Below are 113,384 nucleotides of genomic sequence, written 5' to 3' on the forward strand. Positions count from 1 at the left end.
AGTTTCTAGTATTCGTATTTTAGGATCTCTACAGACAATGGCAGCATAATATGCTACAAATTAGGGAGACAATTGTGCAATTAAATGACTGCTGAACACTTAGTTGTATTTAGCCCAAGGTATTTATTTTTTTCTGGGCATATGAGTGCCTTAACTCATTCAAAGCTCTGTTAACTTATAAAGATTTACAGAATATGAGTTAAAACTATCTGAAATCCAAAAATACTATTTGCTCTTTAATTGTTTTCAAACCATGTAAAATGTGACAGAACCACTTCAAGTGAAGGGTTTGGAAACAAAAATCTGGGTTTGTTAAAGACTAAGTTAACTGAGAACAAGAGATCACAGAAGTAAATGTCTATGGGAACATCTCTGTGGAAGCATGATGATTGCTAGTTCAAGTTAGTCAAAGTGCAGACTGAAGAGTTTCAACCCTGTGATACCCCCAGGGCATGAAAACCCCATGCCAACTGACTAGTGTTTGCCTTTTTTAAATTTTTATTCATAAAAACAAGTTCAAAACTGTAATAGATAGGCATAAGACCTTAGATTAATTATTTAAAAAAAAGAAGGAATTTTGAAGGTGATGAAATTTGGTAGGAAGATTGTTTTTTATTATTATTTTTCCAGATAATATACTCCAACCTCTTCCTGAAAAGTGATTGTTGTTTATGAAGAGGCTGATAAAAATATGTTGCCATCTTTCTTCCAGCTTGCCTTTGTGTTAATTTAGGGCAAACATTTCCCCTTTTTGCTATAGTTTGCTGGAACTGTTAAACTTTATTTGCCCTAAGGGGGATGCTTTCTTTCTCAGTCTTTTCTGTTTGTAAACAACTCTTATTCTAACTTCCTGGCAGAACGGATAACAGTTCAGAATGTTACACTTTAAAGGTATTATTTTTTTTTTACATGCCGTTTCGTTTTTTTTCTGAGAAGCTAAGATTGGCATGGGTGTACATAGTTACTTTGATTTTTCAGAAACATCTTGATGGTTATCAGTATTTTCTTTAAACAATTTTTAGAATGTTTTGGTTTGAATTTAGTACTCCTGACAGATGCTAAACTTAAACCATTAAAATCTAAATATACGTCCGCAAACGTGACGCAATACACTGCGCGCAAGGTTCTCCACACCACTCTGTTGACAGTCCTTGACTAGCCCACAAGATTGAGAAGATACTTCAGTCATTGTCCCCACTAAATCCTTGTAGACTATATATAGATATATACCTGTGTATACAGTATATATTATTAGCAAAAAATCACCTGAATTCCCCTGAGATGCAGCTGCTGTAGCGTTACAGGAAGATTTGTCCCAGAAAGGACTGATACCTGAAGGTATCTAGGCAATAACCAGACGGCTGGTTAGGCAACGGTAGGTGTGGACATGTATATTCTGGAGTAAGGTTACTGTATTTGTCACCCCACAAGCTTGATGTTGAAACAAATCATCGTGTTCAAGATTTTGGTTCCACTACTCATTTTCATTTGAACAATTAAGTGTATGACTGGACTAAACATTTTTATATTAAAACTGTAACTGGTTGACAAATGACTTTCTGATGACTTTATTCTTCAAAGTGTTCACTTTGATTATTTGCCTGTAAAATGTGACTCTTTAGCTTCATTTATTTTCCTGTTGAAGGTTGTATCTTGTGGACCAGACCAGTGTTTTCTCATATTTTGTCACACTTTGACTGTGTTTTGATGATGGGGCATCAGCCATGCTTGTCCGGGAAGTAATAAAGGGCAAAAAGTCCTTTTTGAATCAGTTGCACTTCACTTGCTCTTTTTTCAGTTTGGTCTACAGCAAGTTGTAGTCTCTAATCTTGGAGTACCCTTAGTTGTTCTAGTACGAGGCCTGGGTAAGTGGAACTGAACTTCGTAAAAGCTGGAAGTATTCATATTCCTGATTCGCTTACCAAATGCTGACAAAAATCTTTGCTTTTCTATTCTCTGCAAAATTTGCCCGTGCACCATAAAACTAGTGCTCGTTAGCACCCTCTATTTCAGAAAGCAAATAAAACCCTCACCTCGTCATCCGTTGTCAAAATGTAGGGTCCCTGTGTACGTAGGCATAAAGGCAGAAACGGGGAGATGTGATACTATTCTAGCACTAGCTCTTGTTCCAGGAGTAACTTCTTTTTTAAAAAGTTTTTTTCTTACAGCAACTGCTAAATCTTTCTTGGTGGCTTCTGTTCTCTGCCTAATGTGGAAAAATGTAAATTTGATGGTCTGCCACTATGTTACAGATAAGTGCCTAATATAAAGTGCTTTATAAAGACAATTTGCATAATTCAAATAAGCAGTAAAGTATCTGATCAGTGTTTTCAGCTCAGTGTGGTTTCATAGCTGTGTTACCTGGTGCCTCTGAAAACACATCTCTCTTCCTGATACTAAGCCAGCAATGTTTAAATATTCTCCGCAGTCTTGTTTTTATAATAACCCAGGAAGCAGGCTATTTTTTCTCAGCGAGGTGAAGTGTGTTTCCCCTGCTCTACCCTTAACGCTGACTGCTGGCTCAGAATATTGCAACAGCAGGAAGCATTCCCCGCTCTCCCCTTCCCCAGGCACGCAAAACTGTAACCTCATCTATGCATTATTTAATTGCTAACTGATTAGATAGCCGTTCTCAAAGTGCGTCAGCGGTACTCCCCCACTCGGGTAAACAGGTAATTTTATTTCCTGTAGCGGTGTGTATGTGTATCTGATATCTTGGCTTTCTTAGAATGAAAGATTGCAATGAACTATTACTTTTTTTTGTTCGACCCTTCCATGGTCAGTTCTGCCGCTAGATGGCATTCTGGGCGTGCTGAATGCGTCCCAGTAATTACCAGAAAGAGTCCCACACACAAACAGTATGTAGAAAATGCGTCTCTTTATTTGGAAGGTACAGTTATTTTATTGCCTGCAAGTTAATAAAAAAACCCTACACTTTTAATTTATGTATTTATTTAGGCTTATGCGGTATGATTTTTGGAACTCAGTAACTTCTCAAGGTCGCTTGACAGTTTTCTCGTAATGTTCTTATTTCACGGGGCTGATAATGGTAATACTGCGAAACGGAGTAGAGGGCATCAGCGCAGAGGGAACGGATGAGCCGCTCCACCGTGTCGTAGAAGCAGCGACTCGGAGTTGTACGTTGCTAATGTTGGACATTGCTGGGTCACAAAATTAAGACTCGGCTGGTGGTCTGAAAGCTGCTGCTTGATACAACATATGGGAGAGTATCTCTTTTGGTTTTTTCCATTTGATTACCTCGAGGGAAAACTGGTTTTGTCTTAATAAAACAAGCCAGAACCCACCTCTCAATTAAACAAAATGGGTGCATTAGAAAAGCTTCATTCCACCTCTGTCTTCCAGCTGGGGATTCTTTAGCTGATTTTCTTTTACGTGTTTCTACTCTTCTTTCCTTCTTGCCATCCTTTCATGCCCGTATACGGTTTGGACCACTTATATTTGCTTCCCAACTCTAACCTCAGCTGATTTTGTCTATGAATCATTCTTACAGGTAAAAAAGAGACAGTAAGACTTTATCCATAGTGGGTTTGTCTCAGGTTAAGAGATTGCACCTGTTTATTTCTGACTTTATATTCTGTGACAAGAAATGGGCTAAACCTTGGCACCTCTACCTTTATCTTGTGCCAAACGCAGTATGTTGCAATTTGTTCAGCGCTTTTTTTCCCCTCTGTGGTTGACACCCACCGCTGCTTGTAATTTCGGCAGCCCTGGCACTGCGAGGGTTGATGGCCTTGCAGAAAACAGCGTGAGAGAGCAAAGTTAAGGGAGAAAATGAATAATCTTAATTGCTATGGTAATTAATTAGACAACGATGTCATTTGTGCTACGGGAGAAGTTGTACTGAAATCACGAATGATCGTAAACTTTTTTTCCACTGAATTTTGTGCAATCCGGAGTGTTACACAAGTCATGCCCTCCCTACACACAGATAAAACTTGTTTCTCTTGTAGTTACGGCACGTTGTCTTGACTCAGCATTTATGAAAGCACAGTTAGTCACATCTCTCGCTGGAGTCAGATGCAGGAGGTTGCCTTTTGTAGTTATTTCACTTTGTCATTAGCGCATTAGTTAAAGACTTTGGGTCCTTCTGTATTTTCTCCCATCGTGGGGCTGGTGAACTGGGCTGTAACTTTGATCTCCGGCTTTGGCATCGCGGGGTCTGCGTGTGGACCGTGGCCGGCTCTGGGTGTGGGCTCCTGGCACACCAGTTCCTCAGCAGAAAAGCGTGACGTGTTTTTAAAGACAGGAGTTGCAGCTAAACTCAGTTCTGTGGGTGTTCTCCCGAAAATGAAGGATTTCTGTTTTATTAGGATGCGTTCTGGGCTAAGTTCCCAGGAACTTGGTGCAAACAGCCATCTGAAATTGAGATTGTCAATAGCCCTGCAAAATCAATGGCATCGCAAGGGAAGATTAAAGCCACTTTTCCCACTTCAGCCATTCGGCCGCTCTGTGGTTGTTGGCAGAGAGGTTGAACCTGAGGATTTGGATAATTTTGCGTTTAATATCAGAAACTCCGTCCAGTTTAACCTTATGACCTTTCTCTCCTTCCTCTTCTTCCCCCTTCAAGCTGCCAGCACCTCTGCTCATTCTGGTCTTGTCGACTGCCCTGGCAGTTGCAGCGTTGCACTGATGCAACTTCGTTGTTCTCGAGGTGGAATTACTCTGGGTTATTCTCAAAAAATTATGGACTAGAACCCGCAGCCTGTAAGTTCATTTGCAGGCTGATGGTCAAATAAATAAGCAGAAACAGGCCTGAATCAAATGATGAGCAACGTGAAGAACAAGACGCTCCCAAAGTCAGCGTGCTGGGCTACGGTCTGTTCTGGAGAAAGTTTTGTAGGCTTAGTTCAAATCTTGGCTGTGGATTTGTACCTTGGATCAAAGTTTTGTTGCAGGCCCTTCTCCAATATAAAGCAAAGAAACATAAAACAACAAATATCTAGTGAAATCCAAACACAATCTGCTCTATGTTATGCTACAAAAATGAATGAACTCTGCCTCCCACCCTCTCCCACTGTGACTTGCTGTGAATAAGCACTGCTCAAAGGAAACGATCGCAAGAAGTTCTGCCTCTTTCCAGCAGGAATAACAATTGAGCAAGGAAAAACGCTGACTAGCTTTGTCTCTGCTCTTCCAGTTGGGCAGGTATAGGTGAAGAGTCAGTGGGGTGATTTAAGCAGCATTGAAAGGACTCGCCCTTAGCACAGAACAAAAGCCCAAATACTCAATAAGGCTTTGAAATTGTTTTTCCATGAAGTTAGGAAAAAACTCCTTTCTGTCCTTCATAAGGAGCATCCTATACCTCGTTTGAGACTTTCTTAGGCCATCTGAAGCAGCATGGTTGTTGCACCGTGGATTTTGAAGGCGGGAAGGATATCTAGGGAAATCAGACCGACTAGGCTAAATCCATAAAACGGTTATTTCTGAATCTTCAAGCCACTGGGTTACAAGTCATTGACGTACCTGTTGGATGGCAAGGAAGGCTCCACAGAGCGATTCCTTACGTGCGGACTCTGGCTTGCACTGTTGGGAAAACAGGTGTCGAGCTTACGCTCCAAATCGGAGAGAGGACAAATCTCCCTCTGGGTTTTTTCCACTTTAAATTGCTGGTTCCTAGCCCTGTTCTGGTGAGTGTGAGCGTGCTCCTGCACCACCAGGGAACGAGGGATTCGAGAATCCCATAACGTCCTGGGTTTCTTGTAATGAGATTTAGGAGGTTTTACCATAAGGGCTTTGTGAGTGGGCTCACAAATACCAGTTGGGTGTCGGGTGGGACATCCTGACTGTGCATTGGAAAGAGACAGTTAAGAAGTAATACAACATCCAAATCCAGCTGCGGTTTTATATTTTCAAGAAGTTCTTCCCTGAAGCTCCTGGAGTGCGGTGTTCCAGGCTGCGTACCGGTGACTGCTGCAAGGAGCCGCGACAAAGCTCTACAGCCAGAAAGGGTTTGAAGAGAATTCAGTATGAAAGTTGGAGAAAAGGCTTGGGGGATATGGATTGAGGTCCGTTTAGAAACGCTAACCTCATAAACAAATGAAATCTGCTTTTTAATCTTCAACCATAAAAAACCAGTATAAAGTTGAAAAGGAGCACGTTTTGAATTGACAAGAGAAAATGTTAGAGTGTAAAATTCCACCTTTTCACTGTATTTGTTTAGAAAAGGACTTAGCAGTCAAGCACTCCCCATGCCCGAGGTAGGAACCCTTTGCTAGCAGAGCCGAGCTCTCATCTCCGTTCCAGCCACCTCCAATTCCTCCCTGACCGATAGCGAGCGCATGGCTGCAGAACCAGCGTTTATTTTCCTTCTGGCTTATTTATTAAAACAAAAGCACAAGACAGAGCGCTTCTACGTGTTGTGAACTCTACAATTGTTAAAGTTTCCGAGAGGTCACGAGGGTCCCAGATAACATTCGCAGCTAAGTGCTATGTTGTCCTTTAGTGTTATCAACAGGAAACATCTTTACCAGCACAGGAACCAAAGCTTTGTAATTGGCCTGGTGCAAGAACATGACAGTATTTTCTCATCCTATCAGGACTCGGATATTTTGGGAGCTGGTATATAAAGCTCGCAGCACACAGTGTCTTTTGGACATTAGGAACAGGTTCATGGCAGAAATCAGTGTGCTTTGCTATTTTAGTAGTTGCTATAGTTGCAGCGTCAATGATTTTTCTTGCCCTGCACGGTGCAGGGTGGTATTTCATTACAGCTCATATGTATATTTTTATTATTTGAGTGCGGATGGACGTATTTAAAGTAATTAACATGGTGGTATAAGTCTTGTAAAGAAGCCTTTGGCAAATAAACAAGGAATCCATAAATCAGGCCGATGCGGGCCTTGTTTAGCTTTCGTTAAATACTCGCGGACTTCTGCGGTGCAGGATTGAGCTCCAGCCAAGCAAATTTCAGATTCGCTAGATGATAAAACGTTATATTTGGGCTCTGAAATAAGCAGCGCTCCGTGCGCTGAGTGATCTACGCGTTGAAAGGAACGGCCCTTCTGCCTCATGCGGTTAATGGCAAAAAAAGTCCAGTAACGTCTATAAGAAGTATTAGATCAGAGCAAATAGCATTTAAATGGAGCTGTAAAGAGCCGAGTTGGAAGGGGGCCAATATTGCAATTAATATTCTGTGCAGAGTTACACCACTCGCCGATTGTAGCAAACCTCGTTCGGACCGTTTGATGGAGCTGGAGCAGTTTTTTTCCATCGCTGCCGTCACTGTTTTGGTCCAAAGTAACTGTAACTACCGAGAAGGAAAAACGACAACAACAAAACCCCAGCGTGATGACAGCCCAAAATTTGTCCTAAAAAGTGCATAGTGAGAAATTCTAATAACTGGGGATGTATTTTAATCCTTGCAAATAAACAGCGCTACACAACCTTTGCTGCACTAATCCGTGGCTGCTGTTAGAGACTTCCCAAAATCAGGTTTTCTAACTTCCACCTTTAGTGCCGTTTTCCTTAAACACCCCTTGACTTCAGAAATCCGTGTTACTTCTATACGGCAAATTCCTTGGTAGCGGTGGGCAAAGGGATCATTTTGTTATCGATAAAACTGACTTAGCCGGAGCCGCGCTGCGAGGGCCGGCGAGCTGCAGCGCTCGAGCGGCTCCGGGGTGCCCTGCAGAGCCCTGGCCCCGAGCTCGTCGCCCCGCGTTGGGTCAAACAGCAAAACTGGCAGAGGCTGCCGACAGCGGGGCGTAGACGGGGCGGTGTAAGAGGTGTTTTCTGCCCGTTGCTCGCTCTTGCAACGTGCTGGTGGAGGTGGTGGGAAAGGAGGGAACGTTCTGGTCTTCCTGACTCCAGCGTTGGAGTAACCGAGCCCTCGGAGGCGGCGGTGTTGAAGCAGCTTGGTTTTTTCCAAGCGGTACTTTGTGACAGTATAGCCAGAGGGGTTTAGATTAATGAAGTGAAATTTTTTTATAGCGAACGCAAGATTGTTTTTTTTATTGGGGTAGGAACACGAATTCAGCAGAGAAAAGAAACAGCAGCTGCAATGGCTGGAAGTTAAAGCTAAGCAAAGTCAAGTTAGAAAAGAAGCATTTGCTTCCAGCAGAGCGTGTGTGTGTACGTGTATTTGCCGCTGGAAGAATCGATGCAGGGCAGAGCTCAGAGCTCCTTGCGCGAAGACGGGGGTATCCATCTCCTCCGAACGACGCACCTTCTCCAAAAGCTGCGCTCCCAGAGCAGCTCACATCCGTGGGCGTGGAGCGGGCTCCGTGCAGTGCGTTATATTAAAGGCGATGCTGTAAAGGACCACGATGGTCCCTCACCTCCAAAACTTCAGATTAATCCTTCCTAGAGGTTTTTTCCCCCTGCTGAGCTCATCAAAGCTCCTGCCCTCGCAATCAGCCGCACACCTCCACGCTCAGTTTAAGTTTCCTGCAGGTGCCATGGGACGTCCCCAGCTGAGAGCGGGGCACCGCGTGCTGAGTCAACGCGCCGCGCCGAGGGAGGCTGGTGCCCCGCTGCCTCCGTAGGCAGCCCGCGGCAGGATTACGTCTGCTCTCGGAGAACTTCTCACCCACGTTTCCTGCACGAATCCCGGGTGAGTGGCGGTTGTGCGAGGGCACGGGGGAAGCCAGTGGCGTGGGAAGGCATGACGGTGCATGGTATGTCCCCTCCTGCCTTCTTGGGCAGCCAGTACCAAAAATGTTCTGTTCCCTGCCCTCCGTCCACACACACAGCCCCTTGCTGGGAATACTGCCTCTTTTTTGGACTGAGAACCGGGTATTTTCCCCTTTCCCCCTCCAGGACGTCGCTTACCCTATCCTTTGCCGTATGGGTTAGAAGCTGTTGGCGTCGTGCTCGCGTGGGGGATGCTGGCCTCACGTCTCCTGGCTTCTGACCATCTCCTCTCCCCATACCCACAGAGTGAGAGAGAATATAAATGTTACAGCTGCTTTTCCCTGCATCCATAGCGCATTTCTGAAGGGAGGCTCTCAGCGTGCCTTTTTATGGTCCAACATTTAATCATGCCCCATGCTGGATCCCATCAGCCGCACCTTTCAGTTCAGAGCCATCAAAAAGCTCCCTAAGCAGAGGCAAGGTCTCAAGACCATCTCAGGGCACAGGAGGAATTAGCAGGTGTCGGTGACAACAAATTTCCTCCAAGATCTTATTCCTGGTGGTGCAAGCACCGCTCTCCACGGCTGCCCAGGTGCTGCAGAAGAGCTTATTTGCGTGGCAGGACATTTGCGCTGAGCCCGTGTCCTATAAAGCAGAGCTTAAAGGACTTGGGATAAACCTGCCGGAGCTCGGGGACCGGGGCACGACTGAGCTGTGCCGAGCGAAGGCTCCCGTTTTGCTGGAGCCTGGCAAAAGTGGTTGCTGTTAACTGGAGTTACCAGTGCAGCGTCAGTGCTTTCTACGAAGGAAGCGGGAGTACGGCTGCGCTTTGCTCACGAGAAGGGTGAGGCATCCTACTTAGATTTAGCAAACCAAAGCTTCTGCAGGGCTCGAGAGGCTGCAGAGCACAAAGTTTGTAGCACCCTCAGCGAGGTGTCTGGGGCTGCGATTCTTCGCCTCTTTTTTTTTTTTGGGGGTGGCTCCATCACTGCTTTTATCTTGGTCTACAACAGGGGAAGGACAATTGTAGCTGATTCCCACGGGCCTGCAGAGCATCAATGAAATAATTTGGAAAAGCTCCTTAGAGAAAGGCAGAGAATTATTGTTACCAGTGTGGCTGAAAGTGAAAAGGCTGAAGAAGCTTTTGGCCCACATGGGGTGGAGACCATCTTGTTTTTCTGATGCTCTTGAAAAGAAACAAACAGCTGCTTTTCATTTTCTGTCTTAACCAGCACCGTGGCTTCAGCGCGGGGCAGCGACGGTCGCAGCCGTCACGACGCTGCCCGAGGCTGAGCCGAGCCCGTGTCTGGGGCTATGGGTGGCACAGCTCAGCAAGAGCAGCGAGCCAAAAGCACCCCGGAGCAGGGAGAGGGGCTGGGGCCCCTCCTCCTGGTGGGAAAATGTCCTGAATATTCATTTTTATTAAAAAAAAAAACCAAAACAAACACACAAATCCAGCTTGTTTTAAAGCTGGATTGCCTCTTTAGCCATCATTAGAATGAAAGCAATTGGACATCTATTAATTCCCACTCCCACGCCGGGACGTTGAACCTCTACTTGCACTAACAATGCTGAGAATGGTGCAAAGGGTAAACGAACCTTTTCTATTTTTCTGCAGAAAAATACACTCTTGCAGTCTTCTGGAAAAATACCTTTGGGCAAAACAGATTATTTTGACTTTGGACAACATCATTCACGAAATGCTACACCACAAGTTTGGTCTGAAGGAAACCACACACGATTTGACTCTTTTTATCTCGTATCGGTGGCGGAGAGCTCGGTGCGGTTACAGTTCTCCTCATTTCTGAGAAGAGAGGATCATATTTAATCATTGTGTCAGTTGGCACAAACACCGTGTTTGTAGTGAAATGCTAAAAAACAGCACATTTATCTTTCCCTTGATCAAGATTCGTCCGATAGAAGCTCTTAACGTTAAAACTCATCGGTAATGAAACGTTTGAAGGGCTCAGCTACCCGGCTTGTTTACCGTAACTTATTTTAAAGAATGGTCTGACCTCTCCTGCCCAGTATAACAAATACGATATCAGTAATCTCCACCCAAGGGCATTTGTTCCTCGGCAGACTTCGCTTTGGCTCTCAGATATTATTCCTGGACTTTTTCGGGACTAACTTGCTTCACTGAGCAGCACGTTTCAAACTCCGAAGTGCCTGGAGGGGTTGCCTCATAGCACGTCCTTACCAGCTGCACGAATGGAGAAGTCAAGAGTAATCTGGAGGGAGAGCGAGCTTTTGAAGCCCGGGGAGAGCGCTGCGATTCCCCATCTGACCCACACCGGAGGGGCCGGAGAATTTCACCCGCCGTTTCCTGCGGCGAGCCCGTCACGCCCGCGCGGAGCGCTGCGCATCTCCGATACGCTATTGCACGCGGCGATACTACATCGCCCGCTACTCAAACGGCCCTAGTATTGACCTGCCCTGATTCGTATTATTTTGTTGGCGCTGACTCGTGCTGCGGCATCGAGAAGCCCCAAGCGCAGCGAAGCCTCCCCTGCACCCGGGCTGGGTTTTAGTCCCTCTTGCAGGGCCACCATCTGTACAACCCCGACCTGGCGCAGAAGCGCCGGTGGGAGCGAAGGCTGAGCGCTCAAAGAGACAGGCGATGCCGTTGGTGAGACGCAACGAGTTCTGTGCGTGCTCAGACTGCAGCGTCAAAGACTGCGTTTGAGGACTCGCTTTTCCGCGGGAAAGGCTGTGAGCTCGCGGCAAACCAGCAGGAGGAGGTGACAGCGCCAGGGTCTCGCTGCCCGGCGCCCAGGCACGGCAGGGACAGGGGCTGCCATGTCTCCTCCAGCAGCGTCTCGCCCGGCCGCCGCAGCACCCTTCAGACCAGCTCCAGGGGCAGAAAGGAGCGTTGGTTCATAGTCACTCTGATTTACGCTGTGTCACCGCGTCGGGCGCTGCACGGCGGCCCACGGCGCACGGGACCATTGCTTTCACAGAAGTTTGAGTTTCGGTGGTTTCTAACGACTTGTTCCGTTGATATGAAATTGTGGAGGAGTTGAAAACTCAGCTGTGCTTTTGGCAAAGCCCGAGCCAAACAGCCAAGTGAAAAGCCCGTACACGAGGCAGCGCTTAGCCTGCACCGCGTCCCCGAAACGACTCGTTTCACCCCCAAAGCTGCCTGTTTTCCTCCTGCCACCGATACCCCCTTGCCACCCCCGTACCAGCGACCCCCTGAAGGCGTACGGCCGCGCTTTGCAGGGTCGTCCCTTTGCAGAAGCATCTGGGATGAAAAAATTGAGCTGCCCCTCCGCTGCCCCAAGCTCGTTTACTCGGGACGCGCTGCCACGCGGCCAGAGGCGCAGGCGGCGGCGCCGCGTGGCGCAGCCGCCCTCCCCACGCCACGGCTGACCCGACAGCCTCACAGGAGGGAGGAGGTTGGTTTACGAGCAAAAAAACCCCCGATCGAATAAAAACACCCGGATGAAGGCCCGATAGGACTGCTCGTGAGATTCGGCGCGGGGGGGTAACCCTGCGAGCGGTTGCCTCGCGCTTTGCTCTCCCGTCTTTTTAAGGCTGGAGCCTTGGACGGGCGTTCTTGCGAGGTTTAACTGGCGCGTGCGTCTTTTGTGCCGCTTGTTGCTGAGCTAGCGGTGGTTCCTGTTGTGTTTATACATACGCGATACGTATTTATACACGCAAGGGGGGTTGTGGGGTTTTTCCCTCCAAAATATATTGAAATATTTAATATATTTATGGCTAAATAGCTTCTTTTTGCACAGACGTCTCTGCCGATAGAGTCAAGAGCCCTTCTCCTGTTGTAGTCTTCTTCCAACGTACCTCTCAGATAAAATCCTCGGGTTTATATATGTGTATATATATATATGGATGTGCGCACGTGTGTAAATAAGGTTATATATAGACGTTTCCTATACGTTATATGCATATATATGTGTATATATATATATAAAATTTAATCAGAGTGCAATGACTTAACTACGCTTGCTCTAAAAATGAAGAACCAATAAAAGACGAGTTATGATGTTTACATCTCTATCAGTCAGGAAGCTGGACCTTCGCTAATATTACCAGTTGCAGCACCTCGTACTTGCTGTTCACGACGGTATTTTACAGAAAAGCAGAAAGCGCCGAGTGAAAAGCCCCACCTGAGGCCGGCACAGGCAGCTTTTTCTCCCGCTGCTCGCAAGGAGGGAAACAACTTTCATATACGTGGCGGCTGCGAGGGAGCCGGCGTGCGGCGCGCGGCCGACCGAGCCGGAGCTGCGTTCCATGGCTTGGCTTTCAGGGAAACAGGCCCAGAGCTGTGCACGAATCTCAATTTCACTGGCTGGATGGCATTTTGTTGTAGCCTGGAAGCTTTTCTTTCTCTGGAGACTTTCCTCTCTCCCGTCTCGGTGCATCTCAGGAGAAGGCAATTACACGTCCTGTTGGAGTAAATGGCGAGCTAATGCTCATATGGTTGATTTAATACCTTGATACTATGTTGATTGAACCCAGATACAAATCCTAAAGACAAAGCCATACATCCTGAAACATTAAAAATGCTTTATTTCATCTGTCCTTCTGTATTGAAGTATTCTGAGCATCTCAGGAAGGCTTAAGCTGTCTTGGACGTGGCCATTTGGGCTGGATTGCCAAAGCAGCATCTACAAAGATCCAGGATCAATCTACCCAACGAAAAGCCATTGCTGTTCCCCCCAAGCTGGGAACCCAGGAAAAGGGCAGCTCGAGCAACCGTCGGTCGAAAGAAAAAAAGAAAAGAAAAACAAAACTTGGGGGGAAGGAAGGGGGCTGATGGCCAAACGCATCTCTTGAAGTTTTTCTGCAGGTGGCTTCAGGTTCAAAGCCATTCGTGTCCTTTACTACAGAGTGCGCGGCTGCCCACAGCCCCTTGGGGTCTACTGATCGACAGTTAAGCCGCTGGAGCTAATCGCAGGGCTTTATATAGACAAGCTGCGGGGAGAGCTGGCGGTTCAGGGGCCTGCAGAACCGCCTGGGTGGATTCAATCACAGCTTCAAGTTGAGCAAGTAAAGCAACAACAAAGGAGAGTAGCTCCAGCCTTTGAAATGCCAGCTTGCAGCGCGAAGGCAGTGAAAATAATACTTCGTTACTTGTTTAGGAAAAAAAAGCAGAACACTTCCTCTAATGACACATTAGCCGACAGTGGTGCTTTTATGACTCCTCCGTAGTCACCGATGAATCACTGGATGGAAGCGTAGGGACAGACTGTTCCTGTCTAAAGGTTGCCGTCCCGGTGGCTCACGGTCACCCGAAACAAGGTTCTTCTCTTGCCCTCGGTCTCTCTCACGTCATCAGCATCAGCAATTCATTGCTCCAAGCTCTTGCAGGGCTGATCAGCCCAAGATCACCTCCGACAGCCCCAGAGGTTCGTGTGTCACCAGCAGAGCCATGGATGAAGGCAGCTCCATCCCCAGACCAGACTCTGGGCTCTCGACACCCTCACTGCCAGCGCCAGGGCCGTGTCGCTGCCGCCGCAGCTCGTGCTTCCCACCACGGCAAGCCAAGGTGCCTCCGGAGCTACCAGGCTTTTCTTCCATTGTATTCCCGCCTAATGCAGTTCATATGTTTAGACATTTCCCTTCTCAGGCATCCGTTCTTTCCAAATTCCTTACATTTTAGATTATATATCCTCGGTTTTGATCTTTTGCATTAAAAAAACGCTTTCATTTGAAGCTTAATAGCGAGGGCTCAGTGCATCTGCCAGAGTTCCTGGCACAGCTAGCGTCCTGCAGGAGCAATTACTTTCCAGTGAGTCTCTAAAATTGCTTATTTACTTTCACTTGTATGCCAAAAATACTTTAAAATCAGGACAGTTTTTTCCAGTTACACAATCACCAGAAATATCTTGAATCCATACGCTTCCACTGTGGTTCAATAGTCAATCTGAAAATAGTCAAAACAGTTTATGAAGTATGTAAAAAGTGTCCTCTCCCAGAATCAAGGCCTCAGAAGCACAGCTCCGTGTGTCCAAGTCAACGAACGCGACGAGGCAAAATCAATTCCCCCTCTTTTATAACAACACGGGGAAAAGAGACGGCCAGTCTCTGCTGCTCTTCACCAGCTTCCTGAGCGGAATTATTGCAGCCAACCACTTCTAGAAAGTCCTTTCATGTCTATTCATGTAGGGTTTATTTACTGGTCTTGGCAAAACAAAACAGTTGATTTCTGACAAGCCGTGAGATTTAGGATATTTTTCCATGAGAGATTTTCAATTAATTGTAGTTAATATAGAACATTAGTGTGGGACAGTAGCTGCTCCTACCCCTTCGGATTTATCAAAAGCACTGGTAAAACCCAGTTTTCAGCAATCCTAGTTTAAGTATCAATCACATCCTCTCCCCTCCCTGCCTTGAGGGCACAGCTAACAAAATGTACAACGATCTTCTAAAGATCTCAAAGCGCTTTGCAAATTGAGGGTTCCATTTGTTTTCCTTACTCATGCATATTTTAAATTCCCTTTTAAGTTTCAACGGTTTGCCTGGGTGTAATTCAGAGCAGACTGGGACCTTACATATTTTGCATACCAACGAGTTATGCGAGTCCAATTTCTGAAAAAAAAAAGCTTATATGAGCATTATGATGCAGTTGAGGAGTAACGAACTGGGAAAAAAAAAATTTACAACAAAACCAGAAGGATTTACTTTGTAATTTTAAGCGCATGTTCACAAATGAAAGCAGGCATTGTGTCCATCAACAATGACCGGAACGGAATCAGCCTTTCTCCAGACCTACTGGAGAACCATGGTCTTAATTTGTAGGCTTAAGTTACTAGCACTCTTTATATATATATATATATATATATATATATATATATATATATATATATATATATATATATATATATATATATATATATATATATATATAAGGCATCTAGCCTTTAAATGATATTGCAAAAGTAGAAATAGCATGATAAACCTTCAAAGCTGAAATAAAAAAGAACCTGTGTTTTAACTTAGTGTTGAGTATTTATACAGCCGGCACCATTTAGTCCGGCATGTTTGAATGAGTGCAAGTCTGTGGTTGCAGTTGTGTATAAAAATATTGTAGCCTGCTCCTGCTTTAGGAACTAAACTTCAGTTCCCAATAGCTCCCTCTGTAATTCTCTTTCCAAATAAAAGGAAGAACTATTCCTGGCTCGTAACGGTGTATTTCTGTGGCTGCTTGAACTATAATGAAGGCAGTCTGGAATGTTAAAAATTACATACTCAATGCCAGTTCTTAACCCATGGTAATTTAGGCTTTAAATGTTTTGAAGTTTACATTTTGAGTCTGTTATTGTACAACTTTTTAATTAAAATGTTGCTGTAGTCCAGATCACTAATGCTTCTTGCTCAAAGATCCATTAACATCTATCTTAAAACCACTGCTTAGGGAGTTTGATAATTTTGGTATTGAGGGCTAAGGCCATCTGCTTGGAAAGTTATTTGGTTTTTATTTGGCTCCTTCTAATTGTAGAAATTCAAAGACATCTTTGATATCCACTGGATTCCAACAACGGAAACATCAGTTCTCTTTCTGTAAATGCTTCGGTGCTCGTCTCTACTGTAGACTAAACCTTGATGCAGTTCAAGAAATAATCATCTGCCAAGCTTGTCACTGAAGAATCAGGTTTGGATTTTCCCTGTGCACTGTAGAGACAGTATGTACCATTGATGCTCATTATCATTTCTAATTTTTCCCCTTGAAATGCTACTAAATAAATCGGAAAAATGCGACAAGCTTCTAGGTGTCATCATAACCCAATAATTGCTGCTCTTAGGATTAATAGCACCGTGGACTCTGCTTGTTATGATCTGTAGCAGAGAGTCTGTAGACGTTGTACGCCCTGAAATATGCCCTCACATTTGCAAAGGAGTGAGGCTTTAACTTGACTTTCACTCTCAGCTTAAGCTGAAAGTCCCTCTCGTACCATGTGTAAACAGTGGGAATTTAGTCCAGCGTCAGCGCGAGATGCAAAACCTGAAAGTTAACATCACAAGGCTGGGGTTTTGGTGGGGTTTGGTGGGGTTTTTTTTTTGAGAGAGTGGGGAGGTCCCTCCTAAAGCCGATGTCAGAGCTGGCCCGGTTTTTGAAGGAGATTCCCTCAAGGATTTCTCAGCAAGGCCCCCGGAAACGTATCAGCTGGCTGTAGGAATAACTCAGCGGGATAGCAATGGCTTCGTGATAATCCTGCACAGTGAGGGGGAAGTCAGAGCTTTCCAGCCGAAACGACCCGCCTGTGTCCTTGTGCCAAATAACTCAGCGATTTAATTACATTTAGCCCAGGTTTAGGCTCCTCTTCGGCCTGAGGCACTTGGATACGTATCATGTGCACGTGTGCGTGCGTAACCGTACACGTACCTCTCTACGGGACGCTGTTTTAGTCCCGAGTCATCGGCCAGCCCACAGCGGCAGTCTCTTACGTCCTCCACCTGAAGCAGGTCTGCTTTGCCTGGCAACTCATTAAAACCTACAGGACCCCATAGCAGAAGGACCCCAAAATGCGAGACAAGACAGAGACACCGCAGGGAGGAAAGCAGCTTTCTAACAGCAGGAAGCACCTTGTCCACCCTGAGCCTGTATAACGTACAAGGACACAGCTCTTCTTCTACTTACATTTACTAATTGTTGTACAATAAGAGCAATTTCCAGCGTAGCATCCATGGGAGTCTTAGGCAACTCCTTCCACGTGCTGCAAATGGCCCTGAAGAGCTTAGAGGAACCTCTGGGCAATCCTTTCCCATCTCAAATCCCAAGCCTGCAGTCAGTCAGCCAGAAGGTCCGCTGAAAAATGCAGCGAACCTCATGAGTCCGCTTGCCTCCGTTGCCTGTGGAGGCTTCAGACCTTGACTTTTATGACCCTACACCTCGATATTGTGTACCAAGAAAAGCAAACCCCTGCGCCATGTCGAGTCGAGTGAGCGCTCTTCATACCAGCCACATGCTTTTATCCACAGCGCATCTCCTGACGTGACATGGTATCCTGCACCGTACCTTATTTTTAGCTATGAATTTTGTTTTTCAGGTGTAAGGAAGTAAAATGAGGTGTTATTATTTCCACATAATCAAGGCAAAAACAGTTTCACTTTCTTTGAAGCTTTTTATCTCCTTACAACTGGATTTGAATCTCTGACTTCATCACCACAACCCCAGAGCCATAACCACAAGGCCACATGGTCCCAGAGCTGTTTTTGGAGGTGGTAGTGATGTGAGTTATTTTAGAAGCCGCTAGCTATAAATTTCAGTTATATTTGAAGGAGGGCAAGTTGGCTTTGAAAGTCCTTGGTGAGCCTGTCCTTCAGTGACTACTGGGCAATTACTGAGGCCACTGGCAAGAGGGCGAATGGAAGGCTGTCCTGCAGTTTCTACCATAAACCACCAAGTACAAACAAACAGCAATTGTGAACGACAGTTAAACTAATTGCCCTTGTTGGTATTACTATCCCAAGACAGGTCGTGACGCAGAAAGTCAATCTGCACAAAGTCAGTTTTTCATTATAGTGAGCTGCAAATAGCATCAAAACAAGTCAATTTTAGACCGCTTGACTGCGCGTGATAAACGCAACCCAACCACCTTGATTCTTTTTTAAAAAGGCTTCACCCTGACCCTTCAGTTCATGATGCATTTTTGCACTCTTGGTTTCCTGCCTGAAAATAAACGCGAATCTGCTATTGCGTACCACTTGTTCCATAAACTACGCAGGCAAACGCTGTGAGCTGCGATTGTAACTACAAAACTTACATTTGCAAAAGAAGGATCCCTTGCCAAAATGCTAGGCTCAATTTAAAAGACCTGCTTGCCAAGATTCATTCAAAGTTGGGTGCCCCTGGCACAGCCAAAGCCCAGTTGTGGGATATGATATGAGATAAAAACCCCAAACAAGGAACGAACGAACAGCGGAATGAGTTGCTACAAGCTACAAACGTGGGATTCAGCTCTTTCACATCTAGAAACTGTTTACATTTTTCTTTTCTCATAAGAGTCATTTTCAACTGCAGAAGTTAACCACATCTCTGTGAAATGCAGATAACTTTGGGAGTAAAATGATTTCAATCAGAATAAGGGTCATCTGAGAGATGGTGGTAGTTACCCATTCAAGATTGTGCTTGATACACCCAGCTCCCAGTTCAGTGTTTTGTTGTCACTGGTATAGCAGAGCACAGCTGCTTGAGCGGCGTTATCGAGACCAGTAAAACAGACATTAATTTTACTCTCTTCCTCAGGATATAGATGACCTTTCCCACTGGAGATGCTCTCACACAACAGCCAAGCTCCAAGGGAAAGCCAGAGGGCAAAAATGCTGCTGTCAAACAAAACCAACAGAGATGGTCAACTTTTTAAAAACAGATTCATTAATTTTTTTGTTTCTATAAGGCATAACCTAGTGGTTTAAGGCGTGACAGAAGAGACTGAAGGACTGAAGAGAATCCTTTAAGGAGGAAAAAGAAAATAGGAGGGAATTCCACAGATCTGTAGAGCCGGAATAGTAGTAACGGCAGTTGCCTTTAGCTGCCTGAGAACTGGCCATATCATCCCAGGGTGGGATGAATTCTCCGTCACTCCCTTCTTTAAGTACAAACAGAGCCTTATGCTTCCTTAGCCTATCTGCTCAAGCCGTGGGTGATTAAAATTGGGGGGCAGAATAAACAGCTATCAAGAAAACGGGCAGGTCAGGGAGAGCCTCTCGCTGCAGTGGACCTGCTCCCCACGGCCATGCTCGTCCCTCCAGTGTCTGAGATATAGATAATACTGGGACTAGAGAGGCCAGGTAGATGTTACACATGATACTTGTTCATGCCCAGGGCAATAAATAACCCTTAAGGTGATGCCGAGCCAGACAAAGATGAGACTACTGGAAATACTCCTAGAAAATCAGAAAATCACCTAAGTCAGTCAAATATTCCGGAGTTACCATCCGTGACTCCAAGTCATTATCACAGACATGAGAAGTCGCTTCATGGGAAGATTTCTTAGAACATTGTAAAATGTCAACTCAGGAGAAAACGGTATTCTCAGCACCGAAGGTCACATCTAGTCCGACACCGGAAAGCATTTTTGGAAGCAGGAGTCCCTTCGGAATTGCAGTGAAAAGTCTGCAAGAAAAAGGTAAAATAGGAAGGGCTAACGTTACACGTAAAACACGTGGGTAAAGGCACCGATAAAGCGCAGCTGACCTCTTCTCTCGGGAAACCAGGAGTTGGTTGTGCCTGTTCTAACTATTATTTAATCGTTGAGGAATGGCAGCGTTGAGAGACTTGTGCTCAGCGCCGGACACAGGCCTTTTACTGAAGAACTCACAACAGCCATTTTGTCCTGGTTTCCAGGAAGGAAAGGTTTCTCCTGGAGCCTAAGAAAACTGTCACAAAAATCTCGAAGGAAAAAGAAAAAAAAAAAAACCAAACCCCAAACCCAAACAAACAAGGAAAACATTTCACTAGAACCCATCTTTGGAAAAATGTAAAAATATTTTTCCATCCAGAGCAATAACTATAAATAACGTTTGAACTATTAAAAGGGCGAACGCAGAAAAAGGCTATTTACATAGGAGCATTTTGTGCTGTTTCAGTCTAATTTGTCACCGATGTAGGAGCCTCATACGTTAGCTGGAGGAAATCCAGAGCTTTCAAAGGTTTTCTGTCAGGGCTTGAAAAGTTGCCAGTTTTTTTAATGGAGCCGAGCAGTCTCAGGCCTGTTGTTCTCAGAGGCTTTGCGAGCCAGGGCCGCATGTTAGCAGGAAACAGAGCCAAGTGGGCTTCCTGCGCGTCTGCGAGAGGAAACACTGTAATAAGCATGGAGGCCGTGGTTAAAAATAACTCCGGTATATAAAGGCCGCGAAGGATCCCCTCTCGCTCATACGCGCCGCTGCCTCTTGGCCGGCGGCTCCGCGCCGATTTCGTGTGAACGAGACGCTTTGCCATCTCGTCGGAGCAGGTGGTTCTGAAGCAGAAGGCGACAGAAAACGCTCCGCGGAGAAGCCGAGCGCGAGATTCTTTCGCATGGGGTTGTGTTTTTTTGGGTTTTGGGTTTTTTTTTTTCAAATTCGTTCTCGTTTTGCAAGCTTTCAGCGAGCGGGATCCGAGGCGTTATTTCAAGAGCGTTGTCAGGCTGAGCTAAGCCGTAGCTACGGACACGGTGTTTTCGGTATCTAACTTTAGGCTGAAGTAAAAGTTATGTTGAAAAATAACTAGGTTTTCTGTGCTACGAAACTCAAAAAAGGGGAAGCGGGTGAATCATGCGAGCTCTTGAGCAATAGGAGAAAGGGTCCCCAAATGGCCACCGCCGGGCCCAGTGTGGCTTGTACCACTTTTGCCACAGGAGCTTTAATCCCACCCTGTGCCCCCACGCTCCGGCGTCGGCCAACTGGAGGAGCTAAACGTGGCAACCACCAGCTGAAGGTTGGCCACCATCAATCAGGCTTTTGCGGTCCCCGTGCCTCGGTTCCTCACCAGGCAGAAGACCGTCTGCCTCTCCTCGCTGAATTCCTTTTGCATACAGTTAGACCCATCTCTTTTCTTTCAAAGGCGGTGATTTTCCTTGCAAATGTGGGATAAAAATTTGGCAGATTAAGGCCCCTTTCCCCTGCTGTAACCTGACACGAACAGCCATACTGACCCCCATTCTGAACGCTTCTTTGTAGCCTCCATCACGCTGTAATTGGCAAAACACCTTCTTCCCAGGCTTGTATTTTTATTGCAAACATTTATTTGGCACCTTATGTGGCAAATGAAAAGAAAATTTCACAACTCATTCTACAAAGTTGCATTGTATAAGGTTGTCCCTTGAAAAGCATGTTGTTGCTCAAGAATGGCTGTAACCCTTCAAGGGATTTCGACAGCATTATTCTCTTCGACTATAACTGCTGTGTGTACTATATCTTCTATAGCACCAAATATTAATGATTTTGATCAGTATCAACCCTAACGACCGGCACTCCATTCCGTTCCACCCTAGACCTTATTGTCAGCAATGTGTGACATTCCTTGGAGGAATATAAGCTGAACAATTTGGAGTAAATTTTCAGGTGCATGAAAAAATAAGCTGAAGTTTTGTTTCTGAACGGAAAGCATTTGCTACAAGACACAAAGCACTGTTCCTAAGCTCAGACGTATACAGGAATTTAAATATATAAATATCCTAAAAGGTAGGCATTAATAGCTCAAGCAAAAAAAAATGGTCACAACAATGGACATAAGCGTCTGGAAAAAAGCCTGTCCCAAAATATCCCACTAAAATTTCAAAGCTTAATCATAACGATATAACTAATTGTGATGGTGGAAAAAAACGTATACCATTCTGAATACTACAGTGATCTAAGTCTGCAAAGGACTTCGCAGTCCAGGAAGACAAATGAGATCAGCTGCTCTATACGTACAGCCTATCATGCAAAGATGCCCGTCTTCCTCTCGCCGGCCAATTCACTGAGCTCTGATTCATACTTCCATGTATTCAAACAGGGAAAGTAATTCCAGGCAGAAAGCAATACCAATTAACAGTGTCACAGTTAATGAAATGCTTGCTCCACTATTTCCCATTACTCAACTGCAGGACATATGACTAATAAATAATACAGGTGCAGTACAAAGGTGGTATTTTATAAATGAGAACTAAACCCCACATGTTCATCACGTTAGACAAGGCTTTCCACCCTGCACCCTCTATGAACTCCTCCTTTGTATATTTGGTGAATAAACCTCCACTTATCAGATAAAAGCCTAACCTACAAAGATGTTCTGCATGTCAATGAGGGAAAAAACCCCAAAGCCTTCCTCACTTCTAAGTCTTTCTCTGCTCGCGGCTGGTTTTAAGCTTTGTCCAGTCTTCTCTCCCCCTCCCCCAGTTAAAACCTGTGAACTTCAAAGTGACAAAAAAAATCTGCTAAGAAGGCCATCTGCATCTGCCTTGCTGACTCAGACTGCAACAGATCTCACAAATTAAATAGAGAGAAAAGTGCATCTGATTAGTCCTTTGAAGTTCCCTCAAACAGAAGTTTTTCCTGCATTAATTAAACCCCAAACACAGGTCTCGCTCCTAAAACCAGTTAACTTGGCATGTCGTACAACATCACTAAGTGTCCCAAGTGCCCATAAGAGATAAGACATCATTTTACTTTTTCTCCTGTCATCTCCAGCCAGTTATGTAAGTTCTCTCCTAAAATGCAGACCAGGAAAGACGTGACTGGTATGAAATCTCAGTGTTAACACCCATTCTAGTCCAGAATTAAATGAGTTTCATCTTATTGGGCTCCTGACTTCGCGGAGGCTGGTACGTGTTTGTCAACAGTCACAATAATTTTTCTGAATGAAACCACAGAGGTGCTTTCTGACCTATGCTCCTATTATTCCACACCCTTATTGCCCATTTCTTAACTAGATTCTGTAACAAAAAGCGTTTGGCAACAACTGAAATCTGCTAGTCATAATCAGTGACTGGTATTTTAAGCAGTTTCACTGATACAATTAAACACGCTTGCGGAGTTTTTGAAACCGTGGTATCATTTCACAGTTCTGTTAAAAAAAAAAAAAATCTGTGAAATGTGTTTTTAATTGACAGCTGAAAGGGACATCTGCAAAACGACATATGTGCATTCAGCGCACACATCAGTAAAAGCTGGCAGAAACACAACTACATACCTAATAAAAGCTGATGATAATTAAAAAACTGGTATAAACTGTTTAGGTTTGAAGAGTCCCCAAATCAAAAATGACAAAAAATCGTTTACAGCTGAACGCTATCATTCCTCACACAGCAAACTGAAGTAACAATACATAATTACCTCGATTAAATACATTAAACATGAATTTAATCATGTTTAAACATGATTTTTTGCATGATTTACTGAACCACGAACGTACTTTACTGCCAGGAACAGTATTTTCTCGCACATTTCTGAGAACGGTTTTCTTGGTATAAGTTGACTTATTTATTGAAATGGGTTTGAAGCTTGTTTTTCCGTTGCATCGGTGGAGGTCTGCCTAGCTGAAGCGTGCAGTGGTTGAAAGGATCGACGCCTGACACTTGCTCATCTTTATGGACTGAGTTAATTAGGCTTTCACTAAACCCAATTAAGATTGCCATCACAACGAATGGAAATTACAGAACTGTCAATAATCATGCCGAAAAAGCGGAAGCGCTAAAAAAATATTTCTGTTCTCTCTTTGGGCAATAGCCAGATGCTGTATTCAGATCAGACAATGATGATGTTGAAATACTTTCCATTCCAGTAACTAAGGAGGATGTTAAAACAACTGCTACTCATCTCAAACAATATTAAGTTGCCGGGTCTGGGTTACTTATAAGTAAGTATTTCAAAAGAACCAACTAAGGACATATCCAGATGGTTAATGGTTATTACCAGTCAACTGCAGAACACTGGGGAAGCCCCAGGTGACTTGAAGAATGTTAATATTATGTCAATATTTTAACAGGGTAAAGAGAATGACCCGGCTATGCCTGTCAGCGCTACCTAAACCTGGGCAAAAGACTGGAAGGAAAGACTGGAAGGACTTGATACATAAAAAGAATTCTAAATAACGATGGTTTAGTTAATGACAATGGCTTTTAACAGTGTTTTAACTAAGGCAGCAGTGTAGCAGGCAAAGCTCTGTAAGGGTTTGCCTCGGTGCGGGATGATTTTCACAATAAGAAACAAGAACACGACAAATCGATATGGTGTGCGCACACGAATCGGTCCAAACGCAAGCTGATACATCTGGGAATCCGATTCAAATCTTAATCAAGCAGGTTTATTAGTTCTTGGTCTTTTTTTATCATCATTTACCACTCAGTGTTGTTAACAATGACCTGGAAGAAAACAGAAACTCTTACCGATAAAGTCCTGGATGGCAGAGATCAAGGAAGTGCAACATAATTTGAAGAACACGCCATTGTTAAGGAATTATTACAACTGCTTCGCTACCCAGGCAGAAACAAACACCGCGCATGACCGTAAAGACAAGCTTACGGCCATACTTCTAGGAACGAAAAATGCAAGCAGCTCTGCTTTTTGGCATAGACAAAACCAGGTTCCTACCTATGCCCAGAGAGAAAAGAACCGGGGAGCAAAATCGCTCTGCTGGACGTGGCAAATGTCAGATGCCTTTTTTCGTGGTGCTTTTTCACAGCCTCTACCTTCCATCTGTGCAGCCCTAGAGAAGCTGGATTCCTCCCAGTCATTCCAAGCATCCAAAGAAGCTTCCCAGCCCTGCACCGTGGCCATCAGCACTCCCACCACGGCCTCCCAGGGCGCTCCTCCACCTTGCAGTCTCACCCCGCGCCCTTGCGTTCCGCTTTCACCGTCACCAGAAATTAAACCTAGCTGAAAAGCCTCAAGCCAGCACCGAGAGCAGACCGTATATACGTGGTGGTCATGCCCTTGCGTGCGAAGCTGAGATGCGATGGAAGAGCTGGGGAGAGAGGAGAGCTTTGCGCAACAGTTACGCGTGAGCTTCCAGAGCAATACCGTGACCAGAGCCATGCACGAGTGCGGTCCTCAGCTGAAGAGAGGTGGCTCATATTTGTCTGCTGCTCCAACATTTCCAGCGCTCAAACCTCAAGAAAGATTTCAAAAATATGCACGTAGTTCAGAGGAGGATCACCAAAAAAAAAAGAAAAAATTAAATGAAAAGATGTCATTCTAAAAACTTAATGAGCCTCTTCAACTTAGTTTCATCTCTTCGGGATGGGAACAAACTCCAGGCATGAAAGGGCTGGTCAAAAAGGTTCCTTTATCAAGTTAATTCGTGACGATACTTTAATCAGATAAAAGGCCTACAGAATTAAATCACTCTCCCCAAATTAAGATGTGCGTCTCCAAAAAATACCTGTATATTTCATTTTATGTGGTTGTTTACATCATTTTATCAACTTCCTTGAGAGCAGCCTCTAAAAAGTACTAACTCAGAATCTGCAGTTTAAATTAGAAAAAAAAAAATAAAAATTGTATAGTCCAACAGAACCATGGCAGTTTGAGACGCAGGCAGGAAAATCCTATGCTAATGCTTGTGCCATTTAAATATGAAGTGGTTGGTCACAGTCTTACTAGTATTGTGATTTTGAACAGTGGTGCTAAGAGGTCTCATTCTCAGCTCGTTTACTCTGCCATTACTACGTTTGCTCTAGGTGCAGTCAGCACTTTCTGAGAACAATCCCGTGAGAAAGGAGCTTTTTGTTTGGTTGTTGGTGTGCTGTAAGGACTCAGAGTGCTCTAGCAGCCAGGTGACCTGGGCATTCTCACCAACCCATCACCGAAGGTGCAGTTCATCACACAGCCCCGGCTTTGATTCCTCTATTAACATGTGGAATCTTGATTGCAACCCCTTGCAAAGTTGCCCTTGGTGTAACAGCAACAACAGAGATCAGCAGCAACACCTAGAAAAATCAGCTTCGCCAAACAAAAGTGGTTGAGCCTGGGTTTACTTTGGCTGGAAGACAAATCCCACATCATTTAGTTCGCCTCTGCCCACAGCAGATTAACAAATACTTTCTAATCTCACATTCTTCGCACTTATACCCCAGCGGCATCACTCCTGGTCCACGCTGTCGTAAGTGAGATCAATGCCAGGGTCTGGCGGATCGGAGGCAGCCCGGGCTGCAGCCATCGTGCACGGGTAGAGTTTGCAGTCCTGAGGGATATGGGGCGGGCGAAGAGTAAAGTCAGGACCCTGAATCTTAGTGCCACCAGCAACTACTTCAGCCAGTTCCCTCTAGGATGCATCTCATCTCATCAGGTCCCGTAGACTTATGTACAGGTTCCTCAGGTGGTCATGAACCTGATCTTCATTTACTGTGGGAGGGACTTTGCTCCCCCAGTCCCCGTCTTGCAGCCCATCCACCCGAGAGGTGGGGGAAGAGATACTGCTGGTGAAGACTGAGGCAAAAAGGTTGAGTACCTCAGCCTTCTCCACACCCGTTGTTTGGCGGTCTTGCTCATCGGGGGGGCACGCTTTTTTTGACCTTCCTTTTCTGGCTGACACACCTGTAGAAGCCCTTCTTGTTATTCTTTGCCTCCCTTGCCAAGTTCAGCTCCAGCCACACCTTGTCCCTCCTGACCCCATCCCTACACAACCAGGCAGCGTCCTTGTACTCATCCCAGGATACTGTCCCTGCTTCCACTGTGCATTTCTCTCTTGCTCTTTAGTTTGCCCAGCAGGTCTCGACTCAGCCGTGCCAGGCGCTTGCCTTCCTTTCCTGATTTCTTACACATGGGGATCGAGAGGTCTTGAGCTCTATGGAGTGAGATGCATGTGTTTAATGTACTCTTTAATGTCTTCATCAATGACACGGACAGTGGGATCGAGGGCACCCTCAGCAAGGTTGCAGATGACATCAAGCTGAGTGGTGCAGTTGACACACCTGAGGGTCAGGATGCCATCCAGAGGGACCTGGGCAAGTTCGAGGAATGGGCCCGCGTGAACTTCATGAGGTTCAACAAGGCCAAGTGCAGGGTCCTGCACCTGGGTCAGGGCAACCCCTGGTACCAGCACAGGCTGGGGGGTGAAGGGATGGAGAGCAGCCCCATGGTGAAGCATTTGGGGGTCCTGGTGGGTGAAAAGATGGACATGAGCCAGCGATGTGCGCTCGCAGCCCAGAAGCCAACCGTGTCCTGGGCTGCCCCCAAAGCTGCGTGGCCAGCAGGGCGAGGGAGGGGATTCTGCCCCTCTGCCCCGCTCTGGGGAGACCCCCCTGCAGTGCTGCGTCCAGCTCTGGAGCCCTCGGCACAGGAGAGACATGGACCTGCTGGAGCGGGGCCAGAGGAGGCCCCAGCAACGCTCCAAGGGCTGGAACAGCTCTGCTGGGAGGCCAGGCTGGGAGAGCTGGGGGGGCTCAGCCTGGAGCAGAGAAGGCTCCGGGGAGACCTTCCTGCAGCTGCCAGGGCTGAGAGGGGCTGAGGAGAAAGATGGGGACGGGCTTTTTAGCAGGGCCTGTAGCGGTAGGAGAAGGGGTAACGGTTTTAAACTAAAAGAGGGCAGATTTAGACTGGACATAAGGAAGAAATGTTTCACACTGAGGGTGCCCAGAGAGGTGGTCGATGCCCCATCCCTGGAAATATCCCAGGTCAGGCTGGACGGGGCTCTGAGCAACCTGATCTAGTTGAAATGACCCTTCCAGCCAAACTGTTCTATGATTCTTGGGTTTAGATATTTAAAATAAGTAAGTGTTGCATACAGCAAAAAAACCAGAAAAAGTCAGCACGATGATCACGGACCAAGTAGAAGGTCATGGCAAAGTTGTACTCAATTCGTTCCGAACTAGTGATTCACAACGTAAATAAATTCTCGCATTCATCTCACCAGGTTTAGCACAGCTATAGTTTTTTAGCTTCACTGCTTTACTTGAAAACAAAAAGAAACTAAAGGCGGTGAATTTATTATTTTGTGCACTTGGCTTTCATCCTCACTACCCACTAAACATTTCCTTTACGCAAAGAAAAAACACAGTTAGGTGACAGAGTCAGTGCAGCGTTATAAAGAAATGTCCTTCCAGTGCCTGCTGGAAGACAGCATCCGACCAGAGCGTCTCAGCAAAATGTACATGTGCAGTTGTATATCCTAGAAACAAAATATTTTGTTATAGCTGTTGCTGAAATCGCAAGCACATAAACCGACACAGACATTCGGGGCGTGTTATCAAGGGAACATTCACATTCATTCTGAATTCATCAGAGTATATTTTCTTGGCTGACTCACAGCACCATATATACGTATTGTACACTTACTAACATTTTATTAGAGGAAAAGAGTTTACATTGAAAGATTACACAAGTGTGACATTACATAGCTGTGAGTCATACATCTTTGTGTACTTCGTTACCATGCATTCAGTGTATTGATTCTGCTCCACTCACAGAAGTTTGGCTGCTCCTCCTGGCCATCCTGTGAACTTTCAGAATGAAAAGTATAGAAAGTTAAACAAGAGATATTCATTATTTTAAAACATGTGTAGCTATTGAGAAGATCATTTACTCACCCTAGCAACCGAGCTTTCCTGAGATGGCTGCATACAGCCACAAGCCTGGGCTGGGCTCTGGCGAACACGCTCAAAATGCTTCTGAGAACCAGAGCCCATCAAGGGCCATCACTCTTTCCCCTCATGGGGCTCACAGCGCATAAAAGTGAGAGTTGTTCTCCTGCACTCTTCTGATCTCCAGCTCACTTAGAAATCCTTTTAGAAGTTATTGCAAAGGAAATATGGAGGAGGTAAGAGGAAAGCATAGCTCTTTCTCTGAACAGGCTTTCAAAGAATCAGTCTGTCCTGGGATAGATCATCATTTTTCCTCCTTTAAGAATTGCCACTTTTGCTCTTTTCGCTCTTGGATGACTGCCAAGCAGCCGTGATCCTCAAAAACAGGACTCTGGGGCACGTTATCAAAAATTATTGGAGAATAGCTCCTTCAGACTGGGCATCTGAGCTAGAGGCCAAGGTAAGGGAGGAGAACAGTCTTCCCTTCTGCAAAATCCAGCCCAGGACCATAAATTGGCTACAACCAGAGGAGATCACAGAAGCTACTTGCATTATTTCTCTCATAATGTCATAGGGAAACGTTGATTTTGGCAATCTTTGTGCAGCAAATGGAAACTCCGCTAGAGACCTGGACTTCCATTATACGCAAGTCTCCAGCATTTTCCTCGCAGGAAGACCGTACAAGAGTGGCATTAAACAGTGGCATCCTGTCAGTACTGAGATGGATCTGTGAGATCTGATGGTGACAGAGACGGAGACCTCCACCACCAGCTCACCAGCCCGTGTACCCACGCGGAGCAGGGTATCTGCCTCCCTTGCTGTGCTCGTTACACCTCCCACTCCCACCCTTGTTTTCCGGGTACGCTCCCGCCACATGCCCCAGGGCCGAATCCAGGCTGTGAGGGGTGGGGAGATCAAACCCCTCATTCATGGGGGTCTTCCTCAGCATCGCCGGGGCAGGGACCCCTCAGTGTCCCCCATCCCACAGCAGGTCCCTCACAAGTCCCTGTTGGAACTTGGACCCATCAGCGTCCCCTCACGTCAGGACGGTCCCTTGGTGTTTCCAGGGCAGGGGACCCCCGCACTGTCCCCCATCCCACAGCAGGTCCCTCACGGTGTCTCTCCGCAGCCGGTACCCTCATGCCAGGGAGGGTCCCCCAGTGTCCCCGGGGCTGGGACCCCCTCTGCGGCCCCTCATCCCTCAGCATCCCCAGGGGAGGCAGGGACCCCTCAGTGCCCCCTCAAGCCCAGGAGGGTCCCTCGGCGTCCCCGGGACAGGGACCCTTCGCTTTCCCCTCAGCGGCGGCAGGCAGAGGCCCGAGGCGGGGGTCGCCGCTCCACGGCCGCTCCTCGGCCCGGCGGCGAGCCCCGCGCCGAGGGGCTCGGCGGCGAGGGGGCCCGGGCCCGGGCCCGGCCCCGGCCCCGCTCCGCTCCGCCCCGCTCGGGCTGGGACCGCCGCCGCCGCGTCCTTTTATACCGGGGCTAAATTTAGGCTGCGCCCGAGCCGCTGCCTCCCGCCCGCCCCGTCCGGGACGCGTTTCCTCCGCTCCCTGCAATTGGCTTGAGGGCGCCCGCGCCCGCGTTATAAGGTGGGGAGGGCGGCTCGCCGCGCCGCGCCGTCCGCCCTCCCGCACCATGGCGCTGAGCGACACCATCCTGCCCTCCTTCGCCACCTTCGCCAGCCCCTGCCGCGAGAAAGCCCTCCACGAAGTGAGTCTCGCCCCTCGCCCGCCGCCGCGCTGAGGCCGGCGCGGCTCGTCGCACGGGTGGGCGGCGGTTGCCGCGGCCCCGCTTCTCCTTCAGCGCCCCCCCCCCCCCCCGCCTCAAACGCCACCTCTAACCTTCTCCCTTTTCTTTCTTCCCCAGAGGTGGAAGTGCGACCAGGAGGCCAAGACCCCCGCCGGCACCTGGGGCGGCCTCTCCCCGCGCAAAGAGGATGAAGACCTCAACAACGTGCTGGATTTTATCCTTTCCATGGGCAGCGACGGCTATGGCCAGGGCGCAGCCGGTGGGGACTATCCCCCTGCCCAAGGGGAGAGCGGCAACTTTTACCAGACAAACCCGTCCCCGGGATGCTACAGTGCCCTGGAGCAGGGCAGCCCCCCGCCCTACAACGCCGGCATCGTGCCGGAGATGATCCGCTCCGAGATGGACTCCAACTACTGCCCTCCTGGCAATGTCCACGGGCGGTTCTTCGTGACGCCCAGCTTCGGGGGCCCGCAGTTCGTCGAGAACATTAAGCCCGAGCCTGACATGGACAATTACGGACCGGTCCTGGGTCTGGTGCCCCAGGCTTGCCCGAAGATCAAGCAGGAGGGCAACGCAACCTGCATGATGGCCTACGAGCAGCCCCGGGTGGCCAGCTCCCCCCAGATCCCCGGGGCAGAGACACCCCCGCTGAGCCCCGACGATCTCATGGTGAATGACTGCCACACGCAGATGATGTGCCCCTCGTCCGTGTCCTTCCAGCAAAGCTACCACCCAGCCTCCGGCTTCCACCACCCGCAGACCCATCTCCAGTACCAGCACACCTCCCAGTTTGGTCTTTTCGAGGACAGCCTGCCCTTACAACCCTCTGCTCCCAGAGGCATGCTCACCCCTCCTTCCTCCCCTCTGGAGCTGCTGGACTCCAAACCCAAAAGAGGTCGTCGGTCCTGGCCGCGGAAGAGGACGGCCACTCACACGTGCACCTACGCGGGTTGCGGGAAGACCTACACCAAGAGTTCGCACCTGAAGGCGCACCTCAGGACGCACACAGGTAAATACGGCCGGTTGCCTTCGTCCGGAGATCTGCTGCTTGCCGTAGCCGCCCGTATAGAAGAGTTTGCAGCCTGAGCTTTAACCCTGTAGTCTCTTAAACTCCAGGAGTGTTCCCTGACAGGGAATGTCTGTTTTCCGATGTATACGTAGGTCAGAGCTTTCCTGAGGGCTTCTAACACCCTTTCTCAAAAGATTTTCACTGCGGGTATAGGATAGGGGAGGAATTGCTAGACCGGTCTCGTTTGGCTTAAAAAGCACTCGGGTCTCGGAGAAGGGCTCGGTAGCAAATAAAAGGAGACGCCGAGATAAACTCGGAAGGTTGCCTAGCATGTGATGCTGCCGGTACGTGGGAGTGCCGCGCTGAGTCACGCTCTCTCTGGTTTCTCCGACAGGTGAAAAGCCGTACCACTGCAACTGGGAAGGCTGCGGCTGGAAGTTCGCTCGCTCCGACGAACTCACCCGTCACTATCGCAAGCACACCGGCCACCGGCCCTTCCAGTGCCACCTCTGCGACAGGGCCTTCTCCAGGTCAGACCACCTGGCTTTGCACATGAAGCGGCACATGTAGCCCTGGAGACTCCGACCTGCCAAGAGTGGACCTTATTTAACTGCTCAGGGGCAGAAGCGTTAAAAACTTGTAGCTGGTACTACGTAGGGAGGCACCGACGCTCTAGCGATGGAAGCTGAGGAGGGTTTGACACAAGGAGACTTAGCCGGTCATCTCCTGCAGAGACTTTGATGTGACTGTATCGGTGAACCTGCCCATCCTGGTCAGGAGAACAGGGGTTATTTATGCAGCTTCTGTGAAGGGTAAACTCCGTAAGACTCCGTACAGATTGTATAGAAGAAGCTGTAAATACGTTGTTTGTTTTATTTCCCAATTCTAACCGCCCGGTCCTAAGCTTTACAAGACAATGTTTGTATGGAAACTGCCTGAAGTTGACCCTAGAAGAGATTAAATGAATGTTACCGTAGCTAACGATGTTATTTTAGATCTCAGTTGAAGGCATGGCTAAGAGAACACTCCTATTGTTAGACTGTTTGTTTCACAGGTGCAATAATATTCTTGTTTGCCATGATCTACACTAGAAGTACAGGGCTTGATGTCTTGTAAGAAAATAACCTATTTTACTGTAATTTTTTTATATATTGTAAATAATTTTATACAATGAGAAATATTGTATATGTAAATAGAAGACAAATGGGTATTTTGCCTATTTCTGTTTTTATAAAAACGTAATTTTTCAATGTTTGAAAAATATGTCATCTTTTTAATAAAACAAGTTTTTAATTGCTGTTATTTTTATTCTCCTTTGAGATCTCCCTGTTACTTTTTCTCCTGATGGCTGGATCAAAACCCACCTGGTTATGTTTTAAATTACCAAAGACTGTAAGAAGACGCTTAAAAAATCTGATCTGTGGATTTTTCTAAAATAGATAACAGAGTACGTAGTTCATTCTCAGCAGTAAACAAGACACAATGTGGTGTTTTATCAAAAAATCAAATAGGAAAGCAGATCATATTCAAAATATACTTCCTAAAAATGGTTAAGTAAGCAACACTGTAATTTCAGTCTCATTTCTAGTTTATGCTAGACTATTTTAATAGCATCCTTAATGTTTTCCAGATGCAGTTATAGTTTTGCCAGCAGTGTGTGGGTTTTTACTATAAATTTAAACACTGCATTTTTGTAATTACGGAGGCTTATTTTAAGGCATTCTTGTACATAAATTATCCTTGCTCTCAAGAGCTCGGCGCAGAATTCCAATAGAACAGTAGTGGAATTCAAACATAAATTCACAACACAGGTTAAAAAACCTTCATAACTCATTCCCCAAAACTTCAATTCACTTAATAATTTTGAATCCCACCTAGATTTCAGGAGTTTAGAGAGGACATTCACTGTTTTGGAGGAAAATAAGTTAGCCTGGGATCCAGATTCTGAAAACCAGTGTGAAATAAGCTGGATACTCCGACAACTATAGCAGCAAATAGCTGCAAGAAGTCAAACGGAGCCCCCCAAAAGCTCTTCCACAGCTGTAAATGAGATCATAAGTCCAAATAGTGCATCTATCTATGCAATTACTCTCAAACTCTAACGAGGATCCTCTGTTTTTACAGCTATGGTGTAGTGGGGAGCCTTGATACTCTTAGAACCAAATCACTGTTAATTAAGGATGCAGATTCAGCTTAATATTGAAGCGTTTTGCCTTGACATCTGGCTATTTGGAACTTGATTTTAATCAAGGTTGTGACATTTTTCTGACTTTACAAGTTAGAATACGCAAGAATGAAATCAACAGGAATACATTTAAAGTAACTACAAATATAGCTATTCTTCTGTGAAAGCAAAGTCTGCAGTTGTTCATGTGGAACAGATGTATTTTGGGCTTCTAATCATTGACATGGAAGAATGAGTTCCACATTTCACTTTTATAGCTCTTTCAAAGTGAAATATAAGGGAGATTTAACATTTCTTCATTAAAAACAAAACTCATTTATTTGCTAGAAAAAAAAAATTGCACAATCTAATTCCAGAAAGTGAGGATGACTTAAAGATGTTCTAAAATTAGCACATTCATTGTTGCAACAAGTTCTAGGTATTTCCTTCTCCTTCCCCGGAGCCGAAGATTTTCATATTTCAGCGCGTCCTTTGGTGTTTATAGCCTTAAGAACACGATTTTGGGAATTAATTCTTACCCTTAACAGGGCCACAGTCACCTGGCTTTCCCCTTGCTCTTTCTGAAGAGCTGACACGGTTTTTCGTCGTCCCCAGGTTTCCGCAATACAGCCCCGGCCTAGTCCCTCTTCGGTAACGCCATTGAAGGCGCGGCCGAGGTTCGACACCTCGCCGCGGCGGGGCCAGCCACCCCTCCGCGCGCAGCCCCGTGTCCGGCTCGGGAGGGTCCCCAGACAGAGCTCGCCGGCGGTGGGGGAGAGCGGGGAGGCACCACGCACGCTCAGCTGGCTCGACGCGTCCCCCGCCATCTCCCTCGGCCCCCGTTGGGGGCTGGGCACCGGGCGAGGCGGCCCTTCGCTTCTGCGGCCTCCCAAATCGCACGGGCGACGGCCGCGGCCGGCGGGCCGGCACCAAACACGAACCCCGCACCCGGGAACGCTGTTCCCGCGTTCGCCGGCCCGTAAAAAACCCGTTTGCGCGGCTGCTCTGCAGCACCCACCGCAACGGATGGGCGCCCGCTCCTCCTCCCTCCGCCAGTCCCCCTGCACGGGCAGGGCCGCGCTCCCCTCCACCCCGGGGGATCGTCCGGCTGCGAGGCCCGTGACCTCCGCGCCCTCCGCTCCCGGCCACCAGAAGGCCCTCAGAGAAGATGCTCCTCAGAGAGAGAAGATGCTCCTCGGAGAAGATGATGCTCCTCAGCTGCTCGGTACCATGGTGCCAGCAACTCTCGGCCCGTGAGGAAGGGTGGAAACAGGCTCTGCGCTGCTCACGGTGGAAAAACGAGCAGGTTGTGTCCTCTGAGCTTTTAGATTTATAAATATAAATTTTATAAATATTATAATCTAATAGATAAGTATATAATATACATAGAAATCTTATCTTACATATAAATAGAAACCCCAACATATAAACCCACACAAATACAGGCCTCTGAAAGTGGAGAGGGACGGGGGGCACAAAACACTAATAAAAGCTCGTGACCAACTTACCGACTTCATTTTAATTGTTTAAGGGAGGACATACATGCTAATTTCTGCATGGTCTTTACAGGAAACTGCAGGTTCTTGAATGTCAAGATAATCTTGTAGCAGAAAGAGAGAGATTCTGATCTCACTCCTCTCACATCCCATTATGAGTAATTATCAACTCTCTTTTTCTTTTTCTTTTTTTTTTTTTTTTTGTTTAAATTGCCTTGATTTAGTACATCCAAAGATGTGTCGATGTGATTCCACCAATCTACCAAGCCTCCCTCGGCCAGCAGGAAATCACTAACGCTCTGCAACGTCTTCTAACAACAGAGCATCAGCTCATCATCTTGTAAGTAATTTTGTTCTAATTAACACAAAAGCCCCAGAATCCCAGATGCCTCCAAGGGAGCCCGCAGCGAAGACCAGCCCTTTCGATCTGCAGCTATCCTGGATTGGATTTTGACTCACAGGGAAAGGGAAAAAAAAAAAGAAGTTGTAGTTAAACCCGATAGGAGGAAATGTAGAGTCCGTTGTAAACAAGATTTTCACACATATTCTTATAAGACACCACGGCGATGGGTTTATTATACTTGCAAGATAAATTGCCAGATTAGATGGAGCACGTTAAGTACAGAAACTGCCCAATCCTGCACAACGTTCCCAGGGAAAGTTTGAGCAGATATTTCTGAACTCGAGACACCATCCCGAGGAGTTACGGCTTCAAGCCAGTTAATTCCACTCCAGGTTTCGGAGCGTTGCGCTGAAACCGGTTTTTCCCTCACCTGCTGACTTCAGAGGCATCAGTTAAGTCTGTACTACACGGGAACGCGGCGGCCAAAAACACGGTCACGCGGCGTCCGCTGCTGCTGAAACAGCCCCGCGTCGCGCGAGCTGGCGGGAAAGGCGCTTTTGAGTCATTTTTTTTCAACCCTAAAGTAGAAGGCTGGACTAGAAACCCCCCAGCTCTTCTGGAAGTTCGGTTTAGATTTTCAGTTTTGCAGACGGTCAGGGCTTGGGGAGGTTTGAGCTTTGCTTTTGGCCATCGCTCGCCTCGCGCAGGGATGGGGGATTTCAGCCCGGGCGAGTCCTCGGTTACTCGCAGCCATTTACAAACTGCCTGAAAACATTGACTGGCTCTAAACTTCGGTCTTCCATCCACAAGAAGTGCCGAAAAAAGTCTGTCCGTTCTTCAAATTATAGGATTGTGCGGTTCTGTGGTTTTCTGTGGTAGAAGCTCTGTGGTTTCTAAAGCTATTTTGTGCACCTATAACACAGAGTAGCTGTTAGGCTTTTCTTAAATTGAATTTTTGAAGCCAGAATCCTGAGCTCTAGCAATTTCTTTTGCTATATTTAAATAAAACAAATACAATAAAGTCATGTAGCCATCGCTATGGTAACTAGCAGTGTTGGGGAGAAACATAAAGAGGAAAACTCAATCCAAACCCCAAGTAATTTAATAGGGAGAAAGATGTCCTCGTTGCCAACATCCAAAACGTAGTTGGTGGCATCTACAAACCTTAAAATTCCTGCATGTCCTTGAAGCAGCTGCTCTCAGCTGGGTCTGTAACAGGTCCCACCTGCCCGGGACTCATCCTGCGTGCCAAGAGCAGCGTGCTCGGAGGTCCCGAAACGGGCCGGGACTGCCGCAACCCCGCTCTGCCACGACTGGAGACCCAGGCTTAGGCACACCTCCGCTCAGGAACGTGTTTCCCATGGATTTGGAGGAGAAGGAACAGATTTACAAGCCAAACACCAGTAACCTAAAGCACGTAGCCATACACAATTCACAGGCCCTGGAGGCAACTGGCTCAACTTATTGATTCCCAGAGACTCCTTAGAGCTCCGTCCTATTCGATCCCAACCAACCAATTCCCCATCACTTAGGCTGAGGTTGGGAACAGCCTCTGCCACGAAACAGTACTCTAGACTCAAAGTACACAGTGGAGGCAGGGATTTATCCTAAACTTGTTAGGCAGAAAATATGTTTGTTTTAATCTTCTGAGGTCTGACTTCTCAGCCACAATTATTTGATCTTCTAATATTTTATGTAGACACAAAAAATGAGTCATATGCACTGCTTTATATAATGAAGATGTATTTACTTCAACAAAACCACCTTTCCAAGCACAAGGAGAGCAGGAACAACAAAGTTTTCATTTACTCTGTAACCATAGTTAGCATTAGTTACCTGCTTATTCACCTGCTTCAACTATAATTTCTTTTAGCAAATCAAACGTATTCTGTCCTTTGTAGTAGGCATAAATTCAGCAACACAGAAATTGCAGACGAACTTACAGGTTTATAATTGGATACGGTATCCCTTTAAATCAGCTTTACTTGGGTTTCTTGCAGTTCTTACAGCTCAGAGCATTCCTGGGGTTCTGACCTATCATTATGTCATCAGGAAACATCTGGAATATCACATTGGACATCCCCGGTGACATTTAATGTATTAGGCGTGAAGCTACCGAGCCTGAGGCTTAAACACAAACCAAAACACACACCAAAAAATCCTCAAATCCCAACAACCGCTTTTCTCACAGCCCGTACACGATGACAGCGTCGGTGGGTTTTGATATATTAATGACGTTGTATCGCAAGCACTTGCGCAGCCAGGGACAGGGCACGGCTGGGTGCCCTTCCTGCGGGTGCAAGGGATGGGCAGAGAGAACACAGGGCTTTGTTCCGCTGTACGGTTTCCTTCTGAAAAGCTGCGCCTGAGGACACCATTATGGCAAGTTAAACAGCAGCAATATATCATGTTTGCAGCTGGCAAGGAGCGTTGTGAGAATTCATCAATAGGGAAGGCTATAGCATTTGTAAGAGATGCTGTATCAGCACCAATAGAAAGTTTTAATTGTGGTCATTACGTTAAAAAAATGCTAAGCAGACGGGGTAAAAGATGCTCAGAGTGACTAAACTGATAAGTCACGTGTGGCAGACGGGAGATTCAGCAATTTTCTCCTGGTAGTGCCTCCCAAAGAAAAATATGACTGCAATTTCAGCGGGAGGGAAGGCAGCAAGGGCTCACGAGAGCTCAGACTTCCACAAGGCAAACTGTTCTTGGGTCATATTTAGGTACAGTCAACAAATGCTACGCTTGTTTTTGAGGTTTAACAGCTGGGCGCGTAGCTTGGAGTTCCTTCACGTTCGAGTTTCCACGTGCAAATGTTTCTTCTTGAACAGGATGCCTACGCTTTTCTCCCCTTGCCGATGAAGAGCCTCTTGGCCTCTACGCGATGCCTGGTGCAGGGAGTCCTTTCCGATCGGGCACAGACAATGGAGATCGGGCAGGTATTTGGGAAAGGGTTCAGATGAGCACATTGGCAGACCCCAGAAACGTGAATGGGAGCAAAACACGGAGCCGTGACCCATGGTTTTGTAAGCGGAGCGTTGCACGACGAGAGAACTTGGGAAGGAATTTGTGCCCGTCTGTGACACGCTATAGTCAAATCCTGGCTTCAAAATGTCAACGTACTAAAAATAATTGCTGGAGAGCAATTCCGAGAGAAACCTGCCTTGGCAATCCGTTGTTAAGCATGCCAACATGCGCAGAAGCGGAGTAAATAAAACAAACAGATGGGAGAATAATGAGTCAAAGTGAATAATGTAGAATAGTACGGCAGTGAGGTGTGTTTTTCCAGCAAGCAGAGAGGGTTTGTCTCTGGTGATCTCTCTAACCCCTCCCAGTATAAATTGCCTGGATGTTTAGCATTGCGGCACACAAATTGTTTTGGAAAGGGTGCGGCGTTGGATTTTCTGACTGGTCTGTACAGACCAAATGTGGCCAGGACGAGGAAGGAGGGGAAGGACAGAGGGAAAACAGCGTGCAGAAGGCACCAGCCGAAAGAAAAAGATCTCAAAGCAGAGAATCGAGCAGTTGTTCTACGCAAGATTCACTAATTTGAAACAAAAGCCTGTGAAATCATGGACAAAGAAAAAGTAAAGAAAGATTGCCGAAGTCTCAGAGGTCCAAAAAGTAGCTTTTCATTTATTATATTAAACAGCAACATTTCTCTTATTAAACAATAAACATGAGATGGGTTAAAATCAAAATACCTTTCTTTCCATTTGTTATGATATTTGAAAGATAAATATAACTACAATAATGTACATATTTGGAGATATTAGTCAAATTTAGGTCAACATTGCAGTTTCCACTTTATGTTTCCACCATTTTTAGGTCAGACTAAAGAACGTCGTATTAAAAGGGACACCAGAAGAGCACTCTGTAATTGCAAGAGCAGGAGCCACAGTCACTGGAGTTTTCCTTTTTTAAAGTTAAAGGGGAGGGCAGAAGTTGGAAAAATGAAAATTCCATTTTATAACAAATTAGCCTTTATTTATAAAACTTTCAAGTAAAAAGAGCAGTATATCGACTGATAAAACAGGTGTGTCAATGAATAATAGTTAACATATTTACTCTAAAAATAAATCTTCTATGATTCCACCATACTCCAAGCAAAATTCCTTTCTAAGAAAAGATGTTTGTTGTGAAGTCTACAGAGAGATGCAATGGTTGACACACAACAAAAACTTCGTTGTTCCACCGGTGTAGGAAGATATTCGAACTAGATCATTATTAGCACAGATCAACTCACTTTAACAGAGTTCCAACTGTAAATGAGGATTAAAGAAAAATTAAATTCCTGAGAGGGAGGAATAAAATGCAGAAGGAGGAAGAAATCAAACTCTTACATGAGGGAAAGCAACAATTCTACTTGCACCAAAATTCCTTGGGCCTCGGTTCTACAGAATAAATACTCTTCTCCATGGAGAAACACTAAAGAAGAAATAGTAACCCCAAAAGGATTGTAAGAAGAATCCAAGAAAAGTGCATTGTCTTTGAGCATAAGATGACAAAATAATTTCTACAAAATTTCTGACAACAGATTTCACAGACAGGAATTAAAAAAAAAAAAAAAAAAAGGTTACACAGTCAGACACAGCTTGGAATTTCCTACACTTTGAGAGCACATTACATGAAACAAAATACAGTAAGGACTGATGATCCTCACAGGGCAGAGATTTCGTAAGGAAAAATTTGCCAATATAAAAATATTTCATACAGCACTATTGTAGAAGTACTACTTTTACGAGCATCTGTTTTTATTGCAGAATGCCTGGTATGTTTTACAACAAGACTATTTGAATCTAGCTCAGGGAAACCACTCGAGGCAAATGTGAACATCCTGCTCTATAAAGGATAACGTGGGTAATTCAATACCTGTGTCCTACATGCAAGCTTTGCATGCGTAGGCTCAAGGTGAGTAATTGTCCGTCTTTCCTGTTTTAGCTGTTGTGCCTTGGTGCTGTATGCAATTCACTGTTTTCCGTGAGTCATTCCAGCAGTGACGATACTCTGTATAAAATACACATGTGCCACTATAAAAGCCTACTAAACTCGTCGTGATTGCTCAGCGTACCACAGAGTCTAATAATCTATCCGAGTAGAAAGTAGAATCACCTCCATTCTTTCCTCAAAGCCAAGAATGCAGTGGATAGTCATTCCTCCTGAAGTAAAAGCTTAGGTGGAAATGGAGGAAAAACAGAGCTGAAATCCAGATGACAATTATGTGCAACCTATATAACTGGAATGAAGCAAGAAAAACATGTTTTCCACCTTAGCGTGCGATTGTGTGTTTGGGAATAGCGCCTTCGAAATAATTTTTAAAAGGGGGGGAAAAGGAAAGAGAGAAGTGAAACTACAAGCAAACGTAGGAGAAAAATCATTGCCTCAGCCTAGCGCAAAAAGAAAAGATGACATGACTATGACATGCAAGAAGATCAGAAATCCAGCCTACATTTCAAAAAGACACTTTAAAAACCCAAAAGAATGTGAAATCATATCCAGTGCAGACGATACGTACTTTCTGCCAGGTTTCTCTCTTACACTTGGCACAGCTAGTGAACACAGGTTTTCATGCCAACAAAAGTAATCTTGAAACAAATTTATTAGAACTAGTCATTTCTCCTTTTTTTTTTCTTTCACCAGAACTTTGAAATTCTAAGAGCCATGATCTAATCTGCATTTCTGTAAAAATTCCATTTCTGTATCCATCTCTGTTTAGAGACTACATACATACACACCAGCTTTAATATATAGAATATATATGCATATTCTACATATTCATTGTATATACACATTTTATGTACAGCACAAGTAACTATATACTAGACATAGTATGTGGACATAGATAGTATATACACACACTATTATTACATTATACAATACACTATATATATATATACACACACACAGACACAAATAATATGGATCTCATAATGTACACTGTATATGCATTGTGTATACTCACATTTTATATATCTTGCATTGTACATATTTTCTCTGCCCAAATAGCAATAGGCCTATTTGTGCTTTAAATTTCACTGTTCTGGAGGAAGAAGATGATCGGTGTCTTGCGAGAAAAGCTTTGTCTAAGAAGAACAAGTGCAGGTATTATACAAAACACCAAGTTACAAGCATAAGGGAAGAACGTCGGTAATCTTCCTTTTTATATGGAAAACTGTATTAAATACAATGGGGAGAAATCACAGCTACGTCATCTTCTACTGAGGTGTCTAAAATGTTCAATCAAGAGTGTTTCAGTAAACCTAAGGTTACTAAATCTAACACACTGTGCATAGACGACATCTTCTGTCCTTGTTCATTTGCTTGAGCTTCTGTTACTGTGCAAGCAAATACGAAGAATGAGTCAATAAGGAAACAGGAAAATGAGCAATTAGTTCTAACACTATATGGAATGCTAGATTAATTCACATTTCTGGCTTCCTGCTGAACATCTTGAAAACACCGACTCATTGCCTTAGAAGCACGGTAAATTACAGTACTTTAGAGCACTGACAAAGCAGCCGAAAGTCTTGTTATGGTACATAACTCGGAAAATGAATCAAGCTATTTAGCTCATCCACCCCGTCCCACTGGAGTGACATCATCCACGTAGTAGTCCACAAGTGGTTTTCCTTTCTCAAATGGCACTACGTATGAATGGGGCTTTATTGTAGCAGAAGGGACACGACAAAGACTCAGGCCCAAATGAAAATGGAGACTCTTACACATGGATACAATTTGTTTAAACTTCACTGAGAATCCTCCAGCCATTCTATTTTGAAAATCACTCTTTCACAGCAAAGGCTTTATCTCATGTCGGCTACAGACAGACCCAAGTTTGCTCTCAGAGACCTCAAGTCCCGTACACCAACACAGAAGAGAATCTGTTGACATTCTAGTATGTCTTATCATTTAATCTAACACGTTTTAGAGAAATATTACCACAATGGGAAGAGATTTCAAATCGGGTTCTGTAAAACTAGAAATATCTTCTACTGTATTCCAAAGGGGTCATTAAAGATCGTTACGTGGTTGGTTTTGATACCAGAATGCATCTTCTCCCCTTCTGAGGGGAATTAAAAGATTCACATTATGTGTAGTACCGGTAGCACAGGAGACACGCAGCAAACGGGGACTCGTGACTCCTAAAATTGCGTTTTGAGGTATGAGGGTTTCAGTTTTGCCTTACGTATTGCTGCACGTGTAAATGGACGGGCGTGCGCGTGTGTGTACGTACATACATGACGACGCGCTCGCCCATATACCTACTCCCAAAAGCCTGAGACAACAGATGCCACATCTTAGCTGCATTCCAGAGCTGAAGACTACTAAGATCAAAATGATCCAATCTGATTCTTATCTCTGTGTAAGGAAAGCATCCGGAATAAGGCAATTATAACAGACTGGGGAAAGATTGTTTTCATTCAGTGAACAGGCACTATCTTTGTATCATGAAAAATAAAAGTAAGGAAGCAAGGATGTAAAAAATATAAATGCATTAAAGGTGATGAAGAAATACCACATTTTCAAAAAAAAATAGAGAAAACGTTCTAAGGTAAGGGCTGCATCAGTAGAAACAGAGGCTGTTAAGCTTTGTATTCCTACAGAACCAAGGATAGGAAAGGAGAGCTACATTAAGGACATTTAAAAGAAATTGTGCTAGATGCCTACTCTATTTAGGCATAAAAGTCCAAGGCAAGGACAACGGAAGTTTTAGAATTCCTGTAATCAGAAAAGGCATTTTTAGTAAGTAAATAATTCACAGACTTATCATAAGGACTTATTTTATATATGACATGTAAAACACATTCTGGGTTATCCTTACCAGGTGGAAGCATTGAGTTCTACAGGTATATATCAAATCTGTTCCTACTTGGACATACTACTGCAAGCCGTATCTTAAAGCCAATCCAGTCCACCAGTGCTTCTATAATTTATGCTTGAACATGTATTTGGCAAATAAAATCTGTTTCAGCTGGGCCTTAATTCAGCTAAATCAGGTTTGATCTGTAACCCCATAATATAAGATAGGTGGAATTAGAGAAACAGAGGTAGGGACTGTCTCACACAGTCAATTGGGTAACGCAAATAATACGGTCTGTGATCTGGCGGTTGGAGCAAAAGAGGGTAAAATGAGTTGTAGGGACGAACACTGCGCAAGCTCAGGAAGTTTTCCATTGCTTGATTTTACATGAAAGAAGCACTCAAACTTGTATCACAATCCTGGAATCATATCTGCTATGAGATAAAGCAAGATCTTACCTAATGATTTAAGTGCCACATTATTTGTCCAATTTACTACAACTGAATTAACTCCCTCTTTTACAACATTACATACAATTATCAGAACTCAATGCAAACGTTTAAATTAGAAGAAGAACTACTCATTCATAGAGGCTTCAAATCCGTAATATTTTATACAGTTCCCTATGTTCCTATTCATCATATATAAATTGCCGGATTCTTTTGTAAAAGCCACATCGCCTGGATAAAAAGGGACCACCTAATCATGAATTTATGCTGAAAACTTTGACATAGATGATGCAGATGACATACTGATTAGCCTACCATGAATTATTAAATAAATGTAACAAGTGAAAGCTAATTCTATAAATATTATCTTTTTATGACGACTTCTTTGAAATTCATACTGCAGCCTCAAAAAAACAATGGAATTCGGGTAATAAAAAGCCAGATTCACAAGTTGCCGTTTACTATGTGCAACACTGTCTTCCAGATAAAGAAACTTTGCTTTCAGTATCTTAGGATCATATGTTAAATTTCTTACAAGCAGTAAATTTTATCTAGAACATATAATACAGCTTATACAGTGTTTCCTGCATATTATGCACTTGAAAAGCCACACAGAGCCCAGTTTGACGTAACCAGCCAGTCTTGTTTAGAGTTGAAGGTGACTAAAATTATTTTCACAACATAAACCAGGAATTTAGTATTTTTATAAAAGCCATGTTTAAAGGTTTCACTTGGACAGGGTGGAGCCAAAGAACCTCTATTTAAGAGTTTGGCATATCAGCCTTACTGAGCGCAATAGCCAACTCAAGGTCTTCTTGTTCTTGTCTCCGCAATCGAGCTAGTCTTTCTTGCTCCGCTTTCTCACTCTCACGCTTTGCCCACGCCAGCTGCTGTTCTTCATTTCCAAACTAAAAAATGAAAATGGAAAATAAGTTAATAAACTTACCAAAAAGCTAGAAGAAATTATGTGAAAAGTACAATGAATCAGACTTATTAGATACATGAAACAAGGATACCAAACTGTCTTAGGGTGGTTCTTCTGGATTAAGATAAAAATTCACTCACTGATTTCCTCACTTCATCCTTTACTTTATTTCCTTAATTTCTTTCTCCTCCCACCAGGAAACTAAAACTCATCTGGGCTGCACGTCCCTGCATCCATGTCTCAGTTGTGTATGAAAATGGCCAGGGGATTGGAGCCAAACAAAAACTCCACAAACACAAAAACAGCAAGTTAGTGGTTTGGGAGCATAGCAACCTACATCCATTTTTAAGAATAGTAAATAGCTGGTAAAAACAAGAGTTATTTACTCTTGTGCAACTCCACTGCAGAGAGTTTTACTGTAGTATTTCCTGCTAAGAGTGAGAGGTTTTAATAATGACTCTGAAGACTGACGATTTGTGGGAAGTTTCATCACCAAATCAAAAGTTACAAAAAGTGCTTCTGTTACTGTTCATAAAAATACACGCAGAGTTTTTCCGGTACGAAATAATGCAAGAGAATCCAATTTACTTCAGCAGAAAACACTAAGGAAATATAACACATTATAACATTCAGTTCCTAAGTCTGTTTGAGCTTCCCAAAACACGTTTACGGTCACTGCAGCAAAACTACTCCAAAATTATATTCCAGTATTTACCCCTGAAGTATGCAAACGTTTGCTTGTTTGAACTTTTTGCACAAAATATCAAAATATTTACTGAAATCATGACAATTTAAAACTAAAATATAATCCATTACCATTTAATTTTAGCATTTGCTGAAGAGGAGGATGTTAACAGAAGCGTTCGCACAGCTGCATGCAAATGTTTGCATTATATCCCACTTCTAAAATTTGCTTTGTACTGTCTTTTTTTTTTTTTTGAATGTTCAGGAAAACGTATTATTTGGGGTTTTTTTTTTTTTTTTTTTAAGAGAAAACTACATGAAATTTATAGTTTCAGCTGAATGTATACTGCAAAAATTGCCCTGTGGGCCACAACGTAGTAACTCTGAACACACCAAAATATGCCATTGCACTAGGCTACACCTTCCCAGACAAGCTTGGAATATTGAACTGAGTATTAAATGCAACTTTAAATGCTAGACCTATGCCTAGCTGCCTATATACTATGTGCTGGCCCCCACCCCTGCCTTTTCCACTCTGCATTGTATCTAGAATTCATTTTTTTTTTAAAAGAAGTGCATCTATTTTAAATTCTTTCAAGCCAAGTCCAATTCTCATTTACTCATCATTTAGTTAGATTATGCTTTATCTGTGTGCTTCTGGATGCTCACAATTCCTCATTTTATTTCTCTCAATATGATTTTTCAGATTATTTAAGGCAAAAAAGAGGACCATGTTAAAATTACTTTTCTTCAAACAATACCTCTGCTTTCATTGCTATAAAAATTTAGATGAGGACCTTTGCATTCAATGTTACTGAAATCCAATAAAAGTGCCACACATTCGATGATATTTTACTTTTAAAATGAAGAAAACCTACTATCGTTACTCATTTAAATGATGTCAGCTGACAGGTAAGTTTTAAAAGCTCACTAGGATTTTAAATAGATTGTATTTTTCAAGATACAGTAAAGACGGGCTCAAATGGAAGTAGGACTTCTCCACTTTTTCCAAGAAATCAAAAGATCGTATCACTGGGATGAAGAATAACAGTTACTATTTTCAGAAATACAATAAGCTTTGGTCAAACCCGCTGGGGTGTCTTTTTTTTTTTTTTTATGTTGAGAAAACAGTTTTACTTCTATAGCTTACATCTTGGGATAAGTCTTCCAAAGCTTACGAGAGTCCCAATTATGACTTGTTTATGGTACACAAGTTATATTTTTGTGGTTAAAAGTGCTGAGCAAAAAAAAAAAAAACCCAAACAAAAAAAAAGGGGGGGGGGCAAGCGATTCATTGGAAACAAATCTGGATGTGCCTTATTACAAATGGTTAGCATAAAGTAAAATTTTCAGGAGCATAACTCTGACCATTAGATAGTAAAATACACAACAGTTCCTTAATGCCACTGATTCTTGCACAGATTGTCTATGAGAAGGTAACGTAACTGAATTGCAAGTCATTTAATAGAGTAACAATTTCTTTGCATATGTCCGGGTTTCAAGAAGTCTATAAAACTGTATCACTTATCTGTCATTTCATTAAAAACCTCTCTTTTTTTTTCTTTCCTCTTTTTCAGAAGTACAGCTAGACCCAAGGCATAAACGAGGAAAACAATAGACTGCAGCCAAACTAATCAAATACACAAAAAGCTACACTGGCTTGTGTTTACTACAGTACCAGCTTATATTAAGAGAAAAATTTTAGTTCAGTCCTAAGTGCTCTGTTTCTTGGAAATTTAAAAGCTTTCCATTGGCAGAAAGATTGCTTTTCTTGTTTTTCCGTAAACTGAAGCTGGAACCTAGAAATACCTGAAATATGAGCTACCAAAAGACACTGTTTTCTTCCAAAAAGTCATATTTAATGCCAGCGGAGAAGTTAAGAATGCCATGAGAATATATGTAAACTCCGGATGCATGAATTTGCTAGTATCTCAAAAAAAAAAAAAAAAAAAAAAAAAAAAGCAGCCAAATTTTCTAGAGTGCTACTAAAATCTAGTGAAGGTCCTCATGTTACATATTTGCAACAGTACAGAATTGCAATTAAAAATCAGGTTATTCAATTATTCAAACTTACACGATTCTATGATTCTGTTCTCAGATTCCATGGACTCAAACTATGGGCCAAAAAACCCTCTGTATAGTAAAATTGCTTTTAATTTCCATTACGGACAAAGTTTCCCAAACATCAGGCTAAGAGAAGTACAATATTCTTGCTGATTACAAGGTAACTTAAGACTGATACAGAAGGATTAGGCATTATCAAATGTAGCAACATAATTGTGCTATAGGCAAGCAAAAAAACCCACCCCAATAAAATGAAGAGGGATCCAGTCTCTCTCTTTTCAGTCAAATTCAGTTAACCCTTCTTTTTTTTTCTTACAGCAGTAGAAAGCAATTCACAAAATGGATTAAAAAATAATTTCATTTGATGAAGTGCCACTTAACAGTAATTATAAGTGGCTACTGCTCAAGACCTCATTTTTGCTACTTTTTCCTTAACTTCTAAAGTTAATCTCATCTCCTGAAAACCTGATGGCACAGCAAATTTAACACTAGAGCACCCACTGGGATGGGGATAGGAGATTTTGGTTAATCATTCGATACAATCACTCGGTGTAAGCCAGGCTTACAGCTTAAGAAATGCAGTCTGCGAAGGAAGATGACAATAGTTGGGTAACAGTCATTCCATTCCATTATTTGTCTTTCATTGAAGGAAGAAATTAGATGTTGTTCAAGAAATTTCAGATAAAGCAAGTTTTGCGTCTTATTTTTATTAAGAATGTCACCATTGTGTATACAATCACAGAATTTAACTGTGCAAATTCAACAGGCCAATACTAACTGCGGTAAAGCATACATAGGATCTTGAACTTTGATGTCTTCAGTATAATAGATAAATTAAAGCACTGAGGTCAGCTAAAAGTATGCACAGATGACCTCAACTAACAATAGCAAATAAGAAAGTGATACACATTTACTATTAGCTCATCACTAGGGGAAAAAAAACCCATTAAAAATAAGCAACCTGAAAGATTCAGCTTAGAGATCTCCACTTGTTGAACACTGAACTGTGTCCAGTGGAGTTAAGTAACAGATTAAAGTTGGCAATTTTACTGCATGGCAATGTGACAGAACAAAAACACATGAAAGGAGGAAGAAGCCTGAGGCTGTGGATGGAACAGATTTCTAGCTACTCATGGAAGCAATAAGAACCACACTACTACTACATTTACAATTATTTCCAATTCAATAACATACCTGCCAGCGCTAAAAACAAAGCCAGGCTTTTAGAAACCCTTGTATTTTTTAATGAATGGGTACTTGGCTTTGCTTTCAAACCTTCTGATACTGCCTGTTGGAGTGCAGTACGGACTCCTCTATATTGGTTCTACAAAACGGGTTTGTTTTCTTTGTCTAACAAGGGCTTTTTTTACAGCATCAGTAATTGGAACAAAATTCAACAGCTAAATTTTCAATCTCTGTCTCGTGTATGTATCTTATGACCACATTCCATCATATACAGCAAACATTGTGACAGGATTGTCAGAACTTTTTTCACAAACAATTACAAATACTTTATGGAATCTTTCCCTTTAAGGATTTGCTTTTCAGGATATGGTGAAATTGCTATATAAATGTTTTCAACAATTGTTTTTGAATCTTTACATCATTGGCTCCCAAAAATCAGTTTACAAAATAGCCTCCATGCAACAAAAACAATACATAGACTCTGCTACAAAGGATTTGTGAGTAAAGGCACACTGTACTAAAATAATTTAAATGCAAGTAAACCCTTTAAAATTTAGTACGAAACTTCTTTTTTATTGAAATAATGCCTTTTTATTACAGAAATATTAATACAAAAACAATGAGGACAGCATGAAGGTACTAAGAGACAGAAGCCAGTGAACAGTAGGTTTGCAGTTAAAATGAAAACCCAATAGATTGCTGCAAGCAGAGCAGAAAGTGGTTTGCTCAGAGACAATGAACTTAACTTACAGAGCTGAAGTCTGCAAACCCCAAGGAAGAGTCTTTAGAAGTTTTACTTGAAGAGGAGGGAGCAAATGGATCTTTTCCACTAAATGGGTCCCCAAACCCCTTTTTACTTTGAAACGGGTCACTGCTGTCAGCCCCAAATGGCTGGAATGGATCATGGGGCTTGGGAAAATCTGAAGACCCAAGGTGGCTTACAGGAGTACTTTTACCTGGAAAGTTTAGGAAAAAAAAAAACAAAAAACAAAAGGAGAAAAAGAGACGTTACTTACCATGGACAATGCAAACCCCTTAAATAGGAAACTGTGCTGATACACTTTAGCATCATCCATTCTTCCTGGGTTGGTTTAAAATTTAACCAAATATAATGGTACTCATTTCTCAATGCAAATCATCTCAAACAGTTTTTTATTTAAACCGATATATTATCTTACTTGTACACACTGCAATATTAATACCATCAAGATTTTAAATTATGAAACCCAATGTAAAGACATTTGGTCAGAGGAATTAGACCAGTATGACTTTAGTTCATTTTCCAGGATGAGAGAGAGATATTTCAAGTTTAAGTTTGGGATTATATAAAAGACAAAATACTTAGAAATATATATCACTAAAAAGAACTAATTAATCATGTTAAAGAGAATTAAATAGTAACTTAGGTGTGACTTTACAGAAGGCATGCATTCTGGTTTTTTTTCCTAGAACTGGTTTATCCTTCTACCACCACAAGTACAAGGAAAAAGAGAGTGAGTAAGAAATCACCTTGTTCTGGGGTGCTTGCTGTGCAACCCACCGCTTGTAGGTGGCTGCTTGTTCTTATATTCCGCCCCAATAACAAAATAAATCACAGGAACTATTGTGTATGCATATAAATAACGGTTGTACATTTTATTTGTTGCTATTAGAACCTCGATGGTTAATTTTTAATTGTCCTTGCAAAAAGTACTATTTTGTAAGATCAAATAACTAAACAGATAAATTGTCTTAAGGAGGGGGAAAAAAAAAAAAAGGAAAAAGATTGCTCCTGACAGGTACACAATGTAGCCTCCAGGGAAAATACTTCCTGGATGAACAATCCTGATTATAATGTGTACTTGACAAACGATAAAGGAAAATCTAGAAACATTTTTAAAAGGAACAAGTATTTACAACTTTCTGCACCATAACCTGAATTACAAACATTATTTGCATTAATAAAGCTATCTTTTTTGAAACGTCCAATTCTTTGAGCTATAACTTAACAGGAATCTTATAATGTATTCACCTCAGAATACACATACTAGGAAAGCACAGAGAAATGGAGTCAAACGCCCACATTTCAGAGTACGTACTTGGCGTGCCTAAGGCATAGCCCGATAGCTTTTAAGAAGGTATTTCGGTAGCTGCTCACGAACTTTACAATATTTGCTCAGATCTGTGGAAATCCTCATTTGTCCAAGAGAAATAAAGATCAGCAACCTTGCACGAACTAACTAACCAACCAACCAACCTATCCAGCAGCTTGCCTGCCTTCACCTGCCGTTGAACCCCAGCTGAGCCTCTCCCATCCCCGGGACCAGCCGAAAGTCCGTCTGCCCTTGCACGCGGCTTGCCAGACGCACAACCCTCTGCCATCGGCGGGCTCCGCACCGTGCTGGCCGCGCCACCTTTGCGACTGCGTGGGGTGCAGGGGCCTATCGTCCTCAAACGCAGCGAGGCGGAGATTTACAGGGGAGCCGAAGGAATCCTGCAGACTCTTAGCTCATCAGTGCAGCGCTGATGCCAGGCTGGGGCCCCGGATGCAACAGGGTGCCCACTTGCGGGCACTGTGCTTCAGGGGAAACGTGAAGCAAGAAAGTCCACAGCTGAACAAGCAGAGAGAAAGAGGCACAGAAAACAAGACACATGCAGTAGGATCTGTTTAGGCTTAAAAGTATTCGAGGGGAACCTGATCCTAGTCTGTAGGCAAGTCTTCCATCAAGAAGGCGGCTAATGGATTTAGATTTTACCAAGAGAGATTTACGTTACGCAATCTGTAACATTTTTAAAATTTAAGAATACTCAAGACTGCCTAGGGAACTTGTTGCGTTCCATCATCATGTCCGTGAGGTTTGAGAAATGGTTTCTAGAAATCACACTGGTTTAGCTGCCTTGAAGCTGGAGGATAAATGAGATCTCTTAAAGTTCACTCCAGTACTATTTTTCATGGTTCAGTACGTGCTCCATTCTGGTTAACAGATGTGGCAAGGATATACGGATACCCATATTAGCAACCACATGTGGGACTTCTAAAGGCAGGCAGATCAGACCAGTGATTTGTCCTTCATGGAAGGAAGTGACAAAAAATACAGGAAATACCATCAGCATTTACTCTCCCCACAGCATGGACCCTCCTTCACCAGGGTTTCAAGCTGCCTCTCCTATCAAGAGGGGCCACGTTTTGCTCTCTGAAATGGGGTGCTGCATTCACATCCCGCCCGTCACCTCCAGGAGATGTCACCTTCAGTCACAGCTACGCCATGGCAGGGAACTAAGCAAACTTGGTAAGAGATGAGTAACTCCGCATTCCGTATGTAATTCTCCACATAGAAGAGCAACTTCTTTTAAGTCATTTTAAGTTACAAAGAGAATTAAAGTACCTGCATTTCTAACTCAAGGTCAAGGCAAAACAAGAGCCCTCTACACTTTTTCTTCCTCCTTCCTCTATTGCCAGTTACTGGCAAGCAAATTCCCTCCAGTATCCTTCACCCTATAATGCCCCAAACCAATTTTGATTGATAGAAGCAAAACCGACCCATTTTAAGCTGCCCTTTTCTTAGGTTACAGCTGCTGCCGCCGAAACCACTTTGTGGAGCTGGTGACTGTTAATACAGACTCTGTATTGCAATGTATTTGCTCAGCAAACCTGTTTTTTTTTCTAGGTGGCCTGTTTAATGTTTTTGCACGAAGGCCCTAGTGGTTTCAGGAACATACACAAAGAGCGTCGGGGTTTCTCATGCTTCATCTTCACAACAGATCATAAAGAATAACTTTGCTGTAGAGGAAATGTCATCATGAATACTGGAGTTACTGCTAATAATATTGAAAATTTTCATTTTACTTTGAGCGCCATTCTCCTCGTTTTGTTTTTGTTTTTTGGGGGCTTTTTTTAGCGTTAAAGAACAGAGGAGGGCTTTAGTTTTGTTATTTTGAAAAAAAGGTAAAGGAGGGAAACCGTTATAAAATCAGGCTTATTTTCTGCAGAACAATTTTAAGGGCAGTGCCCATGCTGAGTACACCAATCCTGGCACTCATGACAGAGTCCTCAACGAGCCCTCTTTCACTACACTTTGTACGTTGCTTATAGTTTGTTTTATCGTGCCGCACTCAGCAAACATGGTTTTGAGGCCTGGCAGAAGTTTGTTTGGTTCAGTTAGATGTTCAAATTTACTAATCTATTGGCCACAAATTAGTAATAACGACACCAGAATTACCGTTCTGACATCCTTGCTGGCTTACACGAAGTGTGAAACTCCTAGTGCACTAAGGGTATGGTTAAGCACATGAAGATTTTTGTATTCCCATGTTTAGTATGTCAAGAATGTGGGTAACGTATTTCAGTAATGTAAAGCAAAAATACCCAAACCACATTAAAAAGTCACCAACTGAACTGAAGGACATTGGTAAAATAGTAATATTGCAAAATAGACTCTTAGTAGTAACTGAGATTGCATTAACCTTATATTCACTGGAGATTAAAAAATGCTACATTTTTACATGATACCGATCATCGTTTTTGAGGTATGGCAGTACGAAAGTTCAGGCAAACAGTTGTAACCCTTACTTACTAGATTTTTCTGCTAATAGTTTCAGGGGAAAAAAGTTCAGAAAAAAGCAAAACAGGTCCTATTCTGAAACCACAGCAGTTTCAGCAGTTACCCAAGTGGTGCACCCAAACCACACCGAGGACTCACTTCAGCAAAAAGAGCTGATGAACAAAATGGTTTACCACAGCAAATGCTGTTAACTTATAGTGAACTCCACCCATACGAAGGGTTTATCTAATTTCATACCCCACAGCAAACTTTAGGGTTGAGATCTATAGTTCAAGGCAAATATAATCTTACTGGTAAGATGCAATTACAGAATTTGTCTTACTGAATTCCAAGATATTGACAATGAAACAATAGAGTGAAATATTTATAGTTTTCTCTATGTTTCAACAATGGTCCTAACTTTCTGCTTAGAAGAGTATCTTACTGAATTATGAGAAGCAGCATGTATTCATGTGTTTGAAGACTGGATTATGCATGCTCACAAGCAAACAGGGCAGAGTTGAGATGACACGACTTTAAATTTTCACTAAACTCCTTTCCAGGAAACTTTCTAACGTGAAAAACATGCTTTAAGAAGTCAGAGTTGTGCTACACAGGATAAGCAATGATAGCGTGAGTTAAGTCCATAGCTGCGATTGTATTTTAACATATAATACCAGGGTTCCTACCTCTCACAGCTTTTATATGGCAGAGGAAGTGTTAAAAACTTCAGAGACTGTGCAGTACGTACGGTGCCTCCCAGCACATCCTTCTCTTGGCACTTTACCAAATTTATGTATCATTCCTAACTTACTCAACATGTTTTTCACCGCACCGTTAAATTATCCAGCAGAGTAAAACTTTCATAAACTGAACTTTAGGAACTTACAGAAAAATTATTACTAGCTTTCAAAATATGCTTGAAGGTTAGTTAAATTAAAACCGATTTTCTACAGGACACTCAAAAGTATTTGTCCTCAACCGGGGCTATTTCTGCACTGTATTTCAAACTCAGCTGTTTGGCGATAAAGTTCTTTGCGCAAAATCACAATATATATTTTTAGTAACAGGAGGAAGAATTTTTCCTATGCAAAAAACCCCTCAAAACTGCTTTTGCTTAATATTTGCAAAATTCGCACCTTAAGCAAACCTGTAACTCTGAAAACCTTAGCTTAAGAAAAATATTCTGAAAACTACAAACCTCTTGAAAGATGAAGTTAGAGAAATCGTTACACGTTCAGCGTAACAACCTGTTCTGAAACAGATTCTGAACAACCTCTTGCAACAATCGGTACTGAAATATCTTTACTGTGAGAGATCAGCATAAACAACAGAATCAGAACGTGAATGGAATTTTTAGTTTGTGGCTGGGCAGGTGCTCCACCCATGAGTCATTTATCCTACTCAACAAGGGATGCTTGTGTTCTAGTGCAACCGTCAGGTCTTCTAGAAGGCATGAAAAACAAAAAAAAGTTTTGCTGTCAGTCACAGACTTTGAGGCTGAATTTTTCACTCTTGGCTGCAGATGAGGAAAAAAAACCTAAAAGGTAAACAGGCACTATGCTATTCGTGAGTAACTTTGGGTACTCAAGAACCTCTGAGGAAACAGGTGTGTGGTACCACTCAGAAATAAACATAATATTCATGCACTCCTGTGATCACGCAACGAATAAAGAACAAAATCTATATTCTCCTCTAGTCCAAATGACTGATCCCCACAACTTGAATATGCCCATGCAAATAAATGCAAGGGAATTATTTTAGGGTTTTTTCTGATTGCTTAATACAATGCTTTTGTACGTAATTCCTGATCACATCTATTATACCTAACAGGGCTTCTTTCTTCTTAAAGTTATCTCACAAAATACATAGAACAGATTTCTATGCAAATTCGTATCCTGGGGACAACGTACATGGTGCAGATCAAAAAGAATGGCCACAAAAACACGATGTGCTTAAACACTAAGTATTCGTAAGACATAATTTTCTTTCAAGAAATTAAATCAGTAAATGCACACAACAAAGCATTTAGGCTTTGGTTTGCGTGGTGTTTAAGCAAGATACCGAACACTGCGGCTTAATTTTCATCTAAGACACTGAAAACACAGCACAGGCACATAAACACTACTGAAACCATTTATATGTCCAATTCAAAAACTAGCGAAGACCTGTGCTCTTTTTTCCCCTCACTGACAACTGTCAGTATGAGGTCAATGTGAACTAACAGTGCTCTTTTACTACTTTATAGATGAAAAATACATCTAAAATGGTAAAAACAGTCAAACCATAAAATGCCTTAAATTTAGAGAAGTGACACATATCAAAAAGAACTATATTTATCTTTGACATAAAGGAGGAGGAAGCATCAAATACAAAGGAAGACAGCAGCAGAACAGGGCTGTACAAACATCGCCGCTCCGTGAGCTGCTTGCATTGCCCTCCTGATTCGTGCAAGCATACTGCTGGCTGACAGCATTAAGCATCTGATTATGCACACAGGCACCTAAAATGGTTCAGGGGTACAAAAAGTGTCCCACAGAGTGAATTTAGCTCAAAAGCTTCTAGTCAAACAATCCTGGCCCAGGTAAGCCTGGAATGTGTGTGCATACCCCATCTGGGTATCCACCCACTAAAGCTCTGAAGTCAAACTGCCTTCAGAATATTTTCTTAATCATGAGCACTGAAGTGGCAAATCTGTCTTAATTTTACCTTCCAAGGTCCATGCACCAGAGGCACAGAATAGAAAGCTGCTCTGGGAGTTGGCTGTTAATTTTTCTTGCACTTCTAGCTTCTTTGAGGCTCACAACAACCTTCTCCAGCAACTGCACTTGTGAGGAAAGGGCAAAGCACCCTCACCCCAAACTAGGGAATTATTATTTCTGTAGATGGTGGATTAGAACATGTAATTCATGCTAAAATAGTCTTCAGATTAGTTAAAATAGTCTTCAGATTAGTTAAATAAAATACTAAAATCCTGAAGATCTTAACAGATCTCTAACAGATCTTAAAGCCCTGACCCCTTTTCATTTTTTTTAAGCCATCAAGAGGTTCAGATATCATTTCTCTTTATCTGCCAACAGGCAAGACGAAAAAAATAGGACTTGATCAGTCAGATTTTGTTTAAGTCAGTAGGGCTTTTTCTGACTGCGTCAGTGGGACAGCAAAATACACCCACCAGTTTTGCAATTCGTGATTTGGTAAAAATACTGAACGCTAACACCTTGGTTGGTTAAATTTGTTATCAATAACATCAATATTATTAGTTTGTAATAATTTCTAGTCACTCATATTAAATACTGTGCAAACCTTTGTGCTCACACTGAGGTCTTCTGGGGCTCCACACAAGCCAAGCGTCTCTGAAGGATTAGGATCATACCTCCTAATTCAAGGGCTGGCTGGCTAGTCCCCTAGTCTGTCTTCTTAAGACTTTTTCCAATATTTTGACATTTCAAGAACACTACCAGTCATAAAACCAATGTGAGAACGGAATCAAATTCCTTAACTCGAAGACAGAGATGTTAACCACTAACCTCTGAAACGTCAATTTATAAATTCAGTTGAGATCATACATCAGAGCTACGAAGAATATATGGATGAAAAAACAAAATCAAAAGTTCTTTGACAAAATTACTGTGCACAGTCTGGAATGGTAACTTCCCCATATAATTTATTTTAATATCTGTATTTCAAATAGCAGCTACATAAATGCACTAAGTTCTTTCTTACACGGGATGAATTCACAGAATCACAGAATGGTAGGGGTTGGAAGGGACCATCTGGTCCAACCTCCCTGCCAAGGCAGGATGACCTAGTAATCCTTTGAATTCCAAGTTACATGACATTTTTCTGCTATTTATGCGTTGGTATCCCAAAGAAAAACTGAATTTTAAAAAGTACGTTAGCACTGAAGAAGTTCACTATTAATACAATACCCACCACCTCTATTAGTCACTAATATACAATACATTTAGTATAAATCACATTTATACAGGCTAAAAAAGCTATAGTGATGAAAATAATTGGTTTTATCAAATAATCACTGCAAGAAGAAAGCACACTGAAATGGGAAAATATGTTTTTGTCCTGCATTTTTAGGACTTTTATATTCTTTCAAGGTTAAAAAGGTCAAAACCACTATAAGCAAGCAATAAAAATTTAGACAAGGTTGAAGGTTACACACTGGTTAGTGGTGAAGGTTCTTCCACTAATATCACTGGTTAACAGTACTGTTATAACCGCAATGTGGAATGCATGGTGCTGCATTTAAAGGAAGTGGTAAGGGTGGGGCAAAAGCAGTAGGTCCCACGATCAAAGCACTAGAGCATTGAATTTTACTTATAACCCAATCACTGACACCCACACAGCAACTTCCTGTACTTTAAAAAAAAAAAAAAAAAAAAAAAATCTGTTTCTCTCTTTTTGTAATCAACAACTTTTACCTAGAAACTAGTTAGCGGTGAGCTCTGACTGATTTCAATCTGCAGCTCATGGCAGAAAACATAATAGTTAACCTGTGAGAACCTACAAAAACCATTTTAACTGTCAGGTTTCAGTGTATCAGCTCTTTCAGGCTTTATTCTTAATTACTCAAAAGTCCTACAAAACCCAAGAACTGCTCTAAGAAATATAAAGCGACAAGAAGTTCAGTAGTGCTAAACACTACAGTTAATCCTCCATGACAGAAAATACAATGTACTTATGAATCTACAAAACTTAGCTTATGTTTTAGGACAGCTTAAGAAAATAATTTGCACTAGAATTTAGATCCCTGTCACAGGGCACCTTTGCTTAAGTATGTCGAAATACACTACTATTACTTTTGTTAATATAAGTAATTAAAGTTGTCTTGTTTTCCACATATCATAGCCCATTACGAAGAGCACAGGCCTGTTGATATCTGGATAATTTTTTGGTGCTTTTTGAGCATTATTCAAGATACAGCATCAATAAATACAGAAAACCTTCTACTTCCCTCCAAGGAAACCTTCAGGTTCTCCAGTACCACCTGGTGAACATCAAATTACTTCAGCCAAGTCCCAGGGGATCTGTACGAAACCTAATGTCCATTAGGAACTTCATGGACTATGAATGCATTCCTGAAGAGAAAGAACATGCACATACTCCCTTGGTGATTTTTGTTAGAACAGTCTAGTCAGAACAGCTAAAGAGCTTTTTCTTAGCTGATCCTCCTCAGCCTAAAAAGAGAACCTTAGACCAGGTAAAGGACTGATTTTTCAAATCTTTGCATGGAACAGATATGTTGGAGCTTCAATGTACACTGGTATCCAGGCTTGCTGCTTCTGAAACACCTTCTCCATGTCATCCTCTATTTTTAATCTCAGATTCATTAGTCCTCCTCCAATTTTCTTTAAAGATTCTGTACTTTACCTTTAAATAGTTATATTGAAAAAACACAATAGAGTATTTAATCAGAATATACGAAATTTCTCTTGGACCAAGCAAGGATCAGTTTAAGACTCTGTAACATCTAAAAGATCTTGAAAGACGTCGGTTCAAAAGGGAGTGAGAAAGAAGGAAAATGATTTATGAAGAACAGAACAAGCATAAGCCTGAGATTCAGCCTGAGATACAACTTTAAGGAAATAATCTCATGATTGTCATCCCCTCTCTTAACCTTAGTTTTTGAGAAGGGAAAGATATGGATCTTAAGGGTGTCTAATCCATGCCACTCAGTGTTTGCCTATCCTTGCCAGATAGTAACAACCACAGACAGCCGTGAACTGAGGTATCTGCTAATACAGTCAGCAGATCATAACTGATTCTCAATGTCCAAGCTTTGAAAAAAAAAAAACAACAGGTATCAACTAAAATCAAACCAACCAGCCAAAACAACGAGCCAACTTTCACTTCACAAGCAGCCAGCAAACAGGTCAAGATTTGTAAGGCCAGACAATGACTGCCCACGGCAACCCTGCTACTGGCAAAGCTGGCAGCAGCAGCAGCAAAGTTCCCTTGAGCGTGGTATGAAGACTGTCTCCAGAGCCTTTAGATGAGAGCAGCTAATCTGAACTACATATTCCTTTTACAGGTTTTTCCAGGTACATCTGAAGGCCTTTTGATCTGACCTTCACCAAATGGTAAAGAGAGGCTATGGCTGAAGTGCTTCCCCGGCCTCATGTTCAGTTCCAAAGGTTTGCTCTGCCTTTTGTCAACGTGAAGAAACGAGCCCCGATGCACAGCTCCTCATTCATCTGGACAAAAAACACAGACACGTGGGCAAGAAGGGACTGTGGCACACTTTGGCCACACCCTGATCATCCAGGACACCCTGCAATACCTCGATGGAGCGATCAGACAATGCTTGAATGTCACATAACTCCTAAAACCCTGCATCTAGAAAAGCACTCCATCAAGAACAATCCCTGGTGGATTTTGCTAGCTTCCCCTGTCAGCAACTACTTGGGAATTCAGACAGCTTTCAATGCTCTGCAAAAACTTTTATTAGCATTTTCTACTTGACTGTACAGTCTTGACGACAAGTAAAGCTTTAGATCAGATCTTCATTGCACCTGCCTAACAAAATCCAAGTAAACCACACAAATACTTTTCAATATTAAGAATCCCCTCCAACAGAAAGAACAGTTTTACTGAAAAGACTATGAACTGGGAACAGAAAGGTTCCAAACTACACATTTGCCTGGTAATAGCTAGCATTTATTCATCCTTCAGCAAGATCTTTATCACCTACTTGTTTTTTAATTAAACAGACCAATGAGGAACGTAAGAAACAACGGAAGTTTCTTGTCTGTTTGTTTTCTGAGCAGCGTTCCCATTTCTAACACACACTTGTACGCCTGTATCTCTTGCTAGAATCACAGTATATTACTATATAATTTCTCATGCTTTAAGTAACCACCGAAGATTGCCTTAGTTGTGGAAGGAAGGGAGGAGTATAACTGCATAAGCACATGAGGCTCCTTTGCTTTAAAAAAAACCCTGCTTTGTTTCCTCCTTAGTCTATTTTATCATAACAACATTTGCTTTTGGTAGAGCAGCGGAACCATACAAATATTGTGTCTCCCAAGAAGAGGGGAAGGTACACTTTTAAACAAATTTTTTAGAAGACTGATTAAAGGCTGAGTGCACACATCTAAGATCAAAACAAATTAATTAAAGCTAAATGCTAAAATGGAGCTTTTAGCTAAAAGCTCCAAAATTCCTCAATATGTACAGAAGAGGGAACAAAGAGACATAAATCCAAAAAAACCCCTATGTAGGTGAGTCAATCCTGCAGCATGTATTTCTCATCTTTGCTGTTGCTATTACACTGTATTGCTAGGAATGATGTAAGTATATTTAGTATTTGTTTGACTCATTCAACTTTATACAGGCCCTTTAAACACTGAATTATTTTATGTAAACATTTCTTAAAAAGATGGCCACTTACATACTTTCCTTGAAAATCAAATAAAGAAAGAAAAACAACATAGTTCACAATGGCAAATAAGAAATACAGCTTTTGTATTTCTGCTTTTATTCATTTGTGTCCTATTAGCTGACATTTGTCAACACTACATATTACAGGGTTTTTTTAATTACTAAAGGCTCTTTAGTACCTCAATAGCAGAAACTACTTACACGAAGCAAGCATGGAACAGACCGCTTCAAGAACTTTTCCACAATCCTAGAGCATTTGACAAGTTTTCATCAATACTCACCTACACAGAACCTCATCATTTGATGTCAGAGTTTAGTGTGCATCATCATCTCTTGAGCAATAAAATCATAGTGGTAGGAACAAACTACTGCTGCTGCACTGGCCTGCTTGTAAGTCTACTGCATTAAATAATATTTTCCAAACCTTGGATCAGTCTATGGGATAGTTAATGACATCTTCAGGATAACCACTTTTCACATTACCCAAGGAGCTCTTTCTAGCATAACTGTTTTGCAAAACCAGCCAGGTCAACAATACCTGTTATAAACAGGATGGGTGCAGGGTGCACGTTTTGCTCCAAAATGCAACAGCAGAAAGGCAGACAAGCCACATATTTAAACAAGCAGACATTGATAATACATCTGTTTTCTCTGTATTATGCTTCCTAACACTGTTCGTGAATACATGAGAACACTAGATGTCGACCCACACGTTTGATGCAAAATTATGTGCCTATTCATAATCAGAATCCAGCTTTTTTTTTTTTGTAGCCAACTAAATGTTCACTCCCAGTATTAACTGAACTATACCACTGTTCTTAAAAGGAGACTTGAAACTAACAGCTCTAAGTGGCTTCAGTTCTTAAAACAGTTTCACTGGTATCTGAATATTTTGAAAACTAACTCTAGGGAGTGTGAACAAGTAGAAGTTGAATCTCTATTAAAAAAAGATCTTATTTTCAATTCAGGAGATTCATACGTCTCTAAGAATTTCCATACATAATGGACTTGAAGCAGGAAGAAGACATATATTCAGAAAGTGTTTTATATTTTACTAATGCAGCAATGTGTGAATGCAAGAATGATCATACCTGGACAGATCAGGACAGGTCTATCTAGCCCTGTACCCCATTCTCGTTAGTACCTAGTGGCAGATGCCTCAGGAAGAACATCAAAACAAGGTAAAGATACAGCCATACTTCAGACTACCTTGCAGACATTCAGCAACACAGGAGCCAATGAGAGTACTTTGGCTTTTGGTAGACCCTGTTGCCCCCATTGGATTTTTCTTCTAAGAATTATCTAGTTCTTACTTAAGCCCATTTAAACTTTTCTGCATTCACCATATTCCTTGGAGGGAAAAAACAAAACCCTCCAAAATTTAGAGTACTGAATAAAATCAAACCTCTTTGTTTATTTTGAAGGTGTCATTTACTAATCTCATGTGTTGTCTACTTGGAAAGACAAATTTTCTTCCCCATTTCTCGTTGCCACAAGTGATTTTACGGATCTGTCATATCACTCCCTAATCAGTTGTTTTCCAATCTGAAGAGTTCCAGTCTGGTTTACTGACAATTTCTGCTAATTTACTAATAATATCATACCTTCCTCCATGGTTGAAATATAAGATAATGAGATAGAAGACTAATAACTTGCCCTTATGTCAAATAATATACGGAAGGTTGCAGGGACTGGCTCATAAAAAAAGAAAACCTCCTTACCACTGGGTGGCTTGGGTCGTGGAGGGACATTTTTCTTCGGTGGTAACGCTGGTGTGTCTGATTTGCTTTTGAAAGGGTCATCTGAGAATCCCACCCCTCCAAAAGAGGAGGCGAAGGGGTCTGAAGCTACTGACTACATGAGAAAAAAAGAAAAGAAAAAGAATCTAAGCACATTGTACAACATCTGTTGTTTCATGAAGGCTACAAGTTAACTCAAGTAAAAGCATTAACTTAAAAAAATGAGGACAGATTTACAGAATTATGTCAGTGGTGTAAGAGGATAACACCCACTGACAGAAGTGCTAGGATTTCATTAACATTCAAAAAGTACTTATGCTCTTAATCACTTAATTAATTCTAGAACTTTTAGTCCTAGCAAAAAGCTGATGATAAGAATAAAAGGAAGTAAAACTCTACTATTTGGCAATGAACAATCATGCTGCAGTCTGGCCTCCACTCTGATATAAACAGAGCCATGACAGAAACTGGAAATACATGGCAGACTGCAGAATAGATAGCTTTTCTCCAAGCTTTCTTAAGTTACACACATCTATTTGTCTTTTTTATAAAAGCTCAGGGAGAATTCCAAAAACGTATTTTTTAATGTTTCCTATATTCAGCTGGCTCTTGTGAAGGACACTCCTATTAGTTAAAAAAAAAGCACAAAAAATTATGCCATGCAGAGAAATTTATCATCCTGAAACGAAGAAAGAGGCATTTCGTAGGCAAAGCTAAAGCTTGCAGTTGGACCTTCGCTAGAACTTCTAACACAAGCCAAACACATCAATATTTGCAAAGATTGTTGCCACCTAGTGGAGAGCTAAAACTCTCACAAAAATCAATATGAAAATTTAGAAAAAATACACAAGAAGTTTAATTAGTCAAAGTGATACGATAATCTATTTTCTAGTTAACGTTTACTCTGCAATGTTCAAATGTTATTGTGGAACTAAGCATAAAAACTTGTGCATCTGATGTCAACTGTGAATTCCAAACTCCTTCTCAGAAAGCTAACGGCAGTGACTGATGCAGATGAGGAGTTAAGGACCAAGTTCTATTTGAAATACCCTATATACTCCGTTTATACCAAGAAACGAAGGAAAGAGCAATTCTGAGCACACCATGTTTTCCACCTTCCTCTGGTTCCCTGGACTCATGGAGAAGCCTAAGAACAAGTCAGGATACTACGAGAGAGGAAGTATCCAAGAAGCAGACTTCAGAACTGAGAAGAAGGTTGGACACTGAAATACATTAATATCTGGAACAACTACCTTTTCTTACAAGTAACAATTAGAAGTTATTCCTTTTGCTCCTCTGGTATTTGAAAATGCTTGTGAAAAGTTATTTATCCCTGCTGAATCTACCAGTCTTGGTAAGACTGTCATACCCGAGATCGATGGAAAATGCTTTGCTAAGTAACGGGTGAGGTTGATTGGAAAACAATTAACAAAAGTGGGTTGTCAGCTGGAAAGTTACAATCATATCACAGTCTTAAAAAAAGTATCTGTACATAAATTTTCAAAAGGACAGTTGCTTTCCTTGTAACCTTTACCTTTGACATCTGACTGAAGTCCGCAAATCCCTCGCCACTACTGAAAGCGCCACTTCCAAATGGATCTAGTGTTCCAAATGGATCTGAAAAAGATACAGAGGAGGGGAAGAGAGTTATTTAAGATAATACTTAAGAATTACAAAGAATGCTTGGTGACAATGAAGTACAAAACTAGGCAGGTGATTAAAAAACACTTGCATTTTGACCTGGCATGAGATGTTAAAAGAGAATTCTATAAAACAATAGGTTTTCTACCAAGCTGTTTGGAGGGGAAAAACAAAAGAAAAGGAGTGAAGCATATCGTGTACGTGAAGACTTAATCTTCGTAATCTGTGATAGGAACACAATGATATTTGCCAACAGTTCACAAGACTCTTTATTCTCAAATTTTACATTGGATTCTTCTTTCATAAAGAGCTACCTCCTTATTCATCTTCATGAGAAATTTTTTTCTTCTTACCTGGACCTTTTGAAGAGATACTGGAAGACGTAAAAGGGTCACTGCTTTCAAAAGGGTCAGGCTAAATAAGAACAGATGTATATAATTATTGTTCTGCTGTACCGTGCACCTGTCTTTTTATGCGTATCAAAATCTCTTGCTTTAAGACAAATTATTTCCCATTTCAGACCACTCTGTGCAGTGGACATATAATAGGATAAAATCGACCAATTATATGAATGTTGCATTATTAGTGCATTTGGCTATTGATAGCGTTGAACAAAACACCAAGTACCTACGAGCAAAACACATTGAAGTGAAAAGCGTATCACACTGAAATACAAGCAATATTAGTTACCAAGGCAAAATAAGAAGTTACACCCAAAGTTCTCAGTCTTTAAGCAACAGAGATTAAATATTCAGGTCAGGCATTTACATTATCATTAATTCAGAGAGTCTGTATATCGCTTTTTTTTAAATAGATGGTGTTTACAGTTGCTCTTCAGCTTGAAAAGTCTGCTGTTATCTGAGTACAAACCTATGTTGCAAGACTTAAACTAACCTCTCACTGACTGATACTGCAATACCGTTCTAACACTTGGGTGGCAATAGTCAATGAATGCCGTAAGTGTGAGGGAAAGGATTAATTAAAACAAAAATAATAATAAAAAAAAAATCCCCCCCCCCCAAACCAACCACACACATACACCTACGGACAGCTCAAGAACTGTGACTGTACATTTGACAAACGTGTTCTGTGCAGTCCTTCCACTGTGTTGGCTCTAGTGTCTGTTGGTGGCTCGGTAATCCTTTAGCCAGATAGTTCCTCGACCTAATTCACTATGTGACTGCACAAATAGAAACATCGATGGAGTGGAGGTAATGGTGTGAATGAGGGGTGCTGGAGGGCTGGAACACCCAACAGAAAAAAAAAAATCCACCTAACTGCACCTTCATGGTGAATATACATCATTAACATGGAACTGGAAAGAATAAACTGCTGATTGCCTTAATAATCCATACTTCAATTTTAAGAATAAAATTAATGATATTTCATCAGTTAGGAGAAAAGTATTTAGTGATATTTTGTTCCTTTTCGCTTTCAGACAATAAACTTGTGGATAGTAAAGAAATCTGTTATGTGTAGATTTAAAAATTACTAACCTTTGAGGGTAAAGTGGGAGGTTTCGTGAATGGATCTGAGGTAAATGGGTCACTCTTCACCTGTTTCTTGAAGAAATCCTCAGGGGCAGAACTACGAAATGGGTCACTTTCCTTAAACGGGTCACCTCCAAACGGATCTAGGAGGAGTATTAGAAGGTAAATAGAATGTAGCACCTAGTGTGTCCATAATGAACCATTCTATATTTGACCTTGTACTCACTGAGGTAATTTTTCTTATAAACACACATAATGATTTGTTACATCTGATAAACTTCCAGATACCTCTCTCGACAGGGTATTAACTAGAGTATTAACATAGTATTAACTATGTACTATTGACCAAGTACATGTTTATATTAAGCTTACGGGCTTCTAATAAAGACTCTCATGCATGTTATGAACATACTGATGCTGAATGCACACCCTGTCAGGTTTCTAAGTTCTCACATGCAAACCAAAAATCTGAAGCCAGGGAAACCTTGGAAATGTTTGTGTTTGGCTACAAATTGTTTTTATCACATCTGTCCTGTCATCAAAAGGGCTATTACCTGCTGAAGCAGGTGGTTGTTCTGCAAAAGGATCATGCTGGAATGGGTCACCTATGCAGAATAGAAAAATCATTTGTTTTATCCACTATTTAGCAAGATGATAAAAGTCTGTGGAAAAAATCATTTACTCAACAATTGGTCTTCAAGGTCTCAGGTAAGCCACTGGTCACTTACTGCCTTTGAAAGGGTCTGCTCCCTTAAATGGATCAGATTTGAAAGGATCTTCTGACTGGAATGGGTCTGTGTGCAATTCTTGTGTATTATTGGTAAACATCAAGGCTTTATTCTTAAATGGATCATCCTAAAAATTAAGAGAAGAAACATTACAGCAACTTACCATGATTAAAATGCTCAGTTACCCATTTAGGTGAAATTCTATGGTATCTTGGTTCCTGTTTAATCTTAAAAATGACTTCCTAAAGAACCTTCTGAATAAGTGGCTTCTAAGCAGAATTACAGAGCAGGAAAAAAAAGTAGCCTGAGGGTACACAGAACATCAAAAGATAGTGATATGTATGACAATAAAAAGTTAAACTGTTTCTCATATTAATATATTCAGTTCTCAAATACTTAAATAACAAAACCAAACCTCCAACCGTTAGGCTATGAAAACATTCTTCTCTCCCAGCTATTCTACAACTCAACTTCAGGTAAGACAGTTATTTAAAAGGATAGGATACACAAATCATTTGTGGACTACAAATACAAGACCTTACTAATGAGTAGTCATACTCAAGATTGCTTCTTGTCAACTTGAACTTAACGCTTCAAGTGCAGATTTCACATCACACAGCACTACACGGCAGGAAGAGCGTCACCCCAATGTTTTGACAAGAGAGGTCTGTCAGCGGAGGGCAACCTTATAGCTTTGCCAAGTTACAAAAACATCCAGTATGAACAAGTAGCAAACTAAAGTTATAAAACCTCTTCATGGCGTTTGTTTGCGTCTCATACCCCTGTCTTTGTCTGTTTTGGGTCTCTTCGATGAAACCAGTCCTTGCCACAGTAGCCATATGTGCATACAGCACCTCTACAACAGAGCTCCATTGACAATCAAAGCCATTCAGCTCTAAGAAATATCTACTAACAACTACCCACTTACGCTGCCTCCAGCACCAGAAAGATACTGGATTTCTTTCTTCCCTTTACAAGATTCAAATGAAGAAGTCTTAATGAATACTTTTCAGAAGAACAGGGAGGGAGGTGGGGAGAGGAGGAAGGAAGAATTAAGAAACAGGAAAGGGACACAATGGTTTTAAAAATTTACTATGAACGTCTACTGGAGTTTTCTTCCAGTAAGCGATTCTTAGGTTTTGCAAATAAGAGAAACGTCTGGAAGTTTCCAGTGGAACTGAAACATAATGTTTATGCAAGCCATGCAAGCACAGAAACTAAGCACTAAAGTGTTTTAAGATCATGAGTCTCAATGTATTGTTCGTTTTAATCTACATTTTTCTTCTTTCAAGCATTTTGTCTTCACAGACAAAGCGTAAAAAGCAGGGCATAAAGATAGCATGTCTGCTGAATATTTAACACCACACTATACACAAAAGATATTTAACTTCATACTAAACCCATCATAAATACTGTGCTTACAAGGATTCTGGAAAATGTGTTTTCCTAATGAGGAAGCACCAAGTAGATGTGCAAGTAGAATCAAGCAAATATGCGACTTTTATATTTAAAGCAAAGAAATAGCCTTCAAAATTGAAAAATCTTGTGATTTACAGCAATTTATTAACTATCCAAACCAACAATAGATACTCAAAAGAAATTGACCGGAAAAATCTTTAAGAACCTGAAGGATCTTACGAATTGGGAAAAATACTGATTAAAAAAGCATAATAAATGAGATAAATGATGCTGGAATTGTTTAAGCAGAAGAAGGCTATTATGTATTTTGGGAGGGGAACATGTTTTTTATTGGCATCTGTAATAAACATAGCTCACCACAAAGGAGAAATTTGCATAGCTTCTTTTGGAAATGTGAAAGAAATACATGATTAAAGGGAAGTTTACAGCAAGAGAAGGTGTCACCTTGGTAAACCAGAGATCTTGCAAGAAAAAACCAAAACACTTGAACTGGAAACAAAGTCCTACCTATTTCCTGAGACTAAAGATGTGCCAGGTTACAAATCAATGGTTAACATGACCTTTCCTTTTGTTTACATAATTACAGTTTGCTTACATATTCATACTGTTAAGAGTTACACAGGCACTAAATCCTAGCACAAGATCTAACCCAAAGCTTAAAAACCAGGTTTTCCATGAGCATTCAAACCTTTGTCTTGCCTTGTGGTGAAGATTGCTACCTTGCAGGGATCATGGTATGCGTTAACTTACCAAAAGCCAGCTAAACAAACAACCTAACAATTTCAGATTAGGTGCAAGTTACAAGCCTAATTATTGTAAGATACACTAAACAACAGTATATTTTTTACCACAGCTCCATAATTGCTTCTTTCCGTCTGCCCAAGGCCTTCACTTATGTCTGCTAAATTTGTGAGACTACCACCGTGAATCCCATTGAGAGCTTCATTATATTCTTCTATACTCTTATTGACTTCTTGATGACTCTCTTGAAGTTGAGAAAGTTTACTTCTTGCCTAAGCAGTGAAAAATGCTTTAGTGTTACACGTTCAGTAACAGTCATTCTTGTGTTCTCATTAAACATGGCTGTAAGACAGTTGCATTCCTCCCCCCCAACCCCACCAGAGTTGAAATTTTCCTGACTCAAACTGCAAATTAACCTACAAAGCACCAGTCAAAAAGGCCTATTTCAAACCAGTACTTTTTTCCCCTCTTCTGAAAAATAAACTTTCTACTTCATGTTCAACTCCTAGCCTTTGAAGAAGCAAAAAAGAAGTTGTATAAACTACCGTGAATACCTGGTTTATTTCTTCCTGTGTTGATTTTAAAGATTTGATTATTGTTTCAAGCTGCACTTTTCCAGCCTGGATACTCTGCTCTAGCTGAGTCTCTTCTTGCTGAAGGCGATTCAACTCTGCTTTTGCTCTGTTAAGGTCATCTTCCTGTGATTTTAGATCTGATTCCTGAGATTGAATCTGCATTTTTAGTGATGAAATCTGAAACAAAACAACACAAGAGTCAGAGTGAAATGTGAAATAAATGTAACTTAATAAATTATGAATTTATAATAAACAATAGAAAGTTGTAAAGCAACCTATGAACTACTAAGGAAGGTAACAAGAACTTAATACAAAAAACTACATGCTGCTTATTATGTTACACAAAATCCTTGATAAAAGCACACAGGACATTCAATAAAACAAAGAAATATTAATATTTTAAATGACAGAAATACCACACTAATTACAAAGGTAGTTAAAAGGTGTTTCTTAGATGGTTACCTTGTAGTTTTCAGAACTTGGCTGCTTTTCCGTTCAAACATTTATCAAGTATTATAAAGTTGATCTTTAACTCTGATAGGAGTTAAAATTACAGTTGCATATGACTCTCCTTATACACTTCCTTACGTGACCTTATAGACTAAGTTTCTACATGAAGATAACATGCTAGCTACATTTGCAATTGTGTACCCCTGAAACCCCACGTTTAATGCAGAATACTGACATGAGGTTCACAGTGGTCAAAATATGCATGGTAGCCCATGGACTATCTCATGGGTCAGGAATAATACATCTCAATACCCTGCTAGCTGAATAAACGTTTCATGGAACAATGACAATTTATATAGAAAGGGACCCCTGGAGATCATCTGGTTCAACCCCCCATTTATGAACATTATGAAAAGTACTTAGGTTGGCAAAATCCTTTCTTGGACTTCTGTATTTGTGTGGAAATTGGTATTTATGGTAAAAATAAGTAAACGAAGCAACCTTATTCATTAAATAATCAGAATTTCCTTCAACAAAAGACACAATACTCTTGAGCATGTCCAGAATTAACATATACTCACCACCTGTGTTTCTTCCTGGCATTTCTGCCTTACATCATTCAGCATATCTTTCAGTTTGGCTTTCTGCTGGTCCATTTCATCCAGGCGGTCTTGGGCATCTTGTTTCTGAGCCTCTAGCTCTTGCAAGTTACTTGTCTCCCTGTCTAAATCGTTTTGCAGTTCCTGAGGAAAATTCCACAATTTTTAACTTACATTTAGCTGTTCTCTTATAGGAATGATCAACCACAAACAGGCTAGCTGTCCTGGTTTCAGCTGGGATAGAAGCTAGAATCTAAAAGATCTTCTATGTTATATAAGTTATTCCCTGCATGCATACATTTTGTTTCTGCAGGAACTCATATGAGACATCAGGAGACAAACCAGTGCCCACAAGATGGAAAGGGACTGTGACAAAGAGCACATGTAGTTGAGCTATCCTAATTATCGAAACCAATGCTCTTTGAACAATGATTTCCTAAATTACAGTGTTGATCAAGCACTAACAAAAAGATATTTCAAACTGTTCATGTATCATATTCTATTCATATTAGCCAGCTTCAGGAGAAAACATTTCTGATGGAGAACAGGAAAATAAAGATCTTTCTGTAAGTTAGAGGAAAATCCCAGGAAAGGAAGAAAGACTCGCCCAGAAGCAACTTAAGGAAAGATAGAAGAAAGAATGCTTAATTCCCCATGTATTATTTTAGATTACAATGAAAACTAATAATGATAAACAGAGTTTTTACCTGAACTTCATTGGTTTTCTGTCTGATTGATTCTTCCTTTTCCCTAATGTCCTGCTCTAGCGAATATTTTTCTCTGTAAGACAACCAAGCACATGTATTTGTGATTAGTTAAATAATACAAACAAACACATGCGTGCAAGTAGAAGTCAACTAGGTATTACTCTGGATACACCACGCAGAAAAAAATGCCAGCTCATATTCTGATATATTCTTTAAAGGAGTAAAGGTGCATACGTATCAATTATTCTTTGAAAAATACTATCTGTTCCATAATCAATCTCCTGAAGTCACCTGTAGAATCCAGGCTGACTTTACGTAATTGGCTAACTGTAGGGTATCAGTGGGAGATTTGACACCAACTTCAGTGACAAGTAATGATAAACTGACTAAAAGAAAACAAAAGTAACAGACACATCAGTACTATAGACTTAATTGGTTCTCCTACTCCAAAATTTTGTTAATAGTCCACAACTATTACCTCTGCAGCTGTGCAATTTCTTGACTAATATCATCCAGTTCCTTCACCCCTGTAAATTCTCCTGATCCAACGGAGCTTGAGCTATCCTGTTAAGAATAAAACAGTCTATTAAAATGCCAAGTTGTACCAGCAAATCTTTTCAAAGGCTGAGGACAAAGCTTGGACTCAATCCTGATTATATGCATTTGCAAAAGTCTATGGGAGACATCGAATTATTAAATGCAACAACCACTGAGCATGCCACACAACTCTACCTGTGAGACAGGAGAATTTTCTTATGCCCATTTAACAGATGGGATAGTCAAAATATGCAGCAGTTAAAGGACATGCACAACGTCAACAAATAAACTGCAGGCAATGGTAGAACTAAAATTAAAAAAACCAAAACTCCAGCTCTGCTATAGCCAACAGCAAAGCTTCCAGGGAACTTAATGACATCAAATTGTAACTTCAATCTTCTTGAGGCTTGCCAGAAATTAATACCAATTTCTGCAATTATACCAAATTTCCTGCAGGTCATTTCTACAGCCATTCAGGTGCAGATCAGGAAAGGTGCAGAGGGTATCTCTTGCCTTTTAGACAAGAAAATTGTCACTAGAAGTTATTAAGAAAAGGATTTCAGCATTTGGTACAAAATTTGTCATTATTTTAAGAGGATTGCTAGTTCTTAAAACAAAAATAAAAATCATTGCAACTGAGCAAAAACTGCAACACTGAACTCATTGCTAGTATGACAAATCAGGAGACCTACCATTTTGAAATAGCATTTTAAAAAGAAGAAAGTACAGTTTGCTTGCTTTGCTCACCTAGAGATTGCTGCGATAACCACAGAAAGTTTGGCTTTATTCAATATAAAAAAAAAAAAGAACCCATCCAACAAACCACAAACAGACAGCATAGTAAAATGTGACTTATTTTTTTCAGAAACAATAGGTGAATATACAGCTTAAATAAGTTAATTAAGTCCTCAATTTTTTCTTTTGTTAATATGCCATTAAGTAATCATAAATAACAACAATCCAGATTAATTCTTCAAGCTAGCAAATCAAAAGCTTCCAGTATCACTTTTATGTTTTCAGACCAGATACTGAGAGACCCGTGCTGTATGCTGTATAGGATCATAACAAGGTGTTACCCAATATGTTTATGAAGTAAGTTAAAATGAGCTGCTGCATTGGTTAGGATAACACAGTTCATTGTTCCACATGAACAGAAAACTAATCTGCTATGTTCACCGTAGCATACAGTTTAGTTCATGTTATATTCAGCTAAAACCACAGTGGATAAAAGAAAGATACAATGAACTGAAAACAACAGGAAGCTTAAAGCTCTTGCACCAAGGTATATTTATTGCCCACAGCTTCAACAGAACTGGTACACCAGTAACTAACATGCCAACACCGAGCTGCCTGTCAAAGAACTTCCCGACAGGCCAATGCATCTCAAATTGTAGAAAGCAGCAGTATCACTGGGTCAACAGCCAATACTGGTAACTGTGACATTATCATCATGCCAAAAGCAAGTGTCACAGAACACAAGAGCAAAGAGACAGGAGAAGGTGTAGATTTTAAAGTTACAAGTAGTCTACACAAACAAATTTGCATTCTTTTGGATGTTACAATTACTCACACGACGCATTTCTGTTAGTGCTGAGATCTCAGTTCCTACAGGGGTCAAGTAACCTGACAGAGTCTATAGAAAAAGGATATAGGAAAAACCTTAAACGGACCAGAGCAACAGCAACAATTAAAATGTATTTAGAGGCTCAAAAGCTTTCTGGTTAGGGAAAGTAAAAAGAGTAAAGGAAAATATTACATAACTTATAGAAAAGATTAATGTATTGACATGACAAAAGTATTTATTCATTTAAGTTTCAGAAATACACTAAGACACTATTGAGGAAAAGAACAAAGCAGGGTTCAGTAAGAGATCAGGTGCTCCATTAAAATGGTATTAACAGTGGTGGATACAGCACTATGGACCGTCATGCTACAACGGATGAACCAACCACCAATTCCTAGAAACTAGGAAGTCATCACTCTTCGTTTAGCCATTAAAAAAGTTTACAATTTCATTTTCTATGACAAAGGAGTATTTTTCATGCTAGACTTTTCTCAGCATTATTATTCCTTTATTTATGGAACATTCTACTGCATTTTTCTTTACTTACTGTTTTGTGTGGTTAAAAATTTATGTATTTTCAAATGTTAAATAATTTTGTAAGAGGACATAAGAAAAAATGCTGACAGTTCTTTACCGTAGTACTAAAAAAAAATTTTACAAAATTAGTACTCAAAACCCATTACTTTCAAAGCACAAAAGCTCAATATTATCTACAAATAATCAACGACTTACCTGTATAGGAGTGTTCCTCTCTGTGGGAGGGATCATATCTGGGGACAACACTTGTGGAGGATCAATTCCTTTACTGACTTTCTGCTGAATGAGATACATTGCTAGTGCAAACTGATCTTTGCTTAGCTTTCCCATCTGTCTTGTGTCTGCCAAAGCCCTGATAAAAAATAGATCATACTTATAAACAAGAAAAGCTTATTTCTCCTCTACCAAGAAGCCTGAAATGTAATTTTCTTTTGATTCAGCTTCATCAAAGTTTGCTTATTCTAGTGAAAGAGAGCCATAAACAGAGCAGTATTTTATTAGACATATTTAATGGAATAGAAGAGTTACTCTAAGAAAATATTTAGAGCACTAGAACTTCAAAAAACAATCACAGTTCACAGACTGACCCTGCCAGAAAAGCAAAGTGAGTATTTCTCCCTTGTTTTTCCATATAGCCCACATATAGTATGGCAACAGGAAAAGTAAAAGAGGGTTTTGTTGTTGTTGTTGGGTTTTTTGTGTTTGGTTGGTTGGTTTTTTTAATGTTAGGATCACAATTCTGGCTGGATAATCTGATTTCCCAGATCAGCAAGTTACAAAAATACGGCTACTAGGGAATTCTTACCATATATGTGCTAGGAGATTCTGAGACAGACCTGAATGCATAAAAATGTCCTTTACTTCTTGGCCACTCACAAAACCATCCATGTCTGTGTCCGTTTTTAAGAAAATTTCATCATATCGCACTTTTTCAGACATTGGTACTACCCAATTCACAGATGTCTGTAAAACAAAGTTTTATATTTCAAAAGAAGATGAACAGTCTTTATCAACACACTGAGCACGTAGATTCATGATTTCTTTGGTATTAAGGCAGATACACGAATAAATCTTTCTGTGGTTTCACTTTCTATGACAGCGAAAATTCTCCGTAAGATTTGCTATCTCATGATCACTCTGGCTAAAATTCACCTGCTCTTCTTCAGTTCTTCCAAGTCTTACCATTCTCATTTCATTCCCAACAACAAACACATTTTCAGAAAAGTGCTCACAAAGCAGAAATCACAAAGCAGTTTTATTTTTTCCTGCAGTTTACTGATACCAAAAAAAAAAAAAAAAAAAAAAAAAAAGGCAGGGGGAGATTTATACCTGTGCTTGTTTCATGCTGTGCTTGGGAGACAAACTCCCTGTGCTGTTCAGACTGTTGACACTACCATGAGATGGGGTAGAACGGAGGCTATCTTTTGGTGGAGGACTTGCAGGAAGAACAGGAACTGCACCAGGAAAGACAGGCGTCTTCTTTCTTTTAGAAGGTGGTATGAGAGAAGGGGGTAGTAGTGAAGGAACTGGCTCTTTCTCAAGAGCTCTATAAACCAAATGCATTGCCTGCAGAGGCAAAAAGGTCAGATAACTTTAACAGTAAGAAAAAGCAACAAGATTTTGCAGTGTCAGCCATTTACATATTAGTAAAACAAAGACAGTAAGATTAGAGATGTAAACCAGAGCAGATGATTTTGAATGTAATTCCTTAATCTTGATGACAGAGGCAAGAGTCAGTAGATGGATATGAGAAAGATCATTTAATAGCTCCATGTGAACAATTTAGATTAGAACAGTCGCCTGTAGCAGAGAAAGCTACAAAGCTTTTGAGAGAAAAATTTGAGCTGTTTGCTTTAACTGACACACTGTGAATTGAGAATTTAAAGCAACCTACCACAGCAAATTCGTCCTTGTCCAGGTGACCATCTTTATCAATATCACTGAGATCCCAGACCTACAACCAAGGATTTCGAGAACGTTACATTTTGTGCTTTTGATGTTAATTGTCATCACATTAAGCATGCCCTCTAAAAACAGATTTTTGTGAAGATCACATTAGTTATATTAGACCTAGCTAAACATTCTCTGATGAAACAGACTGGATTAGAGTTTTCTCACAACGTGAATCAACACTGGCTCTACAAATTCTGGATGTAACACAGGCAAGTTTTTCATCTTTCTATGTTGTAATTAAGGAGTCATCAAGCTGACTAAAAACGTCCAGAGGTAGCTTTCAGAATTGTCCAGAGGGTATGGGCTAGCAGATTGTCCAAATTTGTAGAAAAGTCAATACATTCCTAATTTGCATTCCATTCCTAAATTTCTAGTTCTCACTTTTAGTAAAAAGAAAAAAAAAGTCCACCCCCCAGTATTTTCTATAGGATAGAACTGAAGCATCTAGCAACTTTAGCTCATTCTTAGGTCAAGTACAATCAATGAAACATACAGGAGATCTAGAAGGATACAAAACTGTGTATTCTAATACTCAGCCATCAGCTAACACTGTTTAATCATCAATATGACTTGGAGACTGTATAGTAGAGTGGACAGAATGCTAAGACTGAGGCTCAATCATCTGAACTCTGTCCCCAGCTTTATCACTGGACCCCTGTACAAATTTAAGCTAGTTGATTAGTCCTTTGCCCATTTCCTCAGCCACCTATCTCATCCATAAACTTTCCTGGAACAGGAAAAAGCTTCCTGAATTTCTATTGTGACAATATCAAGATGAGATACACAGCCTTTCAAGACTGAGTACTTCACAATATTCAAGCACAGAATTAAAATAAGTCATACTTAGATCTTGTAGATAACATAGAGAGAGGTAGTTCCTCCTGAAGAGACGAAAGTATATAACGCAGGTACAGCTCTTATGTAGAATGTATTAATTCTCAGTCATATCAATACGCAAAACATTAAAGATTACGTATTTTAAATGGAAGCAGAAAAATACTTTAGGGTTTGCTTCCCTTGCAAATATGCAAGGGATGCACTAAACTCAGATCTCAGCAGCATTTATAAATATGTATTAAAAAAATACCTGACAATTTGACAGCTACAATAAACTAGGATGTTTTAAAGTGTTCTCTTGTACAAACAGTAGATAGATTTAATGGTATGTCTAATAATTTGTGTTTGGAAAAATGACAGAACAGTGGAATATAATGTTATAAACGCTATTATGGCTTAGGAGAGCTTTTTCTTGTTTTTAAACAACCAAAATCAGAATTTCCAGCTCTTAATATGAATACAGAGATAATGAAGTCAATCTGCTCCAGGGCCCAAATTACTACTATTATATTCTTATTTCTAAACGGAAGACTTCAGAGCCTACTTAATGTTCTTGCTTTATAGCATGCACTTAATGTAAAATCGCAGCCAAAACCTGATCTATGTTGATAAGTGACATTTAAATATTTAATGTTGCAACTATGAGAAGCTAAATAGAGAACAGCTAAATCTAAACAGCATACTTACCCTTCCTAGGATATCAAGAGGTAGCTTTGAATTCATCAGTACTGGTTTTACTTTGTCTCCTGAAAGTAAACCATTTACTGGCAAAAGGCTTTCAAAAATACCATCAAACTTTGCTTTTTCTTCCACCTAGTTGGTAAGAAATAGCCTGAATAAGTAAAAAAGTGTGCCTGTGTGAGTGTTGAAAATGAGATCTTGCAAGAAATTAAGACTGGTCAGTAATGTATTCATTTTAAATTTCCAAGCTTTCTTGCAAGTGCCACCACGCTGTATTTAAATGTAAACCCCATGGAGCCAGATTTAGGAGCTTATTTTCAAAGCTAAGATTATGGTAGCTAAGAGATTTTAAACATGCAGTACACAAGGTGTGTTTCTGTAGTGTTCCTAAAGGACAATGCATTCTGATTAAAACGCGGTTGACCAGATTTTAAACCAATTTTGACAAACTCTGTAGAACTAAAAACTATTCTTCCCAAATAATTAGCTTCTCGCTTTAAAGTAAAGCACGCAAATAGAAAACAAAAATCAGAAGTTATTTTATTAAATTTGTATCTTTTGGAAAATGTTTGCATTTGAAAATTAACTAAATACAAATATTCCTGAGTATGTCTCAAAAGTTACATTTTTCCCAATGAAATATATATTGTGTGTATCACTGAATACTAATTAGAACATGTGAACTCAAGCTTTAAATTAATACTTCAGGACAGATTTGGTGAAATGCCTTGTTGTTCTCAGTGGGGTTCCTTTATACAAACATAAAAGTGCCTACTATTAGGATTCTGGAAGAAATTCAGTCAGAAGATTAAAATTCATTGGGTCCTAAAAACACCACACCAGGGTTGTTAAAGGCTTGTTTAATACTTATTTCAAATACAAAATTACAGCTCCATTATTCTCTATTGTGCACAAGTCTGTCATCAGAAAGGGAGGACTTCTGAAATAGGAAATATATTTGATACAAAATTCTCTCACTGGGAAAATTACAGACCAGGAAAACATTTACTTTTAAAGAATTTACTTTTAAAGAATGGATGGAATGTGTTGTCTTTTACACTTACCCTAACGGCCCAGTGAGTCTCCGTTGAAGGCGGTGTGATCAGCAAAGGACTGCTAGTGTCATGCTAAAAATTAAAGAATTTTTTATTTATATGTAGATATATAAAAATACACACACTTCTGTCTCTAATCCTAACTAATTGCTTTAAGAGATGGTTTTAGACATGAAGCTTAACTACATGGAAAAAAAGAAAAAAGGCTGCACATATACCCCCTCCCCCTCCCAAAGTCATCCTGATTTGTACTATTACTGTACTTCGATAAGGCCATTAGGTGCATTAGGTACCCAAACACAGAATTGAGACAAGCTCCACAGCTGCTACCACAGACAAAGCTGCAGTCACGTCCTTTACTACATACTCCTGTTGACCTACCCCCAAAATAATCTTGTTTTCTTTTCTTTTTTTTTCATAAATTTAGAGTTTAGCCACATCAGCTTCCCGAACAAGCTGACCGTAGTTAAACTTGCATCAGTTTTGCAGTCCAGGAAGGGGCTGGTACATATTACTGCCATGACTGCAATAGTCTTAAGGAACAGTTTGACAGCAGCCTCAAGTCTCAGAAACATGACATTTATGAAACAGAAGATTATTCCAGTGTTCCAACTGAAGCCTTGGTTCTTATATAACACATACATACATTTAGGTATATATTACTTACAAATTTAGGAGGTGGCACAGTCAAGCTCAGACTGCTCAGGTTAACATCATGGCCATTCTGTGCACATGCTACAAGGCGCAACGCAACATAGAAACCCTACAACAAGAGTGTTTTCTATTAAAAAAAGCAACCGGTCTAAATCAGTCTCCAATTTATGATTTGTGCTAACACTGCGCAACTCAGTAAAGTATGGAAACAACAGATGTATAGCCCCCTTCAGTTAACTGCATCGCAACAACTACCCCAACTGCTTCTAAAGATGATTCAGGAAAAACTTTACAATAACATGGAACAAAGAGCAGAAAACTTCAAAGCTAGTTTTTAAGAAGGACTCTCCCATAATTAAGTAAACTTCAACAATTTTTCTTAAAAATTAATAATATCTTTTAAAAAATTCTCTGTATCTGCAAGTAACCTGGTATTTGCTAATCCAAGCCATTTTTAGGAATGCTAGTTATATTTTTTCATGCAAGAAAGACTTCTAAAAGAAAACTTAAAATATTAGTTTCTATTTGTGAAAGACTCCATGACTACGTATCTACATATCACACACGCAGTGATTATTTACAGAACGAAAGAGAGACAGAAAGTTGGATCCAAACTTCTCCAGCAGACTCACAGAGCAATATATTTGGATATCAGCAGTGCTAGGAAAAAAACCCATCTTGTAAATGAAAACTATAAAAAAATAAAGCTACAGATAACTACTATTGATATCAGGGTTTTCTTGAAACAAGGCTAATCTGTAGAAGGTAATGTAAGAGGTCTACAGGCACAATTCATTTACCTGTTTATCCAAGTATCCTTTACCCTCCGGGTCAGCCAAATCCCATATCTGTGGAGATATAAAATAAAAGCCGTTGTGATTTTAAAATAAAACTCAACTCAGCTCAAACTGTATGTCGTCTTGAACTGTTTGGTGCAGCTTTCAAGTTATGACATACAATGTTATTTAATTCTCAAGCTAACAACAAAAATGTTACACAAAAGACAATTTTCCCTTTCAGATTCCTATGAAACTCAGAACAATACCTTTAAACCATTACCAATCTGTGGTTAACCTAATGTTCACAGTATCTGATTTGCATTCCACCTAATTCCTCTTTGCAAACCCCTTCTGCTCAACATCAGTTGCATTTAAGCACGTGTACAAATAATTACTGCATTGTCTAATTCCTGCAACTTACTTTTCCAAGGATAATATCAGAGAGACCGGATTTTTTAAGAAACAGTGCAGCTTCACTTGCCCCAACTCTCCCTGTATATGCTGGATCTACCTGAAAGATAAAAATTCACATTCAGTTGAAGTATGTCTGTCATGAAAGCAGAGATAACAAATGGAACGCCGCTTGTCTCTAGGTCAAAAGGAGTTACACAAGCGTACATTACCACTCAGCAGAGAGAATTTATAGAAGTTTAGTACTGTAATGGGGAAAGTAAAGACAGGGAAACCTTGAGGAAGAGGAAATGTCACTGTATTTTTCAATTTTTTTTTTTTTAAAAACGTACCTGTTTGTAATAAGTTTCGTATAATGGATTCCCAGTAGAAAACTGAAAAACAAGAGAAGCATTAAGAAAACAAATGAACTGCAGTCACAGATTGTCCACCTTTAGGGACGGGCAGGAAAAAAAGCGTACAGTACTTTGTGTATTACTTCCATCAAAAATATAAAAGAATATGTTAATTTGCTGTATTCCAAACTGGATACTTGAAATCTAAGTGTGGATAACAGTGACGCCCCAAAACTTGTAGCCAACAGACTACTGTTACCCCATAAAACTTCTTATTCACCAGCATTCATACTTATACTTGCACTTTTTAATTAACAACACTATATGGTAATAAGGTTTTATAGAACAGCTTTGAACTATTTGCCAAAGTATTTCAGATCACAGTTTGAGAACCACCGATATCAAAGGCAGGGTTTTCAACATGATGCTGACTCGACTACCTCCTGCATTGTATAAATACTTATGGCATATTTTCAGCAGACAACTATATACACAGACAGAGCCCTGGTATCAAAATATGCCTGTGTTTATGCGTTTTCAGGAGTAGGCTCTTAAACTGAAACAGAGTAAAAGAGAACAGAATGAATGGTTAATTAACGTATGTCACAATTCCCTGACAATGTTTGAAAATTGTGTTTTCACTGCATTACACCAAAGCAGATGACACAAAGGTAGGCCCTACCTTTTCAGTATACTAAACAAGCAGATTCCTCTTCCCTCAAGCAAATGGGAACTGAAATGCCAAAAGAGGCAGAAGCCCCAACACTCGTCTTCTCTCTTGCCTCCTACGACTCCCACAGAAGTTCTAGCCATGTGCAGCTTCTACCTCCACACCGTTCTCCAGCCTCAATGCCAAGAGCAAAAACGCTACAATCTAGTCTCAAACAAGCCACTCCTTGTAGCAGTCAAAGGCCTTAAAAAATAAGCAACTAAACAACACCATAAAACAACGGTTTAATGACTGAGATGCAGAGACGTCGAAACATCCCAAAGCCTGCTTGGGACAACGGCTCTCCACCTACAGGACGCAAGTCAGACATCTCATGAATGATTATTTTGCACTAACTCTGATCACTGGTATGTCACCTCCCAAACACCACCTTCTTCCTTGTCATCCACATGGATTTCCGGATGTTCTGCCTACACTGATGGGGAGACAGAAATATGATGAAATAGAAGACCAATAAAGAACATGAAATTCTATTTTTTTCACACAGAGAATCTTCCTGTAAGTTTACAATAAACATGCCAAATCTTAATTTAAGGAGCTATCCAAAATAACTAAACCCTATTAACCAAACACAAGCAAACACTGACTCTTTGAAGATCAACTGGCTGCAAAAATCACGCAGTTTCTTCAGAAGAGCTCTCTAAGCATCTTAAACGTACTTCACTTATACCCATCGACAAAATAAGCTGCTGCGTTCTCCAACATCAGTACCCTCTGGAAGCTCTTGCCCTTCCAGAAGTTGGACAGGAGTGCAGAAGAAGAAAGCTGCGACCATAATTCATAAATCTGACTCATCTTTTTGCTGGCATAGATAAGCACTGCGTTCCTGTCCAAAGTAGGAAACACATCATTCAGAGAAAAGGTGGAAGCGGGCAATAGTCTGTCCAACACTGAATAAACTCTAGTATGTTCTAGCCAACCGTCACCCAACTATATACGTCTCATTTATGAGAAGGCTCAGAGAAGCTCGTCAAAGACCAACTACAAGCTCCTCTAACTAACTTGGCGAGCATCCTGGAGCATGCAGAGACTGGATTCATACCAAGATACAGAGCAAACCTCTCCAGCAGCAGTACTGAATGATCTCATCCCATCACCAGACATTCCTGTCATCCTCATTTGGTATTGTCAGCCATGATATACAGCTGACTTACCTGACAGAGGTGGCCGGAATCCAGTCATGTGCTTAAATGCTGTGAAATTTCTTCTACAGCAATGTATTCACCCAAGCGCTGCTGGAAAGCAGTTCATCGCTCAACTCTCTGCTTGCAGAATTTTACAAAGATGAAGCCTCTCTGACCAGTTTACCTAAATGACTGCATCTCTGTGATGAAGCAGACCAGACAAGATGGGCTCAAGTGATAAAAACAGCATAGCTGCCTATCTACCTGTCACCACATGTGACTACATCACTATCATTCAAGATGATTCTGTAATTTTATGACATCTGCTGATGACAAACCTACACAACAGTGCCAATGCTGGCAATCAGAGAAAAGCATTTTGAAGAATTTGCAGTTGATGAGAGGTCAAAGGATATAACCTGTTATACAGTGGTTCAGTTTGACTCACAGTTCAACAACCCTGTGGTTTCTATGCCTACTCCATATTCCCCAAAACGTCATCTATGACCAACACTTTACACCAACAATTACACCAACACTCTCCCAAACAGAGACTTCAGAGCCCTGATGCCGCCTTGTTTCATCTCCAAGTTGATTCCCCGTACAAATGCGAAGTTCAAGTCTTTGAACTTGCACTCTCACAGCAGATGTGGTACACTGCATTTGTGGTACGCAGTGCACACACATGGATACATCTCCACGTCCCCTCCCACAGGTCTGGGAAAAAGGCAGGTGTAAGCTGCTGCCACCAGAACAATTAATAAAGCCAGTTCCTAGCAGCCTTCTTTCCTGAGGTCATCTCAGGGCCACAAAGAACTCTGCATCAGATTAATTACTTTCCTTCGTGTCCTCTTGTTTCACAATTTTCTTTCAGACATTCTTGTCACATCATATGATAGATGAAAATAGGTACTGTGAAAGGGGAAAAACCAAGATGTCCCACAAAGATGAGAGCCAAAAGAAGGTTGCTGCTGCCCCAGAAATATTACCTTTGCCCTTACTCTACTTGCTGAGTATCCCGAGTTGTCTCAGAACACTAACCTACAAAATCATTTGCACTGTCCCAATATCTAACACAACTCTCCATAACCTCCAGAGGCTGCAGGTTGAACATGCCTGGCACAGTGGAAAGACCACTGATAAGGTGATCAAATATTCAAGAAAAAAAGTTATCAAGGATAAATCAAATCCAGTTTCAGTTGTTGTTTAACTCCAAGAACTGATTTTACATGCTTGCTCATCAACTGTTCTTATGCATAGCCAGTTGAAACAAAGGCAGCTGAAACTGTTTAATAGTTCGCATACTGTAAGTTAGACATCCAAATTCTCTTTCATAAAGACGTAACTTCACAAAAAGGACACTACAATAAAATTCATTTATGAGAACAAATATGAGTAAACGCTTTCACATGCTTGCATTTCGCATCTTTTTATAGCTCCTAATATGTTGATATCATTAACATTCGTATTTTATATCTTTCTGAAAGAACATGCTTCAACATTACAACACATATAACCTCTCCTATTCCTTTTAATACCATTTCTGGCATTTATTATAACTAGCACATACCTTTGTAGTAATCATTAAACTGAGGCTATTAAAAGAAGAAGTTTATTAATTTCCAGGGAAGTTTTGTTTACTGTCCTAATTCCAGCTAGGTTATTCTTGACAGTTCAATATAGAAAAGAAGTTTTAAAACAACGCTTCCAAATAATTAATTGGAAAATAATGTCAAAATAACCAGTACGTTCATGCAACATAGACCTTTTTCCCTCAACACATTATGTTATACGAAAGAAAATATCATTGATGGCAGTCTCTCAAATACCAATTAGAATTTAAACAATACAGAAGCAGGATTTCTAGTATAATAAGTATTTCATAGATTTTTACCAACATACTATAGAAGTTCCATGACAACAAACTCTTTCAAGTCCAGAGTTTATGATACATATCTATTTTGCACCACATCACTTCAAAACTTTTGGTAACAGTTTGTATGTGCATGGATGTTTTTAGATGTTTCTGAACACGTTCATTTAATTAAACAGATGTTAAGCAGGACTCCTACTGCTATTCAGAAACCAAAAAGCAGCGCGCTCTCTTAAGACACACAACAAATCCCCTATTACCCAAGCATCACAAAACTCCATTGAACGAGAAATTTTCAGAGTATCACAAATAAAAGTCCGTTATTAAAAGGAAATGGACGCATTTAAATAATCTCACGTATCAACAGCAGTTCTGAATTCCTGACTGGCCTAGCCACAGCGTAGAAAATAGTTTTAATTTCAAGGCACTGGGGCGTGGTGGGGTGGTGTTGCTTTTCTTTTGTTTTAAAGGAAATAAGTAAGCCAACTATCTTCACAGGCGTATGGAAAAAGACTGAACAGTGATCACACTGTTCAGGTTTAAATTATTCGGGTGAGAAATTAACAACAAAAATCTACCCAAAGAGCCCAAACGTTTAACCAGAGCTTGACACACAGCCTCTTCCCAGACGCACGCCACCCTCCTTGTGCGAGACAAGCTCCAAGGTTCGGGGTCTTCCACTCTCCCGCTGAAGGCTCATTCTCCTGCTGATGGGTGCAAACTTCCTTTTCATTCCTACATACCGAGTCCTTTCCTGGTGTACCCGCGCCTGTGGCTACGCTCCTCATGCGCCTCCCAAATATTAAGCACAGTCATGACACTCCGACAGCTAAAGGCAGCTTTAATCCCGTGTTACAAATAGGACAACAGGGTGACGTGACCGGAGTCAGAGTCCCGAGCAGAGAGCGAGCCCCATCCCTCCTGCAGCACAGCCCTGGACCTCGGACCACCGGACCGCATTAACCCCCGCAGCTCAAGCCCAGGAGCTGCAGCCCGGAGAGGGAAAGCATGCAGAAAGGCTCGCTGCTGCCCTGCCCCTTCCCCAGTGGGGCAGCTGCGGGGCCTCCATGAGGGGAGGGCGCCAGGGCCTTTTGTGCCCCCACAGAAGCGGCCGGCGCCTGCCGCGGGAGGCTCAGCCCCAGCCCGACGGCGGGGCACAGCCGGCGGCTGCTCGTCCCCGCCCGGGGCCTGCTCCTCGCCGCGCACCGACCCTCTCCCCGCCGCGGGCCGAGCCACCCCCCCGGCCGCGGGGAGAGGCAGGGCCTATGCCCCAGCGCCGACCCGGCCCCGGATGCACCCGCCGGCGGGAGGGAGACCCGCACCGGGGAGGGCCCACTCCCCCTTCCCCGATCGGCGGTGGACCACCGGGGCCGAAGGGCCGCGTCTCGCCTCAGCCGCCCCCAGCTGGCTCCCCTCCCCCGGCAGGGCCAGGCCGGTTACCTGCTGGCTGAGGGGGATGAGCGCCGCCATCTTCCTCCCACTGATTCGGGCAGCGGCCGGGGCGGGGGAAAGGCGGGGCGAGCGGCGGCGGGAGGCCGCCCGGGCGCGCCTGGCACCGCGCGGCCCCGCTGGGCCTGGCCTCGGCGGGCGGGGGCCTGCCGGGCCGCCGCCGCCCGCGAGTTGGTTCGGCAGCTCCGGAGACGCGTTTGACCCGGGAACAAAGCGGCCGCGGCTTATCTGTCCCCGGCAGCCGCTCCCCGCCCCGACGAGCTGAGGCTGCTCTCGCCGTCCCGTCCTGCCGCAGCTCGGCCCCTGCTTCCCGCAGTCTCTCTGCGCCCAGACGTGGCTCTCCTCCAAGCTGCCTCAAGCGAGGCTGGCGGTGACCTACCTACGTTATGGACAAAGTAGGTCTACAGAAGACTGCAGCTGCCCTGTGGCATACTCTTCCAGCTAACTGGAATCAAGGCACTGATCGATCTTTTAGCTGGATGACCTGCATCTAACTTTCTCTGGACAAACCTAGTTATTTTACTTCATTCCACTAAACCTTGTCAAAACAGGCTTCACCAAATTAAGCTTCCTCTGGTTTATGATCAAATAACAATGTTAACAAATCCCTGCCTGGAATGCATAAATATTGAACAGCAGCCTGAACGAGGCCAGATCAACATGGTCATAGAAAAGCAGTTCAACAGGAACTTGCTCAGGAAAAAAGGTAAAGGCCGACTGTCAGTACAGTATTTTTCAATAGCTTTTGAAGTTCTTCACCCCACAGCGTCACTGGAATTGTTTTACAGGGGACAGTACTCAATACAGGCAGAAGGAAAAGAATTTGACCTTAGTCACTCCACTGGCAAGAAACGGATCCTCCCACTCCCTATCTCCTTACCACACACAACTCTGCTCAGCCAGCACTGGGGTAGCCCAGAGGTAAATGCAAAATCATCAGCTCTGGAAGTCTGGCTTCAGTTTTTGCTAAATTTATAGCATAGCTCTTGGGGGGGGGGGGGGGGCGGAGGGTGAAATGCAGAAGAGCAGAAGGACCTGAGAGGGGTGAAGGAAGTGACTGAACAAGTTATAAGAGTGAGTTACAAGAGAGGTCAGACAGAAAAACAGGCACATCGTTCACTGTTTCCTCCCCCCACCATTACAGAAAAAGAAAACATAAGATGGCTTGTACTCATATTATATTTGTGAACGGGAAAAAACCCGTCTGTACACATTTAAATTTCTAAGAACAGATCCGTGCATGGACAGACTACTGTCAGTCAAGTCCCACACTGCGACAGGGAGCTAGAACGTTCCATCAGCAGATGAGCAATGGCAGAAAAGCCCAGCACAGCTACGGTGTGCTCACAGCAGCTATACAGCTGCAGTAATCCGTGAAACTCTGACAGGTGCACAATTACTACAGAAGCTTAGCAAAGCTTATCTCCTCCTTAGCTTGAAGTATGTTGTGAAACACACTTCACACATTTGACATGCTGAACCCTTTAATGAAATATCATAAAAAGCTTATGATATTTCCTTAACAAAAATGAGCATGAATTTTACATTTAATATTAAAGCATGAGAGTCTAAAACAGTTCCAAAACCTAGTGTTTTATTACAGGTGTTTTAAATACATTTTAGCAGTGTTAAGATACAATTAATAAAACAATTAACTTTCTCTATAGTGAATTGAACTATGTTATGGTATTTTTATTACAAATAACTGAAACTGGTCACAAAATTTAATGCTGAATTTTTAAAACATACCCTGCTTTAGCACAACTCTATTGCTGAAGAGTTCTACAAGCTGTTAACAACACACCAAAATCCTTAAGGGAAAAAAATCCCTAAGCAATTTAAGTGGAAAAAAAAAGTGATCTTCTTTCAAAAAACAATTAAAGCTCTTCCTTCTCAACAGTGTTCCTCACCACTCTATCCTTTCCAGATACTTTTTTTCTCTCTAGCCTTTTCTTAAACCGCTGCTCAAAGTATTTTTCTTCTGTAGCCCTTTCTCTCTCTTGCTCTTCCTCAGTCTGCTTTACATTCATTTCCTTTTCAGGACCCTAAAATTAAGATTTCATTTTTATGCACCAATAGGTTCTTGATCAGATTAGACAGAATAAAGAACCAAAGTCTGTAATAAAGAACATATTACCTTTGTTTCTCCCCATGTTTCATCTCCAAAGTCTTCTGCATAAACCTCATCATCTGTTATCAAGAAGTTGTCAAAAATTGTGCCAGCTCGCACCTTTGAAGGAATAGGGAGAAAAAACGAGGATGCCTCTTTAAGAGTTTTCATCTCTCTCTTTTTTTTCTTTTAACAATACGTTTGTATCGTATATTCAGTATAGACTAATCATGTTAAGAACCCCGTGGATTTTTGCAGAATTTCACAAAGAATTCTCTCTTTTTGGACAACTGTTTTCAAGAACCTAAAGAACTTGTTTTAACAAGTTTTTTTTTTAAAGGCATTTCACTGCTCTTTAAGAAGTTTTAAGTCTCATCACTGCCTTGTCACAAAACCTGAGATAGAGCAAGATGTCAAGAGGCACCCCAGAGGGCAGTTTTCTCCTCATTAATCTTTGGGTAAGTCAGGAGTAACTGAGCTGCTTGAAGCCTCAGTTACATACCTCAAGTCAGGTGAAATAAGTCATACTTTACACCACTTAAACAAATTAGTTCAGGCCCCTCACTTACCTGTAGATGGTTATCATCCAAACAGTAACTACAACAGAAGGTCACTGCATCTTACAGATTTTTCAATTTTGTACATGTATTTACATAAAAGGAAGTTAAAGACATCAGTCCCGAAGATCCCAAACCAATATGATGTTCATATGCAAAGAGTAAACAGGTTGCTATATACTCAGTGAGAGAGAAGTTCTTCATTTTCCAGTAAAAACATCTCACCTGCCAGATATCTAGTCCAATGACGCTAATATTTTCATAGCTGTAGATACTGAAGTCTGGTGAGTAATTTGGATTGTCAATCTGTGGATGAGGCCAAACTCCTCTATAATTTGGGTTATCGATCTGCCTTGGTTTCCATTCCCCCTAGGATAAACCACATGTTCTGAATACAGCCAGGCAAAGAAAAGTTGCTTCAAGTTTTATCTATAGCTATAATTATGAGATTATTTATACTCTGTATAGAGGGTTCTTGACCACAGGATAATGCCATTCTCCATTCACAGTGTCATCCCAATCTTCAGGTTTCTCAGCACTAGTGTCCATAATGTATTCAGGTTCATCCCAATCCTTTAGAAAGACACAGGAATATTAAGCAAGCAAAACTTGTGCACAGTTCAACTATATCGAACGTGTATTTGGTAGGAATTGAAAAAACCCAAACATGCAGATTAAGGAGAGCCAGCTACCTCAGGTTTGATGTCATTTGGATCATCAATTTGGATTCGGTCATCCCAGTCAGTGGGTTTCCTCACTGCTGGATCATTAATCTTCCTCGGTGGCAAAAATTCTAAATCATCTTCTAAGTTGCCAGATTCAACCATTTTGTTATCAATTTTTACTTCATAAGTCTGATCTGGCCTTATAATCAAAGTATATAGATGTGTATATCCATCAACCTGGGTTTTAAAGAAAGCAAGTAAATTTTCTAAGCGCCTTTAATATAGCTGTTAGGAACTGCCTCACACCAGAATTATAATACTAATTTCTAATGGATTTTTTCATAAGCAGTAGTAAGAAAAAATAATTCCCAAAGTCTTCTAGAGAGGGAAAACAAATTTAATGTCATTTTCCACAGGTATTTTCCAGCCCTCACATCTAGGTCTCTCAGCAAAACTGAATGGTTGCAAGAAAACACAGTCCATACCTACATATTGGAAATAGTATCAGATAAAGTAATGATTTCAGTTAATATCAATTATTTATATCCCAAATACTACAGCAAAGGCATATAAAAAGTTTTTTTTTTACATAGGTTAAAAGCAAAAATGTTGAATACCCAATATCCCTATAGCTTGTTGATTTTAAAGTTTATATATCTTTGAAATGTGTAATTACCTTGCATCTGATCAGTTTCTTGATTGGATGGGGTTTATTCTTGTAATTTAAAATAACATGGACTTTCTTGGTCTCAGATCCACAAATATCTGGCCCTACAAAGAGATTATATGCTTTGTATCCTTAACTTCTTTGCAGAAAAATACAGATTGTTTACCTTTTCCTTCTAACACTACTAGACATCTCTCTCATTCCGCATATTTTGATGCGCTCCTTTCCATTTTTAATGGATGGTGTGGCTTCTTCTCAAAGTCTCTAAATCTACCTTCAAATTAGATTTTGTGTAGTTTAGTTCTGTTGCAGAACTAGACCCAGAAAACTAACACAGAAAACAAAAATCCAGGCAAAATAAAATTTATCTATGGCACAAGCTGAATAACTATATAATTATATTAGATACATAATGACAAATTTCACTTTGACATACAATTGTACAAGTGACACTAAATCACTGGAAACTACATACAAGTAGTTGTTTCAGTTAAAGGTCTTAGGATAAAAGTAGTTGTTCAGGAGGATTTTTTTTTATGCTCACTAATAATTTTCAGTTATGTCTTTCAAATCAGCTCACAATGTTTGCATAAATATGTATTTTGTTATTACATATTTAGAGATCTCTCAAGCATGGAAGAGCCAACTCATTACAGTCTCAACATCCTTATTTTTTTCAGACAGCCTTCCTTTATGCTTTTCAACCATTTCCACAACCGTCTTTGAAGACTTGTACAACAGCAGTGGCAGTATTTTAGTAATGAAGAAATAACTCACCAAACATGATGTAATAATGTGAATCTCCACTTAGGTTCTTCTGGTCCAAGTTTGAGGAAAAAATCTTAACATATCCCCCACCGCAATCTATCTTCTGCTCATGTTTCACAGTATACTGAATGACCAGAGTCTTCCCTTTGTTACTAAATGGTTTAAATCGTGAGGAGATAGCGTAAAATTTAGAATTTTCACTAGTTTGTAGACCTGCAAAGATATTAGTAGAATAGTCAAACTTACATTTTTCTCCATTTGCAAAGAAAAAATACTTTTATAGTCACACATGGCACGTCCATAAAGGCAAATCTTCAACTCTCGAGATGGTTCCCATCGCATGTTTTTAATGAAATCCACATACCTTTATCTCGCACTGGATCGCCATAAAACTTGCCTGCAGTGAGTTTAAACTTCCCAAGGTCTGCCTTGGACTCAGAATTCATCCACCTCTTCTGCCAGTTGCCTGTCGCGCAAGGCCAGCACCAGCAACATCACAAGAGCGGGGTCAGTAAGCACGGTACAGTGAGGGGGGGCTCCCTGCCCACCGGCTCACACACAGCCGTTACCGGCTGCTTGCCCCCTCCACCCCCTTGCCCTCACCCAACCTCCGTCCAGAAACTGCTCCTGGAAATACACCGTGGCCCAGGCAGAGCCCAGCGCGGCTCCGAGGAGCAGGGCCAGCCTCAGCGCGACGACAGCCGGGGCTCGCTCACCGCGCCCTCCCGGCCCAGCCGCTGCCATGGCCGCCACCGCCCTCACACGGCAACGACCTCGCGCCCCCAACCAACATCGGCCCGCGGCCTCGCGCCTTCGTGCCCCGCCCTTTCCATAGCGGGCTCTGATTGGCTGCTCTTTCCCAATCTATTATGATACGGGATCAGATTGGCTTAGCGCCCTCGAGGGAGGAGCGGGCTGCCATGTGCGCACGCAACGAGATGCATACTGGGGCTTGTAGTCTGCACTCTCACGAGCCGGCGGCAGTATGCCTTCTTGGGATTGGCTGGTTACGTCCAAGGAGCCAATGAGGGGGCGGCATGTTGGGGAGTCACGGTCTCCGGGATACGGCGCGGCGCCGACCGCTCTGGCCCTGGCCTAGGGGAGCCGTGCCGCTGCCTCAGAGCGTTCCGTCCCGGATGGCTGCGATCGCTCGAGCGCAGAGGGCGCCCGCGGGCGGAGGGCAGGTGAGGCGGCAGCTTTCGTCCCGGCCGCCGCCCTGCCTCAGCGCCAGCCGCGCTCGCTCTGTACCTGGGCAACGGCGGGCCCCGGGCCGGTGTTTCAGCCGCATGTGGGGAGGGCCCACACTGGGGAGTGGGAGGAGGTGGCCCGGCACAGGCTGGGACGAGGGCAGAGCTATGGAGAGCGGGAGTGTCTGCCCAGTCCGGGGAGCTGAGGGCTGAACCGGGCCGCCTGCATCCACCTCTGAGGGTTCTTCATGTTGTATCCTCTTATCGGCAGGGTCACAGCGATGGTCCCTGTAGGGGAACCATCACAGCTGGCCTCAGCGTCCTTCCTCGCTCCTGTAGTGACCTCTCTGTGGTTGACACAGAGTTGGAGAAAACTGGAAGAGCTCCGTTCTGCCACAGCAGATTCCTAAAGGTGCGTAACGAAAACGTACGTGGAAGCCAGTGGTGCCGAACATCGGGAAGCACTGTGCAAACGGTGAACAGTCACGTAGCAAAGAGCACTTCGGGTAGTGCTTCCCACGCGCGGTCAAGCTCAGCTCTGAGGAAAGTGGCACAACTAGAAAGCAAAATCATGAATCGAAAAAAGCAGATGGAATTGCAAAACACTGACTTGGGCCAGAAGCCTTTGGATGAAGAGTCCTTCTCATCTGCTTCCAGTCATGAACACAGTGCAAGGGGCAAGAAATATCTGAAGAATTATGCTACCGCCAGTGGAAACATAACCCTCAGTAATGCCAGTTCTAAGGAAGAGGAAGGCATCCAAAGCCCTCAAAAGAATGTTCTGGTTACACAGCACCTTGGTTTGGATAGTGATGAAGAGGAAATGAGAGAATTGATGGAGAGCGCTTTGGAGTTTTCCAGTGGAAACAAGAATCGGAGGGTTGTTGCAAGCAACTCTAAATGGGGTGGAAAGGTAAATACAGACTTCACTGGATTATGTGTTTTTATTTACACTTTTATGAAGCTGTTTTAAATTGGTAGGTCACTTTTTATTTAGATAACACCAGAAACTAAATTGTAATTTTGCATTTGTGGCTTGCTCATGATATGATTTAACTTCAATTCACATTTTAAAGTTACTGGGTTTTACCGTTATAATTTGTTCCTTTTTAGTGATCTACACATAATAAATGAATTAACACATAAATCTCTTTTTCATGTTCTTCAAAAGACTAAGACTCCAGTTTCATCCGGAATCCCTTCTCCATCTCATAAGGAAATTTCACTGACAGAGGTGTCTAAAACATCTTTTCACAGCAAAGACTCAGGGAAAAATGTTTTTGGTAGAGTTAATTCACCAACACCTTCACCAGCCAGCAGAAACCTGTCAGTACGAGAAGATACGAGACCTCAGTCACTGTCTTCTTCCATGAAAGACAACACTGTAAAGATTACTCTGCCTAGAACAGGCACCCCTATGCAAAGCCAAATATCACTTGAAAGTGACAGAAGTGAAATAAAATCACTAGATGAATTGTTTTCAAAAGCAGCTGATGCAGAAGATTCAACTAGCAGCAGCTCAAATGGTGAGTGTTCTAAAATACCGCTTCGGTAGGCTTAGCATGAATTGTACTAATACCTACTGATAAATTTACTAATAAACATGGGAAAACATTCACTTTGAAAGGATTTAGTAGAGTAATTTTACATAAACCAAGGCTTTATCAAAGGAGTTATGTTGGTCTGTTTCTTTTTTCTACTGTTATGTATTTGTATTTTTCTTGGCTTTTGATTTAATGGGTTCAGTTTAATGATGCTTCCCAGGGTGACACTTAATTATGACATCAAAACAATTACAACATTTAGAATAGTTTTCATATATCGGTGGGACAATGTACTAATGGATCTGAGCAAGAGCAAGCGTCAATGAGGGGCAGCAAGAATCTCTTGAACTTGGGTTAGCAGATCCACCGACAGGCAAAGGAGGAAGCTTTAGAAAGAGCTGCTGCTAAGTTAAAGGTTTAGAGTGATGACGGCAATTACTTTTTAGTATTACACTTTAAACTAGGAATGTAGTACTGATTTATTTTTCCCCACTTTTCTCATTTAAGGGAAAGTGTACTGTAATTTTCATGCAAATTCTCATGACGATATGTCATTTGATTGCAGACTTCAGACTGAATATCCTGAGCCTTGATGATTTGGCCCCAGATATCACCAGTGAGGCAGCAGAATTAAACCAGAAAGTAAGTAGAAATTCCCTACTAGCACATATTGCCATTCTGCCTTTGTTTGGTGGAGAGTCGATATTCTAAAATAACTACTTCTATTCTGCTTGTACGTTAACTGCAGTGGGCATGTCTCACTAGCTGTAAGGGATAGATCAGGATTTTAGTCTACTGAAACCTGACCAAATTCTCTTTTTAGTGTCTGCATTTCCTTACTAGATGTAACAGCACTGCACAGTTTGAAGAGCAACATTTTTATTTCTTAATAAAGCAGTAGCTAACTCTCAGTGATATGCAGCAGAATAGATGAAGAATAATGGAGGCATATCCTAGGTTCTATTTTGTTGATTCTTCCTAACATACAGCTGTTTTGTTTTACAGGGCACAGACATTCAAATTGCTCAAGAATCAAACAGAAATCCAAAAAAAGATACATTCCTGGTGGAAAAAGACCAAATGTCTCTTAAAACGACAAGTGTAGTAACTAGTGTGAATGATGCATCTGAAGGGGATATTGAAAAAACCGTGACTGAAGCTGAAATCTCTGAGCATTTAAGTGGATTTTCGGCAGATTTTCCTAGACACAAACTGGATTACCTTGATCATGATGAGAGAACTGTTACTTCAGAATATTCTGAAGACTTTGAAAGGTCCCTGTCTACAACAGACAGGGAATCTGTATCAAAAATGTCAGAGGAACATTCTAAGAGCTGCATGTATTCTGGAAAACACCCATCCTCGGCATCATCACCATTATTTACCGGAGGGCGGCATGGCCAGGTACACAGAGTAACTGTCAAAGAAACTGCGGTTCAGACAGTGGATTTTCCATTCACCTATTGCTGGTCGAAGAGTAAGTTCATGAGATATTGCCCTATTCAGGCAATTTTTATATTTTATATGCTAGCCTAGTCAGCATTGATAGAGTTCTTTGTTTCAGTTCTAGCTTCCCCTAGCTGACATTACATTAAAAACTGTCTAAAGCCCAACACTTTAATCTGCTATCTGTAGAAAAGATTTGGCTTGGACAACAGGATAAAAACTTGGAACTGCTTTTTGCTCAGAAAACCCACCACAGGAACTCTGGATGCATGAGCTAGCATTCGCAACAGCTTGCAATAGCCCCAGTAATATTCTCAAATGGAATTCAACATTTTTATTGTACCTTTACTCTGTTGCAAGCAATACTATTGTATTGTTACTGCATTGATCACCCATCGTAGAGTTCTTTTGTTGCATTGTATTTATTTCTTAGGAAAGCACTATGGCCCCATTTATAAAAGAAGGACAGATGAGACCTTTAACTGTTTCTGAGGGGTAGCTCCTTTCCTACCTCTCCTTACTTAAACGAAGAAAGTGGCAAGAGCCACTTCTTGCCACGCTCAAGGAGGAGAAAATAGAAACTCGGGTGTGCTTGAAAACAGTAGCTTCCTTCAAGTACAAAAGCCTTTATATTTACTCTGTCTAGGGTTAGAAAAGATGCCTTCCTCAATGGCACGTGTTGTGAATGGAAGAGTAAAGGAACTGTGGAGGTCATAGACCTATTTTAGTGTTTTTTTGGCTGACAGAATTCCCTGCTAGGCTCTAAGACGGTTCTGCAGCAGCTGATGTCCCAGGAGACTGCTGAAGATGAACTGAGTTCTGGTGCTAAACCTTTCCACCCTCCAAACCCAGTAATTCTAACTTTATCCCATATGCAGCAAACACCTCTGCGGTACTGGACCCACCTGTAGGAAACAGCTACATTGATCCGGTACCTATTGCCAGTCATGTCGTCAGCATGGATGCAGTAGAAGGTACTGAAAAACACATTTCTTACTATTCTGTTTTACTATATTTTATGCATCTAACCCCTGCTTGGATTGTTGAGCCCTTACTATCTGACTGTAATGTATCACTAAGTATATACTCTCCATTTCTTGCAGCCTTGACAGCATACAGCCCGTCTGTTCTCGTTTTAAATGCCATGTTGAAACAGCACTTGATGTTGACTCAGCAGTTTGTAGAGAACATTCACCACCTTCACGTATCCCTTGTGGAGTCATTAGAGAATGAGAAGTTTCACTACCATACCCTGGAAGAGGCTAAAGAGGTATTTATGATAGACTAGACAGCAGCCTAGACAGAATAAGTGCATATTCCTTTCCAAACACTTCTAGTATTTGCGGCAGGTAGGTTTTCTTTGCCTATTACTCATTAATCAGGCAAAGTTCATATTACCATTGAATAAATTACTTCACAGAAGAATAATACTGTAATGCTTGTGTCCATATTAATAACAAGTCAGGAGTTTATATGGTAAAAAAAGACTAAAGTCTTACTATAGGCCATAGTTTTGAAAGAGTAAGTTTTCTGTTGTAGCATGTAGCTGTCCTCAAACGAGCAAAGGGTCTTCCTAATGCTGCAGCAGTTTCTGGTGCTAGTATAGAAAAGTGCAGGTATCTTGACATGAAGATTTATTACTTATTAAATACCAGAAAGTATTTATCTTCATAACAGAGAAATTTGTGTATTAATTTTTTTTGCAGTACATCAAGAATCACAAATCCCCACCTCTAACACTAGAGCAAGCTCGTGAAGAAATTCAGAAAGCACAGGAGGAAAAACTGCTTTGAGTCTTTGAATTTTAAGTAAAATTTACATTTACAGATCTTGATCTGGAACAAGAAACACTGCCAAACTGCACAGCTAAAGTTATTAACTATGTACTGGAAGGATTTGTACTAACTGCTATGTATCTTATTATACACAATTTATTTTCCTACATCTGAATTTTTGACTAATGTACATGATACAGGGATAGGCAGGCACCTTCAGCCAGACTGTGTCAGTGTTCAGCAAACAAGAAACTAAGAAACACTCCTCTTTGAAGGCAGGGTGGTAAGTCATCACAGTATGCATGTTTGTCACGTAGATTGTGTGATCATGGTAGAAGTGAAAGTCTGTACCACAGCAGATGAGGAATAGGATCGCAGTAAAAAAATACCATGTCCTGTCTTTAATGCCATATTCAAACAGTATTTAAATATAATTAACCTTGTCAAATTACTACACAACCAAACACACGTAAAGTTAAGGTGAACTCAATACAAGGAGGGCTTATAGCCAACGTACTGGAGACTGTTTACTCTGAAATATGAGCGACTATTTTATTTTTATTAAAAAAAAGTGTTTATTGGAAGGCAAAACAATAAAATTCACAAGTTGATAACATACAGCTGTTGTATGCTGATTCACAGACAGTTACAGTTCCACAACTACAGTAGATCTAGAACGAACTGATATTTCACCATATTAACTGAATGGTTTTAAGAGGGTTTCTGCTATACAAACAAATGACTCTGGAAGAGGTTACCACCACGCAGACCTCTGGAGTGGAAGTGCAGTGTAAGGGCCTAACATCTTTAGCTGGTGGTCTCTGGAAACAGTTACAAAAGGTTGATTTTTTTTTTTTTTCTCATATAGATTAAAGGAAGTTTCCAAGAACGTTTCATTGTTAGAAACTTGCAGAGCAGAGAAAATGGATTCTCTTCTATTCAACTAATTAGCTTTTATTAAAGGGTATATACAAAAATATAAAAAGCTTAAAGAATGTCTTCCATTACAAAGCATTGAACATCCCTTAGAGCGCTTGAAAAGCTAGAACAGTTAACCCTCGTGTTCTGACCAGAGTTGTGACTGCAGCAGCTGGTGTGTAGGGGCGTTAAGTTGTGTGGTAGGTTCTAACAAGCTTGCACAGTGCTCATAGGTCACCTGTACTGGAACTAGATGCTTCATTCCCCATTTAGACATTAGGATACACTGCTCAGCATCAGTCTGACTTGATCCCAAGGCAGCACCCCTCCACTTCAAATAGAATTAACCTTTTGAGAGAAATAAACATACATTATGGAACTAGAGAACACATAACCATATTAGATCACGTCTGTATTCCACAGGAATGAATGAATCGCAATCCTGCACCAGGGAGAGCTTGGCTGGGGTTTAATTCTAGTAAAAAATGGGTAACTAATTAAAAAATTTTGCAAAATAAATGGAAATTCTTAAACTTGCTAGACATGTCATAGTTACAACTGGCCTTTTTTAAACACTAAACGACAAGTGTTGAAGTACATGTCATAGCTTTCCATTTTTCACCATAGTTTTAAATAATTCATTTGTCACTTCCTCCAGACTTTAATCCGGATTTATAGAAGTTTAATGTTTTGTAGAAGATGCAAGACATCTTTCTTCAGAGAGTCTTATTCGGGTGGTGGAGGGTCTGGCGTTTCACGCTTCACTGAAACAATAGGGAAAAGAGTTCTTACACATTCTGCAGTTACCTAAGCTGCTGGAAATGTTTCATGGAATGAGGGCTCTAGTAATAAGGAGTTTTTCCTTTTGGGCTTTATTTAAACCCATTTTATTACACAGATCTACTGCAGCCAGAGGCAGAAGTGACTTTTCGTTCAGCATGCCAAATTTTTCTCCTTTTAGTCACTGCCAAGTGTAGTTGCTCTATGTAACACAGACTCTCTGCAAAAAAAAAAAAATTCTGTCGTTTGGGTAATTGTCTTCATCTCACGAGAAGCACCTCCACTTTTTCTGAACCCTTCCTGCACTACAGTGAGTTTATTACCAGTTCTGGCTTTGGCAGAACACAGCACTAATTGTAGGAAAGTCGGAGTTGGGCCGGGCCAAGCAGTAAACGTGGTCTAACTTCATTCCAACCACAAAGACCTTCCTGCTCCAGCAGCCATCCCTCCTGTGGTTCGGCTCCCTCCACTACCTTTGGGATTGCCCCTATTTTTTGAAGGGTAACATTCAAAGATGTTGGTATTGCAGCCAGGAAGCGACTTCCTCAGAACAGGCTAAATTGATTCATGTTTCAGAAATTACAACACAACACAACTCCTAAAAAGGAAAAGATGCTGGGTAATCAGAGTATGTGTCTACTTACCTGTTTTATTGTATCCCTTACATTAGAAAGAATTAAGAGTTGCTAGTCTTTTGATTTGGGTTTACAGTAAATAGGTCAAAATCGCTACCAAGTCTGCACAGTTTTTGAAATTACATAGAAACATTCACTTACATTCATCTCTGGCCTTCATGCGTGCGATAAATGAGTAACTTTTATTTCTTCGGTAGTTTTCATAAGGGTCATCTAATGCAACCCCCACTCCTTTATATTGATCCCATTTGTCTCGGATATCTCCTCCTTTAATTGGATCCTGAATTCCTTGTTCCTTGGCTCCCAATCCACCAGATCCACTCCATCCTGCAGAAAGGATGCAGCATTGTAATCCTATAACTATTTTTTTTATTACTAGAATTCTGAGGACAAACATAGACATTTTTGAAACATCTGAAGAAATCATCAATTTGATATAACACGGTGGTAAGAGACAGCCTGAAACAACGTAGGAACTGTCCCATTTATTTCAAAAGCATTAATATGCAGAAATTCTGGGAGCTGATGAACATCAACTCTAGCCCTAAAACCCTTTAAAGGGCAAGGGGAAAGACAGCACAAGCCCAATCTGTCCAGTCAAGCCTGCTGATGGACACCACAGGGAGATGAAGTATCTCGGGGAGGTAAGTTCTGTTTAGTGCCAAAGCCATGTCCCTATCTCCCATATCCTTCCCAGAAAGGCAGCTACCACCACTGCCCCGCGTTCTCCATCCTTCTATCTCTGAATGTCCTTACACTGACCTTGGAATACCAAGGGGTAACTGTGAACATGCACTAATTAACTGTATCCAAGAGTAGCGTGCCTGATTTTCTTTCCTGGCTTGTGTAAGATTCCAGAACAGCGTCTTACCCATTTTCACTAGCATTTGATGGCCTTTATTTTCTTCTCCGAGTCTTGATTCTGGTATAGGAGGCCCAGAACTGGAGCCCAAACCAGCAGAAGAACTAAGGGAATACAAAGACCAAATTAAGAACAAGTGATACTGTTCTGACACAAAGCAAGGGTCATTTATATTCTGTTAAACATTAACATCCAATATAATCCCAGCTATTCTACGGAGCTATTATTTTATAAAGCTATTAGATTATGGCGTTATAAAGGTGCCAGAAACACCCTACCTGCTTCTCAGTAAATCAAACACTGCGTTCTTCCTAACACAGAGGGTACTTGGAGGATTCCTCCTGCCTCCTCAGAAGGCATACCAGGCCTTCATAGTTGCACAGTGTTTTGTTATAATATTACTCTGTTGCGGTGGCTTTTTGTTCTCTCTATAAGCACATATAGCATACAAATCATTTCTAAATCTGCTTTCCATCTTCTTTCCTACTATTTGTTGAAATGCTCAACATACCCAGCTTATGAGAAAGGTACCCTTATTGGTACTTTTCCAAACACCCCAGGTAAAAAAAGAGAAATAAACAAACAAAAGCTTACGGAGGAGTGGGGCTACGAGACCGGGACCGGCGCCGCCTTCCTGGCGAATATGATTTCGATCTCGATCGTGACCGTGATCGCGAGCGGCTATGAGAAGAGCGGGACCTGCTCCGGCTTCTGGCAAGGGAGAGCACACGAGATCAGAGGCACAAGTTACCAGAGCCACATCCAGGGCTCCTCATCCAGCCCTGAGGGTTGGGCTTTTTCCACACCCCCTCAGTTCCCGAGATCCAGCCCACTGTACTCTACCTGGACTGAGAGCGCGAATAGGATCGCGATCGAGAGCAAGAGCGAGATCGTGACCTTGAATAGGAGCCAGATGATTTTGAAGATCGTGAATTGGACCGGGAGGATGAGCGACCTCGGCTTTTAGACCGGCTGCGAGACCGAGAAGGCCCACTGCACAGATAAAAGCAGAGAAACCCCAGTGAAATTCCTGGGAGAAGCACAAGAAATGCCAATATACTTCTGATCAAATTCATATTACACACAAGCACTGTATTTCTGCAGACAATCCAGTGAAAACTCAAATGTGGCAAAACCCATTTTCTGCAGATTAGGGAAATTCCGGTGAGTTGAAACTCAGTTATTCCATCAGCATGTTGCTGAACAGACTTTCCCTCTGCATTTAGCCCAAGGCATTCCTAGCACCTTCTAAACGAACAGCATGCATCAGAAGGCAGCAGACAAGATCTCTCACCTATTTCTCTTCTCCTGACCTTTCCTCCGCCTCGCTCTCATTTTAGCTCTGAAGAATTCGTACAGTCCATTCTGCTCCCAGCCTTCACTGCAATAAATCAACCACACATAGAACCGACATCTGTAAAATTCTACTTTGATCAACGGGGACGTTCAGGATTTCCGCTGGATTTTGGAGGGAACAAAGGGCCTGGACAAAAAGGTCTCACAAATCTCAGTGTAAGATCAAACAGCGTGTGCAGTTTAAAATACAAGAGCACTCATTTCAGCATTAGAAGAACCAAGACACAGGCGAAGGAAGAGAGAGGCACTTCGTGGTTTGAGACAGCTTCTTAGGGCATTTTCCTTACCATATCGTTAGCTATACCTACTCTTACCTGTTTCTAGGCCTGTCATGAGATGGTGGACTATAAAATGCCTCAACCGCAGCCAGTAGTCTCTCACTGGGGGGCATTGGGGGTGGAAGACGTATATCTTTAGGATCTAAAGGTTTATACTCATGATCTTCAAGCTGCCGGAAACAAAACAAATTACATTCGTGTCATGTGTCATGGGGTGGCTACCTGAAGAGATAAATATAGATTTAACTGTGTAGGGGCCTCACATTTCACTAGTGGATAAAAAATGGTCAGAAATAAGGATTCTGCAGATGACCCAATGCTTTCTCGTGCTACCATTTTGAGTTCTATGAGAAAAGCCAGCACTACACGTCGCAGCATTAACTGGATCGCCAGGTAGGTAAAATACAGATCTTATCTATCCACCTTTGTGGTAACAGTGGCCAGATGGAAACCTGGCAAAAGCTGGTGTATGCTGAGAGTAACACAAAGTTAGAGAGGGAAGAGATCTATTTGTTCACCTCAAACACAGAATGCATAAACATATATACCCCCGAAGATGCCGATACAAACACATTTCCTGTTCTCTTATCATTCTTTTTTTGTATATATAACATTAGTGTTGCAAAACATCTTTGTCAGAAAGAACTCTCAATACCAAAAACTAGTACAATGGCCACATCAGAACTGCAAGGTCCCTCTGGCCATCTGAAAATCACTGGGGATTTCTATTTTCTAAAAAGCGGGGTAAGCTTTTCAAAAGTAAATTAGTCTTTTGCATGTATGAGCTCAACCAGCTTTCACTGGCACACAACACTTGAAAATGTTACCATTTTCACAACCTTCTCCACCCCGCTCCTGGCTCTTGTATACCCTACAGCAACTTTGGCTAAGGGTTGCTGGATGGAAGGATTTTAAATTGTAAGTGTCCATGTTAAACTGTCCCTAATATTGGCCACAGGATTTTGATCTTTTAATCCCACTCATCAGGGCCCATCGCAAGCACTTACTTTTACAAGTGGAGCCATCAGTCCAGCAGGAAGATCAAAGTAGGGAACATTTGGCACCAGACTAGGATCATCATGGTTCATGTGAGGGGGGCCTTGTCGCCGCATGTGAGGAGGCTGCCCGTTAAATCCATGCGGGGGAGGCCCGAAATCAGGGTGCTGTGGCCCTCCCCAGGGAGGATGCTCGCTGATTCCAGGATGAGGCAATCTGTGACCAGGGTGATGATGAGGAGGTCCAATTTCTGCACAGAGTAGGAGGGTTAAAACATTTTATTTAGCTATGGAGAAAGGAAGGCAATCAAAGAGATGTACTTCAATTAGTGCATTTATCCTAAAACCCAATCTTGGCACCCAGAGCCTTGCAGATCCAGAAAAGCAACAAACTGAAGAACTAGAGGCTGGCTACAGGTCCACATTCATGAATATCTTGCAGTTCATCTCCCTCCCTGGCCACAGCAACCGCTCTGAAGACAACAGGATACTTTAATCCTAAGCCATTGCTTGCTTGGGGACATACTGTGGTCAAAAAGTACCAGAAGAAAGATACGCTCAAGAACAAAAGGTTTCAGAGGCAGCAGGGCAGCTGCTGGTGGGATCTATTTCTGAAGCCTAAATACACAATCATGGCTTAGCATGGACCTGTAATTAGTTCTGTCTCTGTGCCAAATCAACACATATGAAGAAATAAATATGGCAGGAATTAACTCACATGAGTAGGTGACAAGAAAATACTTTGTTTAAAGAGGCGTTTCGAGAAGAGGTAGAGATAATATCCTGTTAAATAGAGAAGTGAATGACATCCATCCGATCACTGATGGACGAACCATTTGCCATGAACGCCAGGATACCCTGCTGAACTCATTGCACTATATAGAGAAAAATGCAAGACTGAAAATCAACATCTTCTGCAGCAGGACCAACTGTTTTTCCATGAAAAGCCATTACAGCCACTGCCCAATCTTCAGCCAGTACTATTTGACTCATCTTCATCAGAACTTGATCATGGTCTATGTTGTCATTGCTCCACCACTGTCCTAATTTTAGCTGTTTTAGTAGATCCCCTCCTCCAACAACTTTACATGAAACAACAGATGTTTTGGATCACACTACAGTGCAAAACAAAGCATCAACTCTGAGCTTAAACCTGAATTCCCCCAGGACAAGACAAGCTGTTCTCCCTACTCACTACCACAACTCTTAAAAAAAACAAACAAACAACAAACCCAAAGAAAAAGGGAAAAAAAAACCAAAACGAACAATCTCTACTGGAGAAGTTAATCACAATTCTAAATATGTGAGCTCTAATTTATTAGTTTTCAATGTTTTTTGGACCTGGGGAATTGAGACTTTTTTAAGCGTAAAATAGCAACTCCTACATAGCAACGTAATTGCCCTTTTAAGTGGCTTGTCATACAGAACCACAGTGATCTTTAGACTTCACATTGATAATGATCATTCCAGAATAATCATAACTCCTGCTTGTGAAATAAAAACTACATCGGGGCAGAACTATACCAGACTTCATGAAGGAGCCTGCAGACAAACCTGAGCCACAAAGGCCGGGCAAGCAGCACACTGACTACACTCTCGGGCCTCCCCGTGTTCCAGCAAGATGGCAAACGAAACAAGAAAGGAGAACTGAAGGTAAGGATCATTTCATCAGACACTACCAAGCCACACAACGTTAAGGCAAATAATTAGCTTTTCAGGAAAAATAAAGAGAAGAAAAGAGGGGCATAGATGAATGTATGCACAAGAACAAATGTTTCCAGCCTGTCTTCCTCTAACTTCCTCCATCTATGGAGGGCACAGCTGAAGAGCCCTCATCTATGGCCTGATGTGCAGCAGATTAAATTTACAAGCAAATGCTGCTTCTCACCTTCGAGCTTACTATTTTTAAAGTGAAATAGTCATAAAAGGGGTGCCTGCAGAGATGCTGACTTGAGTTTTGATTACGATTTCTGGTTATCTGCATCCATCAGGGAAGGAAGACTCAAAAAGCAAGGAAGCCTCCAACTCTGCATGTATTTCCTACTGAGTTGTTAGCAGTAGTTTCCCAAACCCCCAAAACTCAACATTTCTCAGGAAAACCACAACAGTCCACCAAGAATAAGCCATCACCCCAAGGCACTAAATAATTTTGTAATGGCAATCAGCATCGCAACATAAGAAAACCTGGCCTGGTACACACTTTACCTTGAGGAAAATCCCCCTGGGGGTAATCAAAACGATGAGGATAAGGAGGCCTTTCAAAGGGATGGCGAGGTGGAAAATCATCCTGCATGAAGCGAGGTGGAAAGCGGTTGAAATTATGCGGATGCGGGGGCTGGTTGAATTGGGGATGTTGCTGATGTGGAGGAAATGGGCCTCTGAAGTGAGGTGGCCGCTGCATTCGAAATGGAGGTTCCCTTTGACCCCCACCCCATGGAGGTTGTTCATGCTGGTTGTTCCACGGTGCTTCAAACTGGTTGTTCCAAGAAGGATCGGGCTGGTTGTTCCAAGGTGTCTCTCGCTGATTGTTCCAGCCTTGATCTCTCTGTTCATTCCACATTCCTTCATGGTTGTTATTCCACGGGGGACAATGAGGCGGTCCCTAGTGGTGAAGTTAAGAAACCTGGTCATTAAGCTACAAAACCAAAGAACACAATGAAAATCTACTTCTTAAGTAGATACAGCCTGTAGGCAACACACACAAGTGCAAGAACTTTCTGAATACAAGGTCTGAACAACTGCAGCATCAGAGAAAAGACCAAACTATTACTGAACCAAGCAGCTCTGTACTCAAGATAGTAATTCTTGTTCTGCTGGTTAACAGAGAAAGTGTGAAAGTCGATGAACTGAAATATAATTTATACTTTGCCTTTAATTGGGCTCAGAATGAGACAGCTTGGCATTTGAATCTGGATTTATACCTTTCACAGCTTTTCACCACACTTCCACAACCAAGACGGTTATTCTGAACCCCCACCTCCCTCTACATCTTGTTTCTTACCTGTTGTTGACCCCATGGTGCAACAGGGTGAGGCTGGTCAAACCAGGGTGGTTTATTTGGAGGCATCTGATCATGAGACCCAGGACCACGTGGTCCACCAGAGGCAGGATCCTGCACTCCAGACCCTGTTGTGTCATACTCTGTAGAACCAGCCAGAGGCAGCTGAGATTTACCATCATCTGAAACAAGGTGGAGACTACTATAAGCATTCAGGTCACATGTAGTTAATAAAACACCAGCACACCTACAACTGGCTCCATCTGAGTTTTGTTGGATAGAGCGAGGGTTTCTGATCCATTTAACATTTGTCAGTCTGGTTCTTTTTAATATTCAAGCATCAGACTGCACCAGCTGCAAGCCTCCAAACAGTTTCAGGCTTTTGCGTGAACCAAATCAGCATAGTACAGTAGCTCACTACTAAAAAAGGAGGGGGGGAAAAAAAAAAAAATCTCACAATGTCTTGCCACCCATTGATTTCTGCACAGGCCCCCAGAACAGGTGAGTACCTGCTTGTGTAACTGGAGCAGATGGTGGAGCCGAGGCTGGTGCTGCTGTGGGGGCTTGAGGTGGGGGTGTTGATTTCACCTCATTCTCTAGTGGTGGTATTTGTATTTGTTGCTGCTGCTGCTGCTGCGTTAAACTGTTTACAAACTCTTCATGTTGAGTTTTCAGGTTCTGGATCTGCTGTTGGAAGGCTACTTGTACAGGCTGTACTACCGTTGCGTATTCAGTGATCAAATTTGCCTGACAACATGAGATAAATTAAGAACAAGTTAACACTGTATCTAAACCAGTTATCCCACCCAGGATATTCAGAATCTCCTGTATTGCTCTCCACCCCCTCCCAAGAAATGCATGAGAATGCAGGACATCCTGCTGCAGAAGAACCCAGCCATGCTGTGAAGGTCTGCAAAGATTTCCATCCAAAATATTCTCTGCAGGCTAGAATCCACCGTCTATATTAATGCCTGGCTTTCAAATACAGCCAAAATTAACAGCGTTCATTATTAGTGCTAAAAATTAATAGTAAAAATGAAATAAAGAGAAAAAATGAAATAAAGAGAACACAAATATGTCAAATATGTACATGAGACTAGTAGTTACAAATGCAAATAGACTTTCCGGGATCGTATCAGCAGCCAGATTATAACAACGAGTTTATGTTTTACATTATTTTCGTAATCCCTTGGAAACAACTTGGGGGCAGGGGGAATTAATATTTACTGTTCAAAAAAGGAAAACATTTCCTAAATTTGTTTTTAAAATATTTATATAAATAAGAAAACTGTTGCTTTTCTTTTGTGGCTAACCTGGTACTGGCCAAGTCCAAGAGCCGGGCTCTGTAACTGCTGAATAATTGACTCATCAAAGTACCCATTTTTCTCCCATAGTTGAAGAAGCTGCACAAATTCAAGAGTGAAACGTTTTTAGAATTGACGAACACCAAAAGAAAAATTGAGGCACAGCATTTTTATGTCTCTAGCTTTGTCAAAAGACCTAGGATTTTAGCACTTGTCTTTGAACCCCCAAAGACACAGATGCATTCGTTGTGACGATAACTTTTAAATAAAGCCTAGGTACTTTTAAGTTCTAGTTTAAACATGAATTAGAGCACATCCTGTACTAGACTTTATGAAGACAATCACACTAGAAAAATCTCAGTGGTCCTCTTCCACCCTCATAGTTGTGAATTTGCCTAGCACTAACCCAACAAAGCAAAGCACGCAGTTAAACCAAAAGCAGATACTCACTCTGGCAATTTTCTGTTGCTTATCCTCCTCCACTGCTAGGAAACTGGTACAATAAATAGGCACAACCACCTTCTGTAAAGCAGCCAGAAGATCTCGTGCTTGCTTCCGCTGGCTTCAAAAAAGGGACGGGAAGAGAAGAGTTACTGCCTTTAACACTAAGAGCATTGTAATACTCAATTCATCCCAGTTTCTGCTATACTAAAAATAGTGGATTCATAAAATAGTGTTCCATCTTTTACATTTTTACCATAAAGTCTTGTCTGAAGGAAATACACAAAAATGGTAAAAGCTGAATTTGGTTATTAAAGCACTTTGTGCCAGCTATGGACATCTTAAGACAGCTGTTCAGAATAATGAAAACACATTAAAAATAAAAAGTGACTAGTCAAGCTAACAATGTACCTAGCGGAGAGAGAATTCACCAAATCAATCAAAATATCAAACTGAGAACCACAATTTAATTCTTACCAGTGATGCAATACATCATTGATTAAGTAGATTAGATGTAACCGAAGCTCAAAGTGAGCTCCTTCTGCCGTTATACGATTCCGCAGGTGCCCAGCCATCAGCTCGCAGTGTGCAGGAGATTTTGCATTACTAAACATCCAGTTCTTGCCAGCCTTAGGAAAGCAAATTTAAGTTATTTTAAAGTTAGTCTCCTGCACTCACATGATATGGATTTCATAGAACTCTGAAACAACTGCAAGAAAGGAAGCTTTCAAGTAACAGCTCTCATTTAAAATACCATAGAACAAAACAATAAAGCTGCTGCTTACAGAGAGTCTCCAAATTCAAATTATACTGAACCCACAACACCACCAAATAACTGTTCAGCTTTAGATCACTTACTGAGATTGCATCTTTCGTACAAGTGTCAATTATTGGCTGCAACAAGTTGTCAAATTCATTCATATCTAACTGGGTTTCCTCCAAAACTTTCTGCATTTGTTGCTCAATTGCAAGGGCTACTGCTGATGTGACTTGTTCCTGAAAAAAGAGAAGAAAAAAAAAAAACACAGTAAAGAAGAATTATATTATATCCAGCGTTCTTCTGAAGAACTAAGCTGCTGTATCCCCATCCTTTTAACCGTAAATAGCTGTCTCAAAGACCAAGACCTTTTACAAGCAATGTGACCACATATAAAAGTTTCAGTTATTTGTTTTTGAGAAAAAAAGACTCTTCTCATTTTTCTGGAAAAGTCTGGTTCATTTCCACCTCTAAAATCTCCCCATCATAAAAAACTGCAGGAAGCTCCTAAATGAACAGGACATAATCTAGGCATACTGCCTTTCTCCAGGAACTCTTCAGTTCAGTTCCCAGTAGCTTTAACAGCAAAACATCATATGCAAAACCCAACTAGTTGAAAGCACGCAGTTCCCTTCCACCGCTAATCAGAATCCACCTTAGAATCCTACAAGCTGGAATGTCTTCCAGTTCCCAGCAACCTGCAGCACCACCCAAAGATTAAAGCGGTGACAACTTATTCCACTCTGCAAACCAACAAAGTTTTTCATACAGTAAATAAACCGTTTTAATCAAAGATAATCTTGCTAGCACATCAGATAAATCTGTTCTAAGGAGATGACAGCAGTTACACAGAACAAAAATAAGCAAAATAATACCCCCTCCCCTCCCCAACACGCGATGCCTCCACCGCTAGTCAGAAGGAAGCCTTCCTCTCCCCCTTCACTCCTAATTTTTCCAGTCACTGGCAGTCTAGGATAAACCAGGTGAGTGCTGATGTTAAACTAACCTGTCTCATAGCAAGGAGATGCTGCTCCTGCTGCTGCAGGTTCCACTGACTCTGCTGGATAAGTTCCTCAACGGAAGGAGTGCCCTGAGGAGCTGGGATTGGCGCAGCCGGTGGGAGAGATGGTTGTGGCAGTGGCTGGATCTGTGCAGTAGCCTCAATATCTTGACTTTGCTTGCACAACACTATCAGACAAAGTAAACTTTTAAAGTAAGCCTCAAAGAAATCTGCTACTACCAGCCCACGTATGAAAACTCTGGTGGTTCCAAAACAGACCCTCACTCTCTGTATAACTGCTTAACACAAAAATGAAAGTCGTGCAGGCAAGGGCGGATGGTGCAAAAGAGGAGTGTCAGCAACTCTCTGCACACTTGAGAGGAATGACTCCAACGCAAGACCAGCCCCCGGAGCTGCTGCGCTGGACCACCCTTGAGGGCCCTCCAGGTGTTGAGCTCAGTCTCACCGCGCTGCCCGCACCTGCGGTGCAGCCCAGCCTACCTCCAAACCCACCAACGCGGGGGGGGGCGTGAAGAGCCGCGGGCAGGGCCCAGCCAACTACCTGGAGCTCAGAGGGCTGGAAGAGGCTGCAAACCAGTCCTGGCGGGTCAGAGCGAGGCCAGGAGGGAGAAAAGTGGCTCCGACAGCCGGGGCCGGGAACCAGCGGCCGCGGGGGAGGGGAGCAGCGCCCGCCGCGGCCCTGTGCCGGCCCCGAGCCGCCGGCCCTGCACAAGCCGCGGGCCCCACTCACGCTGCTGCTGCTCCAGGGCCAGCTTGTACTTGTAGTAGCCGTAGAAGTCGCCCCCGAAGAGGAAGGAGAATTTGGGGTTCTCCTTCTGCTTCTCCATCGTCATCTTCTCGAACTCGGGCCCGTTCCGCGCCACGAACTGCGCCAGCTTGTCGATGACATTCCGCAGCTCCTGGTCTGCGGGGAGGCAGCGCCGTCAGCCCCCGCCGGCCCCGCCGCCGCCGCCCAGCTCCCCCCCGCGTCCTCCCCTCCCTTCCCACCCCCGCCCGGGCCGCGCTCACCGTCAGGCGGCAGCGGCATCTCCATGGCTGCGGGACAACGGGGCGCCGCCACCGCCGCTAGGCCGCACCGGCCGGAAGTGCCGCCAGGCGGCACGCGCAGACGCGCTTTACGGCCCCGTCGCTATGGAGACGGAGCGCGGCGCAAGGCACGTGCGGCCGTTTCTCCCCCCGCCCCGCGCGGAGCGGGTGGGACGAGGCGCCGTGAGGGGAGATCCGGGCCCGGCCACGGCAGGGAGTAGCGACCGCGCTCGGCGGGGTGCAGGGACCGGGCTCGAGTCCAGCGAGGGCCTGCGGGGGAGCAGGGGCTAGCCCCGAGGCCGGGGGTAGGCCCAGGCCCAGGCGCCGGCCCCGGCCCGGCCGTGTGAAGGCTCGCGGGCCAGGCCCTCAGGCCCCTCTCAGGAGCCATCTCGGCCTATAAGTCGTCTTTCCCCAGCGCCGTGCCGCTGGCATAGCCGAAGCTTGCAGGCACATTGCCTTTGCTGGCCTCTGAAGCAGCAGCTGTTTCTGGGCTGCAAGTGTGTGAGACCTCGTCCTCTCCCACTCAGCTCCGTGAGTACGTGCAGGGCTGCCGGATCACTTCAAGAAGTACATTGTTCCTCTACTTTTTAAACACGATGTCCAGGCTGCAATAAAGTTGCCAGAAATGAATAGAGGGCATTACAAGAAAGCGTATCGGTTAACATCTGTTTCATCTTGGAGGACAAACCATCGCAGCGGCACTTCAGCTACGCAGGCCCTTGGATGCGGAGGAAGCTCAGTAAAGAGCAAATTGAACCTAAAATGCAACTGTTAAGGAAAGAAAGCAAGAAAGCATAGATGCTATGCAGGGACATTACTTAAGCACTGTTGCTTTCCTTAAGTAACTTCATTTCTTTACGCAGTTAAAACTGAAGTGTTGAAATTGTTTCTAGTTTTTAACCTTAACTTGCCTTTTGCACCTGGTACTCCATTATCTTCCAAAGTGGAATTAAAATTACACATTTACATACCTGGTGGATTCAGGAAAACATTCCTTCAAAAGCAAGGTACTGATCGGATCAGCTTCACACCCTAGTCAAGAGGTATAAAGTACGGCAGAAATTGCTCAACTCCCTCTACTTACACAATTCACAAAATCCACCACACTTGAAGACGATCTATATGAGAACTAGACACTGAAACATCAAGGTGGGGCCCAAGTAATGTTGGTGTCCATTAATACTTTAGGAAAACTGAATCTACAAGTGGAAGTGATCATTTGGGAATCATGAGGCCAAAAGCAAACCCAAGTATCCTAACGCTCACCTGGAGCTGTAACAATCTTACGTTTCAGGCATTAAATTACACCCTACAGGATTTCCAGTGACACAGATAACACTCACAGACATCCTCACAAAAAGGCAGAACTTTTTATTCTTAACAAGACATACCATGAAGACCCCACTGTATTATCTACAGAATATAAAAACTCAGAAAGAGGGATGTTTCCACATATCCAGGTAACAACTGAAAAAAAATTAATAAATCAAATATAGACTCTGACCACAATTCTACAACACTCCGCAGTCCTGGAAGTTAACGCGGATCCCAGAAGACCAGATTTAAGTTCCAATCTTCGCTTATACTTAAAAGTAAGAAACTTTTCAAAATTCCTTCCATCCCAACACAAATGTTACCGCTTTCCATGTTGGAGCCCACACAGTCACCGTCCAGGCTGCCACATTCCTCAGCATTCAACCTCAGCAATGGTTTAGCCACAAAGTGCCCCAAAAGCTGTAGTTACCTGACAGAGGTGACTGCCAAAAACCATCTGAACACCCAATCTATTTTAGAGAGGAAAGAGTCCTGGTACCTGGAAGTCATCAGTGTGGTTTCTTCCCGTCGGCCTGTAAGGGATCGCGGCCTCAGCGTTGCAGGCAATCCAGCCGAGTAACATCCAGAACTTCACAGAGCAACAGAGTTGAAATAAGAACAGGAAAAGAATACAAAAGCGTTCATTTGCTTAAGTGCCAGATTTCATACAGTAAGGAGTGCGGGTTGCTTTTTTTTTTTTCCAAAACCACCCATATTCACTATAGAGTGCCAACATCAAACAAACAAACAAAAAGATGGGTGGTGACTGCCACCTGCATATTTGCACTTGCATATCTACATAATGTGATTGTATCATACACCTGTCATCTCAGATTTGTTTTACCGACTTGCACCATCACCACAAAGATATTCCTGAATTATTTTTAACACTTTACAACATGGTTCAGAAATGGAAACCTTAGAAAAACAGAACTTTCCCTTTATTTATATTGCACCTTTTTCACAAATAGCTACATGTCAGAAGTTTCTTCTGCTGCAAAATGCTACATCAGAAAAACGTGGGTTTGAACACAGATTAGAAAGGTCTTGAGCTTCAGGAACTATGAGTTGACCCAAATAAACAACACTGTTTTTACAAATCACCGTACACCTACAAAGCCTAAGTATTGCCTCAATTTTATTTAGTTTTTTTAGTTATTAAAAACCACAAGCATTTTACCAGATGATAAAGATTTTCTAATCACTACAGAGTACTAAAATTGAATCTGCAAGGGAAATATTTTGAAGATGTCTTCAAAGAGCACCAAATACTCTACAGAGCTATCAACAGAAAACCCACACGTAGTGGCGAGAGATTGGTTTCTTTCACACTGGTCTTTTTAGAATGATCCAGGACTGTCTTGGGAAGAATTTCCCAATTTTGTGCTGTATTTCCATGTATGTTAGAAATGCACAGAGGAAATCAAAACATTTCTAAGGATACCAGCACCTAGTTATGGCATCCAAATCATCTAGTTTCAGCCTACGTAACCATCCGGTAAGGTATCACACCCATACGGCAAAACATTAATCTGATTTCTTGCAAGTGGCCATTACTACTGATGTATGGTGCTCCCAAAGCTTCCTGCAAGGAAAAAAACCCAAACCAACCCCCTTCACTTTGACTTAATAACAGGGTCATTAGACACGATTGTCTAGATATGCCCTTTTTATTCCAGTGTTTCCATACTTTCTATGTACATAGTTAAATACGTCATTAATTTACAAACCATGTTAAAACAACTGTTTCACCTTGCCAAACAAAATCTCGCAGCGGTCCAAGATTAAAATATATATTACAACAGTATCAGAAACTTCCTTTACCTGAATGTGGGCAATATTGCTTAAGGACTCGTATTCAGGTACTCAGCAAAACCACCTCCTGTAACCAATTCACTTAACAGTTTTAATTACATGTTCTACCATACAAAATTATCCCTGTTGACCACAGACCTGAACTAGAAGAGCATGAACACTGTCAGGCAGTCTCCAGGGAGGAGATTCACTCTTCCAGGCCCTAAGCAGATGATATCCTTGTTTTGGCTCGGTCCCTTTTTGCTCTGCAAGTACAGTAGTTTTGTTTCAGAGACACAGTGAGGCCACGAGCCCAGACCGGAATTTGGGACAAGGTGTTTTCAACAGAAAGCCCTCACCTGCTACCGTACTCTTGACAGAAAAAGCCAAGCTACAGACCTGCCACAGTAAGCGTGCAGTGCAGGCTTCCGCTGAAAAAGAGTTGCAAAAAATATCTGGTTATGTTCTTTAAAAGGAAACCATCTAAATATATTTTATAAAGCCTCTGATCTGTGAATAAAGTACGCAGAGCTTTAGTCTAAGTAACAGTACAAGTTGTATGAAGATGTAACGGTGGCAGGCATACCAGAAGATATACAGATGAACTCATAGTATGCCTGTACAGCCCTGGGGCCTCCACTGCTCCTTTTTTCTGGTATTTCACCCCCCTATGAAACAGGGAAGAAATATACCCATTTTCCAGATGGGAAACTGAGGCACAAAGAACAATTAAGTGTTTGCAGGAGTCTAACGGTTTACAGCTAGCTCCCTTTGAAAGCAGCTGGAGAACTTCAGCCCCTCTTAAACATCTCAGCCTAAATGTCTCATCCTTAAATTAGTCTTTTGCAGAGCCAGAACTTATATTGGGAAGTGAGCCTTAGAAATACACATTTTGCACTTTCCCATACTAAAAAGAAATAATTATACATTAATTAAATACTGGAACAGGCAAAAGCCATTTCATCTGAAAGAATGCCTTCCCTCATTATCTTGTTCTTGGTTAACCACGTTTAGGGAATAATTTAGATTTTCTAAACTAAAAGCCCAAGTTCTAAGCTAGCATGAACAGATTCAACTCCAGTCAAGCCAAGGAAGTTCTGCGCACAAACATTAGCAGCATATTTAACCCATCTCTGAAGCTTCAGAAGGACCATTTCCTCTTTTGGACTGGATGGTGGAAGGCAGTCTATGTCACTACCTCCGCTGTCAGCCAAAAGAGTAAGATCAGGCTGACTTTGCACTTAAAAATA

At 42.0% G+C, this 113,384-nt stretch overlaps 5 protein-coding genes across 6 annotated transcripts; 2 read left to right on the forward strand and 3 right to left on the reverse strand.

The window, feature by feature from the left end:
- Window positions 1–30,173: 30,173 nt before the first annotated feature.
- Window positions 30,174–31,866, forward strand: KLF2 (KLF transcription factor 2; the record flags this gene model as incomplete). Its single annotated transcript, XM_082011081.1, has 3 exons — window positions 30,174–30,248; window positions 30,405–31,296; window positions 31,691–31,866. The coding sequence occupies 3 exons, from the start codon at window positions 30,174–30,176 to the stop codon at window positions 31,864–31,866; spliced, it is 1,143 nt and encodes a 380-aa protein (XP_081867207.1).
- A 12,447-nt stretch (window positions 31,867–44,313) lies between these two features.
- EPS15L1 (epidermal growth factor receptor pathway substrate 15 like 1) lies at window positions 44,314–84,957 on the reverse strand (the record flags this gene model as incomplete). The annotated part of the gene is made up of 24 exons (XM_082011030.1): window positions 44,314–44,460; window positions 49,161–49,366; window positions 62,050–62,182; window positions 63,602–63,684; window positions 64,062–64,122; window positions 65,205–65,341; window positions 65,753–65,803; window positions 65,927–66,053; window positions 68,194–68,358; window positions 68,641–68,838; window positions 69,693–69,854; window positions 70,418–70,490; window positions 70,896–70,981; window positions 73,251–73,407; window positions 73,861–74,018; window positions 74,385–74,621; window positions 74,950–75,009; window positions 76,533–76,658; window positions 77,591–77,653; window positions 78,249–78,344; window positions 79,036–79,083; window positions 79,436–79,525; window positions 79,758–79,799; window positions 84,928–84,957. The coding sequence occupies 24 exons, from the start codon at window positions 84,955–84,957 to the stop codon at window positions 44,314–44,316; spliced, it is 2,736 nt and encodes a 911-aa protein (XP_081867156.1).
- Window positions 84,958–86,813: 1,856 nt separating this feature from the next.
- Window positions 86,814–90,447, reverse strand: CALR3 (calreticulin 3; the record flags this gene model as incomplete). Its single annotated transcript, XM_082010904.1, has 9 exons — window positions 86,814–86,981; window positions 87,074–87,166; window positions 87,829–87,972; window positions 88,063–88,176; window positions 88,296–88,505; window positions 88,945–89,039; window positions 89,713–89,916; window positions 90,068–90,169; window positions 90,312–90,447. 9 exons carry the CDS (start codon window positions 90,445–90,447, stop codon window positions 86,814–86,816), a joined length of 1,266 nt encoding a protein of 421 aa, XP_081867030.1.
- Window positions 90,448–90,740: 293 nt separating this feature from the next.
- On the forward strand, window positions 90,741–95,673 carry LOC309413712 (uncharacterized protein C19orf44; the record flags this gene model as incomplete). The annotated part of the gene is made up of 8 exons (XM_082010911.1): window positions 90,741–90,887; window positions 91,162–91,803; window positions 92,062–92,416; window positions 93,000–93,076; window positions 93,440–93,911; window positions 94,759–94,854; window positions 94,984–95,150; window positions 95,587–95,673. 8 exons carry the CDS (start codon window positions 90,741–90,743, stop codon window positions 95,671–95,673), a joined length of 2,043 nt encoding a protein of 680 aa, XP_081867037.1.
- A 1,626-nt stretch (window positions 95,674–97,299) lies between these two features.
- Window positions 97,300–109,033, reverse strand: CHERP (calcium homeostasis endoplasmic reticulum protein; the record flags this gene model as incomplete). Of its 2 annotated transcripts, none has more annotated exons than XM_082010795.1 (18): window positions 97,300–97,337; window positions 98,130–98,315; window positions 98,860–98,954; window positions 99,445–99,561; window positions 99,694–99,843; window positions 100,145–100,231; window positions 100,521–100,654; window positions 101,492–101,730; window positions 103,685–104,081; window positions 104,481–104,659; window positions 104,987–105,224; window positions 105,791–105,880; window positions 106,232–106,343; window positions 106,700–106,851; window positions 107,081–107,218; window positions 107,986–108,167; window positions 108,731–108,904; window positions 109,009–109,033. In XM_082010795.1, 18 exons carry the CDS (start codon window positions 109,031–109,033, stop codon window positions 97,300–97,302), a joined length of 2,733 nt encoding a protein of 910 aa, XP_081866921.1. The 2 variants fall into 2 exon arrangements, with proteins under 2 accessions (XP_081866921.1, XP_081866922.1); XM_082010796.1 differs by lacking the exon at window positions 97,300–97,337 and adding an exon at window positions 97,508–97,703 and having other exon boundaries at window positions 98,126–98,315.
- Window positions 109,034–113,384: the final 4,351 nt, after the last annotated feature.

Source organism: Phaethon aethereus (genome assembly GCF_964289735.1).
Source record: "Phaethon aethereus genome assembly, chromosome: 26".
Classification (NCBI taxonomy): domain Eukaryota; kingdom Metazoa; phylum Chordata; class Aves; order Phaethontiformes; family Phaethontidae; genus Phaethon; species Phaethon aethereus.